Source organism: Chlorocebus sabaeus, chromosome 18 (assembly GCF_047675955.1).
Source record: "Chlorocebus sabaeus isolate Y175 chromosome 18, mChlSab1.0.hap1, whole genome shotgun sequence".
NCBI classification, from domain to species: Eukaryota; Metazoa; Chordata; class Mammalia; order Primates; family Cercopithecidae; genus Chlorocebus; species Chlorocebus sabaeus.
In genome coordinates, this window is record NC_132921.1 from 64,223,821 (window position 1) to 64,339,707 (window position 115,887).

At 38.4% G+C, this 115,887-nt stretch overlaps 2 protein-coding genes, 1 non-coding gene and 2 pseudogenes across 8 annotated transcripts; 3 read left to right on the top strand and 2 right to left on the bottom strand.

The window, feature by feature from the left end:
* Positions 1 to 8,784: 8,784 nt before the first annotated feature.
* On the bottom strand, positions 8,785 to 45,936 carry METTL4 (methyltransferase 4, N6-adenosine). 5 transcript variants are annotated; one of them, XM_073006435.1, is made up of 10 exons: positions 45,560 to 45,923; positions 40,999 to 41,823; positions 38,235 to 38,297; positions 26,499 to 26,868; positions 24,470 to 24,539; positions 19,554 to 19,728; positions 16,846 to 16,952; positions 16,386 to 16,477; positions 15,002 to 15,220; positions 9,369 to 10,390 (listed from the first exon to the last, which is right to left on the bottom strand). In XM_073006435.1, the coding sequence occupies exons 2-10, from the start codon at positions 41,392 to 41,394 to the stop codon at positions 10,245 to 10,247; spliced, it is 1,638 nt and encodes a 545-aa protein (XP_072862536.1). In that variant the 5' UTR covers positions 41,395 to 41,823; positions 45,560 to 45,923; the 3' UTR covers positions 9,369 to 10,244. The 5 variants fall into 5 exon arrangements, with proteins under 5 accessions (XP_007972696.3, XP_072862538.1, XP_072862536.1 ...); XM_007974505.3 differs by lacking the exon at positions 15,002 to 15,220 and having other exon boundaries at positions 8,785 to 10,390; positions 45,560 to 45,936; XM_073006436.1 differs by lacking the exons at positions 9,369 to 10,390; positions 15,002 to 15,220 and adding an exon at positions 12,248 to 12,488.
* LOC119618713 (small nucleolar RNA U109) lies at positions 27,196 to 27,330 on the top strand. Its single transcript, XR_005235080.1, has one exon. It is a non-coding gene; the product is annotated as a small nucleolar RNA U109 (small nucleolar RNA).
* On the top strand, positions 42,655 to 43,599 carry LOC119618608 (ubiquitin-conjugating enzyme E2 variant 1 pseudogene; annotated as a pseudogene).
* A 38-nt stretch (positions 45,937 to 45,974) lies between the features above and the next one.
* Positions 45,975 to 92,560, top strand: NDC80 (NDC80 kinetochore complex component). Of its 2 annotated transcripts, none has more exons than XM_007974508.3 (17): positions 45,975 to 46,114; positions 47,392 to 47,501; positions 50,069 to 50,146; positions 52,813 to 52,936; positions 53,036 to 53,208; positions 53,971 to 54,073; positions 61,290 to 61,379; positions 64,004 to 64,097; positions 65,709 to 65,815; positions 66,497 to 66,641; positions 72,211 to 72,416; positions 75,199 to 75,351; positions 77,578 to 77,667; positions 82,577 to 82,669; positions 84,827 to 84,957; positions 86,884 to 86,986; positions 92,362 to 92,560. In XM_007974508.3, exons 2-17 carry the CDS (start codon positions 47,401 to 47,403, stop codon positions 92,497 to 92,499), a joined length of 1,929 nt encoding a protein of 642 aa, XP_007972699.1. In that variant the 5' UTR covers positions 45,975 to 46,114; positions 47,392 to 47,400; the 3' UTR covers positions 92,500 to 92,560. The 2 variants fall into 2 exon arrangements, with proteins under 2 accessions (XP_007972699.1, XP_072862535.1); XM_073006434.1 differs by lacking the exon at positions 45,975 to 46,114 and adding an exon at positions 48,032 to 48,091 and having other exon boundaries at positions 47,395 to 47,501.
* LOC140708972 (KATNB1-like protein 1 pseudogene) lies at positions 70,491 to 71,790 on the bottom strand (annotated as a pseudogene).
* Positions 92,561 to 115,887: the final 23,327 nt, after the last annotated feature.

The window sequence follows — 115,887 nt, forward strand, 5'->3', positions numbered from 1 at the left end:
ACCTGAGGTCGGGAGTTCGAGACCAGCCTTACCAACATGGAGAAACCTCATCTCTACTAAAAACACAAAATTAGCCAGGCATGGTGGTGCATGCCTGTAATCCCAGCTACTCGGGAAGTTGAGGCAGGAGAATCGCTTGAACCTGGGAGGTGGAGGTTGTGGTGAGCTGAGATTGTGCCATTGCACTCCAGCCTGGGCTACAAGAGCGAAACTCCATCTCAAAACAAACAAACAAAAACAAGAAAACCTAGACTTAAACCTCACACCTCATAGAAAAAAAATCAAAATTATTATGGACTTAAATAAAAAACATGAAATGTTTTTATAAAATAGGAGAAAATATTCATGACCTAGGGATGGGCAAAGAGTTCTTAGACTTAACACCAAAAATATAATCAATAAAAGGAAAAATTTATGAATTGGACTTCAATGAAATTAAAATATTTATTCTGTGAATGGGTCGGGCATGGTGGTTCACGCCTGTGATCCCAGCACTGTGGGAGGCCGAGGCGGGTGGGTCACGACATCAGGAGATGGAGACCATGCTGGCTAACACGGTGAAATCCCGTCTCTACTAAAAATAATAATACAAAAAATTAGCTGGGCGCGGTGGCGGGCGCCTGTAGTCCCAGCTACTCAGGAGTCTGAGGCAGGAGAATGGCCTGAACCCGGGAGGCAGAGCTTGCAGTGAGCCGAGATCGCGCCCCTGCACTCCAGCCTGGGCGACAGAGCCAGCCTCCGTCCCCCATGTGACTGTACAACCCTTCGCTGACACCTTGGAAAACCAAAGGGTCAGAGTGTTCAGCCACACAGAATATCCTTCCAAGAGATTAAAAGTGTTCCTAATAAATCTGCTCAATCAATACAGAGCAGCTATAGGAAATTTAAGAGCACTGGCCCTCAGCCATCTCAGCAGAAGCCCAAAGAACAGAGGGATTATCTTGAAAAGATCTGTGGATTCGGCTCTAGTCTGATTGTGTGAATCCCAATGAATTCCAAGCAAGATCCACAAGGTCCTTGAGAATTGCAGAACAGCAGAAAACTTGGCCTAAAAGGGAGAGAAAGTATGAGATGAAAAGAAGGCTGTCAGATCCCCAAAACTCTACATACAGGAAGCAGGTTGAAAAAAGAACTCAGATGCAAGCACGTGCTGTCTTTCATAGAAAAGGAAGGATATCTCAGAGGATGGAACCAAACATCCAGAGGGTTGAACCAAGAGTTCAAAAGATGAAGTCAAGAGACCAAAGGGCAGAACTAAGAGTCATGGATTATTGCCAGGCCTTGAAATCTAATCAAGGAATTCTGCCTGGAGTTACCTGGCTGGATTTAAAAATTGCTTCAAACCAGTGAGGCTTTTTTCATCCATTTTCTCTTTTTTAATTGGTATGGCTGTAATTTTTATCCTATGCCTATCCTACTATTGTTATTTTAGGAATGTTGGGGGCAGGTACCACTTGCAAATGGAAAGGAATTTTTCCCAGGAGCTATACTTAATGGATTACACCAGAACCCTCTGTTCTCACCTAACTTAGGTGATTTAGATGATGAGATTTGGGACTTTTGAGCTGATGAGATTCTGAATTTTGAACTGATGCTGTAATGGCAGGAATGATACCCTTGAGAACCTTGGGAAAACTGAATGTATTGCATGTGTGAGATGAACATGGATTACTGGCAGCCAAACTTGAGGCAGTGGTAGGTAAAATTCTAAGAATGGCTCCCAGTGTCCTTCATGTTTGTATAATCCTCTCCCTGATAAATGTGTTTGGAACCTGTAAATATGATTAAATATCACTCCTGTGATTATGTTACATTATATTAGAAAAGAGCGATTATTCAGGTGGGCCCAATCTAATCACAAAACTCTAAAAGTAGAGAGTTTTCTCTAGATTGTTACATAAGGGGAAGTCAGAGAAATTCAAAGGATAAGGACTCGAGTAGTGCTATTGAGGCTGTGATGATGGAGAGCACCACAGGCAAGGACTGGAGAGCAGCCTTTAGGAGCTGAGAGTGACTCCCAGTCAACAGCCAGAAGGAACTGGGCACTTCAGTCCTGCGACCACACAGAACTGAATTCTGCTATCAATGTGAATGAGCATGAAAACAGATTCTTCCCCAGAGCCTCCACTTAAGAGCCCAGCCCACCCAATGCCTTACCTTTGGCCTTGTGAGATCCTAAGAAGTAAAACTCAGCCCAGACTGCCCAGGACTTCTGACCTAAAAACTGTGAGCTACTAATGGGTGCTGTTTTAAGCCATTATGATGTGGTAACTTGTTATATCAGCAGTAGAAGAGTACTACATTAATAGATTAAATGTGGTGCATCCATACAATTCAATAGTACTCAGCAATAAAGAGGGATGAATTATTGATACATGAAACAGAAGATCTCAAAATAATTATGCTAATTGTAAGTTAGGCCCCAAAAAACAGTGCATGCCATATAATTTCATCTATGTAAAATCCTAGAATATGCACAAAACAGAAAGCAGATCAGTAATTTCCTAGAGATGGGATGGGGAAGGGCAATTAGAGAGAGATGGATTATAAAAGATCATCAGAAAACTTTGAGTGGTGATGTTTATTTTGTTTGTGATGGTGGTTTCACAAGGTATACACATAAGTAAAAACTCATTGAACTGTACATTTTAAATATGTGCAACTTATTATATATCAATTATACCTCTGTAAAAATAATAAAAAATAAGCCTCCTAGATGACTGTAGAAAAGAAACCCAAATACCAGTTTCATTCAAAAAGTGGAGAATGCAGACAAGCAGGTTAAAAAAAAAATCCTCACTTAATTTCATCCCCAGTTCTGTTATACTGACAAAATAAACTGTATGCATTAATACCTTCTAAATTTCCAGCAAACAATTTTTTTTTTTTTTGAGTTGGAGTCTCGCTCTGTTACCCAGACTGGAGTGCAGTAGCACAGTCTCTGCTCACTGCAACCTCCGCCTCCCAGATTCAAGCAATCCTCCTGCCTCAGTCCCCCTAGTAGCTGGGATTACAGGCACGCACCACCATGCTCAGCTAATTTTTGTATTTTTTTTAGTAGAGACAGGGTTTCGCCATGTTGGCCAGGCTGGTCTCAAACTCCTGACCTCAGGTGATCCACCCACCTTGGCCTCCCAAAGTGCTGGGATTACAGGCGTGAGCCACCATGCCCAGCCAGGAAACAAATTTTTTAGAGAACAAAATTCTTCCTTTGTAACTTTTCTGAACCAGCATATTTTAGCTGCCTACTGTCTAGTAACAACAATATGGCTACTACCTACAGTTAGGAAATAAACGAAAATTTAATCAGGACACAGTTCCCACTCTCCTTTTCTCATACTGCTTAACAATCTCTAAGTGATCTGCTTCTCTAAACTTCTGCATCGCTTTCCATCTGTTTCACAACTCTTAGTGTTTGACTGTATTCCATGGCTTGTTACTTGTTTCTTACAGGAACCTTGTATATTCAATTAAATTCTAAGATACTTGAAGGCCAAGAATCAGTTCAATCATTGATTAAATATTGGCAGTCCCAGGTATGTTGGTGTAGAGCAGGAAAATGTAATTTTCCCTCAAACCTTCTAAGTTCTTGGCTGGGACCCCGTAACGAAAGACAGATTAACACAAGAAAAACAAACAGAAGCTTATTAACATGTAATATCATATACACGGGAGACACCCAGGGAATTAGTAATCCTCAAAGAGGTGGCTTAGAACCCTGGCTTATACAGCATCTGTATTAGCCCATTCTCACACTGCTAGGAAGAAATACCTGAGACTGGGAAATTTATAAAGAAAAGAGGTTTAATTGACTCATAGTTCCACATGGCTGGGGAGGCCTCAGTACAATCATGGTGGACAGCACCTCTTCACAGGGCAGCAGGAGAGAGAATGAGTACAAGCAGGGGAAATGCCAGGCTTATAAAACCATCAGATCGCATGAGACTCGCTCATTATCATGAGAACAGCACGGGAGATACCACCCTCATGATTCAATTACCTCCACCTGGTCCCACCCTTGACCTATGGGGATTATGGGGTTTACAATTCAAGGTGAGATTTGGATGAGGACACAGAGCCAAACCACATCAGCATCTTCAACAAAGAATAATACATTTTTAGACAAGTGAAAAGACAAAGGAAAAGGACCTTGAGACTCACAAGGCAGGAAACTTGAAAAGCAAATAAATGGGAAACTACTGGTAAAGGCAGAATGGTTAAATCTAGCTAATTTTTTTAAATGCAGTACCTCATATAGTTATCATTTTTATGGCAAAAGGATAAAAATGTACAATGTTATTTGTCAATTTAAAAAAAGAAAATTGCAAAAATAACCAGCTAGTTAGTAAAGTTTATCACATAGATTCCTCTGTGCTGTCTCTGGGCTAAGGGTCTACAGTCCAGTGATTAACATTTGTCCTTCCTTGTAGAGAGGGAAGGGACACCTTTGTCAATTTTTGTCTTGCTTTTAGGCAAATGAGGGGTGGGGGGACAGAGAGATTTTCTTGTATCTACTTCTTCTCAATTGCCTTTAGTTCCAAATAATCCTCACACCAAAGTGGCACATTTTGGGGTGCATAGTCTGCTACTCTTTGTTGGAATAAAGAAAAAATAATAATTAGTCCTACCTCCAATAATTTATTAAGGGAGGAAAAAGGGAAGAAAGAAAGAAGGGAGGAATGGAGCGAGGGAGGGAGGGAGGGAAGAAGCGGGGAGAGGAGGGAGGAGAGGGAAATGAAGAGAGAGGTATAGATACAGATATTGATGATATAGATACAAATTTGTTCTACGTGTTCTAAAAGCAGCATGCAAAATGCTCACTTCGATACTAATTACCTCTGACTATAAAATAGGAGGTTTCACAGAGGTTACAGAGGTGAAAAATAATTTAGAAACTCTTGGGTACTTTTGCATATTTTCCATAAGCCTAAAACTAGTCCAAAATAAGGGTTTTTTTTTTTAAGTGGGTCATGAAATTAGAGGTGTTGCCAGGAAGACTGTAATTTTTTTTAAAATGAGCAAATACGGAATACCTGCTAGGTTATTAGGTCGTATGCTAATCACATTCAGTTATTTCATTTCATCCTCAAAATAATTCTATAAGGCCCAAAGATTAGCCTTCTTATTCCTTAGAAAAAGGAAGTTCAAGATAATATAGTTTAATTGCTGAAAGTCACTCAGAAGCTAAATATATCAAGACTTAACATGTAGATCTAGCTGATCTTAAAGTCTAGCTAGTGTTTTCCTGGCGGAGAAAGTGCCATGAGCAAAAGCAGAGGCCTCAATCAGGTAACAGCATATAGTCCAGTCTGATTAACATTCGGGGTACATGTGGACAGTGTTGGGAGAAGCAATTTCAAAGCAGGTGGGGAACCATGTTTTCCTTTCATGATATTGACTACAAACAGTTTTAATACTGCAACCACTCTGTTTGCCTTACCCATCGTCCAAAGGTTTCCCATTGTCAGCTACCCGACAACCAGGCCAACATTTCATCTGAGAAAATAAATTAGTTTTCCTGATGCTCTCCACTACTAGGTATCAATGTGTTTGTATATGGCTCCAGGGACTTGGATGGATACTGAAAAATCTAAGAGGTCCCAGTCAAGTTCACAGAAGTCCCAGCAGGTCTAGGTTAACCCCCTAGGAATATTTAGGGGAAAAAGGCTGGTTGTGAAGTTATCATGGTAGTTCTGACTTACTTTCAACCTGGTGCAGACTGGTCAATAGAGCTGTGAATTTAATCAAGACCCCGTCTGGAGTTATGAGTTGGCCCATATATCCAAACACTGGTATCAGATCACCACAAATTATCTGCACTTGTACTTGCGTTACTTATTCCCTTTTCTGACTACCCATACAGCCTCAAATCCAGCTGAATATTTTGCAGAAGAGCTTCCTTAAAATGGCTCATCTGATTGAGCTGTTAAAATACAATGGCATGGTAAAAATGCTTATGGCTTATGTCAAAGGGTTATGTCAGATTCTGAGTGATTCTGAGTTGACTGAGGCTATCAGTTCAACCAATGTCACTGAAATCTCTAACAAAAAATATTATGTTAATAACACAAGAATGATGATGTGGTATATTGAGAAAGGTATGTTTGGGTGATTACATATGAACTATTCTACATTTGCCCCAGGCCATACAATGAACCTCTCATTAGTAGTTGATGGACCTACTATTAAGATCTGAAGTTCATTAGCAAACATGATACAACAAAAAGTCCCTTAATTTAGGAACCAGAATAGAATTCAAGTCTTGGTTATTAACCTTATGAGTAGCCTCTATGAACCTATTCCTTCATTATACCTATACCTTCGTAAGATTGTTTTGAAGATAAAGTGAAACAATTGAAGCAAAAGAACTCTAGTAACCACAGAACAGTGCCAACAGTGCTGTGGTGCTTACCAAGGTATGGTAGGCCAATGGTGCAAGACATGAATCAAATCAGGTAAATCGGACAGCATCTTCAGGGAAGGGAAGGTCCTCTGAAGTGATAATAATCCTCTCAATCACATCAGGAGAAAAGCCAGCATCTGCCTGAAGCTGAATACATAAAAATGCTCAAAAGATATGTGTCTCTTGGGTAGTTAAGTCTGAGACGGTAAGATTTGGGAGCCCATGATTCTCTTGTGAGAATGAGTTTGCATCATAGTATTTAGAGGACTAGAACAGGAGAAGGTAAAGAGAGCCTCCTGCAAGGACAGAGCAAAGGGAGCTATACCCAGATCTGATCCAGACTTATATCCCCAGTGTCATGGACTAGGTTTAAGGCCACCGGCCCATGGTGATGTTGGCCTCCCTCAAAGGTTGGCATTCAAGAGAAGAAACCTATCCCATTGGTGCCTTTCAGACCATCTGCAGAAATAGGCCTTCTTTACTTGGTCTGTGCCTTATCAACTGGAAAATTCCCTGGGTGGCACATAAAGATCAACTTCCTAACACCTGCAGCAAAGCGTAACACATCTATTTTGAACCAAATTTATGTGGCATGGGGCCGAAGTCTCTGAACATGGAAGAAACATCATCACTAAAAGGTGACCTATTTAGCACCTGTGGAATTCAACAAAGAGCAATGTAGAGTAGCCACACAGCTTAGTCAACATGGCAGGAGACAATCAAAACACGAAGTCCAAAGCCACATGTGGCCCTTGTTTTGTTTCTCAGGCAGGACCACAATGGGAGAGGAGATTTCACAGCTACCTCATGTATGAAATCAGGTGCAGGTTACGAACAAGAAACAGAGTAAGAAAAAAAGGATGTTTAGACAGAAAAACTGTATGGGCAGTTTAATATGCTCGGGCAAAGGGATGGAACTAACATTTAATTTCCAGTGTGTTCCCTGAATGAGAGTCCAGACTGTGATAAGAACTTTTTGACCTGAAATTAAAAAAAAAAAAAAAGTGTCACACTTTTGGAGTGCTTAAAATATTCCAAGCACTATTACAAGTGCCTTGCATGTATTAACTCATTTAATCCTCATAACTCTATGAGGTAGTATTATTATCGCCTATATGCATGAATGGACACCAAGGCCTAAAGATTTAATTAACTTGCTCAAAGTCAAAAGTCAGTTGGGTTCAAACCTACACAAGTTGGCTTTAGATTACACTGACTGTGCCACACTGAACTTACTGATTTAGGTACAAAAAAGACCCTGTGTCTACAGCGGCCAAGAAAAAAGAAAATCTGGGTCAAACTTTGACTAGAGAACACAAATAAAGGCTGAGGAAGAAAGGAGGACAAATGATAAAAAGGATCAAGTTTTTAAAAGAGAATCTGTTTCCAAGAGTAGTTGTGCTTTTGTGTGTTTTGTGTTGTGATTTTACTCTACTGGATCTCATGTAGAAGGGTGAAAGAGTGTCAGAGAAAGGCCAAGAATTCCAAGGATATGACATTATGAGGCACAATTCCCCCAGTTTCTTGAGTGGTATTAGCAGTTAAGCATGTAAAGGCAAAAGAGCTCGATGGGGAAAGCTAGAGTGTAATCCTATCACTTGAGAGATCTTTAGTCATTTGCTCAGTTTTCCATGTTTTTACATAAAATACAGCATGGGCTATGGAGTCAGGAAACTACATCCTAGTTTCGAAACTTGTTGTGTGTTTACAGACAAAATAGTCCCCTGGGCTTCAGCTTTCTCAACTATTAAATGAAGGTTGTTATCTATCTCTCAGGGTTATGCAAGGATTAAATGCAGTAAGTAAAAAGCATAGCACAGAGTAACATATACTACTCAACAAATGTTACCTGCACCCCTTTGCCTAAGCATTATTACCGAGAGTCCTAAAAGACTTTAAGCCTATGAAAAGAATGTGATAGAAAAAAAACCCCACAAAATTCTTACAAGTTATAAAAATAATATAGGAAGCTCTGAATGAAAATGCTCTAAAATATGTAAGTCCAACAGGTCAGCTGGCTAAACCAACTGTAGTAATGAGGTCAAAGTTTGATGTTCATACTCCTTCATTTTTGTTCTCACAAGGTGTGTTATTGTTAAAATTTGCAGACTCATCCTTTGTTTAAAAAGGAGTCCAATAATTAAACTGGTGTTAAAACAAGGTCCAAAGGTTTTACAGCTTTGGAGCAGAGCTAAAACTATAGCTCTTGCAACGTGAATAACAGACTATTGAATTAAGACTCTCTCTTTTTCCTTTCAGTACCAGTATTTATGATGCAAAAATGAAAGTCCAAAAACTTTGTGAGGATAAAATGTTCCCACAAAGTATATAAAATCTATAAATACTAAAAGAAGCTGGAAAGAATTCAAATGAGATCGTGAGAAGTTTGCTTCACATTTAATACCTTTTTCCTTCTAAATAACAAGTTAGAATAGCTCCATAAACACAAAATTAAGCCTCTGATACTACACTCACACGCTCAAAGGATGAACAAACTTCAAAAATAACATATTTTTCTTTGACAAAATCAGTAAAATTGGCAAGCTTGTCAAAGAATCATTTCAGTCTAACATTTTACTTAGTGGATAAATATTTGTCAACAATCTGTAAATAGTATAAATGCTTTTCTCAAAATGCTAAGTGAAAGAAGTCAGGCACAATAGATGACACATTGCAGGATGATTCCATTTATATGAAATTCTCAAACAGCAGAGCTAATGATAGAAAGCAAACCACTGTTTGCCAGGGGTCAAGGATAGGAGCAGGGGATTGACTGCAAAAGAAAAAATGAGACGTTTTCGGGGTGAAGAAAGTGTTCTGTATCACGATCACTGTGGCAGACACACAACTGTATATATTGTTTTCAAAATTCACTAAATTCGACGCTGAAAATTGGAGAATTTTGTGAAAATTGTACCTCAATTTTTTAAAATACGCATGAATCAATATGCATTTCAAAGAATAATTTCAGTCAAAATATTTTACTTGGGAGACAAATATTAATTTGTAGAAAATCTATAAATAATATTTTTTTCACAATCACAATGTTTACTTGCCGCCATGTTTATTATAAGGAATAGCTTTTCATTTTCTTCTAGAAAAGCAAAACCAAGAAGTGCTTGGAAAGTGACCTTGAATACAATTGAAAACCCTACAAAAATGCTGTATAAACTCAGAATACTAATGCAGTACTTGGCAGGTCTTTGAATATTTTTTCCAGAACGTAATAGTATACCGAGGTTGCAAATTCAGGTCATACAAGGGCCAAGTGGATGACATAAGTGAGCAGTACGGCGGCAGTGGTACTGTGGCACAGTGGAGAGCACGAGGCTCCTTCCAAGTGAGCCACCACCACTAGGTCCTGCAGACTGATGCCAGGAAAGAACAGAGGCCTCGGTGTAGCCAGAGTCTCTGATGTTTAAAAAAGAAGCAGAAATCTGAACTTTAATGTGAAATATCCCCATTTTTTAGAATAATGGCTCTAAATGTTTTTTACAACACTACATGGGCCACACAAAACACATTCATAGATAGGATTATGACCTCTGGTCCACGGTGTATGTTTTCTGAACTTTTTCAATAGCATGGTCTTGCCATCTTTGTAGCTGCTTACCACTTAATTTGTATAGTCTAGAATAACATAGAATGTTAGTGCATCTCAAGTAAAATTCATCTCAAAATTGCATGAAGGCTAGTCACTTCTGCTCCCTTACTGAAAAAAACAAGTCCTGTTTATATTCTAAGAATATGGGTTAGTAACAAAATTTTAAAAGTGAGTTAGAATGAAGGGAAAAGTGGTGAGGAAACAATGAAGAAACCACTACTTTAATCAAGATCATAGTCAGCTTCCAGACTCCAGAGCAATAAAATAATCCACATGCTGAAATTTGAGAACTTCATTGCCCCAACTAGTCCAACCTGGCTGTAAATTTCGAGCAAACAATTCCAAATATTCCCCATCTGGCTTGATGTAGTCTTTTAAAACCTCTGTTTAAAAAAGAGAAAAAACACAAAAATTATTATTGAGGAAGGAGTCCATTTCCTTTTAGCAGTAAGAGTAGAAAGGGAAAAATGTTTCATTTCATTCTTAAAAGACAGCAAATTAATTTCAAGGATTTCATCACAGGCTTTACAATTTATAGTTAGCCATTTAAAATAAGTACCCTTGAGAATGGGAAAAATATCATCCGAACTTCCATAGTCCTAGTTTATTGGTTTTCATTTGTCGATGAGAAATGAGGACCTTAACACCTACATAGGTGACTTTTCAGTTTTCCAATACTGCTGATATATCTCCTGAGTACTAACTTTATTTATTTTTTTAATTTTTATTTTTTTGAGACACAGTCTCACACTGTCACCCAGGCTGGAGTGCAATGGTGCAATCTCAGCTCACTGCAACCTCCACCTCCCCATTTCAAGCAATTCTCCTATCTCAGCCTCCCAAATAGCTGAGATTACAGGCACACGTCGCCACTCCTGGCTAATTTTTTGTATTTTAGTAGAGATGGGGTTTCACCGTGTTTCCCAGGCTGGTCTCGAACTCCTGAGCTCAGGCAATCCACTCGCCTCGGCCTCCTAAAGTGCTAGGATTACAGGCGGGAGCCACCGCACCCAGCCAATTTATTTTTAATAAATATAATCCATACATGAAAAAGAGCTCTACAAAAATTCAAAAACAACCCATTTTTAAAAAATAAGATAAAATAAAACTCTCTCTGCAGTATAAATTTCAATAAAATAATAATAAATGAAGAGCTGGATATAAACAGAAATACTGAGAACAAATAACTAACATTTAAATAACTAGCCCCCTCAGCAATAAGTTGGTAGCACTAAGAACATTTCTTCATTTTCAAATTATAGATCCTTCTTTACCTAAAATTTCATCATGGTATTTCCACAGTTAAGTATTCCTTGTATTATTCAATGAATTAATAACTACTGAACACTGTATTTTCTTGGGGAAAGAGCTGTAGGCTAAAGAGCTGTTGTCTACACTAAAAGAGAGAAAAGGAGGACACAGAAACTTTTGAAAAGCACATGTTCACTCAATTGGATGACAAATACTTAAATCAATTTAATCTTGATCATGCTGCTGGTTAGCTATGCTAACCACCTAATAGGAATTTGGTATAAAATTCAGATAAGAAAACTCACTAGAAAAGGTAAAATATGGTTCATAATTGCTATGTAAGATTGAGCTTGGAAGAAATCTATCAAATTTCCTTTAGGAATGATAAGGGTTCTTTAGGAATACTAAAGATAGGTAAGGTTTAAAAGAGAATATATCATTTTAGGTTTCATCATGTTCTTTAGTTGCTCCCCACAGCAAAACACTTGTTCATCTGTCAGAAAGTACTGGTCCTGTTTAGCAAAAATCAAAGAAGAATTAAAAGGTTCACTGTCTATAATTCAAGTGAACTCAAATTTGGGCTTTGATGGGTTCTAGGAGATGCTGGCATGAAGGCTTCTAACCCTTTCATAAGTACATAAATTAAATGCTACTAACCTTGAAAGAGAAAGATTTCCCTAGAGTCTTAGAGGACAATAACCAATAACCCTACATCACTTTTCCATTTTCTTCCCATGAATTTAATGCCTTACCAGCCTCAATTCCCTTTTAATGTGCTCTAAGGTTACAATGAAGAAAAGTTTTGTTTGTTTTTGTTTCATTTGTTCAGATTTTTGGTACGAAGAGGTTAGCAACACTATTTTAAAAATGTAAACTGGAGTCAGCCAGTCAAAAATGTTTCCTTTTTTGAGCACCCACTATAATCAGTCTTATAAAACTTAACAAAAGAAGGCCGGGCGTGGTGGCTCAAGCCTGTAATCCCAGCACTTTGGGAGGCCGAGACGGGCGGATCACGAGGTCAGGAGATCGAGACCATCCTGGCTAACACGGTGAAACCCCGTCTCTACTAAAAAATACAAAAAACTAGCGGAACGAGGTGGCGGGCGCCTGTAGTCCCAGCTACTTGGGAGGCTGAGGCAGGAGAATGGCGTGAACCCGGGAAGCGGAGCTTTGCGGTGAGCTGAGATCCAGCCACTGTACTCCAGCCTGGGCGACAAAGCGAGACTCCATCTGGAAAAAAAAAAAAAAAAAAACTTAACAAAAGAAGCAGAATATCCATGTTTTATGAGCGTTTACAATCTAATAGAAAATGATGGTCAGGTACTTGGATGGAGTAGAAAAATATATACAACCTAAACCCATTTACTACCATCCTATTTTCTCAATGTAATAAATTTTTGCATGGTTCTTCTCCTTTCTAGTTAAACCAGAATATTGTGTTTTTACAATGTTAACTACAATTATTTTATTTCAAAATAAGGTAGAAGAAATAAAGGCAAATTAATGAAAATGTATTATTCCGGTTTTTAAATATTAATTTAAAAATAAATGTGAATGTATAAATTTAAACATGAGTATGACACATAAACTTCGACAATTACATAACATCTGGAGTTAGTAAAACACACTTTAACCAACGGAGGGGATGCAATCCGTGCACAGCTGGTCATTTCCTTTTTGTTCTGAAAGCATGGGGCAGGAGTAAGAGAGAAGTGGCCCAAACATCAATGCATATAATCCCGTCAACTAAACTTCACTCTTCAGATGGAAACTGTTAGTATGTAAAGCAGTAAAAAGAAGTGGAAATTCCTCTAAGGCAAAACATGAAAGCTAAAATTTTGATTTAAATACTTCATTTCATGATTTTCCTACCTTAAATCTTCAAACAATATCACTTTATAATGTTAGGTTGTAAACCATAGCTATTGATAGCTTATCTTTCAATCTATCGGACAAAATTTCAAAACTTATGCAAATGTATCATTTTGAAATGCCATATGCTACCAATGTGGTCGCCTACATTTTGCAGCAGAAATAACCAATTAAACTTTAGAAAAAAAAATCGGGGTGTTTCTAGATACCAAAGAGAAAACATTTCATTTTATGAATTTGCATAAAACAGTTTAAGAACATTTAAATGTAAAAGTTGTAAGCATTATATACAGAATATATAACATCCCAAGCTCCTAGAGTTATGATTTCAGGGTAAAATATACTGCAGAAATCTGAGAGATGCTTTCTGAAATATATAGAAAGGTGAACTATACTAAATATACATACAGTAACATGAACTCAAAAATAAAATATTACAATATTTCCTATCACTACTTAACCAAAACATAAGATTTTATATATATGGAGTTATTCAGATGTTTCCTCCAGAATCTAACTTCTGTTTTTAAATGTTTTCAATCCTAAAAATGTGTTTGTGCTGCTCTCTACAGGGAATGAGGAAAAACTGCATCTCAAAGATACAAGCTGTAATGCTTTAGGGCAAGACTCATTTTTATTCACTATTTTAAAACCTGTCTCCTGAGGTTCATCTTTAAATATAACTTTATTTTATTTTAAAGGAATTGATACATAGTTTACTATCATTTCAGAATGAAAAGTTTACGGTCTTAGCTTTTGAATTTTTAAAAGAAAAAAATAAGGCTTGAGATAAACACTAACTTAAGCTTTGTTACCAAATGATAAATAAAATTCAAATGAGAGGAATACATATACATATATAATCAGGTATTACTAGTGCCAAGTGTAATTTTTTTTCACAAGGAACAATGCAATCTCACTTTCCATTTGAGTTATATATTAAAGCATTAAAGGTCTATGACAGTCCAAAGTGTTAGGCAATCGATTATTCACTGAGGATCCTTCTTAGTCAAAGAACAGATTATCAGGTAGACATCTGTATATGTCTCAAATGAAGTAATACTATAAACACCCTTCTAGAGGCTGGGCGCAGTGGCTCATGCCTGTAATCCCAGCACTTTGGGAGGCTGAGGCAGGTGGATCACTTGAGGTCAGGAGTTCGAGACCAGCCTGGCAAACATAGCGAAACCTCGTCTCTATTAAACATACAAAAATCAGCCAGGCATAGTGGCACATGTCTGCAGGCCAAGGCACTCAGGAGGCTGAGGCAGGAGAATCACTTGAACCCAGGAGGCAGAGGCTGCAGTGACCCAAGATCAGGCCACTGTTTGTGACAGAGTGAGACTCTGTCTCAAAAAAAAAACATTAAAAGATCCTACTGCATAAGCCATTTAAGATAACAGAAATCCTAAGTGCTAGCAACAAAAATTCTCTGGGAATTTGTGTTCACTTTCTACACATCCCAGTTCATGAACTGCCTCATATTCTGCAAGGTAACATAAGCTCCCTGTAGCTTTCCTGAGTGGCAACTTATAGGAGTTTTGTAGTTGTTGTTGTTGGTAGAAATTACCAAACTAACAAAATATGTATTCCTGAAGAAATTCTTTGTGGGTTTTTTTGTTTTTTTCTCTTTTTTAATTTTTATTATTTTTTTTAATTATACTTTAAGTTCTAGGGTACATGTGCACAATGTGCAGTTTTGTTACATATGTATACACGTGCCATGTTGGTGTGCTGCACCCGTTAACTCATCATTTACATTAGGTATATCTCCTAATGCTATCCCTCCTCCCTCCCCCGACCCCACAACAGGCCCTGGTGTGTGATGTTCCCCTTCCTGTGTCCGAGTGTTCTCACTGTTCAGTTCCCACCTATGAGCGAGAAGATGTGGTGTTTGGTTTCCTGTCCGTGTGATAGTTTGCTGAGAATAATGGTTTCCAGCTTCATCCATATCCCTACAAAGGACACGAACTCATCCTTTTTTATGGCTGCATAGTATTCCATGGTATATATGTGACACATTTTCTTAATCCAGTCTGTCATTGATGGAAATTTGGGTTGGTTCCAAGTCTTTGTTGTTGTGAATAGTGCTGCAATAAACAAATGTGTGCATGTGTCTTTATAACAGCACAATTTATAATCCTTTGGGTATATACCCAGTAATGGGATGCCTGGGTCAAATGGTATTTCTAGTTCTAGATCCTTGAGGAATCACCACACTGTCTTCCACAATGGTTGAACTAGTTTATAGTCCCACCAACAGTTTGAAAGTGTTCCTGTGTCTCCACATCCTCTCCAGCACCTGTTGTTTCCTGACTTTTTAACAATCGCCATTCTAACTGATGTGAGATGGTATCTCATTGTGGTTTTGATTTGCATTTCTTAGTGATGATGAGCATTTTTTCATGTGTCTCTTGGCTGCATAAATATCTTCTTTTGAGAAGTATCTGTTCACATAAACTTTGAATATTAAATTCAGTATCTCTCAAGGACTTTACATTTTGATGTTTTTAAACTCTGACTTGAAAAATTTAGCATTCATTGAGCTTCTACCACATGCTACAGAACTTTCAATATAACTAATTCTCACAACTCTAGAAGACTAAATATCACTGTTCCCTCTTTAAATGAGGACTTTGATATAGAAAAATATTTAAGTGACTTGCCCAACTCCCAGAGCCAGGATTCAAACTCATGTTAGTCCATTTCTAAAGCCAAATTCCCCATTATTCCCTGCTGCTTAGTTTCATTGAATGATAAACATTATACTAAAGTATTAAGACTAGTGAGAATTTGCAGGCTGCAGCAATTAGCTGTCAATGTTCCAGAAAAGCAACACTACCTTCTAAAAAAAACGTAAAAGTGAGAGCCACTAACCAAATATCAAGGGACTTCTATCTCTCTGACTACTATTCTGAGTTCCTGGTTTTAGGACAAGCAAGAGATAGAGCCCCAGTAGTAAAATAAAGGGTCTATCTGAACTACATTCTCAGATGCCCATCAGCATTCATTGTGTCAGCCCAGTGATGGGAAGCAACTGATAGCAAGGGGAATCTGAAAAGTGGTATAACTGGAAAAGCTGAGTAACACAAAACTAATCTATTCTCTATTTTATAGAGATAGAGAAATAGTTTTAGAATATTCATTAACCCACATCTGACTTAATTTCCGAATCTGTAGGCCATTTAAATACTAAATATATTCTTTTTTTCAAATTTGACAAAATGGTAACAATTCTATTTTATAAAAACATACCAGCAAGCGGTGGCTTATGTGAGTGAAGAGTACAGGGCACGCTGACAATTAATTTGTGGTCTGGAATGGGGAGCACGTTTACATCTGCATTCCTAATTAAACAGAACAAGAAAGTAAACTATATTTTCAAAAACAATTTTTTATATATAAGCCACAGCTGCATTGATTTTTGTTCTCTTTCTGTATCTGATTTTAAAACTAATTTTACAATCAATGAAAGAAATTAACAATTTAAGTATTGAGACATTCCTATCATTTCATTTTCCATAATAATGACAAGTACACACTAGATAAAATATAAAGTTTCCTGTGCCATACCACTCATTCTTTTCTACACTGGGCCATTTTCAGATTTTCAAACACATAAAAAATTCAAAAAGTCAATGACTACTAAGATAATCATTTTTAAAAGTGTAAAAATTAATACATGTACACAATTTTGAAAAATCGCCTTTCCTACCTCAATGGTAGAGCAGTTTTTTCTTGAACTCTCCCCAGTATAAGACCTTCATAAGGCTTTTTGTGTGGAGAATCTAATGGGAACACGAACTCTCCTGAATTGGTGATCTGATAGGAAGGAGCCAACAAAAGAGGGTTATTTTTTCCCATCACTATAGAGCTTCCACACACACACAAAAGAAATTAAACCTCCAGGCTAGTGCTGTTCAGTACAAATATTATGTGAGCCACATTTATCATTTTAAATTTTCTAACAGGAACACCTAAAGAAGTTAAAAAAATGCAATGAAATCAATTTTAATTATATATTTAATTCAATCTAACATACCTGAAATACTATCATTTCAATATGTAATCAATTCAGAAAACTTATTGAGATATGTTACATTCTTTCTTTTGTACTATGCCTGAAATCCAAAGTATAGTTTATACTTAACAGTACATTTCAGTTTGGATTAGCCACATTTCAAGTGCTGAAGTGTCACATGTGTTAGTGGCTATCATATTAGACATTGCTTCTATAAGAGATTTTTTAAAAATATCATATAAATATTTCAAATATAACTTCATTATCATCTTGCACGTAAAACAATCTCTACTCTTAACTAAAATTGATTCCTGGAAACCATGACATCAGTAATTTATTAGTTCATGCAAATAAACTAATAAATGAATTACTAATGAATGAACTAATAAATGAATTAGCAATATGACTAAGTAGATCATAATACACAGTTCCCTTTAGTTATAGAAAATAGTATCATTAAACATTGTCAAAGCCAAAATTAATAAGGATAGAAACTGGGTGGCTGATAGACAATACCTAGTCCAGAGACTGGCCCTGGGCATTATAAATTCAGAAATTCAATTTCATCATTTCACCCTGGGATGATCATACTCTCAAAGATTCATTTAAGCTAATCAAACTCAAAAATAATTTAAAATATCAATTCATTAATTTACCATGGGAATATATATTTTCACTGTCAGAACACTGCTATCTGTGAAACCCTTTATCCTCTATCAATGTACCTAAACAACCAAATCAGTAATCAGAAAGTCTTTTATCTCCTCTAGGGCCAATCAGACACAGCATCTCCTACAAAAAGTGCTGTATAAATACTGGCATGTTGGGTAGCCTTTATATTCAATGCATATTACTCCTCCTATCATAACAATATGTATAATTACCTAATAAATGCTTCATATAACATAATAGATGATATTTATGTTTTGAATTCTGATCTTATACCATTTCTTAGAACTGATTACTACTACAGATTAATAATCTTATTTTTATGTATTAACATTTTACTGGGTTTGATTTCAAAAGATGACCTCCTCCTGACTGTGGTCCCAGTTTCTGACTATAAAAGAACTATCATAATAGGCAAGATGGAATGGGGTAGTATACTCCTATCATGGTCCTATACCAAATTAACCAACACTAAGACCAAAATACAGCATGAAAACAAAGATACAACTGTAAGTCTTTGTCAAGTCCCATAACATAGGTATAAATAAACAATATATACTTGTCCCCGCTTATCCACAGTTTCACTTTCCAGGGTTTCAGGTACTCATGGTCAACTGCAGTCCAGAGATAGGTAAATACAGTACAGTAAGATATTTTGAGAGAGGGAGAGACCACATTTATATAACATCTACAGTATATTGCTATAATATTCTATTTTATTATTAGTTATTATTGTTTATCTCTCTCTTTATAAATAAACCTTCTCATAGGTATGTATTATAGAAAAAATATCATATATGGGGTTCAGTACCATCTATGGTTTCAAGCATCCATTAGGGGTCCTGGAATGTATCCCCCAAGGATAAGGAGAAACTATTGTACACAGCTTTTAGAAAATATTCCAGTAGATGAAAAAGTATACACAAAGCCATAAAAAGTACAACTCCACTGTGTTAAAAATGAATATGCTCGCAATATAAACATCAAACACTAAAATAATAGCTTGGTTTATCTTTTCAAAATTTAGGAAGGCTTTTATAGATCATCTAAATAGTCAATGTATCTTTAAAAGGAAGCCTGATGAACTCTAAATTGATGCCTTATTTTTCTGTATTTTTTTGGTAATCTTGTAGCATGCAGAGATATTAAAGATCATTCAACCAATTCTAGAGTTTGAATCATTTCTTTCAAAAATATGCACAGCAGCACAAAAGGCACTGAGGACATAAGTTAACAAGATTTAGAGCATAAAAGGTTCTTGGTTCTGGCATCTTCCCATCCCCTCTACAATGGGTTACTTTGCTATTCCTTGCCCTCATCCCCCACGAAATAAGAAAAAGAAATCACAAAGGGTGGTTGAAATTGTGAGTATATAAAGGGGAAGAAGATGAAGGGTAAGACTATTTCTATGTTTGGTGATACATAACCTCCCTAAGTTTTTGCTGTTTTTTAAACAAGACATAATCAGAGCTTTTAAAATTTTCATCCTGATATCTTCCTGACTGATTTCCCAAAGCCAGCAGTTTGAGGCCCCATTACAAAAAGACATTAAAAAAAAAAAAAAAAAAGCCTTGAGAATAAAAATATAAAAGTGCTAAGCAGCAAAGCAAAAGTCTGATTTAGCCCATGTTGAAGGAGTAGAGCAGTGACATGTTGAGCATTACAAAGTAGATGCTACCTTTACGTGACTTCTGTCAAGCTGTATTAACAAACAAGCTAACTTCTGAACTTACTTTTACCCAGTGCCACTCAGCAACTACCTCCACAGACCAAGAGGGATAAAGTTCTTCCTTTATAAAACGTAGGTGCTTCTGTCTATTGGTCACCCAAGTAACAAGAAGACAGTTTGGAGCAGCCAATTTAGGGATAGGTATTTGCTTTATTTGCAGGGGTGACAAATAACTGTACCTAAAAATAAACAGAAAAAAGGATGAGCAAAATTCACTGCAAAAAAAGAAAAATAAGCAGGGAGAAGACATGCATAACACTGACTCCACAAATGCAAAGCTCTTACTGCTAGTTATTTGTGTAGCAAAATATAAAGCCACAGTGCCACCCAGTGGACACATTATTACACACAAGTCAAAAATCACTTTTTTTTTTTTTTACTAGTTTAAAAACGTCAGGCTGTATTTTTTTTTTTAGTCACTTCTAAATGCATTACATTTCAGTAATTTTACTATTTACAATACTTTTTCTCCAATTCAAAATTAAGCAAATATTGTTGTTTAGATCTCATAGTCTGTGTTACACAGGAGCCCTGTCACAGTGAGTCTTGAAACTAGTCTCTCAATAACCTAAGTCAAACCCTACAAGCCTTACCTGGCACCAAATCAGTGTTGCAAAATTGGTAATGCTAAAGCCAATCTATTCCAATGAAGCTTCTCCTAGCCCTAGAATCCTCAAACCCTGCACAAAATGCTGACTCCCTGTGTCATCTATCATCTCACCCATCCTCATCTCCATCCCACTGCATTTACAACCCCCAATCTATCATCTCGCTTTCTGCCTTCCCAGTCAATTCCACTGGGTTCTCTGAAGCCCTCATGTTTTCATTATGTAAAACAAAATCTATAATCTTGTACCTTCTGGCCATAGAGTATAATGTCTAGTTTGTCCTGCAAAAATACTACTTGCTCTACAATATTCAATCAAATGAATATGGCCCTTTCTCCAACATTCAGAGGGAGGGGAGAAGTCATTATTCTCCTGGCTCCCCCATTGCTGTTTCTAGGGTATAACTCATCCACCTTTGCAAAAAACCCTTTCTCTTTGAGAGGTATGCTATCCAGCTATGTTAGCCTCTACTGTTGCTTATTGAATCCATTTCATCCTCAACATATTCAATAAGGACTTAAGCTCTGAGATCCCTCTACCTCACCAACACAAAACTGGCCATTATTCTGAACAATTTCAAAGCACAATTCATATAATGTACATACTTCAACTATTTTTCACCTAAACAAATACAACTGCCTTCATCCCACTTCCATAATCCACTCCAATGCCATAATCTGGACCCTGTCATCACTCATACTTGATCCCTCTCTGAAACCATAAACATCAATCTCTGGTAATAACTTCCTATGCCTCACCTACTCTTTGACCTTATCTAGCAGTTTATTCCTGACCACACTTACTCTTCGTGCCTGTGGACCACCAATCGCTTCATTGCCTTCTCACTAGCACTCTCTGTTCCCATCCTCCCTTTACCCTTCAACCTCACAGTTTCCACAAACCTCCAATCTTAAATCAATATCACAGTTTTATTCAATTTGTTTGTATAGGGAAAATCAGGTGAAGAAAATGCAGACGAACTGGGTATTAAAAGTTCATTAAATCCACTCTCAGGATCTCAAACTACTCAGCAATTCCTTTACTTATCCTTGGTCAAGTACCACAAATCCTCACCCCATTCAGATCCCTTACCCAAACTCTCTCATACATCAGCACAAGGCCACAACCTCCTCCAACTACCCAACCCTAACCCCTCTCCTTTATATACCTTTACTTATCTATTTCCATACATTTCCTCTTAAAGGAAATGGCATGATTTCACCTATTAAAGCTTATCCCTCCAGTTGTATTCTCTTATTCCCATATACTAGTATCTTGTAATACCAATTATCCTCTCCTTCTGTATTTTCAACTTCTCTAGTAGTTCTTTACCATCAACCTATGATTATCCTATCTCATTTGAAAAGAAGATGAGAAAAGGAGAACGGAGAAAAGGAGAAGAGAGAGTAAGGAGAGGAAAAGGTGCAGAGGGGAGGAGAGGAGAAAGAAGGGGACAGAGTATACAGAAGAGAAATTCCCTCAATTCTGTCTCCTTCCATCTACAACTAAGCTAATGACTTGTATGTAAATCCTTCTACTTTCTCTCCTTTATTTTATTCCTTAGTTGACTCCAATGAGACTTTTACCATTATGCCTGCTCTGAAAAACGTAAATGACTTCCCAATGGCCAAATGCAACAAACATTGGAATCCAGCTCTAGCATGTGACAACTGTATGTCAGGAACAATCAATAAATACTTCTTAAAACAAATAGGGTAGGGCGTGGTAGCTCACGCCTGTAATCCTAACACTTTGGGAGGCCAAGGCAGGCGGATCACCTGAGATCAGAAGTTTCAGATTAGCCTGGCCAACATGGTGAAACCCCATCTCTACTAAAAAAAAGAAAAAAATTAGCCGGGTGTGGTGGTGGACACCTGTAATCCCAGCTACTCAGGAGGCTAAGGCAGGAGAATCGCCTGAACCCAGGAGGTGGAGGTTGCAATGAGCTGAGATCAAACCATTGCACTCCAGCCTGGGTGACAAGAGCGAAACTCTGTCTCAAAAAAAAAAAAAAGAGCAAAGGAATTCAGATCTCAAGCACCCACGTTTCCTGCCATCTAAACAAGTACTCTTCATAATCAAAGTGATGAAAGAACTAATTTTGCTACAGTATGAAGAATGTCAGGTCAAACATCTGAAGTTACATGGTTTCAATAACTGCAGATTCCTTGATTGGCTTAATTTAATTGGGTTGATTTGTGTGGAGAAAGAGGCAATATTCATATCGCCTCTTCTAGCTCTAATTTCATGGAAATCACTGAGCAAATTCTAAAACATGCATACTAATGTGATGCAATGGAAAGTATGCAAAAAACAAAAAGAAAATGGTGAGAATGTAGAAAAACTAGATCCCTCATTGCTGGTGGGAATATAAAATGCTGCAGGCACTGTAGAAAATAGTTTGATAGCTCCTCAAAAACTTAAAGATAGAATTACATGGTGCAGTAATTCTACTCCTAGGTACACATCCAAGAAAACTATTAATAAAAATGTATTGCCCAGAGTTAGCCAAACTGCAAAGTTTGAAGGCCCAGTCCTCAAGACACTTCACTTATAAAACCAACTACAAGTTAAGGTAGTTTCCAAAGCAACTCACAGAATCAAAAATTTGCTAAACGAACAAAACTTACTGAAAGCTTTTATATTCAGTTACAATTTCTCAAGGGTAAGGATACAAATTAAAATCAGCCAAAGAAAGAGAGTTAAAAGATACTACAGAAAAATGACAACTGAACATGTATAATCCAGAATTTTATTTGCTACAAAGAACATTCCTGGGACAATCAGTGTAACCTGAAAAATACCTGTACATAATATTTATTAATGTTGATTACCTATTTTGATAATTACGTTATGTAAGACAATTATCTTTGTTTTTAGGAAATACATACTGAAATATTCAAGGGTAACTTACCCTTTCTCTTAATCCATTCTCAAGTAACTCACAAAAAAATAATATAAAGATATAGGTATCTACGCACACAGAAAAGAGACACATGAATTCTTTGTATGATTCTTGCAACTTTAAAAGAAACAAACCTGGCCAGGCATAATGGCTCACATACGTAGTCTCAGCACTATGGGAGGCTGAGGCAGGAGGATCATTTGAGACTAGGAGTTCAAGACCAACCTGGGTAACATAGCAAGACACTGTCTCTACAAAAAAAATGTTTTAAATAGCCGAGTGTAGTGGCACGCACCTGCAGTCCCAGCTACTCAGGAGGCTGAGGCAGCAGGCACATTTGAACCAGAAGTTTGAGGCTGCAGTGAGCTGTGATTGCACCACTGCATTCCAGCATGGGCAAGAGTGAGGCCCTATCTCAAAAAAAAAAAAAAAAGAAGAAAAAGAAAAAAAATGAAACAAATCCTACTGGCACAGCTCATAAGAAGCATAAGGTGAGGATCACTGTGGAGAAGAAGAAATTTCATATGACGTTTAACTCAAGGAAATTGGAATTTTTCAGTCTAGAAAACTGAAAAGTGAGAGAAAATGTAACTGAAGACATTCATTAAAATTGAAAGGAAAAGGCCAGGCGCGGTGGCTCACGCCTGTAATCCCAGTCACTTTGGGAGGCTGAGGCAGACGGATCATGAGGTCGGGAGTTCGAGACCAGCCTGGCCAATATGGTGAAACCCCGTATCTACTAAAAAAACAAAAATTAGCGAGGCATGGTGGTATGCGCCTGTAGTCCCAGCTACTCGGGAGGCTGACGCAGAAGAATGGCTTGAACCTAGGAGGTGGTGGTTCCAGTAAGCTGAGATTGCACCACTGCACTCCAGCCTGGCGATAGAGTGAGACTGTCTCAAAAAAAAAAAAGAATTGAAAGGAAAAAAACATTTAACGCTATTGAAAGGAAATATCATCTTAGTAACTCATTGAAGTTATCACCCTAAGATGTAACATAAACTAAAAAATTAGAAATAAAAACAAATTTAAGAATGAATTAGATAAATTCATTCATAACACATTATTAAGGAAAACTAGAAATATTTTGGCACATACTTCTAAACTTTAGAATTTGATATCAAAGAAGACAGATACGTTGTCCTTTGGTGTTAACAGAAACAGCCCTGAACTGCTTCTGGTGATTAATAAACGGACTACTTTTGACATTGTTACACTTATATATAGTTATAGTTCAAGAAAATTAACTAGTTAAGGAAATTAAACTGTTAAAACTATTGAAAGCATTTTAGGAGTTTCAGATAACCTATATCATGAAGTAATACCAATAGTATATTAAACTATTATGTACAAAGGACTACAGGCTTTTTAGAAAGCATTTCTAACAGTTAATTCATTTCCACTTACCTATTACTTCTTTTAACTGATTTGTTCTGCCATGGCGGATCTATCACAATTACATCAAATGTTTTCCTATCTGAAAACAAAGATACAATTTCAGAAAATACCTTCTCTACGTGATCACTTTAAAAACTAAACATGTTCTTCAAAACTCAAGTGATTTAACTAGGGACACGAATATAATGGAATGCACCGAAAGGATCTGTATACATAGCATTTATTCAAACAGAGTAATTTATCATTAAATATTAGATGTTTCCCCTACCTCTAGCATTGTATCATAATTTTCACCTACTGCAATTTTTACAGAGACTACCTGCAGATGACCATAGCTCAGTAAGCTGAACCTAATGATCTGTGAATTACCTATGCATCTTGGCAGCCATATTAATATAGTCCTAAGAAATCTAGGTCATTTTTTTTACTTTTTATTTTAAAACAATTTCACCCTTTATAACTGACATATTGACCATAATAAAACTTCCCCAATTATTTACTAATGTACTTTTTCAGACTCAGGATCAAAGCCAGGATCAAACATTGCATTTAGCTGCCATCCCTCCTAACTCTACTCCAACCTGAAAAAGTTCCTCAGTCTTTCTTCATCTTTCATGATTTTGAAACTTTTAAAAGCTACCAATTATTTTATAGGATGTCCCTCAATCTGGGTCTAGTATTTTCTCAGGATTAAATTTAGGTTATTTGTTTTTGGCAAGAGAACCACCACAGTAATGCCTGCCATGCCCTATCAGTGCAACATATCAGGAGGTAAAGGATGTTAAAAAGTCTTTGGTTAAAGTGTTATCTGCTGAGTTTCACCAGTTTTTCCCTTGTAATTAACAAGTATCTTGGGAGGAGATACTTTAAGACCATGAAAATAGCCTGTCTCATCTTTTCACCCACTATTTTGACATCCAATTCTAATGGTGTTTATCAAATGGAAATTCTCTAGATCCATCATTCCATTAATTTATTCACTGGAATCAATAATTCCAATTATGTAAGGAATAATTCCAATACTGTAAGGAAGAGCTGTCCTTTCTCCCCCTTTTATAAACATAGGTATGTTTTTATAAATGTGTGCAATCTCATAAGTAATCAAAAGAATGCAAATTAAAATAAAGAAGTGACACTTTTTAAGCTATTAGAGTAACAAAGATCAAAAAGAAGAGAAAAAATGTTCAGGCATAGCATGGTTTTCTCATTAATTTGTTATCCTGTCATTTACTCTGAAGAATTTATGGCACTGCTACACGGATAACCAGTCATGTGTAAGAAGGCTTGATAGCAATTAAAAGAAGCTTTTCATTAGTAAGTTGTGTTGTAGTTGCCGAATAACTTAAAATTTTGCTAAAAAATGTTCCAATAACAATAAACAGGAAATTAAATTCAATTTGACCAATCTACCTCAATTTGATCAATACACCTCAAAATGACCCTAAGAAGCAGGTATTATCAGGTCCATTTTATAGATTAGGAGACTGGGGCTCAGTTTTGTGAAATGAATACCCCTAAGACTCACAGTTAAATAAGTTTCAGGATCTAAAGCCAAATACAGGTCAGTGTGACTGTGGACTTCAATATGTAAATTTTTTAACTTTGTACAGGAAAATGTTTCAAGAAATTTTAGACAATGAACTTGAACACTACCTTAAAATGTATCCTTTATACAAGGCTAGGAATGATTCGGGAATTGACATTCATAACTGAAGCGTTTCTACTTTGCTATGAAGAAGTTAAAAAAAAGTGATTTGGTTAAACACAACTGCATACTGAATTCCTAAGTACAGAGAAATAACCATATTTGTTCTCTTCGAAATAAGCTTTTGACTCTTTATTCGTAATAAAAATTTATTTTTTTTTAAAAAAAGCAAAAGTCAGCACCTTAAAATTAAACCTAAGAGATAAATAACACGAGGAAAAGTGTTTACCCTATCCTCATAAATGCTGACCCATATTCAAATTTCAGACTAGCTTTTAACTTTCAGCCCACAGAAAAATTATATTTTTCTAACAACAAACAATAATTACTTACAGTTCAGAAGTGGTTGCATACAAGAAATGTCAGATAAAAGAAAACTGCTTTTCGGTGGTAGCAGGTATTTTTGTCCCATTAAAGTAATAACTTTTGTAAAGCTAGAGTTGTTTTCAACAACTCGCAAAAATAAATCCTGTTCTGTAACAGATGTATCCTCTTCCACCAATTGGAATGTCTGATGTTCCATTTCATTCAGAGGAGGCAAATGCTTTGCCATTTCACATAATTCTGGCAAATTGCAGGTGTCAAGTGGTAAAGTAATGGGCTTACTACACTTGTCCTGTTTTTCAAAAAGTGGATAAAGAAAACCACTTTTGAGACCTTCCTGGATTAATTGTAAAGATCCATCCAAAATCAGCTCCCTGATCTGAAAGAGAATTTTAAGTACATTAAAAGAACATTGACATTAAAAAAGAACATTGACTGTGCTTTGAATATCTGAGTTTATAAATTGAAATCAATATCCTTAACGCTTACAGTAAAATAATTCTGTATTACAATGAAAAGATAAGAATGTGTGAGCATGCCTTTGAACTGCTGTTTTCCAACTGTAGAGTGAAACAACCCTCACAAATTCACTGACAACTAAATAGCCAAACAATATATATAAGAAAATATATCCTCAAACATGTATAAGGTAAATTTGATAATTTGAATGTTTCTAGAAGAAAATGGGATTTCTAATCTATAGGGATTGCATGAGGAAGTATCTGCTCTGCATTCCTTTGGGGGCAGAAATACATCCATCACATGCTAAATTACAAAAGGAGGTCTCAGGGCCGCCAACGTTTCAACAGAGGTTGAGTGGTAGTATATTACTCCTATATAAGAAAAATAATAATAATAATAATCTATAGAGAGAATTAAGTTTAAATCACACATTTAATCTTAGATTTTTCTGGTTATCTAATTTTAAAATAAACATATCTTTTCTTTCATAAAACATAGCTTGAATTATAAAGAAAAACATAACTTTGCAAAACAAACATATAACAAAGGTTTGTAAAAATACAACTAAAATAATTATAAAAAATAAAACCCAAGTTACCCTTCTGGACAAGAAGGAGTATCATGGATCAGATTTACCCTTTCAACTGAAATTACTTTTTTTAAAGGCACAAAATACGTTTGTTTGGTTGGTTGGTTGGTTGGTTTAAAAAAAAAAAAAAAAAAGGCTTTCAGACTTCAGATGCCATGCAGTGTAGAACAGTGGTCCCTAAACAGCAAAAACAAAGGACTGCTCCAGCTTACTGCCTTCAGAAAGTTCCCAGGCACAGGGAAGACACATGCAGAGTCCAACAGTCTCTCGAGTTGAGGAGATGGAGCTTGGAGTCTAGAAAGGCCAAGGAAGGTGTCAGAGAGGAGAGAGCACAGAGCTCCTAAGAGCTGCAGGCAATCTGCCCAAAATTCCAGCCCACTCACGATCAACACATGCATGGGATGAAACCACCAAGCACCAAGGAAGGAAGAACCAGAAGAAACGACTAGAGGAAACAATGCCCAGGGCTCACCCAGGGCTGAGAATAGTTATGCTCCCTAATGTCAAAATGGAAAACCTCATCACAAACAGAACATCAGGCAGACAATTCACAACGGTATTGCCTTGGCAACTGGGAGAAAAAAAAAATAGCTCTAGACCAAAATCTGCTCTGATCATAACTAAATAAGCTCACAGAGAGTCTCAGAAAGATCAACCAGTTGCAAAAAAACGTTTTCTGAGAACAAAGCTCAGGAATATTTACAGGAACGAAAATATGAACTACCCAAAAAGCTAAAGTAGAAATATCTTACAAAAAAATTAAAATTACCAGGAATGTAAAGAAGCAGAAAAATTTATTATAAACGGAAAAAAATCAGCAAATGGAAACACATAGGAATGACACAGATGATAAAATTAGTAGAAAAGTTCAGGTAGGTTTACTTGCAATCCAAATAAATATATTGGGAATAAAAGTAGAAAAGGATATTAAAGTATTTATACTATATTCATATGTACAAAGATGTAAAGGAAAAAATGAGCATAGAAAGAAGTGACATAGAGACATAAAAAAAAGGACCAAATGTGTCCAAAATTAAGACAGAAAAACTATTTGAGGAAATAATGGCTGAAAATTTCCAAATTTGCTGAAGAAGAAGAGGAGGAGGTGGGGGTAAAGGGAGGAGGAAGAAGAGGAGGAGGAGGAATCTGCACTATGTAACATCCTAATCAAATTGCTAAAAGAAACAGTGATAAAGAGAAATGTTGCCAGAGACTTCCACTGGCTGGAATAACAAAGAGAAATAGTAACAAGAGCTTTTAAAACATTAGGCAAGGAAGGACAGTAGCCCTAAGCGATGGGAAAGAAATCGATAGCCCCAGCAAATTGCCTGGAGAGAGCATCCAGGCCACAGAAAGGAAGAATCTGAGCAGAGCCTGGAAGAATCTCTGAGCTGAGGAGATGGAAATGAGAGTACAGTTACTAGTTCACAGGACAGACTATCAGAAAGGAAAGAGCTCCACAGAGAGAGAACTCAAGAGATCTGCAGGTAGGCACACTAGAGAAATTTTCCTATGTACTGATCAGTACAAGTGTGTGAAGGAACTATCAGAAGCTGGGAAAAGGAGTATCCCAAACATTTTAAAAATAAAAAAAATTTTTTTACAAGTGTCTGACGCTCCCTAGGGCCAAGAATAGTGCCCGTTTCCACCACTCAGATGGGAACACCTCATGATTCACAGGGCAATTGGGAGACAATTCATCCTGAGTCTCTGAGCAGAGGCACTGACAGCTTTTGTTCCAGAAAAAATTTCCAAGGATATGTATACAACATGGAAGATGGAGTAGTGTCTCCCCAAGGCAGAGGACAGACTTGTATGCTGTCCAGGTTAATAAAGTCTCCCTCTGGGGCAAAAAGTTGGACAGGTTTGTTCACAACCCACTTAAAAGACGAGAGTTCCTTAAGCTTGGGATCCCTTAGCTGTGAATCAAAGAATCGCTGCACGCATAGCAAACCCACTGCATGCACAGCATCCAGCTAGGTTGACTGCCATCGTCCTCACGGGATATGGGGCGCAAAGGGAGCCTGTGAGCATAAAGCACATGCTGTGCCAGAAGCAATAAAGTCCTTTGTCCCTGACCTAGGAGTCTCCTATCTTCTGCTAGCATCCATGAAACTAAGGCAAGCTAACTTGTTAGCTTCCAAATAGGGTAAAATTTCAGACACTTCACAGTTCTTGACAGAGGTATTAGGTAATTACATGGATCTTGCATCTGTATAGGGGCATAATTAGCCTTAAATACTATTCTAAACCAACCTTAAAAAGCTACCCAGCAAGTGAGAGATTAATTAATGCAAAAATCTCTAAAGACACAGAAGTCCTGAAAAACACTATCAACTAACTTTATCTGACATTCATAGAACAACGCATCTAACACTGCATCTGACATTCATAGAACACTGCATCTAACAATTTTTGGAAAGAATATGTATAGACAATACATATTCTTCCCAAAAGCATATAATACAGGCACAAAGATAACTCTCATGCTGGGCCATAAAACAAGGTTCAATAAATGTAAAAGGACTGAAATCCTAAGAGTATGCTCTCTGCCCCATTGGATTTAAATTAGAAATCAAGGACAAGAAGACACTGAGATAAACTCATTATCTGGAAATGAAATGGAACAATTCTAAATAATTCATATAGGTCAAAGATGAAATAATAAGGACAATCAGAAAATACTTTTTATTGAATCAAAGTGAAAATACAAAATATCAAAATAGGTAGAAGGCAACCAAAGCAGTGATTTAGAGGAAAACTTACAGCTTCAAGTGCTTAAGTTAGAAAACAAAAAAAGATGTAAGTTAACTGACATATTCCACTTTAAGAAAATACCCAAGAAAATTAAAAATTAAAAAAGTTAGAAAAAGAAGAGCAAAGTAAACCAAAAGAAATAATAAAAAAACAGAAATCAATAAAATGGAAAACACAGAGATAGTAAGGAAAATTAACTAAATTAAAAGCTGGTTCTTTCAATATTTGTAAATCATATATCTGACAGAGGGTTAACATCCAGAATATATAAAGAACTTCTAAAATTCAACAAGAAAAAAAACAAACAGCCCAACTGTAAAATGAACAAAGGATATGAACAGACATTTCTCTCAAGAAAATATACAAATGGCCAACAAGCACATAAAAAGATGATCAACATTACTAACCATTAGGTAAACACCAATCAAAACCACAATGAAATACTACTCCACACCTACTAGGATAGCTATTCAGTGTTGGCAAGGATGTGGAGAAACTGGAGCCCTTGAGTATTGCTGGTAGGAATGTGAAATGATAGATCCACTGTGGAATGCAGTGTGGTGGTTCCTCTAAAATTTAATCACAGAATTACGATAAAATCCAGCAGTTCCACTTCTGGGTATATATCCAAAAGAATTAAAAGCAAGAACTGGAATAGATATCTGTACACCTATTTTCAGAGAAGCATTATTCACAATAGCCAAAGGTAGAAACTACCCAAAAGTCCATAAACAAATGGATAAACAAAATATAATATTTACATAAAACGGAATATTTTTCAGCCTTAAAAAGGAAGGAAATTCTGATATATGCTACACGGACAAACCTTGAAGACACAGTGAAATCAGTCAGATGCCAAAGGACAAGTATTATGTGATTTCACTTATATGAGGTACAGGCAAATTCACAGAGACAGAAAGTAGAATACTAGCTACTAGGCAGCAAAGGAAGGGGGAGTGGGGAGTTACTATTTAATGTTTCAGTTTGGAATGATGAACACGTTCTGAAGATGGATGTGGTAATAATGGCATGACACTCTGAATGTACTTAGTACCACTAAATTGTACATCTAAAAATGGTTAAAACAGTAAATTTTATATGTATATTTTACCTATTTAAAAAAAACACAGATTACCAATAAAAGCAATGAAAAAGTTACCATCACCACAGATCCTACAAACACTAAAAGAAAGCATAAGATAACACGACTTCATGCTAACAAATTTGACAACTAGGATGAAATGAACACGTTTCTGTTTTTTGTTTTTTATTTTTTTGAGACGAAGTCTCTCTGTCAGCCAGGCTAGAATGGAGTGGCACTATCTCGGCTCACTGCAATCTCCGTCTCCCAGGTTCCAACAATTCTCCTCCCTCAGCCTCCCAAGTAGCTGGGATTATAGGAGCCCACCACTGCACCTGGCTAATTTTTTTGTATTTTTAGTACAGATGGGATTTCACCATGTTGGCCAGACTGGTCTCCAATTTCTAACATCAAGTGATCCACCTGCCTTGGCCTCCCAAAGTGCTGCGATTACAGGCATGAACCACCATGTCTGGCCTGAAATGGACGCACTTCTTAGAAAATAAAACTTGTGAAAACTGACATCAACAGAAACAAAAAACCTGAAAATCCTGTTCTCTATTTAAAAACCTGATTTTGTTACTAAAAACCTTCCCGCATGACAATTAAAACATAACACATCAGAACTTACAGGATGTTGCTAAAGCAGTGCCCAGAGAAAAAGCCTCACCATTAAATTCTTCTATCAATAAATAAAGAAAAAAGAAAAGAGAAAAAAAGTAAAGCTGCCAAAAAAGTATCCACCACAAAAAGCAACACACTGAGATAATTACAAAGCGGGGTTCTATCAAACTTTATCAAACTTTTAAAGAATAAATTATCCCAATTCTTTTTCTATTGCTCCAGAAAATTGGAAAGTAAAAAGAAGGAAAACTTCTAGCTTTCAACACGAGAGGGCTAATAAGTTCTCCAGTGTGCAAACATCCTACATATTTACATATATAATTATACATAAGGCCAAAGAAGTAAATATATCAGACCAATCTCTCTTATGACTGTCCCAAATAAAATATTAGCAAATAAAATCCAGTAGAGGCCAGGCACGGTGGCTCACGCCTGTAATCCCAGCACTTTGGGAGGCTGAGGCGGGCGGATCACAAGGTCAGGAGATCAAGACCATCCAACTAACATGGTGAAACCCCGTCTCTACTAAAAAAATACAAAAAATTAGCCGGGCGTGGTGGCAGGCGCCTGTAGTCCCAGCTACTCAGGAGGCTGAGGCAGGAGAATGGCGTGAACCTGGGAGACGGAGCTTGCAGTGAGCCGAGATCGTGCCACTGCACTCCAGCCTGGGTGAGAGTGAGACTCTGTCTCAAAAACAAAAAAAAATCCAGTAGAACATTTTAAAAATAGTAACATCATGATGATTTGGAATATATTCTGCAAATGCAAGGATGGTTAATATGAGGAAGAATCATAGGAAAAATCTATTCAGTCTCCTTCAATAGGATCAATAGGTTCATGGAAAAAAAATTTTTTAAAAGGAAAAAAAAAAAATCTATTCAATCTCCATATATGCCTAACATGTTATTTCCAACTCAGTTGAAACCCAGTATTATGCTTAATGATGAAATTATCCCCCTTGTCAAGGACAAGACAAAGTAACTATGCTCACATATATTATTTATGTTTATTATGCACACAAATATTCTTTAATATTGTATTATAACTTCCACCCTATAGAATTAGAGAAGAAATCAGAAATAACGATAATTGGAAAGGTATAAGTAAAATTACTACTATTTGAAAGAGTTATATATCTGGAAAATCCAAGAGATACAACAACAAAAAATGACTTAACTTAACCTTCAAGGTCTCTATAAAGAAAATTTTACACAACGACACAACAAAACGTGAACAAATGGAAAAATACATTCATGTTTTGGGGCAGAATCACCAACATCTTAAAGATGTCAACATGACCTAATTTAATTTAGAAATTTAACTTGATGCCATAAAAATAGCAATAGGTTTTCTAACTAGATATTATCATTGATCCTAAAATTTATATGGGGAAAGAAAACAAATTTATTAAAAAGAGGAGTAATGAGAAAAGGATGGGGACAGACAGGACTGGCATTACCGGACAGTCAAACCTCCAAACCTCAAGACACCAGCAAATAGAGACAAATAAGTCTTAAAGTCCAGAGATCAACTCAAATACATCTGTGAATTTTACATAGTTAGCATCTCATATCAGCAAGGAAAAACTCAAATGATAGTGGAACAAATGAACAGTAGTCATCCTGAAAAGATAAAGTTGGATTCATATCTCATACTTTATCCAGAACTCTAAATAGATCAATTATATACATGTAAAATAAAATCACAAATGTTCCAGAAGAAAAAAATTTTTTAAAACCTTGCAGAAGGAATATCTTTCTAATTATGATTCCAAAATCCAGAAATCATAAGGGAAAAAAATTGATAAATTCAACCAAATAAAAATATAATATTGTCTGTGTGGTAAAAGCAAAGAACCAATCATAATTAAAATTTATGTGACAAACTGAATAAAATATATTTGCAATTTGTATCACAGACAAAGGACAAATTCCCTAGCATATAAAGGGCCCTGGCCAGGCACAAAGGCTCACGTCTGTACTCCTAGCACTTTCGGAGACCAAGACAGGAGGATCGATGGAGCCCAGCACTTCAAGACCAGCCTGGGAAACACAGGGAGATCCTATCTCTATCAGAGTTTTAAAAATCAGCCAGGCATGGTGGCGCGCTTTTAGTCCCAGCTCTTCAGGAAGCTGAGGTGGGAAGATCACTTGAGCCCAGAAGGTCAAGACTGCAGTTAGCCTTGCACTATTGCACTCCAGCCTGGGTGACAAAGCAAGACCTGGTCTCTAAACAAACAAACAAACAAACAAATAGGTCCTCTAAATTAGTAAGGAAAAGAACAACCCAGTTTTTTCAATGTCTGAAAGAAACAAACAATTCACCTAAAAAGAAATATAAATGGTTTTTAAAACATATGTAAAAATGCCTACTACATTCACAAAAAGAGAAATGCAAATTAAAACCATACTGAAATATTATTTTTTTAAGCTATCAGTTGGCAAAGACATAAGCATTGATGACACACCATGATGGTAAAGATGTGGGGAAACAGGTAAAACTATACATTTCTGGTTGCCAATAAGCTGATAAAAAAAAACTTTACAGTAGCAATTTGGCAGTATCCTCTGACCCATCAATTCAACTTCTTGAAATTTATCCTGCAGATACACATATACATGTGGTAAGTGGCAGGTGCATATACACCTAATGTCAGCAGTTAAAGATTAAGTAAATAAAATTATGAAACACAATGAGATATAAAAATAAGAAAGTATGTTTAAGTTAAGGGAAAAGAACAAGGTGCAAAAGTGTTTGAAATACGCTACCATCTAAACAAAAAAAGGGGGAGAATACATATACACTGTCTTTTACATATGTACAACAACATTGGACAGATATACTAGGAAGAGAAAACTGGTGACTGAGGGATAGAGATTAGAGGAAGACTTCACTGTATAGTTTTTGCACATTTTAAACTTTACTATATAAATGTATTATCTATCCAAAAACAAATAAATATTAAATTAAATAAAAAGTAAATCTGATCATGCCACGTGCTTTCAAAAGCTTCCCACTAGCCAGGCATGGTGGTGCGTGCCTGGAGTATCAGCTAATTGGGAGGCAGAGGCAGGAAGATCACTAAAGTCCAGGAGTTTAAGGTTGCAGCCAGCTATGACTGTGTCACTGCACTCCAGCCTGAGTGAAAGAGTAAGACCTTGTCTCAAAAAAAAAAAAAAAAAAAAAAAAAAAACTTCCCACTACCCTTTAAATTACATCTAAATGTCGTATGATGGGCTTATAAAAATCTTACATGATCTGCTTCTTCTTACCTCCCCACTTTCATCTCTAGCCACTCTCTTATTTGCATTCCATAGTCCGATCATCCTGAACCTTTTCCAGTTCTTTCAATAAGCCTTTTTCCATCTTGCTTCTGAACTTAGGAAATGCTATTATTTCTAAGCCTCAAACACTCTTCATCACCCTCTTCATACGCTTAATGCTTACTGTAAGGACTAGCTTAAATAAAATTACTGCCTGCATAGAACTGTCCTTGATACTCCATCCTCAAGTCTGAGTTGAAGATCTGTCCTGTATGCCACCATAGTCTCCTAGAATTCTTCTATGATAGTGCTTTTTACACTACCTAGTAGTTTAGTTCAATTGTGTTTCTCAAGAAAATCACAAAATCATAAAGATTTTATCTATCTCAACTTCTAATGAAGTCCTGGAGCTGACATGGTGTCTGGGATACAGTTGGTATTCAATGAATATGTGTCAGTAAATTCAATTAATTTAATTAATGAAGAAATGTATAGATGAATAGATAGGAAGGAAGTGGGGGCACACAGATAAGACAGATTCAGGGAAGAAAATAAGGCAAGTTGTACTCCAGTTTTCTTCTTCATATATGTTCCTTAAAGTCACCTATAAATTTTAGTTATTAATAGTCTTTATACCAACCCTTTTAATAAATTCCTGAATACTAAATCATAGCAAGTAAGATTTTAATTTTTGATATTGTTAATTGATAATAAAATGGCCATATATCACCTTCATTCAAATTTGCTACAGAAGCTAAAAGGGCTCTAAATCTGATTCAGCAAATATTCTGTCCCACTACTTTTTAAGAGTTTGATTCCATTCTGAAGCACGTTTCATAATTTGCATTTATGATTAATACAAGTATTTAGCAATTAGAATATACATGAATTCAAAAAATTCTATTCTCTAATTTTATGTAAACTTTAAAGTGAAAGTAAATCTTATTAATTTTTTATACATATAAATACCCTGGATTTTCCTGATATTTCTGCAGTTAACCTTGCAAGTAGCATTTCCAGAAAATAGGTGTATTTCCAAAATTAACAGAGTAAACCACTCACATTGAGGGATTTAACATTTGTGTATTCAGCTATCTTCAGAACATTTGAAAACCAATGTCTTTACGAAAACCACAATAAGATACCACTTTATACCCATCATAACGGCTATGATTTTAAAAAAAGGGGGGGCGGGGGGCTGCATACAGTGGCTCTTGCCTGTATTCCCAGTACTTTGGGAGGCTAAGGCAGGAGGACTGCCTGAGCCCAGGAGTTCAAGACCAGCCTGGGTAACATAGTAAGACCTTATCTCCACAAAAAAATAAAAAATTAGCTGAGTGTGGTGGCACACGCCTGTAGTCCCATCTACTCAGGAGGCTGAGGCAAGACAATCACTTGAGCCCAAGAGTTTAAAGCTGCAGTGAGCCGTGATTGCACCACTGCACTTCAGCCTGGGCAACACAGTGAGACTCTGTCTCAAAAGAAAAAACGAAAGTTAAACATAAAAGCTAATCCAACAATTCCACTTTGGGGTATATACCTAAAAAAAGCAGGGACTCAGACATTTGTACACCAACGTTCACAAAACCATTATTCATAATAGCCAAAATGTGGAAACAACCCAAATGACCATGAACAAATAAATGATAAACAAAATGTAGTATAAACAAACAATGAAATATTACTCACTCTTAAAAGGAAATTCTGATAAATGCTACAACATGGATGAACCTTGAAGACATTATGCTAAGTGAAATTAGCCAGATACAAAAAGATAAACATTGTATGATTCCACTTATATGAAATACCTACTATAGGCAAATTCAGAGAGACAGTGAGTCGAATAAAGGATACCAGCAGCTGGGGGACAGGGGGAATGGGGAGTTATTAAATAATGGTAGAGTTCCAGTTTGGGATGATGAAAAAGTACTAGAGATGAACAGCAGTGGTGTGGTACAACATTGTGAATACATTTAATGCCACAGAATTTTAGACCTAAAAATGGTTAAAAATGGAAAATTTTACGTACATTCTACTACAAGAAAGAAAGGGGAAAAAAAACCCCAGTGTTCTACCATCACATTAATTCAACAAGACCGAATTCCAGATCGAATTTTGCCATTTCAAAGGTGCCCCACGGAAAAAAAAAAAAAAAAAATTAAGCTTAAAATATTTGTGTTCATTCCGTCTCTTCTCATTTCTTTAACTATCTGATCTCATTTATCACTAAGTTCTAGAAACATATCCTTCACATTACTCATGCTCTCTTCTGCCACTATCTTAATATATTGTTTTATTATATTGTTTATATTGTTTATATTATATTGTTTTATTATATTGTCTATATGTTGTTTATATTATAGACAATAGGATTTTATAATATCTAAAATCTCTAAACTTAACCAATATAGCATAAGTTTACTTTGTTAAATATTTAAACTAATAGAAGTACATGAAGTTTCAATAAAAACTGGTTTAGGCTGGACGCAGTTGCTCACTCCTGTAAAATCCTAGCACTTTGGGAGGCTGAGGCTGGCAGACTGCCTGAGCTCAGGAGTTTGAGACCAGCCTGGCCAACACAGTGAAACACCATCTCTACTAAAAATACAAAAAATTAGCAGGGCATGGTGACACATGCCTATAATCCCAGCTGCTCAGGAGGCCAAGGCACGAGATTGCTTGATCCCGGGAGGCGGAGGCTACAGTGAGCTGAGATTGCACCATGACCACTCCACCCCAGCCTGGGCAACAGAATGAGACTGTGTCAAAAAAAAAGAAAAAAAAAAAAAAACAGACAAAACTGGTTTAAACTGTTCATCACTATAAAATTAACAATAAATATATTAAGTGCTAAGCCTGATCAAAATGATTGCTTGATTTTGAAAAAAAATCCTTATTTATGTTGTTCATTTATTTTCTACTACTTCATATTAATCTTCCAATGTGATCAATGAACATTTTACACTTACCTTTGTATGGTATTCCATCGCATCCAATTCACCTTGATTGAAAACAACACATCTTTTACGCTTCTAAAGGGTAGATCAATTACAGGGGAAAAGTTATGTTGCCATTAATATTTTGCTTTTTCATTATAACATTATTTATGTCTTATATCTCAGTCTAATAATAATTAATAATAGTAATAATTGCCTACTGAGGTCAAAATCAATGCAAAGGTATAGACTGAGGGGGTAAGCTTTCCCAAAGTAAATTAAAAACAACATAAACAAAATGGATTGTAAAATGTCACCTCAGCTTTATCTGCTATTAATAAGAAGTAGTTCCAGCCAGGCGCGGGGTCTTACACCTGTAATCCCAGCATTTTGGGAGGCCGAGGCAGGTGGATCACAAGGTCAGGAGACCAAGACCATCCCAGCTAACATGGTGAAACCCCGTCTCTACTAAAAATACAAAAAAAAAAAAATTAGCCAGGCATAGTGTTAGGCACCTGTAGTCCCAGCTACTTGGGAGGCTGAGGTAGGAGAATGGTGTGTGAGACTCCGTCTCAAAAAAAAAAAAAAAAAAAAGAACCAGTTCCACATGATAAAGTGTAGCATCAGCGCCCATGAAATACAAGGAAACTATGACACTGTATGAAGTTACTAGTACCATCTATCACTTTATATATGGTATAATTATTCTCAATTTCCTTCATTTCTGAGAAGAGGAACTAGCCAGATGCTATCATCAAAAGAAATTCCAATGCACTTATGACTGATCTGAGGGTTAGGTATGAATCAGATTTATATTAACACTGTTCTATATCTAACAATTCCATAGAAAAGAACACATAAGGCCATGCAATATAGAGTAAGGACTTTGTACTTTTTACTGCTGAAACCCCAGTGTTTACCTTGTGTCAAACTCTTAGCAAGCTAATAAACGTTTGTTGGCTAAATAAATAAATTGACTTAATATTGTAAAATTTGCTTTAGCATATCAGACAGTGTTATCAAGATTACATTTATTACATAGGCTCATCTATTTTTTTCCATGTTATGAGAAATTTACCCAGCCTAAGAGATTAAACATTAAAAATTAATGCCCATACCCTGCAAACTATAAAGTCCTTTACAAAGGCTTGTTATTATCTGAATTACTTATATTACAACATACTATTTTACTAAGACCTCAGACAACACTAAATATTTTCTGTGCATGACACACAGTAGATGACCAACAAATATCTGATGGACGAGAAAAGGGGGCTGGGCCTGGTGGCTCATGCCTATAATCTCAGCACTTTGGGAGGCCGAGGCAGGTGGATCACCAGAGATCAGGAGTTCAAGACCAGCCTGGCCAACAAGGTGTCTACTAAAAATACAAAAAATTGGCCAGGTATGGTGGTGGACGCATGTAATCCCAGCTACTCGGGAGGCTGAGAGAGGAGAATTGCTTGAACCTGGTAGGCAGAGGTTTCAGTGAACCAAGATCACACCACTGCACTCCAGCCTGGGAGCAAGACTCCGTCTCAAAAAAAAAAAAGGGGATCAAAACATGAACACATAGAGGGGAGCAACAGACACTGGGGCCTACTGGAGGGTGAAGGTCAGAGGATGGGAGGAGGGGAAGGATCAGGACAAATAACTAATGGGTACTAGGCTTAATACCTGGGTGATGAAATAATTTGTACAACAAACACCCATGACACAAGTTTATCTATATAACAACCCTATACATGTACCTGTGAACTTAAAAGTTAAAAATTAAAATTAAAATTAAAAAAAGAAAAATATGCACAAAAGTCACAACATTAAAAAGTTCTACTTCAGAAAACGTATTTTCCTTATTACTTCCCTTATTCTAATTCTCAACAAACTTTCATATTTAATATCTTTCTTCTCCACCTAATTATAAGATCCATGAAGGAGAGATTATGTTTATCTTGTTTCATCACTCTGCATACAATAGCACATAGAAAGAGCTCAAATGTTTGGTCCGTGAGTAATGAATGTTAATCCTATCACTAAAAAAGAAAATGCACATGTACCCTAGAACATAAAGTATAATAAAAAAAATTTAAAAAAAGAAAATCCTGATTATCATCTATCTAAAATGGACTTTGTAAAATCACCTCTAAACTCCTGAAAGATATAAAAAGTATTAAAGCATAATTAATTTGATCCTGTATGGCATTCTCAAAACTCTACTAAAAGACTGCACCAGTGTGAATATACAAATACATATACTTTACAAACGGGTATATTTACCACAGGAGCTTTCTACTTGTATCACTAGAAACTTTTAAAACAATCACCCTTCTTACAAACTTTTATTACATTATCTCCAAGGGATAGCTCTCTAAAAACCTCCAAAAAACCATTTATGGCTTAGAAATTTTGCAGAAAAACTTTTTTTTTTAAAAGCAAACACAGTTGTGAACATATTCATTAATACAAATGCCTAATCAAGAAAAGGATTTTTTGGGAGTTTTTTGTTTGGTTGGTTGGTTGTTTGTTTTTTCTGTCTGGGTTTATTTTCTTTGCTTAATTTACAGAGAATTCACTTCCCAGCCAACTTTGCTTATTTTTGAAATGCTATGCAATTTGGTCTTCTAAGAATAGTTGAAGCTAGAAAAAAGCTACAAATTATTTTGGATATGCTAAAGCCTTCTTGGGTTTTATTGATTCTTCTTTATACTTAATGAATCACCAGGTATTTAAGACATTTAGATGATAAATCTCAATTATGTTTTCTGCAGAAAAATAAATATTTCTTTAAACTTTCTACCTTCCCAATAATAGAAATGGAGATTTCTTTTTTAACAACATTCATCAGATCTTCCTTTTCATTACTTTGCTGGCATTCTTTGTGAACTGCTGGAGTTATATAAGGTTTGGTGACATCAAACAGTTCAGGTCGAAAAACAAATTTTTGTGTGAACATTTCATAATTTCCTCCATCATCATTCTCTGGCTTAGTGGTAGGGTCAGAAGCAATAAATGCAGCACAGGCTCCAGAAGACGACACAGAATCCATTTGAAGAGACTCAAAGTGAACAGAAGTAGTGAACTCATTTTTACTGCAACAAGGTTCATGATGCTGGTGAAGCTGATAGTTTATCTTGTTGATAAAAGAAAGATGATCCAGTAACCACCCAGCTGACAACTGGTGAACCACAGACATTCCCTTCCTTTAAAAAAAGCCTCTGGGAATTAGCAATTAGAAGTAAAATCCAACTTCCCAGATCAGCTTCTTAAATGTCTTGTATTTCAATAAACATACACTTCATACACACAGATGTGATGTACAAGTACATAAACCTGACATGCACATTGAAGAGAATTTAGCATTCATGATATGTTAATATATACAGAAATTCTAAGGAAAATTGCAATGTTTTAATATAAACTTTCTTTGTAATTTCAGAGTTGTTAATTCAACATTTTCAGCCAAAATTTGGCCAAAGGGGATTAAAACCTGATCTTATGTCTGGAATCTCAATGTGATCCTCCTGTCTTTCTGGGGCCCCCACGACTTCTTGCTTTGGTCCTTGGGTCTAGCCACTATCCTCCAAGTCAGGAAGTCACTGAATCCTTAAAAGGACAAAGTATCCTGTAAAAGCAAAGAACACTATATTAGCTGCATGAATTCACCCGTTTTAATGAGATAAACCTATCTAGAGAGGGGCACAGAATTTCAGAAGGTGCTGTTAGCAGGTAATCCCTCGTTTTTTCAAACTACACTTCTCATAGTAAGTCAGCCCATTCTCCAGTATCAGCTGCCCTGCTTAATCACTACTACCAATGGAGTAATAAGGTAAAAAGAAAAAATTGTTCTAGTCAGAGAAAATGCAATTTTAACAGCACATCAGAAGCACTAAACCCTACCAAAACTGCAAGGTTAAGAGTCTAGATCTGGGCCGGGCGCGGTGGCTCACGCCTGTAATCCCAGCACTTTGGGAGGCCGAGATGGGCGGATCACGAGGTCAGGAGATCGAGACCATCCTGGCTAACCCGGTGAAACCCCATCTCTACTAAAAAAAAAATACAAAAAAATTAGCCGGGCGTAGTGGCGGGCGCCTGTAGTCCCAGCTACTCGGGAGGCTAAGGCAGGAGAATGGCGCGAACCCGGGAGGCGGAGCTTGCAGAGTCTAGATCTGTCATTGGTTCTGAGCAATACCACTTGGATAACTAGGTTTCTCAGAACCAACCTTTGTTCAAAAGATGGATTAGAGTCCTAGATATTGCTTTCTAAATCCAGTGCGGTGGAGAACTTAAGAGGGGACAGAATAATAAACAAATGAGTGATTAATGGCACAATTAATAATCATAGCATTTAGATTCAAATTTCTAACTCCATAAGTGATATTATGATGTACATAGGTTTTCAACCACAGTTCCTGGCTCACAGCCCCTGTAGCGTTACTGAGTGCAGGGATGAAGGCTCAGTTGATCACCACTGACCAATGATGTCATCATTCATGTCTAATCAATGAATCTGGGAGATGTGACACTATCTCAAGATAAAAATAGTATCAGAAACGAATTAGAGGGAAAAAAGGGCCAGCCTGAGAGTGACAGTGACACATGATGGCAGCCCCCACAGGCTCAGAAGTAGGAGTACCTCTCAATTTCCAATTGTTGGAAGAACCTGAAGAAGGTTAGAAAGGGGTGGCCGGGCATGGCGGCTCATGCCTGTAATCCCAGCACTTTGGGAGGCCAGGGCAGGCAAATGGCCTGATGTTGGGAGTTCGAGACCAGCCTGGCCAACATGGTGAAACCCTGTCTCTACTAAAAGTAAAAAAATTAGCTGGGCATGGTGGCATGTGCCTATAATCCCAGCTACTCGGGAGGCTGAGGCACGAGAATCACTTGAACCCGGGATGGAGAGGTTGCAGTGAGCCGAGATTGCACCACTGCACTTCAGCCAGGGCAACAAGAGCAAAACTACGCCTCAAAAAAGAAAGAAAGAAAGAAAGAAAGGAGTATGAGATGGCACAGTTAGCTAGAGTCTTGAAGATGATAAAGACATGACCCTTACCAAATGGACAGGGATGATAATTGGGCCTCCAAGAACAATTTACGAAAACTGAATATACAGCCTTAAAATAGAATGTGGACCCAAATACCCAGCAGCACTCCCCTCTGTAAGATGTGTAACAAAAATTAATATGGAATTAGCTGTTCTAAAGGAGTGGTGGACTCAAGAGCCATTTCAGTGCCAGCAAAATAGCAGAATTCACATAGCATCAAAGTTGTCTCAGAAGAGGTTGGACACCTAATGACATCTAAAGAAAACATGAAACTCCCTCAGCAGCCTGAACAGTGTTACAGCAATCAATCAAAAAGAAAAACCACAGTCCCTTTTCCCCACCCCCATTTAATTTAAGCAGTCTTCATTTTCAACAGTAGTAAATTTTCTAGATACATCTTGTAGACCTCAAAGTACTAGAAAGGATGCTCCCATTCAAAAGAAATGTATCTTAAGATACTGTGAATGATACGAACTTTTGTCCATTTAAAATATGTAAGTTGTGCTATAACACATCATCCTGTCAAGCGACAAGATCAAGGAAGTACATTTAAATTGATCCCCATCATAACTGGTGAGGTACATCTAATTCAACTGTGGAAAGACATCACACAATCACCTTGCTGCTCCTTACATGGCCTGGGGTCTCTGCCTTCTCCCCTTACCGCTCTCCCTGCCTCCCACCCCCACCCCCTGCAACAGCCCTCTAGCCTGGGAGGCTCGTTAGAGTAGATGCCAAGATCATAGCCTGTGGGACCACTGCTGAGTGTGTGGGCACTCAGTTTAAGTATTCAATGATGCTCCTTCCAAACCACTGTCCTGTCCCCACCTCTTCCACTCCCACCTTGGCCAAAGCACAGATCATAAGCCCTCCACTCTGCTCCCCTCTGAGATTGGCCTTCCATGAGGAATTCAGGGCTTTCCCCATATCTTCTCTTCCCCACCTTTATCAAGAGATGCTGCTCCCTCCCCGTCTCTTTTTGCACTGTCACCACCCAACACTTCCTTGCTTTGACCAGAAGCCATAAGGTAAGGTTGGAAGCACGTTTATTCACTCTCCACCAGCCTAGGAAATGAATATTGGGTCCTCAGCCCTGCCACCTTCTGCTGTTATCATCAGGCTTTTAACTCAGGTTTTGATATCGTGAAAAGAAGAGTCACCAGGGTTATTTAGACACCCCGGCTCTCAGGGTCCTTGGTAGTTAAACCTGGGAAAAGGCCACATGAAGGCAACTGTAAGCACACATGATCCCTCTGAATTGTTTTCTTTTCCTGCAATTGTGCTTGCTCTTAAAAATTGAAGTTTTAAACAGGGCTCTCATTTGATCATCCTTGCAATCTATTGGAGTCTAGCTTGAAATGTGACAACTGGAACCAAAAGAACCTTGAATTTGGTGCCTACTTTGGTTCTGGTGCTGCTGCTTCTCAAGATCCTCAGCAGGGATTAAGAACTTGGGGTGCACAGCAGGAATATCAGGAAATTTTCAGGCTTGATTTCCTGGCAAATTGCTGCCAGGACCACTAAATGCTGAACTGTGGATGTATACCGAAATACAAGCAATTCTTTCTGTACTAAAGTTTTTTTAAATTTCGTATTTCTGTAAAACCACCTTTTGAAGCAACAACTATCTAGTCTGAAAAGCAAACGATGTTTCCATTAATATTTTCTGGGGAAAACATTAGTGCTAAGGATTTAACAATCTGTAGGTAAAGTTTAAGCTAACAGTATTCCACAAGGAGACTTTCTATTATCGGACTGTTGCCTAATTTTAATATAATTTTTATATTAATATAATCCTTGGTTCCTCCCCATCCCCTTCATAGGCCACAGCTGAGGTCAAATGGTCCTGGAATGGCTAGTGAGAGCTAGAAATTCAGAAGGGAAAATTGAAACTCAGAGCAGAAAGGCAACCTGCCCAAAAATAACAACGCTAGTTAATGGCACACTGCTACCAGACCCAAGTATCCAGACTTCCTGGAGCTGTGAGATCTTTCATTACCACCACTCTCCAGGTACCAGGCAGTGCCTGTTTCTGGGTTCAAACTCACAGCAGCGAGGAAATCCTATTTTAGCAAAGTGATTTACTGTTACCGTTGTTAGTGTACCCCTCTCCTGCGTCTCTGCTTCACATCCACTCTCTCGCCGCCCGCCCCCAACCACTCGGATTCTTCCTAGCCTCTCACAGGTCAGCCACCACTAGAGGACTGTGAGACTCCGGCAAGTGATCAAATACCGACCCCGAATTTCAGTGGCAGCCGTACCAACGCAATCCTTGGAGCCCACCGCCCCCACTCCGCAGCCCCTCTCCCACCTCACCTCTTCCCTTGTCAGAAACGCGGACGCCGCCTTCCCAGACTCTCCTCATGAAAACAGGACCCATCTAAATACTGATCATGAAAAACGCCCCTTTCAGTCCACAGAAAAAAAAGCTTTCTCCTTTACTAAAAGTCCATGGGCGCCGCCATGTTGCTGTACGGAAAAACGTTTCCAGGGCTAGTTGGAGCGCTCAGGCTCGGCGCTCAGGCTGCCCACGGGTCTTCAGACCTAACTTCAGACCTAACTTTAGGGGTCGTGCCCTAAAGACGGGGTCCGACTTCGAAGGGACGGTTACACTGGCCCACAGACACCAGTTCCTGGGTAAGGCGGCTGGGCGCGACCAGCACACAGACTTCCAGCTACCAGGCGGTCGCATGAAAGTTACGCACGCGTCGTGCGTAATGACGTCAGCGCCGGCGGAGAATTTCAAATTCGAACGGCCTTGGCGGGCAGAGGAAGGAGCTAGTGTTTTGATGACTGCTGTCCTATCTAGCGGATACTTGCGCGGTTTACAGAAATTTGGTCCCTGGATCGTGTCAGGAAACTGGATAAAAGGTGACTGATGACATTGGATTAACTTTGTTTCTGCAGAACTGTTCTGGATGAAGAAGGCGCAAATGACTTCAATTTAGAGGTCCTAAGGCAATGTTTTGGTGTTTGTTTGCTGTTGAGAGAAGCCTCGAGCCCAAAACCGTGCGAGGCGCTGGTTTCACGGGGTCCATTAAATTTCTAGTGGCAACGATTTCCCAAGGGAGGAAAGGGGAGGACCTGGGGGACACTGATGAGGAGTGGAGGCTCGGGAGAGGAAACGGGGAAGGATTGAAGGGGGCGGAAAGAGATGGACAGGAGAGGATCCGTTGGGTGGGTTGCGTCCGAATACTAGTGTAGCTTCTTAGTGGCCGTGTAGGACTGCGTAGAAGTCTTCATCTTAAATCATGAGAGCACATTGTAAGTGGAGATTAAACGTGGACACACAGGTGTGGGTGGAAAAGTTGAATAGATGAACAAGCGCACATCGAAGAAGAAATAGGCGGCCAAAACCAAGAAGAGCGTAATCAGTGTAAAAGACTAAGGAGTACCTAGAGAAGTAAAAGGATTGTCACCTTCCTGAAAGCCAGGGCAGGACCTGAGAAGTCTGGGTGCAGAGATGAGACTGGATCAAAAGTTTTGTCAATCATGGGTATCCTAGGAGACAACCTTTTTAGCAGATGTGAGGGTAGTGACCTGTTATTGTGGCTTCTAAATGGAGGCAGCCTATAGACCATTTTATGGACCAGCTGATTTATCCTTGTTGAAGGGGAGATTGATGCCAAAAGGGCAGTAATTGAGAAACAATGGGTTAAGGATAGAGCAGGAGAGATTGACATGAGGAAAACAGAATAGTTCCATTCTCTGAAACAAAAGAAAAGGAAACATTTTGAGATGAATAAGAGAATTTGAGGTAATTTGTCTTCCTATTGAAGTAGGCACAGTCAACAGCAATGATGTGGTCTGGGTAATAGACAGGGCTTTAGCTACCACGGATACCTTTGTGAAGGCAAAAACCGTAACTTATTCATCTTTGCATCTCCTGCATTGCCTAGCACACTCCCTTATACATAGTGGGCAGTTAATAAATGTTTATGTTGAATATTTTTAAATGGCATTAAATAGATGTTCCCTGCAAATGAGAACTTCAGTGCACATTAACAAATACAGATACCCCAAGGGAAAGATGATGATCCTGAAGAAACGACGAAACCTGACTGCCTTTCTGTTTAAGGATCAATAGTTGCTTAATGTACCATCTCTGTCTGGAAAGTTTGTTTTTAATACTGAATTCGTGAATGTAGGTCATCAGCATGAAGCGCAGTTCAGTTTCCACCGGTGGTGCTGGCCGCCTCTCCATGCAGGAGCTAAGATCCCAGGATGTAAATAAACAAGGCCTCTATACCCCTCAAACGTGAGTATTTCCCTTGGGGTTCCAGCTTGCATGCCTTATCATCTTAAGTGAAGTAATCATCAAAATAGTTAATACAAATATGTAATATGAGTGATGTCTTGGTGAATCTTGTCTGTTCCCGGGGTACCTAATTTTAGATCAACGAAATCTAAAAGTAGACATGATACTCTGCTAGCTGTTGTGTGTCTCATTTATTTCTTAAATTCGCAAAGCCAAATGCTTTACCAGGCACCCCCTAAAAAGACTGTTAATTCTTCTTTAGTACTCTCTTATTTTTCTCTTTTATGCTAGAGCTACTTGTTTAAGCAGACTCTGTGCTGTAACTTAGAATTCACTGAGGTATCTCCAATTAGCAAAGGTTCAGTCAAATCAGAGCAAAGTTATTTGCTCTCATAATAAAGTATAACGTAGTAGCAGCCTACAAAACACCACTCCCCCAAACTCATTCCTCAAGATCTGCTGGAAAAAATATCTGAAAGAACTTGCTATCATAAAACTATAGTTTTTCATTATGAGTGATTATCTTCCAGATAAGAGAAGGCGATCTGTAAGCCATTGTAGAGCTGTGTAAATTCTTCTCTAGGACCGAGGTACGAATTACTTGCTGTTTTTAAATTAGTTGGATTTACATAGCATGAGCCTATGCTACTTTTAGAAATCTGAAATATTTATATATTTTTCCTTTTGAATACTGTAAACCAGGAAAATTTTTGTGCTGTTATACATTACTTATGCCAAAAAGGCGTTATGCCTTTAATTGTATTAGAAGCTAAAAGGTCACCATTGTCAATGTTTTTTGCCTGCAGTTTAGATAATGTAATAAGTGCAGCTACATTCTGATACAGAGTAGGTTCTAAAAGAAAAAAAAAAAATGTAAATGTGGTTAAGATAATGGAAATCATCATGTAGATAGGATTTTTTTTGTTTGTTTGTTTGTTTGTTTTGTTTGTTTGTTTGTTTTTTTTTTGAGACGGAGTCTGGCTCTGTCACCCAGGCTGGAGTGCAGTGGCCTGATCTCAGCTCACTGCAAGCTCCGCCTCCCGCGTTTACACCATTCTCCTGCCTCAGCCTCCCGAGTAGCTGGGACTGCACGCGCCCGCCACTACTCCCGGCTAGTTTTTTGTATTTTTTAGTAGAGACGGGGTTTCACCATGTTAGCCAGGATGGTCTCGATCTCCTGACCTAGTGATCCGCCCGTCTCGGCCTCCCAAAGTGCTGGGATTACAGGCTTGAGCCACCGCGCCCGGCCACTTTTTTTTTTTTTTTTTTTTTTATTGAGACGGAGTCTCGCTCTGTCGCCCAGGCTGGAGTGCAGTGGCCGATCTCAGCTCACTGCAAGCTCCGCCTCCCGGGTTCACGCCATTCTCCTGCCTCAGCCTCCCGAGTAGCTGGGACTACAGGCGCCCGCCACCGCGCCCGGCTAGTTTTTTGTATTTTTTAGTAGAGACGGGGTTTCACCATGTTAGCCAGGATGGTCTCGATCTCCTGACCTCGTGATCCGCCCGTCTCGGCCTCCCAAAGTGCTAGGATTACAGGCTTGAGCCACCGCGCCCGGCCGTAGATATAGGATTTTTGTTCAGGAGAGAAGCCAAAGACTTGAATCTGCATAACAAGCCTTACCTTCGACCATTTTGTCTTAACTGGACTTCCTACCTACACTTTTCTTTGTCTTGGCAAATAAGTGAAATAAGCCGGGAATAGACAATTAAGCAGCACATGTTCTCATAGGTAAAAGCTGAAAAAAGTTTATCTCATAGAAGTAAAAAATAAAATGGATGCTACAGGCTGGGAAGGGTAAAGAGAAGAGGGAAATAGGGAGAGATCTGTGAAAGGACACAAAATTATAGCTAAATAGGAGGAATAAGTTCTGTTGTTCTATAGCACTGTATAACGACTATAGTTAACAATAACATATTGTATAGTTTTAAATAGCTAGGAGAATATTGACTGTTCCCAACACAAAGAAATGATAAATATTTGAGGTGATGGATATGGTAATTATCCTGATCTGATCTCTGTGCATTATCTGTATCACAGCATCACTATCTACCCCATACATTGGTATAAGTATGTGTCAATGTTTAGTTTTTTCTGTTAATTTAAAATTAGAAAGTAATAATAATAATGATATTTAGGCCTGAAAGTATGTTCTGTGTCTTTGAGCTACAAATTTTCTATCTTGTTCTTTACCTTCAGGGGTGTTTTTTCACCTTGTTTTTACCCTTTGGAAATGCAAATTTAGGGTAGAAAATGTTTAGATAGTTATTAAAAATGAGATGAGTAAAACAGACCATGCTGAGGTTAAAACAAAGACTAAATCTACCAAAGGATACATATGCCAGAGGGACCTCTGCTGGTCCCCCAACATTACAAGCATTATAACTTATAGTACCGTGTGTAGCCCATCCTGTTTGTGACAACTTTCCTGACTGCTAAACATTTTTATGATTTTTGAATTATTTTTATAGGTAGTGGGGAAGAGTTGTTGGTTCTAACATATTTCTAAAAGTTTCTCAAGCTAATTTTTATTTTTATTTTAAAGAGTTGTTTTCTATTTTTCTTTAAAGCAAAGAGAGACCAACCTTTGGAAAGCTGAGTATAAACAAACCAACATCTGAAAGAAAAGTCTCACTATTTGGCAAAAGGTAATTATATTTTTTATTAGCTCTAATAAAGGGATTCTTATAGCCATACATTGTTGCCCTCAGAGAACAAATACATTAGATGACATGGTTCCTTTCAAGAGAAAAGTTATAATCAAGTTTTCCTCTGATTTTAAATGGTTAAAATTTTAGGTTATATCTGCTTTAGACACTATAGCTAACACATTCAGACCACTTTCATTGTTACAAGTAAATAGTTGATCGAAAATTCTATACCTAGCTTTCAGACACAGTGGAGTCATCACATTTTAAAATAAGGAGTGGCCAAGCATGGTGGCATACCTGTAATCCCAGCACTGTGGGAGGCCGAGATGGGAGGATTGCTTGAGTCCAGGAGTCCAAGACCAGGCTGGGCAATACGACAAGACTCTGACTCTACCTTTTTTTAATTAGCCAGGCAGGCATGTAGACCAGGTGCAGTGGCTCACACCTGTAATCCCAGCACTTTAGGAGGCTGAGATGGGAGGCTGAGATGATCTTGAGTCCAAGAGTTCAAGACCACCCTGGGCAACATTGCAAGACCCTGTCTTTACAAAAAAAAAATTGTTTTTAATTAGCCAGGTGTGGTGGCTCACACCTGTAATCCCAACACTTTGGGAGGCCAAGGTGGGCAGATCACTTGAGTTCAGGAATTCAAGACCCAGCTGGGCAACATGGTGAAACCCTGTCTCTACAAAAAATACAATTATTAGCCAGGGGCAGTGGCACATGCCTGTAATCCCATTTACTTGGGAGGCTGAGGCAAGAGGATCACATAAACCCAGGAGGCGGAGGGTGCAGTGAGCTGAGATCGTACCAGTGAACTCCACCCTGGGTGACAGTGAAACTCTGTCTCAAAAAAAAACTTTTTTTAATTTAAAAATTAGCCAAGCATCATGGTGCACACCTATAATCCTAGCTACTCAAGAGGCTTAGGCAGGTTTGCTTGAGCCCAGAAGGTCGAGGCTCCAGTGAGCCTTGTTAGTGCCACTGCACTCCAGCCTAGGCAACAGAGAAACACCCTGTCTCAAAAAAATAAATGTAAAATGAAAAAACATCATCTAGTCCAACATTTTAGCCTTTTTTTACAGTCTAAAAGGTTAATGAGAACTCCACAGAGCTTTTGTTTTATGGGCTATATCTGTCGAAATTAACTGTAGTAGAAAGTAAAACTGAGAAAAATTTAAAATATATATTCAATTTAAAATAACAATCCATTACATGGTAACATAAATAACATGTTTTCAACTTTTAAAAAACATGTTTTCAAAAATATAACAATTTCAGTAAGAAGAGTGACATTGTTATATGTTTTTGCAAATCTCTTATGGCTTAATAGCAGACAGCTAGATTCTAATACTTGCTTCTGCATTTAATCGGTTACAGTATCATACATCATGTTACCAGCCTTTGGAAAACTCCACTGTACACTCATGAGAGATTGAAAATGAAAAGAGCAAATAACATCTTAGTTTTATCATAAAACTAGTTTTGACTTCTCAGTGATCCCTAGACAACACTTTGAGAACAACCCTCTATCTGGAGTAGGTCAGTGGTTGTCTAGGCTGCAGGTTGCAGAAGGATTGACTGTTAATGGGCAGAAGGAGACTTTGGGGGATGATAGAAATGGTCATATTTTGATTGGCAGAGGTGACACAAATGCGTATATTGTCAAACTTCATCAAACTGTATGCTTTAAACAGGTGCATTTTATTACCAACAAATTATGTCAATAAAATTGATATTTTTTTAAAGTGTTCAACCCCAAAATTAAGATGATAAATTATGTTGTTGTCTCGCCAAAACAAAACTTTAAGACAAACCTGTTTCTTCCATTGTTTTGAAAATATTTAGAGATGAAGTACTTGTCACCTTTTAAAAAATCTCTGCTGTGAAACCAATTTGGTTTTATTGGTTTAAACTTCCATTTTGGTATTTATTTCAGTTGATAAAAAATCTTAAGGTATTTTTGTAATGTAACTCATCTCAGAGCTAAACTTTAGAGGTGATAGTAATGAAATCTAATATTTGTGGAGCATTCCTATAGGCCAGACATTAAGTGTTTTATCTATATTAAATCTTTCAATCAATCCTCACAACTGCCCTATGAGAAGATAGTGATATTGTCTGCATTTTTTTTTTTTTTTTTTTTTTTGAAATGGAGTCCCGCTCTGTCGCCCAGGCTGGAATGCAGTGGCGCGATCTCGGCTCACTGCAACCTCCGCCTCCCCGGTTCAAGCAATTCTCCTGCCTCAGCCTCCCAAGTAGCTAGGATTACAGGCACCTGCCAACACATCCAGCTAATTTTTTTGTATTTTTAGTAGAGACAAGCTTTCACCATCTTGGCCAGACTGGTCTTAAACTCCTGACCTCATGATCCACCCACCTCGGCCTCCCAAAGTGCTGGGATTACAGGCATGAGTCACTGTGCCCGGCCAAGTGTGTGTTTCTTCTTGCCTTGTTTTACATCCTTATGTTTAACTGCTGTAACCTCATATTTTACTCTTCATTATTTGCTCTTTTTCTCTGCTTTAAATGAGATAAATCTGTTTAGTTATAAGAATGTAATGTTTGATGTTGATATTAAATTGCAAAACTGCCTTGAAATAATTTAGTCTTGATCACAGAAGGAAATAGTTTTAACTGGCTTTTTAAAAATATATTTCCAGAACTAGTGGACATGGATCCCGGAATAGTCAACTTGGTATATTTTCCAGTTCTGAGAAAATCAAGGACCCGAGACCACTTAATGACAAAGCATTCATTCAGCAATGTATTCGACAACTCTGTGAGGTACCTTAGGATTTTAATCTCAACTGTGATTGTTGTCATAGGTATTTTCCAATAATTTTCCATTACAAAATGTTTGATGTTTCATAAAAATTATTGTAGTTTCTTACAGAAAATGGTTATGCACATAATGTGTCCATGAAATCTCTACAAGCTCCCTCTGTTAAAGACTTCCTAAAGATCTTCACATTTCTTTATGGCTTCCTGTGTCCCTCATACGAACTTCCTGACACAAAGTTTGAAGAAGAGGTTCCAAGAATCTTTAAAGACCTTGGGTATGTATATTTCTCATTAGTTAGAGATGTGACTGGCACACAGAGACAAAACAAATTAAATCAATTTGTAAAAAGTTTGAGTCACAGAAATAATATGTTTTAGGATGACCACTGTGAAGAATATATGTAGGATAAATTGAAGAGAAAAAAAGCAACTGCTTACAAAAAAACAAATAAAAATTGCTGGTTAGAAGCAGGAAGGATTAACAAATTGTTAGTAACTGATGAAGTTTGATGATGGATACAGACGGATTAAATACACTTTTCTTTGTTAAAAACTACCCGTAGGTATTACAGAGCAACAGAAGATAGAATATAAAGCCCTGAACTGCTGAAGTGACAGAGAGTAGAAAAGACAGGCTGGATACCACAGATTTTACAGAAGCCCAAAAAAAAAACAAACCAGGATTCACGCCTGGTGAAAACAGAGCATGATGAAATTGAAAGGGGGAAGAATGTACATACTTGTTGTTTGTTGGGGGTATATATTTTGAGGGAACAAAAGATCCTTTGGGAGAGTAGTCCAGCGTTTTGGTTGTATAGATCAAGTTCTGCAGCTTGGGGGATAGAGGTACAAAGTAATCTACAGAGCAATACAGAGATTAAGATGACTAAGGATAGAATCCCAACATATCTTACCTCTACACAAGGCAAGACTGGGTGTATATGTGGAATTGTTTAAATGTAGCTTCTTGATTAACCATTATGTTCAGTAGATTATAGTAACATCAAATTAGCTTATGTTTTTCTCATTTCTCATAGGTATCCTTTTGCACTGTCTAAAAGCTCCATGTATACAGTGGGGGCTCCTCATACGTGGCCTCACATTGTGGCAGCCTTAGTCTGGCTAATAGACTGCATCAAGGTATTTGATTTGTTCTTTTGAAACGTATACATGGGAAAGGGTTTTTTCCTCAAAAAGATATTTTTCTCTCCCAGTCTTTTGACAGTATTCTCAAAGTCTGCTTCAGAGTTTTCATTTTTCAAAGCACATTTAATTTTAAGTTTTTCAAACTATTATCACGAGGTAAAAGGAAGAAAGTACCAAATTGACAAGGAGATTATTTATTATCATGAGGCTTTACAACTCAAAAAATGAATCAATAGGAAATTCATTTTTTATTTTCTCTTATGAAATTCATTTTCACCCCTTTTTTTTTGAGACAGAGTCTTGCTCTGCCGCCCAGGCTGGAGTGCAGTGGCGCGATCTTGGCTCACTGCAACCTCCGCCTCCCGGGTTCACACCATTCTCCTGCCTCAGCCTCCCGAGTAGCTGGGACTACAGGTGCCCGCCACCACGCCCGGCTAATTTTTTTTTTTTTTTTTGTATTTTTTAGTAGAGACGGGGTTTCACCGTGTTAGCCAGGATGGGCTCAATCTCCTGACCTTGTGATCCGCCCGTCTCGGCCTCCCAAAGTGCTGGGATTACAAGCGTGAACCACCATGCCCAGCCCATTTTCACCCTTTTTAATTAAAATCCATATTCAGTGCAAGAAGTTTGGAGAATGCAGTGATATAACCATAATCTCCAAATTCAGAGACAATAACATAAAACATTTCCTTGTGATAGTTTGTTTTTGTTTTGTTTTGTTTTGTTTTGTTTTGTTTTTGAGATGGAGTCTCGCTGTGTTGCCCAGGCTGGAGGGCAGTGGCATGATTTCAGCTCACTGCAACCTCCGCCTCCCAAGTTCAAGAAATTCTCCTGCCTCAGCCTCCTGAGTAGCTGGGATTACAGGCATGCACCACCACGCCCGGCTAATTTTGTATTTTTAGTGAAGACAGGGTTCCACCTCGTTAGCCAGGCTGGTCTCAAACTCCTGACCTCAGGTGATCTGCCCGCCTCAGCTTCCCAAAGTGCTGGGATTACAGGCGTGAGCCACCACGACCAGCCCCTTGTGATACAGTTTTAAAAGTGTGTGTTGCTGTGCAAAGTACTATATGTATATTTTTTAAACTTTTGATACATACTGAGAAATTTTTTTCTAGAAAACTTGTACCAATTAAAAGCTCAACAATGTTTGAGCACACCCATTTTTCCAAACTATAAGCATTGTTGTTTTCAAATCTTTATCAATTTAGGAGGTGACAGATTGCTGTTTATATAGAAATGTATATGTATATGTGTATATATGTGTGTGTGTATATATATATTTAAACAATTTATGTTTTTACCGTTATTTTTCTTTTAACTTGCTTGTACATGGTTTTTTAGGCAAGTTTATATTTCACCATTTGCTTTTTGCTATGAATTTGAATCTTTATTAAACTTACTGATAGTTTTAATAGTTGGCAACACAACAAGCAAAAATAATTGACAGCTAATTTTTTCTTATTTACATTTTTTGTTTTTAAAGGTTTATTTATTATAATATCTACTCTCTTGATATTTTTCTTTTTTTGTATTGATTTGCAAGAATGCCATTTTGTAAGCCAAAAATGGCTGAGTCAGAGAAATTAGCTCCCGTCTCTATGGTGCAAGTAATTTTTTTCTCCCTTTCTTTGTTTTTTAATTTCATGTGCTGTTTTGTCTGTTCAGAAATGTGAGTTTTTATCTAATTTAATGCAATCTCTCCTGTTGTAGCTTCTGAGTTTCCTGTTCTACTTAGTGCTAGAATTCCTTTTTTTTTTTTTTTTTTTTTTTGAGACGGAGTCTTGCTCTGTGGCCCAGGCTGGAGTGCAGTGGCCGGATCTCAGCTCACTGCAAGCTCTGCCTCCCGGGTTCACGCCATTCTCCTGCCTCAACCTCCCGAGTAGCTGGGACTACAGGCGCCCGCCACCTCGCCTGGCTAGTTTTTTGTATTTTTTAGTAGAGACGGGGTTTCACCATGTTAGCCAGGATGGTCTCGATCTCCTGACCTCGTGATCCGCCCGTCTCGGCCTCCCAAAGTGCTGGGATTACAGGCTTGAGCCACCGCGCCCGGCCAAGTGCTAGAATTCCTAAAGCTAATACTGTTCCCCTGACATTGTCTTGGCCATCAGCAAGCCTTTAACTAAATGAAGTCAGGCACTGGGTATATGGATTTTGACCCAGGAGCCATGCTGATACGTATAGTACCACCCATTGTCAAGACAGCAGAATTCCAATGCCATAGCCCATTAATAAAAATCCAAGTTTCATTGGACTTTATATAGAACATTTATGCATTCAACTTGTTTCTCTCCAGTGATGCCCATGGACATTTGATATCTACTTTTTTGCTCTCACCATCAGATATCCCCATTGTCACTAGAACACTTAACCCTTGTTTGCCTAAGCAGCTTATGATATTGTGTGGTTGGGAAATAGCATGTGGAGCTTGTGGATTACCTACAGTAGCTTCACTTGGGGAGGGGCCTCTTGTGATACCTCCAAGCCCCTCTTTTTTTTTCTTTTTCTTCTTCTTTTTTTTTTTTTTTTTGAGACAAATCTCACTCTTTCACCTGGGCTGGAGTGCAGTGGTGCAATCTCAGCTCACTGCAACCTTCGCCTCCCAGGTTCAAGCGATTCTCTGCCTCAGCCTCATGAGTAGCAGGGATTATAGGCACCAGCCATCACATCCAGCTAATTTTTTGTGTTTTTAGTAGAAATGGGGTTTCACCACATTAGCCAGGCTGGTCTCGATCTCCTGACCTCGTGATCTGCCCACCTCAGCCTCCCAAAGTGCTGGGATTACAGGCGTGAGTCACCGTGCCCGGCCCTCCAAGCACATTATTTAAGTTGGAATCCCCTCCTTTTTATATTGCTTTGCATGATGTGATGTATTAATCCATGAGAGACTGCAGATTTCTTTTTCTAATTTTCTCTCTCACTTAACATAAGCCTAGAAATTTGGCCACATTTAGGAAGGCCTCTTTTCCTCCCCAATGTTTTTTAAAAAACAATTTTTCAAATTTTCTCCTAGTATTTTTATGTGTATTTAAATCTTTGCGCTGTGTTTAAATCTTAATTCATCTCCAGTTTATGTTAGTAAAAGAAAGAGAAGGCCTTCTTTTTTAAATGATTCACTCATGTATCTCAGTCCCATTTATGGAATAACTGATGTTGGCCGGGTGCTGTGGCTCATGCCTGTAATCCCAGCACTTTGGGAGACTGAGGCAGGTAGATCACCTGAGGTCAGGAGTTAGAGACCAGCCTGGTCAACATGAACAAAACCCCGTCTCCACTAAAAATACAAAATTATTAGCCGGGTGTGATGGTGCATGCCTGAAGTCCCGGCTACTTGGGAAGCTGAGGTACGAGAATCATTTGAACCCAGGAGGTGGAGGTTGCAGTGAGCCAATATCACACCACTGCACCCTAGCCTAGGCAACAGAGCAAAACTCCATCTCAAAAATAAATAACTGATATTTTCCCCACAGTTTGAACTGTCACCAGTATGTTCTTAATTAAACCTATTTCTCTACTCCTTTTTTTCTATCCCTGCTTCATGACCATACTAATTCCTGTCACTTTCTAATATATTTTATGTAGAGGAGGAACATTCTTACTTCTTTTCACAATGTTAGCTATTGTCATATCCTCACTCTCTAAATTATTTTTTCAGATTTTAACAAAATCTTGTGATTTTGTTATTATTGATATAACATTGAATTCATGATATATAAGGGGAAATTTCCATCCTGTCAATGTTTAATCTTGTCATTTGGGAAAGTGTTAAATCTCATTTATTCATCTCTTTTGTTCCTTCAGTAATATTTTGTTTTTGTTTTTTCATTTTATAGGGTTTTTTTTTTGTTTTTTGTTTTTGTTTATTTGTTTGTTTTGAGACAGAGTCTTGCTTTGTCGCCCAGGCAGGAATGCAGTAGCGTGATCTCAGCTCACTGCAACCTCCACCTCCCAGGTTCAAGCAATTCTCATGGCTCAGCCTCCCAAGTAGCTAGGATTACAGGTGCCCACCACAACGCCTGGCAAATTTTTGTATTCTCAGTAGAGACAGAGTGTCACCATGTTGGCCAGGCTGGTCTTGAACTCCTGACCTAAGGTGATCCACCTGCCACAGCCTCCCAAAGTGCTGGGATTACAGACATGAGCCACCATACCTGGCCATGTAGTTTTCTTAGAATCAAACAACATATTTTTTAATCAATGCCATGTGTTTTGTTACTATGATGAACGGGTTTTCTCTTTTTTTAATTCTATTTCTATGGTGATTATTACTAAAAGAGTTTTTTGTGTTTACTACCCTTACTGAATTGCTTTATTACAACTACTGTTCTCAATAGTTGTTTTCTATTACTAACCACTGTTTTCAAATTAAATATTTTTCATTTTATCGTTTAGTATGATGTATTCAGTAGAAGATAATGGTTTTTGTGTTGAAATTTATTCACTTTTATCAAGAATGATCTTTGAAGGTTATCCTATGCTTTTGCAGGATGTATTGAAATTATTGTTGTTGTCTTGACCTATTGATCTAATATGTTGATTTCCTAATGACCTCTATTTGTTCATTGTTTATTATTCATTATGCTCCTGAATTGTTTGTTCATGCTTTGTAAATAAACTTTGATTTCCTATCTCACTTTGCCTCCTTGCACAGAACTTGGCAGATAATCAGTCCTTATTACAGTGTCTAAGTGATAATAATTTAGCCAAAGTTAACATGTCTTCTCCACTAAGGACCATAAATAGGAGGGTTACATACACTTCAGGAGCATCTTGTTAGCCTTTTGGTTAGTGATCAAAGTGGACTTGGGCCTGACTTATCCCAGATCCCTCTGTGTCCTTTTCCTCCTCTGATGTCTCACAATATTAAGAAGTGGTGTTATAGTAGAAAATGCCACCTTTAGATGAAAACATGATCCAAATCTATACTTTTTATATCTACAATTACAGGTTGAAACTATTTCAACCAGTCTTCCTAGTTCATAATTCTTCAGTCCTTTCAGTAGTCTTTTCTATAGCTCTTGGGGATCTGTATGTCCCTGTGTAAGGCTCTCCTTGAATCTTGCAAAGTAGCAAGAGTTTTCATAAGGACCTTGACAAGGTGACAGAAACTGTCTTTACCCTGATGACAAGATATAAGATTCTGTTCCTTATCTTGGGTTCTGCCCTACATGTCTTTCAGACTTTATTAAATCTATGTGTGGGCCAGGCACAGTGGCTCATGCCTGTAATCCCAGCACTTTGGGAGGCCGAGGTGGGTGGATCACCTGAGGTCAGGAGTTTGAGACCAGCCTGGCCAATATAGTGAAATGCTGTCTCTACTAACAATGCAAAAATTAGGCATAGTGACAGGCACCTGTAATCCCAGCTACTCGGGAGGCTGAGGCAGGAGAATTGCTTGAACCCAGAAGGTGGAGGTTGCAGTGAGCCAAGATCTCAGCCACTGCACTCCAGCGTGGGCGACAAAGGGAGACTTCGTCTCAAAAAAAAAAATCTATCTGCCACCTGAGGCCTTGTCAAAAAAAAGACAAGATAAAAAGTTGTTAGAGCTCTTCTGCATCCACCTTAAATAAACAAAGAATCTTCTGAGTGCCTTTAGAATAGGAAAGGGGTAGCAGGGCAAACAACTCTAGGCTAAGGACATTGTCTCCCTAAGAAATCCTGTATGTGAATTCCAAGATGACAAAACTTAATTGTTTTTTGAAACCCCATTCTTCTTTTATGTACTCCTAATGCATAATCCTTTTCTTAGAAGTTAGTATTCTTATACTTAGTGTTCATTATACTATTAGATACATATTTACATCTTGGCCAGATGCAGTGTTATTCCCTGTTATTGTTATTATTGTTATTCCCTGCACTTTGGGAGGCCAAGGCGGTTGGATCACCTGAGGTCAGGAGTTCGAGACCAGCCTGGCCAACATGCTGAAACCCCATCTCTACTGAAAATATAAAAATTAATCAGGCATGGTGGCTCATGCCTGTAATCCCAGCTACTCCGGAGGCTGAGACAGGAATCACCTGAACTTGGGAGGCAGAGGTTGCAGTGAGCCGAGATTGCACCACCACACTCCATCCTGGGTGACAAAGTGAGACTCTGTCTCAAAAAAAAAAAAAAATACATATTTATATCTAGATATCTATATATCAAGATAATAACAGATATTAATAGATATATTTATATCTAGCATATCTGTTTATATCTACATTTATGTATATTTATAGCAATTTCATTTAAATTTTCTTTTTTTTCATGTTTTAAATGTTATATTTTTAAAAGAAGATATAAAAACAGGCATTCCAAAATGGAATTTCTATGCCTTAAAAACCTTTAACTATTTTCCTTTTAGCTTGTCAATTTTAAACATCTGAATGTTTTGCTATAATTTATGTTATCACTTTCAATTGAAACTATTGTAAAATTTCATCTGAAGTTCATATTGTACATACTGAATGAGTTACTTGATTAACATTTGAGCACCAAACTTGAGCTCAAAGAGAAAAATTATTATTGGCTCACCTTTTATGTGGCAATTCTGTTTTGGATTCTTAAAGTTGCATTAAAATGTGTATATTTGCTCTCAGTGGGTTAATAACAGCATAAAGGTCAACATTTTTCCCTGTAGAATGGAAGTAAATATAGAGTCAGTCCTTTCTAGATCCTGAAGAGTTTAGTTACTAAACGAAAGGGTTTTGAAAGTATCAAAAGGGGCCAGGCGCAGTGGCTCAAGCCTGTAATCCCAGCACTTTGGGAGGCCGAGACGGGCGGATCACGAGGTCAGGAGATCGAGACCATCCTGGCTAACACAGTGAAACCCCGTCTCTACTAAAAAATACAAAAAAACTAGCTGGGCGAGGTGGTGGGCTCCTGTAGTCCCAGCTACTCGGGAGGTTGAGGCAGGAGAATGGCGTAAACCCAGCAGGCGGAGCTTGCAGTGAGTTGAGATCCGGCCACTGTACTCCACTCCAGCCTGGGTGACAGAGCAAGACTCCATCTCAAAAAAAAAAAAGAAAGTATCAAAAGGATACCTTCAAATTGTTTTATTCAAAAGAAAGTCAAAAGTGTTAATGTTCGATATAATGACCTATCAAAAGAGACTTTTAGTTACACAATAATGTAAATGCTTCTAAAATTGACACTAAAAACAGAAGTTGCCAAAATATGAAAGTTGCATTTTTCAAATCAACTTGCTTTTCTTGCTTGTGTACTAATTAGATACATACTGCCATGAAAGAAAGTTCACCTTTATTTGATGATGGGCAGCCTTGGGGAGAAGAAACTGAAGATGGAATTATGCATAATAAGGTACCATGTATTATCATAAACTGTAATGGTGAATCGCCTTGATATTATTGTGTCACTATTAAATTTAATACAGATGCCCCTCGACTTATGATAGAGTAATAAACCGACTATAAGGTGAAAATATCATGTCAAAAATGCATTTAATACACCTAACCTGCCAAACGTCGTAGCTTAGCCTAGCCTACCTTAAACATTCTCAGAACAAGTAAACTAGCTTACAGTTGGGCAAAATTATCTAACAGAAAGTGTATTTTTAAAATAAAGTATTGAATAGCTCTTGTAATTTATTGAATACTATACTAACAGTGAAAAACAAAAAGGTTGTTTGGATACTTGAAGGATGGTTTCCACTCCATTGCTTTCGAACTATCAGAAAGCTGAAAAATCTGAGGTCAAACCATCGTTAAGTCAGGGATTGTCTGTATATTCTTTTGTAGAGTTGCCTTTTTGCTTCCTGAAAACATTCTAAATTTGATTTTTTTTAGTATTAATGGATCTGTTTGAATCACATTATAATTTCTTAGAATTAACTAGTCACAAAAATTGGAAAATGTTAACTAAGTAAAAAATGGAAGGAGGTTGAATTAAATCATACATGTTACGTGTTACAGACGTAATGTTTCTTTTCCTCCTTTCTGTTGTAGACGGAAGATACCAATATTGGCAACATTATTTTAATATCATTCTTTGTCAATACAAAACATAATAGGTTGAGTCTTAAGATATTGAATGTGGGTAGGTTGTTTATTTTGTTTTGACCTTTTTCATTAGTCATACTGCCACTTAGCTCAGAGTCAACGATTCCAAAAGTGGTTGAGATAAAAGAAACATTAAGATTATACATTAATATTTCCTAGCATACATAAGAAACCAGTCATCACACAGGCCACTTAGAAGAAAAACTATTCTCTGTTCTAATTCTAACCTTCATTCTTTGAAACTTTTGTCACAAAAGAAAAGTGGGAATAATTTCAGTCCCGTCTTTTATGACTGCCTGGGATGTAGTTCAAAGATACATCAACCGACTAGTGTTGGCATCATTGCCTTTTTCTTTTTAACAAAAAGTAAACACACACCTTTACTACTTCAACAATGATCCCAGCTGGAAAGACTCCTAGAAAACCTTTGCTCCTACCCTTGAGAAAATCATCCTCCCACATTGCAATATGTATATTGGGCTGCCTCTAATTGCACCTCAGTTTTCACCCAAGTACGTTACAACATCTATTAAATATTAAATGTCTTACCAGACACAGTGGCTCACACCTGTAATTCTAGCAGTTTGGGAGGCTGAGGTGGGCACATTGCTTGAGCTCCGGAGTTCAAGACCAGCCTAGGCAACATGGCGAAACCCCATCTCGACAAAAAGTACAAAAGTTAACTGGGTGCGGTGGTGCATGCCTGTGGTGCCAGCTACTCGGGAGGCTGACGCTGCAGGATCACTTGAGCCCAGGAGGTCAAGGCTACAGTGAGCCAAGATCATGTCACTGTACTCCAGCCTGAGGGATAAAGTGAGACCCTATCTCAAAAAAAAAAAAAAGTGTTAAATGTCTTGACATCCATCCTAAAGGTTAAAAATTATTCTTGCTATCTGAGCTATTATAGCTATTATTTCAAATGACAATATATAAAGAAGCACGTGGGAAACTATAAAGTACTGTTTGTAATTAAAGTTTTCAGAGTGTCTGTCTTCACAAGATTCTGATACTCAGTTTTTTGAGTCCACGAACTCGATATTTTTAAACCTATAAGATCAAAATTGACCAAGCTTAAGAAAACTGATTCAGTCTTACCAAATTCACAGCAACTGATTTGAAGGAGAATGAAAATGTATTAATTTACCATCAGTGATACACTTTTCCAGTTACAGGAATACTCAGACTACCTATTCAGGATACTCACTTCAAAGTCACCTTAATAAGCAACAAATTAGCACAAAGGGAATTGGTTTATCTTGAGGGATATTTACTTCATCTAGACTATGGAAAATTCTGATCATCCATTCTTGCCTTCTCATAAAATCTACATTCTCAGTGACCAAAACATCTCATGAATGCAAAATATAGTGTTATTTTCTCTTGGATAAATGTTAAGAATTCTAGTATTGTGCTGTTTGGATTGCTACTCATCATGCAACTCATTTTGTAGACTGAAGTTACAATGTAATTGTAGCCTTCATTAATAACATTTGGGTTTTTACAATTAGACCTTCTCAATTCAATTGGACTTAGATGATCAGCAGTTTATTTAAATTTTTCATCAGGTGCTTTATTCCTAAAGATGATTAAGTTTGTATATTTCATGTTGAATTACATGTATTAATAAGCTTCCTTGTTTGACCTTCTCAAAATTCTGAAGGTATGGCTTACTGTTTTTAAATATTGCCTTTATCCAAATTTAAGTGTTATTTTATCCTCATTATTCATATTTAGAAGTATCAGACTAAATACATCTGTATAGCATAATTATATAGCCTAGGTTTTTGTCTCTTATTTATAGGTTCATCTGACTACTTAGTATTTCTGACTATTTTTTAAATTCAAATTTAAATTTCCACCTAGAAAAGTGAAACAAACCAAATAGAGAATCATGACTTTGTTTTTATCATCTGCTTAACCCCATAGTTGTTTTTGGACTACACCATAAAATGCTATGAGAGTTTTATGAGTGGTGCCGACAGCTTTGATGACATGAATGCAGAGTTGCAGTCAAAACTGAGTAAGTAATCTCATTCTTAGGGTGCTTGCTTTTGGTCATTTTACTCAGCTCATGGAGTGGTAATTTATGTACCATATCCAATGTTCATATGAGTTGCTTACTTTAAATGTATCTAGATGCCTACTGATTTTTATCTTTGTGGTTTCTTTGGTGGAGAGTATTTAAGCTAAAAGAATACTAGTGTTGGCCGGGCTCGGTGGCTCAAGCCTGTAATCCCAGCACTTTGGGAGGCCGAGACGGGCGGATCACGAGGTCAAGAGATCGAGACCATCCTGGATAATACGGTGAAACCCCGTCTCTACTAAAAAATACAAAAAAAACCTAGCCGGGCAAGGTGGCAGGCGCCTGTAGTCCCAGCTACTTGCGAGGCTGAGGCTGGAGAATGGCGTAAGCCCGGGAGGCGGAGCTTGCAGTGAGCTGAGATCCGGCCACCGCACTCCAGCCTGGGCTACAGAGCGAGACTCCGTCTCAAAAAAAAAAAAAAAAAAAAAAAAAAAAGAATACTAGTGTTGGAGCCAGACCTGAGGCAGAACCTCTTACAGTCTGTGAGGCCTTAATAAAATGTTTGACCTATCTGACAAAGTTTAACAGCAGTAGATGTCAGTGTAATAAAGTACCAAACATGCTACCAGAAGCACAGACGATAATTAGCAAATGTTATTCCTCTTGGGGAATAATATCCCTATGTTGTCCTTGCTTACTATTTGAGAAATTAAAGCACCAATTAGTCAAAAGACCTAAGGTCTCTTTCAAAATTAGTGGCAAAAGTTAACAAGACATTATACTTCCAAATATGTAAGGAAAATCTGTTTTTTTTTTGTTTTTTTTTTTTTTACTCATTTATAACCTAGTGATATACAGTATTTACTAGCTGACTCTAAAACATTCCAGAGGTATTATTTTACATTTTCGTTCTTTCTATTGAAATAGTCTTGTATATAAAATGCCAAAATGGAAGGTAAAGTAGATAAATGGAGGTGAAGCTATTCCTCCAAAGACAATGGAATCAATCACCTTGCACAGTATTAGCACAAAAGGTGAAAGCATTCCCTTCTAGTCCTCTGGATCTGGATCTTCCTCAAGAGTAAACAGGACAATTTCAGCTTGTTCACATGGGAAAGGGAGCAAAATAAATGGCTTTAAGAGAGGAAAATTTAGAGTGATCCAAGCATCTAGTGAGTAATTTGATAGCTCTGTATATAATTAACCAAGCATAAAAACTGCATTCATTCATTCAAATAAATATTTATTGTATACCTACTATGCGCCAGCCACCATTTAGGCACTGAGGATACAGTAATGAATAGGATAAAAACCTCTGCCCTTATGAGCTTACATTTTAGTAGACAGAAAGAGGAAAACAATGAAGTGAGCAACTTTAAGTCAAATGGTGATAAGTGCTTTGGAGAAAAATCAAGCAGGACAAGGAGAGTTGAAGTACAGTGGAGTAATGGAAAGCGTTTGCTATTTTACAAGGATGGGATGTACTTCACTAATAGTGTTTTGGGCAGAGACCAGAAGGAAGTGAGGGAGGGACTAATGGTGAAAACTTGGGACAGAATGTTCTAGGCAAATTTGAGGTCTTAAAAAGCTTTTGGATTTTGTCTCCAGAGGATTTATTTAATGTGGATGCTTTTAAACTGGAATCATTAGAAGCAAAAAACAGAGCATTGAATGAACAGATTGCAAGATTGGAACAAGAAAGAGAAAAAGAACCGGTTAGTAAACATGTTTACACACTTACTTGAGAGCTCCTTTAGACTTTTGGGTGTCCTTGGATATTAGCTGTCTTTATCAAAATTTTTTAAAAATAGATTAACAAATTAAGCCTCTTAAAAGTTAAATTTTCACATAGTGAACTCCCAATGAAAACATGTTTGGTATCTGTGGAGCCTTATTTTCCCTTGTGGTCTATCAGTCTTAGACTAATGGTGCTCTGAATATGATGAAAGATTCTTACCTGCTTACATAAGACCAAAAGTACTTTTGAATAAAGGCCCTGTATTATATACCTCTAGGGAGCAGTAGTCACAAGAAGCCTTGAGTTTTGGAGATAGTGCAAAAGGAATGGTTAATAAATGGGTTTATATAGTATATTGTATCCTGAGTTTTTCAGATATCTAACTTTATTTTCTGCATTATTAGTGAAGCACTCAAACTGTTGTTGTAAAATACCAGATTTTAAATGTTTGTGCTTTTTCAACTCTAGCCATTGTTTTTTTTCCTATTTCAAACTGACAGTATAGTCCCCTTTTAGTTATTTTGACTCCCTCTAAAAGTGAAAGGAAAACTCAGATCTACCTTTCTCTAAAATAAATTTAAATAATATTGCTTTACTTTAAAATAAAATATGGAATGATTATTGAAAATAACTGAAGTGATATTCTTTTCTCTTAAAGAATCGTCTAGAGTCGTTGAGAAAACTGAAGGCTTCCTTACAAGGAGATGTTCAAAAGTATCAGGCATACATGAGCAATTTGGAGTCTCATTCAGCCATTCTTGACCAGAAATTAAATGGTCTCAATGAGGAAATTGCTAGAGTAGGTAAGCAGAGCTAATGCTGAGAGACTGGGGTGCGAACCCATGTGGGATTTATCACGTGTCAAAACAGCTTTGTTATCCATATCTTTTGTTCTTCTGTGATACATGCCTAGAGCAGGCTACCAAGTTTTCAGTGTGTTTCGTATTTGTTTCCTAAGGCTGCTGTAACAAATGACCACAAGTTTGGAAGGCTTAAAACCACAGAAATGGGCCGGGCGCGGTGGCTCACGCCTGTAATCCCAGCACTTTGGGAGGCCGAGACGGGCGGATCACGAGGTCAGGAGATCGAGACCATCCTGGCTAACACGGTGAAACCCCATCTCTACTAAAAATGCAAAAAATTAGCTGGACGTGATGGCGGGTGCCTATAATCCCTGCTACTCACGAGGCTGAGGCAGAGAATGGCGTGAACTCGGGAGGCGGAGCTTGCAGTGAGCTGAGATCACGCCACCGCACTCCAGCCTGGGCGACTGAGCAAGACTCCGTCTCAAAAAAAAAAAAAAAAACAAACAAAAAAATTCCACAGAAATGTATTCTCGCAGAGTTCTAGAGGCTATTCCAGCAGATCTGCATCCCTCCAATGACTCAGGATCTATTCCTTGCCTCTTGCACCTTTTAGTGGCTGACAGCATTACTGGGCTATGTTCACATCACTCCGATCTCTGCCTCCACCTTCACATTGCCTTCTCTGTGTGTTTGTATTCTACCTGTGTGAAATATCTACCTCTGCCTCTGTCTTATAAGGACGTTTAGGATGAGATTCAGGGCCCACCTGGGTAATAATACAGGGCTATCTCTTTATCTCAAGATACTTAATCACATCTGCAAAGACCCTTTTCCCAAATAAGGTAATTTCACAGTTGCCGGAGACAGAACTTTATATATTTAGGTGGCCATTGTTCAGCCTACTACTCCTGACATGTTTTCAAGCATTTGGCTTTTTGAAGCCAAGAAGGGCCTAACCTAAGAAAACATGCTGCCTGAATATAGAAATATATAAAATATTCTAAACAAATATATACTCTATTCCACTTTGTAATTAATAAACCAGATAAACCAGATTCTTTTGTTTTTTTGAGATGAAGTCTTGTTATTTTGCCCAGGCTGATCTTGAACTCCTGAGTTCAAATAATCCCCCTACTTCAGCCTCCCACGTAGCTGGGACTATAGGTGGGCTCCACCGTGCTTGGCTCTAATAAGCCAGATTCTTGATCTCTGCCTGTCTCAGTCGGCTGCAACTGGCTATCCTCCATCGCTACCGCCTAAGCAGCTGGGCAGCTGAAACTGATTTAAAGCTGCAGGTACTGCAGTTCTTGGGGAAAAGAGCAACTATAGAAAGCTCTTTTATGTCTTGTAAGCTTACTTTCATAAACACAGCAATCTTAATCATAAAATTCTGTAAAACACTGTGGCACATGCAGTTGTTTGAGTCTTCTGCAGTGCCTGAAGGAGAGTAAGGAAAGGTATCTATAAGTCACAGAGCCACTGGGCTATAGTTTTAAAAATAAATTTATTGACAACTGTACTATTCTCCCAGGACTTTGCCTACTTCTGTTTGTTTCTTTGGGGATTTTGCAGGCTGTGTCTGTCCCATGTGGAAGTTGTATACATGGCCCTTAGGATATTTGATTTAACTCTTAGTCTATGGAGTATTGATTGTCAACTCAAGACTAGTAATTACCAGGGTTATTTGCTGAATCTGTTTTTTTTTTTTCCCAAATAACTCTGATTTATATGTATATACACATATATATATATAGGATTTGCTCTAAACCAACTCTTTAAATATATTAACTACTTTACACTTCACCCCAATCATGTACTTTGTTTATTCTCCATGATGACAAAGAAACTTGGACTAAATTATTATTATAACAATTTTTATAATGCAATTAATCAATACTTTTTCTTTTTTTTTTTTTGAGATGTAGTCTTGCTCTGCCACCCAGGCTGCAGTGCAGTGGCACCATCTCGGCTCACTGTAACCTCTGCCTCCTGGGTTCAAATAATTCTCCTGCCTCAGTCTCCCAAGTAGCTGGGATTACAGGCACGTGCCACTATGCCCGGCTAATTTTTTGTATTTTTAGTAGAGACGGTGTTTCACCATGCTGGCCAGGCTGGTCTCAAACTCCTGACCTCGTGATCCGCCCGCCTCAGCCTCCCAAAGTGCTGGGATTGCAGGCGTGAGCCACAGCACCTGGCCTTTAATCAATACTTTCTAATACTAATACTTTGTTTTTCTTGTCAGCGTATAATCAAGAGAACTGTCATACATCCTTCTTGTTCTTGTGAGAACTTTTTCTGACAGCTGCAAACTCAGTAGGTGAGAGAGAAACACTTAATCATTTGCCATTCCAGAGTGATTTAGTTTGAGACATTAATTTTATAACTGTTAATCTAAGATGTTTTTATCCTATGAGTGTTTTAACTTTTTTGATTATGTAAAGCCATTCATGGCTTGAGTGAATGCGACGTATTTAAATTTTATTTTGTTTTTGTTTGGTTTTGTTTGAGAGACAGAGTGTCACTTTGTCACCCAGGCTGGAGTAGAATGACTCAATCTTGGCCCACTGCAACCCCTGCCTCCTGGGTCCAAGCGAGTCTCCTCCCTCAATTTCCCAGGTAACTGGGACTACAGGCATGCGCCACCAGGCCCAGCTAATTTTCATCTTTTTTAGTAGAGACAGGGTTTCACTATATGTTGACCAAGCTGGTCTCAAACTCCTGACTTCAGGTGATCCGCCCGCCTCAGCCTCCCAAAGTGCTGGGGTTACAGGCATAAGCCACCATGCCCAACCATAAATTTTATAGATATTATATGTTGTGGATTTTTTTGTGCGGATGCCGGTGATAAATGCATAAAGTTTGACTTTAACCATGAATTTGCTTTAAGCTCACTGTGCTGCAAATAGGTTGTAACAAACCAATATACCAAAATACCAATCCTCTCCACCTTCAGGATGACTCTCTTGACCCCTTGGTCATCTTCATCCTTTCATCCCAGCCTGCTATAAAAATGCTATCATATTCTATATAGGTCATGAGTCACAGAAGGTTGGAAAACACTATTGGTAAACAGAGAAAGCAAAAACCTAACCAGTTTGGTATAGTTATCACTGAAAATGTCAGTAAAATATGAATAAACTCTGGGGTGTGTGTGTGTGTGTGTGTGTGTGTGTTTTGTTTTGTTTTTTGTTTTTTGTTTTTTTTTTTTTTGGAGCTGGAGTCTCACTCTGTCACCCAGCCTGGAGTGCAATGGCACGATCTCAGCTCACTGCAACCTCTGTCTCCTGGGTTCAAGCAATTCTGCTTCAGCCTCCCAAGTAGCTGGGACCACAGATATGTGCCACCATACCTGGCTAATTTTGTATTTTTAGTAGAGACAGGGTTTCATCATGTTGGCCAGACTGGTCTCGAACTCCTGACCTCAGGTGATCCACCTGCCTCGGCCATAATAAGTCTTATCTCATTTTTTCACATAGTATAAATCATATTCTTATGCAGGACGACATTAAGACCCAGTAGTTCTTAAACAATGTTACCAAATAACCACATATCCCAAAGGCAGACAGTCTTCACAGTCCACTTTTATCTCATTGAAGTTGAAGCTGTTCCTTTACTATATTTTTCCACTTCAATGTGAAGTAGACTGTTAAGGTTTCATTAGTTGTTTAATTATGTGTCCTTTTAAAGAAAAAATGGTTTCGACAATTCTTCTACAATTCACAGTTCTCAGACAGTAACCTTTTTTGTAAATCATATAGTCCAACTATGTTTTGAATAACCAGATGCTCTTTAGTAGATGAAATCTCTCAATGTGACTGTAATAAATAAGCATCTGTATCCTGATTCTTATTTATGGCGTCTCATCATATACATATATCCTGGAACCAAAGTAAGATGATTTTCCTATGGATTTCCTACAATCTACTTAATTGTTTTAAAATCAGAATATTTCTGTCATTTATAATTTCTGTTCGGATGATAATTCTGACCACCACCTTTTTATGACTGCTTGAAGCTAGTTTATTTTATTTTATTTTACTTTATTTTCCCAAGACAGAGTCTCACTCTGTCCCCCAGGCTGGCATGCAGTGGCACGATCTCAGCTCACAGAAGCCTCCGCCTCCTAGATTCAAGTGATTCACGTGCCTCAGCCACCCGAGTAGCTGGGATTACAGGCATGCGCCACCATGCCCAGCTGATTTAGTAGAGACAGGGTTTCGCCATGTTGGCCAGGCTGGTCTCGAACTCCTGACCTCAGGTGATCCAACTGCCTCGGGGCTTCCCAAAGCGCTGGGATTACAGGTGTGAGCCACCGCACCTGGCCACTGAAGCCAGTTTAATCTACTATTACATACTTTTCAAATTTGCTTTAAAGCAGTGACTTAACTAGAAATAACAAATGTACTGGCTTTCTTCTGTAAACTGTTGGTAAGCCCAGGAAGGCAATCCACTACAACTCCAAGCTCTTCACTTATACTTTTCTTTCTCCAGAAAGTTAAAACTACATTCAATGAGCCTTTTCGAAAAAAATCAAAAGTTTTCCTGCTGAACAAAATTTTGGCCATTGTTTCATGGTCCTGAGAAACCTTAGAAAAAAAAAAAAAACACTATATTTTGATGATGGGTTTTCTGTTTGAGAAGAACCAGAATCACTGGGATTAACCAAATATGTGTGACTCAACTGTCATGGCTTAGTTTTTCAGGCAGGTAGCCTGCGCAAGTCACTTCATTTATTATTTGCCATGGCACAATCCCCACTTCTAGGGGACTGTTTTTTCTGTAACAAGAATTTAGAAAGCGATGTTTAACTTTCTGAAATAGACTGCCTTATGTGGTTTAATCTGGGCTTTTCACCTTGTCCAACTGTTCTGTTTATGTAAGCAGCCAGCTGTTTTGGATATTTCCTAACCTTCTTCATGTTTTGTTAGTGAAATTAGAGATCCTTTTTCTAGGAAGGTCAATGGAGTGATCCTCGATATTACAAAAGTTTCATTTTGTTCACATTGTGAGTTTCAAGTGTCATATTCTCTTAAATATTGACACCTTGTGGTATCATGGAGCCTCAGCCTAGAATGTCCTTTGGTCCCATGCAGGGCCATTCAAATGTAGATGCATGCATGAACCCAGAATTCTTAATGACAGTCATTATTTATGAAGCCACATTTTTTTTCATGTAGTACTTTTTGAAAACCATTGCAAGCTAATAGGGAAATAAGTTTCTTAACATAAAACTTTAATTTTACTATCTTCCAGAATGTTATAAACAAATAACATTTGTTTATAACAAATCTTTTATGAAATATTTTATGAAAGATCAAAAAGTATTATCCCAAAAAAAGAGAATATACATATATATGGATATATATGACTTGGAAATTTATATATATATGTAAATGAGACTTGGAAATTTATATATATATGAAGTATATATAAAAACATATGTATATTATATATACACACATCTATATGATTGGGAAATTTAGCTATCTTAGCTCTATTACATGATGGCATCTGTTTCTTTGTAGTAATTGAAGATGCATTAAAAATTTGTTTTTTTCCAACACAGAACTAGAATGTGAAACAATAAAACAGGAGAACACTCGACTACAGAATATTATTGACAACCAGAAGTACTCAGTTGCAGACATTGAGCGAATAAATCATGAAAGAAATGAATTGCAGCAGACTATTAATAAATTAACTAAGGACCTGGAAGCTGAACAACAGAAGTTGTGGAATGAGGAGTTAAAATATGCCAGAGGCAAAGAAGCGGTATGTCATTACCATTTCCAAAGTGGCAAGTCATCATAGCTGACCTTTCTAAAGGTCTGTCCCAATTAAGAAGTCAGTGGGTAAATTGGCTTAAGAGGTAAAACATTAGCATTGGCATTTTAATGAAACACTCATCCCTTTATGTCAATTCAGTAACATCCCAATTTCTCTCAAATTTAAGATAACTTATATTTCATAACTCAACCAAAAAGTAAGCAAAAAAGTCTGAAACTATGAAAATAATGTTCTTAGGTCCTGCTCCTTTTCCTCTGTAGAAGAGGAAATGAGTCCTTCATTCACTACTTAAACATTAAGATTGCACATCTGCTGTGTGTCACGTACGCTGGGCATAGAGGAAATAAAGATAAAACATTGGCTTTCCCCTCAAAAAATTCCAGCTGAGTTTGCATTTACTCCCATGAAATGAGACCTTTAATAGATGTTTGGTGCACAGGGTACCAAATTTAGTGTACATAGTGTGGGGAGATGGCTGAGAGGTTTTTAGAAGAGAATTTCTTAAAGAGGGAAAAACAACTGAATTGGGAAGTATAGGGAAGGGTTAGCATGGCACAGGTAGGGGATTTGCCAAAGAACTGTGTATGGGAAAGTTCAGAGATAAAACAGTCTGATGTGTAAGTTTTTCATACAGCTGGAGCTTCATAGCAAGTGGGACAGAGCAAGAGATGAGAATCAAGAGATAAGAATAGACCAGAGGATGAGGAGTCTTTTCTTGTTTAGAAGATTGGACTTTATCCAGAAAGCTCTAAGAAGGCCTTAACATTTTTAAACAGACATGGTTACGTCTTAGAAAGATCTTATTTCTGATAATGTGAAAATCTGTGGCAGCAACCTAATAAGAAATTACTATCATTCTCTAAAAGATAGTAAGGATCCGGGCTGGGTGCAGTGGCACACGCCTGTAATCCTAGCACTTTAGGAGGCCGAGGCAGGTGGATCATCAGAAGTTATGAGTTCGAGACCAGCCTGGCCAACATGGCAAAACCCCGTCTTTACTAAAAATACAAAAAGAAACCAGGTGTGGTGGCACGTGCCTGTAATCCCAGCTACTTGGGAGGCTGAAGCAGAGAATCACTTGAACCCAGGAGGTGGAAGTTGCAGTGAGCCAAGATCGTACTATTGCACTCCAGCCTGGGCAAAAATAGCAAAACTCTGTCTCAAAAAAAAAAAAAGAGTTAAAGATAGTAAAAATTCAAAGAAGTAAGTAGATTCTGACAACTTAGGAGGTGGAGTGAATGAGATTTGATGAAAGAGGGAGTAAGTGGTTGCCCTGTCTGGCTTGGGTAATTGGGCAGGTGTCACTCACTCGGGGAGAGAAGAGAAGGAAGAAGTTGTTAGACAGGAACGGGGATGGATGTATTATATCCATGTCTAAGTGAAAATAGGTAATAGGCTGTTATATATTTGGATCTGGGCCTTGGCATGAGAGAAGCCAATTATTCAACTTAATTTCAATGTTATGGGTAATACATTACCAATTTGGCCAACATTTAATGTATAAGTAATAAGCCCAAATTTTAATGTATAAGTAATATTGCTTTTGAGATCTAATGCATTTTTGGAAACTGCAAATTAGTTAAGCAAGTTCCATTGTGTCCTCTTACCGTTGCATTCCTTCACTCAAATTGATTTTTATGGATGAGTAATAACAATGAGAAACGAAGTATGCGTTTAATGGAGGAAGCAGATTAAAAACAAATTGCCTAGACTCTGCAAATTCATTTATTCAATCAAATATTAAGTATCTACTATATGCCAAGCACTGTTCTAGGTGCTGAGGATAGAGCTGCTTTCATGGAACTTATATTCAGGAAATGGAGATGAACCAATATATGTCAGGTAGTGATCATTGCTATGAAGAAAAATAGAACAAAATAAGCATTTAGAAGAATTAGGGGGCTATATTAGGAGACAGCCTTTCTGCTGACCTTATTTGAACAGAGCCCTGAAGGAAGAAGGAAGGAGAGCAGGAAATGTGAAATATGTTACTAAAATATTTTTATCAATAGAGTTAAAATAACATTTTCAGACATAAATGATTACCTTCTACTTATTTTGGATACATGAAATGTTTTAATTTGTGCATTGACAAAACTAAGGTTGTTTGTTTTACATGTTTCATAATTTCTTTATCTGGCACTTCAAAAAGTAAATTTTAGTTAATACCTAAATATAGACTCTTATTCCAAGCTGTCAGGTAAATGAAAGATACTAGTACATTACACACCAATTGATAGTCTTAATTATTCTGTAAATTTAAGTGTTACTAAAACCTTATCTTCTTTGTATATTTTAAAACTGCTAGTCTTACTACTAAAGATTACTGAATTACTAAACTACTAAAAATAGGTGTAATATGTTTTGTATAAAATTGCAGAAATGCCAATTGAGGCCAGGCGCGGTGGCTCAAGCCTGTAATCCCAGCACTTTGGGAGGCTGAGGCAGGCAGATCACGAGGTCAGGAGATGGAGACCATCCTGGCTAACCTGGTGAAACCCTGTCTCTACTAAAAAATACAAAAAAAAACTAGCCGAGCAAGGTGGCGGGCGCCTGTAGTCCCAGCTACTCGAGAGGCTGAGGCAGAGAATGGCCTAAACCCGGGAGGCGGAGCTTGCAGTGAGCTGAGATCCGGCCACTACACTCCAGCCTAGGCGACAGAGCAAGACTCCGTCTCAAAAAAAAAAAAAAAAGCAGAAATGCCAATTGAAAAAAACATATGGAATGGGGCTGCTTTAACATTTCTTTTTGTGTTCTCTTCTTACAGATTGAAACACAATTAGCAGAGTATCACAAATTGGCTAGAAAATTAAAACTTATTCCTAAAGGTGCTGAGAATTCCAAAGGTTATGATTTTGAAATTAAGTTTAATCCCGAGGCTGGTGCCAACTGCCTTGTCAAATACAGGGCTCAAGTTTATGTAAGTAATGATGACTACTTTTAAGATTTTTTAATTCTATGATTGATATCTCTAGAGTTTGAACTTTGGCATGTTCATAACCCAGTACTAAACAAAGGAATAAAACACTGAAGCTGTATCTTCTTTCTTCTTGATCATAGAAATCTTCAACTATCCAGTAAAAAAAATTGATTACATGTAAAATAGATACCAGTACTATAAAGACAGAGGGCCTAACCCTTATTGTCAAGTTGCTAATGATCCCCCCAGAGGAGAAAGACATCAAATGCTATATATGTGCTTCATTAGAAATCTTTACAAGTGGTAACGAAAAGATCAGTTCTTCCCATGTAGCAAAAAAGACTCTGGAGATGGTAACCGTGGAATGAAATCTTGAAAGATGAGACATTTATGGGAATGGTCTGTAGAAAGAATTCCAGGCACAAGGGCACACATGAAGGCATAAAATGTGTTAGAGTACTAAGAACACTGGTAATCGACAAGGAGAAATTCGTGCCTAATTTTAAAATATGGCCAAGGCAGTAATTTGGGGAAGAAAATTTTTAAATAGCTCTATTGTAACTTGTCAGTTATTTATAGATTTTAGTATTTGAGTTGCCCCTAAAAATGCCAATTTTCAAAATACTTCAGTTTTTAATAGAAGAATATTAAAGTCAAAAGCTATACATTTTTCCCTTGAGAATTATTCATTTAATAAGTATTTATTAAGTGCATAATATGTTCCAGACCAGGTACGTGTTAGAGATAAACTATCAAGAAACATACATCCCTCCTTTCCCAGAGATAACAATTTGTGAATGGACAGACACTGACTAAATCAAGCTATATTCATTTTCAATAGAAAAAATACATCCAGTAAACATTTAGTCTATTAGTAATCTATCTATAGATAGGCAGGCAGAGTTTGCTCAACACTGTTTTGAGTAGTTTGACATGGCTGATGCAAGAAAATAATTACATGAATCACATTCTTGTAGAAAAGATTACACAATGCAAAAAGAAGAATGAATATGCTCAAGGAGAAATTTTGCTTTCATCTCTAGAAATAGTTTTACATAATAATAGAAAAATAAAATAGAATCAATAAGGTACAAAGCCAAGTGTTATAAGTAGTACTTGGTGAAAAGTTCTTTAACAGATTAAAGAGGCCAGGCACGGTGGCTCAGGCCTATAATCCCAGCACTTTAGGAGGCCAAGGTGGGCAGATCATGAGGTCAGGAGTTCGAGAGCAGCCTGGCCAATATGGTGAAACCCCATCTCTACTAAAAATACAAAAATTAGCCATGCGTGGTGGCACGCACCTGTAGTCCCAGCTACTTGGGAGACTGAGGCAGAGGAATCGCTTGAACCAGAAGGCAGAGGTTACAGTGAGCCAAGATCACGCCACTACACTCCAGCCTGGGCAGCAGAGTGAGATTCCATCTCAAAAAAAAAAGAAAACAGAGAGAAAGAGAGATTAAAGAGGCCATTGCATCTTTTGAAAGGAGCAGGCCAAAATTAAAACTCAGCAGTAACTTCAAAAGACCTACTTAAAACATAATGGTATATGAGTTTTTCTTTCAGCATAATGAAATGTTTTGGAACTAGAGGTGATGTGATGGTTACTGTATTAAATGCCACTGAATTACACACTATAATTTTATGTTAAACTTTATGTTTATTTTATGTTGTATGTTTAATTTTATGTTAACATCATTTTAACCTAAATATTTCAGTTTAACCATTTTAAAGTGTGAATTTCACCTCAATTTTAAAAAATGACAAGCAATGAAGTGCTGTGTTAAAGTCAGTGGAACAGAATAAACATAAGAAATACAAGTAGAGAATCCTAAAACTAAACAGTTGAGAAGGATTAAGAGAAATTGATACTTCTGGATAACATAGCATAAAAATACAACCTACATATAAATTCTTTTCAAAAAAAATACTGCAGTAAACTAAGTGTACTTGTAAAATGTTTAAATAATAGCAATGAATTTCCAGGATAGATGAGCAAATCTTGAATTTTGCAAGTATTCAAAACAAAAGCAGGTTATAGTCTACACTTAACAGAAATTTGATTAAAAACTAGCTTTGTTTTCTATTTGACAGTATATTAGATTTTAAATGTTATAGGTTCACTTTTTCTCCAAAAGTGACTCCTCCTATCACAGTGTGTGGATGCCTCAGGACAGATATTTTGTAATTAAATGTTATATGTCACCCACATTCCTATGTATTTTATAGGTACCTCTTAAGGAACTCCTGAACGAAACTGAAGAAGAAATTAATAAAGCTCGAAATAAAAAAATGGGTTTGGAGGATACTTTAGAACAAGTAAGTAATAAAACATAAAAAGTCATAAAAAGCAAAACTTAGATTTTAAAACCTAAAATTAAATGTTATTTGTAGTTTCTGATTGCTAAGGAAGTAATTTTTTAATAAAACTATGAAAAAATGAGAATTGAGTATACCCTCGACAGAAATATTTGAAGTAATTTATTAAGACATTTAAACATCCTAGACTTCACATATCACATATGATGGAGTGAGATGGAACTAAGTAAATTTTCCTTTTTTTAATAGAGAAGTGCCTCTAACTTGAGATAATTTAGTATTTTTATACTAAAAGAGGTTTCAGGTGGCTACCTTGAAAGTAGGCAAGTATAATTACGGGGTTAGAGGCTAATTAGCTGTGATAGATTAAGAGGTTTCTTTTTACCAAGTTTTTGCATTCTGGATCATGGAATTTCAGGAGAACTCAAATTCCTTTCGAAGTCTGTTTCCAAAAGTGAATTTCAGGTAGTCTCTGCTTCTGAGATCCTGAATATCACCTATGTCCCTGAAAAGGAAAATTCTATTATTGTATTTAGTAACCTTTAAAGTAAACATTGTTAGTTAAGAAAATTTAAGCTACTTCTCAAATGCACACACAAAGGGTTTCATTTATAAGACACCAAGCAGTTAAAGGAAACCCCTTGTTAATTCAGCTCTTCAGGAACTACTATGATCTGGCTAATAGACTTCAAGATATAAAATGAAATTTTACGTTTTCTCAGAAGAGAAGTTTATTTATTTTTTCTCATCTGGAAACAAAACCTATAGCATTTCACAAATAATTATGCTGGCAACTCACAGAAAGACATTTTTCCAATGTTAATAAATTCTATCAAGACTTTGTTTGTATTAGAATTTTTACATTCTCAGAAAAATAGAAAAATTTGTAGCATTAGGTAAGTGAAGAGTTTCATCACCTCATACTATGACTGTAATTTGAAGTTTCTAAAATATCTGTGGAGAAAAGATGAGGAATTTGGACTGCTCCCTGGGAATGGTGATGATTTGCAGTGAAGTCTTCCTTTAGCCTGCTTCATTTTGATTTCTGGTTTTTGTTGGAATGGGTGCTAAAACCTGGAGATTCTCAAAAGGTATGAATTCCAAACAACAGGAACTTCATGTCCAAAACATCTTTCAGACTGACTTGAAGTTTTTAAAGGCTATAGATGGGGGAAAGTTATAAAATGCCTACTATAGACTAGGCCCCATGTTAGTGTCCTAAAGATAAATACATCCTTCAGGCACTCCCATTTAGAGAAAAAGGCTGACATAGGTACAGTTATGCTCATCCGATTTTTAGGTTTACAAAACCCTTTGGGCTACAGGAAAACATAGCTTAGAGGGGATGCACATACCCATCTGCCAAAGATAAGACACCTGGGCGTTCTTGATTTCTTTCCTGAAAATGTTGGGAGACTTAAACCAATGTATAGTAGAACTAGAGGGAAGGAAACAGGTTTAGGAAATGTTAAGGAGGTAGAACCCAAGGATTTCGTGGCTGAATGTGCAAGCTTGAGGAGAAAGAAATATCAACATGACCTCCATATTTTTGATGTGGGCAACTGAGTGGATCATAGTGCTATTAACCTAGAGGAGGAAAACTGAGAGCAGGGTGTGGTGGGGACTGTGTTGGAGATGTTGAGCTTGCTGTCTGTGGGATATCCAGGAGGAAGCAGAAGCTATAGATTCAGAGTGTAAGAAGGAGATCAGGGCTGAAAATACAGATTTGAGGGTCATTAGAGCGTATGTAATAGTTGAAGCCATATATGTGGATGAATGTGGAGGGGAAAGTGACAGAGGATTGAATCCTAAACAGTAACAATATTTAAGAGACTGGCAAAGGAAGGAAATTCTGGGAAAAACTCTTAGAAAAAGTAGACAAAGTTAGTTGGAAAACAACAGAAGAGAATATGCTTATATGTATATGTAATATATATAAGCCAAAGTAGGGAAAACTTTTCAAGAAGGGAGAGATCAGTAATGTCATACAGAGACTAACAACTAAAATTGTTTTTCCTATTGGACAAATAGTTTAACTAAGTTAAGGTGGGATGGGGTAAAACGCAACTGGAAATAATAAAGGTTATAGAGAAATTAATAAATTAGAGTAACGAAACATTTAACCTGAAAAGTATTGTAAAATAATTGCCAAGACCATTTAAGAAAAAGCAGGAAAATATAAAATGAGAAATGGCTTATAGCAATGGTAGAAATCTATTTGAATTATGAAGTAATATAGTATAAACAGAAATTTATATTTAAAATTTTTTGATGAAATGGATTATAACCTGAACAATAGAAATCCCAAGAAAGTCAAAATATGTAAGTAACCAGAAACTAAAGTAAAAAAAATAAAAATTTGCTCTTCAAAAGACTCCAATAATGGATCATTTCACAGGTCAGTGTTTTCAAATACTGAGGACTGGCTGATTTCTGTGACGTGTAAATTATCATAGAGCATAAAGAGACCGAATTCATGTAGGCCTCATGCCACAACATGACAAAGAGATCACAAAAAGAAGAAATTAATCTAATCACACTTGTGCATATGAATGTAAATAAAGGCTAAAGTTAAATATTTGAAACTGAAATTTATGCAGCAAATATTTTTTGAGTGCTTATATGCCTAGTACCGTAATAGATGGTGATACTAGTACAGTGTGGCATCTGCCTTTGTGAACTTCATTTTAAGTGGGAAGATGGGCATGAAAACAATTTCTTCTCTCATAACTTTTTGTAATGTGAATACAGTGCACTATGGATTCTCATAATACACTTAAGTACAGGCTCCTGAGAGAAGTGATAGCTGAGCTGAGTTGTGAATAAAAGTAGGAGTTGGCCAATGGATACACCAAAGGATGCTCGTGCTCATCCACATGCATGCACATACACATTCTACAGCATGGACCGGGCGTGGTGGCTCACGCCTGTAATCCTAGCACTTTGGGAGGCCAAGGTGGGTGGATTGCTTGAGCTCAGGAGGTCAAGACCAGCCAGGCAACATGGCAAAACCCGGCTGCTACAAAAAATATAAAAATTAGCTGGGTGTAGTGGTGTGCACCTGTAGTCCCAACTACTCGAGGCTGAGGTGGGAGGATTGCTTGAGTCCTGGAGGTGGAGGCTGCAGTGAGCTGAGATTGTGCCACTGCACTCCAGCCTAGGTGACAAAGTGAGACCCCTTCTCCAAACAGAAAAAACAAAGAGCACAGCATATTAATAAATTACCATGAGTGTAAGTGAGATAAGGGAGAAGCCTGGAGAGACAAGAACCTAATTATGAAGGGGCTTGCTTACTGGTTGAATTTTTTTTATTCTATAGGCAATAGAGATCATTGAAGATTTTTAAGTAAGGAAATAACAATAATTATTGTTATTTTAGTAATTTCACACTGTTGGCCTTTTGAAGAATAGATTAGAGGTGCATGAGACTAGACCATGCAATTAAGAGACCTATCAATATCCTGTACAGTGAATAATAAATTGTAGGGACCCAAAGCAAGGCTATTACAGTAAAGATGGAGAAAGGAGATTTAAAGATGGAGACAACAGTTTGGTTGTCCATTTGTATGTGAAGGTCAAGAAAGAAATCGAGAATGCCCAGGTGTCTTATTTTTGGCAAATGGGTATGTGGTGATTGATAGAGAATGTAAAAGAGAAGAGTATAGAAGAGAGAATTGTAGGTTGGGATATGCTGAGTTTCAGGTCTCTGGGGCATCAAAGTGGAGAACGTCCAGTAGGTAACTGGAGCCGGGCTGTGTGTGTGTGTGTGTGTGTGTGTGTGTGTGTGTGTGTGTATGTGTGTGTGTGTGTATATATATATATATATATATATATATATATGAAATGTGTACTTTGGGAATCAGAAAAATAGGTTTAAGTAATTGATGCAGCTTTAGTACTGCTGACATGGAAAGTGGAAGCTGCTCGGAGATGAGTAAACATGGTTTTGACCAACCATGAGGATCAGTGGAAGTTCTGGTTGAGTATCTGTTGGTGTTATTACAGGTGAATTTAAAACAACTTGTTTAACTTGTTAGTTACTGCAGATAAAACATACCTTTAGAGAAAGTTCTTGGTGTTAGATCTGGTTTTGAGTTCTGGGCCTATGCTAGTTGTATGTGTCACTAACCTGTGTTTTAGCAAATAACAATAGCTTCACTAAATTTTAACCCCTAGATTTTTTTTAATTTCATATGTGTGTAGAATTATCCTTTTTAAAAAAAGTCAGCTATTTATACATTTTACTATTTTATGTTTCCTGCAGGAAACAGTTTCCTCTTGGTATAGCTGAAGAACATTCTCTATTAATTGCTGACATCAACTGGTATCAGCACTTGCCAACAGGAAATGAACTTGAAAAACACTTTTTTCTTTCAGTTTTGGTTTCAACTGATCTTAAAGTTCGAGCTTTAACAAGATTAAATGTGGTTACCTTATTACTTTTTGAAGGAAAGCATGACTATAATAGCAAACATCTAATAAAATTAATACAAACAATTCTTTTTTAACATTTTAGAAAATGAACATAAAAATGAAAAGCTAAATAACTATGGTAGATATAGTCTAAATAAAGCTAGATTTCAAATCCAGAGGCAAAAATTATTTATATATGAATAAAGTAATATAGCAATATTAATAATATATGTAATATATATGAGAGCTTAAAAAGCACTCGCACAACAACTAGTGGAAAATCAGATATTAACATCCTTAACTTTGAGGTTTCTTTGAAATTAATTTCTCTTTGGAGAATAATAAAATTTTTGGACAAATGATAAGTGAGAGTCCAAAAGGACTAGAAGAAATAACATTGTTCGGTTAGTTGATTGATAATATAAAAACTCTGTAACTTGTTAAAATAACTTTGATGTATAGTTATGATTTCTCAACCAAAGTTTTATTTCCCCAGTTGAATGCAATGATAACAGAAAGTAAGAGAAGTGTGAGAACTCTGAAAGAAGAAGTTCAAAAGCTGGATGATCTTTACCAACAAAAAATTAAGGTAAGAACTTTGCTACCGTTTGTGTAGGTTATCCAAAGCTATGTCATGATTGCTTGATGAGTCGTATATTCTGACATCAAAACCAAAATCTTTAAGCTATATACATCCTATAACTTGTATCTTGGGTTAGTTTTCTCTGCCAAAGTTTATGGTAAGGAGTCATTTTACTTTGTTCTTTAAAGGACATTTTTCTGGATTAGAGCTATTTTACCATAGAACACTTTTACTGTTCCTTTATCTGATATTTTATACTTGCATATGTGACTCAATATCCTTGCAAAACTAAGCAGAATCTCTCCTACCTTTTTATAGAGATTTAGTGTTATGTACTGCTAAAGCCTGAACCCCAATAAGGTCTTTTGAATATGTAGTTGCCTGCCAAGATTCATTGTAAATTGACTATCCTGGTCACATTCCAAAGACCGTTTACATGCAATCTAGAAGGTGGGTAAAATAAAAAGACTGACTCTCCACCATTCTACTGTCTGACCAGCATTTTAAAATATTCAGATGACTCTATTTATTACCACTTACATAATTCATGTGAAAATTTTAACTATGCCAATATTTTTTACTTATGTCAACGAAGTATTAGGAACTGAAAACTTTTCTCTTGGCTTGTATTATATTTAGGACCTATTTGTTTTCTTAAGCAGTGTGAAATGTTTAGAAAATACACCACATAATATAATCTAAATGTGAAATGTAAGACATTGGTAATCATTTTTATTTTTTCACACACCCTCTATGACAATGCTTGAGTTTACTCTGTGATGCACTTAAATGAAAGGCTTTATGATACTTCATCTTCACAAACCTTAGAAATGATGAATTTGGGCTACTTTGCCTGTGCATAGTTAATACATCTGTGAAATAAGGACCTACATAAGGCCTCCTTGAAGCTCTTGAGAAAAAAATCTTAATTAAAATATTATAAAATTTCCTGTTGTTCAAACTGGAAAATACTGCTGAATGAATCCTATGCAAGCTTTTTGAAAAGGTCACATTTGGTAAATACTTCCAACTCACCAAAAAACTAAAAAACTTCACTTCCTAAATTCTAGCCAGTTGACCTTGGCACCCTAAAAACTGAACCAATTTTATTTAGTTTCTGCATCTTTGAGAATAAAATGACTTTTAATTTTTTAAAGGAAAGAGTATTTTTTGTTCATAATATAAATGCTCATTACAAACAATAGAGACTCAAGAGAGAAAAGTATAAAATGGGAACTGAAATGTACCTTGTAGTCTACCATAATGCCATCACTAGAAACAATGGTTAAAGTTTAGGGAATGTCTTCCAGATATACAAACATATACTTTTTTAATGGTACCAAATTATGCAGTTTTTCATAATCTGTCTTTCTCAGGAAAAGATATCATGGATATCTTTTCATATAAACGTAGAGAGAGCAATCCTTCTATTGTGTTTTTATTTTACATATATACATAAGTATGTATATAACTTATTTAGCTAGCCCCTTATTAATTTTTTCCCTAAATTTTCAACTGACAAATAATGTTGCTGTGAATATCTTTGTATATCTTTACCTATTTTTCCATTCCTTCCCTTTGATAAATTTCTGAAGCAGAACCATTGAGTTAAAGGTTATATATATTTTAAATTTTAATAAATATTTTCAAATTTAAAAAAAATAAAATCACTTTTTTTTTTTTTTTTGAGACAGTGTCTCTCTCTGTCACCTAGGCTGGAATGCAGTGGCACAGTCTGAGCTCACTGCAACCTCCATCTCCTGGGTTCAAGCGATTCTCAAGCCTCAGCTTCCTGAGTAACTAGGATTACAGGCGCATGCCACCATGCCCAACTAATTTTTGTATTTTTAGTAGAGATGGGGTCTCACCCTGCTGGCCAGGCTGGTCTCAAACTCTTGACCTCAAGTGGTCTTCCCACCTCGACCTCCCAAAGTGCTGGGATGCCAGGCATGAGCCACCACGCCCAGCCGCATTTGTTTTTATAATACAGAATTCCCAAAGGAGCGCTTTCAAGTCTCTTGCATGTAAAATAGTAAGCATCTTGAGAATACAAATGATGCAAACTGATTTTACTTAAGTGCTTTTTATAATTGTTTTAAATCCACCTAGAGTATACAGAATGTGAATATCAAGAAACCCATAACTATGACTTTATCCTGATAGGAAGCAGAGGAAGAGGATGAAAAATGTGCCAGTGAGCTTGAGTCCTTGGAGAAACACAAGCACCTGCTAGAAAGTACTGTTAACCAGGGGCTCAGTGAAGCTATGAATGAATTAGATGCTGTTCAGCGGGAGTAAGTTTATATCACCAAGATTTATACATTTCTTTTCAGATTCTTAATTTAACAGTTCTATAAAAGTCGATCTATTTTTATTTGCTTTAATTTATAGTATACAGGTATTTAGGATGGAAAGAATGGTATATAGAACTTAAGTACAACTGCTTATAACCTGAGAACTTTCCCTATCAACAGATACGTTCTGTTAGTATTACAGTTACTGTCTACCAAGAAATCATTAATCTTTAGATCTAGTTAATACATGGCTTTTAATCCCTGAAAACAACATAAAAAATTTTAAATCAATTCAAATAAATTTGGCTATTTGTTAGTGAATTTTAATAAAATTCCACTAAGCTTTAATAAACTCCACTGAGCTCATGTTTTTATTTCCTAGAAATTATGTATATTATATAATAAAATGTAATTACACTATAAATTATAGTCAGTCTACTGTAACACAACATATGCCTTCTAAATAGTTACCATACTATGCAAAATCATGCCATAAAAATCACAGGATCTATGGGAAAACTGATATTGAGGCACAGCATTAAAAAATTTCATCAGTAGTCAGGCTCGGTGGCACACACCTGTAGTCCCAGCTACTCGCAAGACCGAGACAGGAGAATCACTTGAGCATAGAAGTTCAAGGCCATCCTGGGCAACATAGCAAGACTCCATCTCTAAAAAACATTAAAAACCCCATCAGTGACACATGTAAACAAAAGATAAGAATCAAACAAAAATGTTAGCACAATGATACACATATTTAATGGTTAAGAAATACATAATGCTACGATCAATATGAGACCCTTCGTATTAAAAAGACCTCTAGTTTGATTTGAGAAACGGGCATTCAGAAGGCGACAGACTGAGTTACTGTAAAGGGTAGAAAGTGGGTTATCTGAAGTGGGATGGAAACTGCACCATCAGTAGTGGATGCATGTGGCTCATTACATATGCAGTGCCCTGAGTGGCTAGTGTACATTTGATGTATGTGCTTACGTTTGTGTATTCCTTTGCATGCGGATTCAGCTGGGTGCAGTTTTCTGCATTCACCAAGTATTTCTCAGGGAAGAAATTGGCATAAGCAAACATGAAATTTGCCAAATTATGCTCTTATTTCCAAAAAACATAACAGAACTGCCTACCTATATATTTTGTTGTAATTCTTAGAAGTATTTTATAATCAAATTGTACATTGTCAGGATCTCCTCCTTCTCAGTTTCCCTTACAATTTTAAAAACTTACATAGGAAAAATTTTAGCCACACTATATAACTACAACTACAAACAGTGGCATCCTTTCTTTAAATAATATTCTGTCTCTGTGTATATAATGCTCTTGTGCAACTTATATAAAATCAATATACTGAACAGTTAATCCATAGGCTTTGTGTACATTTATGTAAAATATACATTTTTTAAGTCTTAAGTTGCCCTCAAATAACTGAAAAATTTCCTACTTTCAGACTGCAAGTACAAGCCATGTGAAAGTCATTTCTCTTCACTTCTTTATTTGTAGGCCAAGAGTGGAAAATTCAGTTGAGGTTTATTTGGCCTGCAATTTTATTGGTTTGAATTTGAATTTGAATTCCTACAAGTGAGACTTCCAGTCCCCCATTTGCAAATTGCTCAGAAAGCATTTGAGTTTACAATCCCTTTGGAGACTCACAACCCTTCGCTCCAAAACTTTAGACGTTAAAACATGAAGTTTTGGCACTCTTTTGTTTTGTTGCTTGCAAAGAATCTTTGCAAATGTTTATATTTCTCTTTTAATGATTGATAGTAGGACCTCTACAGATTATACATATAGCATGCAGCACACAAATCCATCACAGTTTGGTTTTATTGAATGTGGAAATGGGAAGTGAGCTAACTAGAACTGATGTATTCATTTTTTTCCTGGACAACTTAAACAAGTGTTTTTGTTCTGCAGATACCAACTAGTTGTGCAAACCACGACTGAAGAAAGACGAAAAGTGGGAAATAACTTACAACGTCTGTTAGAGATGGTTGCTACACATGTCGGGTCTGTAGAGGTAAGTGTGTGATGGTCTTTCCTACATTCCAAGAAAGGTTTTTAAAAGTTTGATATATTTCTGCTTTCTTCCATAGAAACTGAATGATGAATTTTATTTCTATTTAAAGTATGATCTAGCAAAAATTTCTCAGAGTGATCTTGTCTAGTGGTATGGCAACATGATGCAGGGGACATTTGTGCATTTTATTTTATTTATTCATTTATTTATTTTTATTTATTTTTTGAGACAGAGTTTCACTCTCGTCTCCCAGGCTAGAGTCCAATGGCATGGTCTTGACTCACTCCAACCTCCACCTTTCAGGTTCAAGTGATTCTCCTGTCTCAGCCTCCCAAGTAGCTGGAATTACAGGATCCTGTCACCACGCCCAGCTAAGTTTTGTATTTTTAGTAGAGACAGGGTTTCACCATGTTGGCCAGGCTGGTCTCAAATTCCTGACCTCAGGCGATTCACCCTTCTCCGCCTCCCAAAGTGCTAGGATTACAGACTTGAGCCACTGCGCCCAGCCCACTTGTGCATTTTATAAAGTAATCTATTGTATTTGCATAAACAACATATCATGTTATGTATTATATCGACAATGTATGATGATGCTATGCCAGGCCATGTTCTACATACTGGAAACATATTAGTACATTTACATTCATACATTTAGGATTTCATTAAGTTTAAGATGAAAGAGCATATCTTATGATGATTGTTATTCCTTTCTGTGATTTTTTATAAGCACAAAGCAAAGTGTTTCAGAAGGATGAGGTTTATTTACCTTATCCCCACTCTTCACACAGCTAAAGTTCACCGATAAAACTATCCCTCCAACCTGCTGCACGGAGCCCCAGAAGCGAAGATAAATTTCTGAGCTATAAAATTCCTGGTTAATGTATTAGGTGATAATATATTTCCAGTTTAAGAAAAGAATTCACTTTGTCATATGAATAGACTTCCATTTATTGAAAACATGAGCATGGGGTACCCTGCTACCCATCCTGTCTCCTAAAAGACGTTGAACTGCTGCTTTCTTCGTGTCAATGGTCTTCACTTTTTAGTGTGAAGAACTAAGAAAAGCATCCTAGATACTATGTCAGAAAATGTGGGTTCTACCCACTTTCTCATTCAAGCACTAGTGGTTCTATAACTTTGCCTGATCCTTTTCAACCAGTGTTATTCATCTGAACCATATGACAAAAAATTATCTGAGTGAGTGTTTTCATTTTCCCAAGGATAGTATATAATAATTCTATTCTAGATGCATAAGAGAAAAGTTTATTCATAGCATACAATTGATGGCTTAGGTCAACAGAGCCTGTTTGTATATATCATTTTACATCTTTGGGTCTTTAGTTTCTTCATCTGTAAAAATGAAGCATTTGTGCTAAACAGTTGTGAACATCCTTAGCACCTCTGACTTTCTTTTCTTTCTTTCTTTCTTTTTTTTTTTTTTTTTTTTGAGACAGAGCCTCATTCTGTCGCCTAGGTAGGAGTGCAATGGCGCGATCTCGGCTCACTGCAACTTCGCCTCCCAGGTTCAAGGGATTCTCCTGCCTCAGCCTCCCAAGTAGCTGGGATTACAGGCATGCGCCACCATGCCCAGCTAATATTTGTATTTTTAGTGGAGACAGGGTTTCACCATGTTGGCCAGGCTGGTCTCAAACTCCTGACCTCAAGTGATCTGCCTTCCTTGACCTCCCAAAGTGCTGGGATTGCAGACGTGAGCCACTGCGCTGGGCCGTGATTTTCTGTTATCTGCAGCTCTACTGTCTGTCCTCTGTGTTAATTCAGTAGTAACTTATCACTAGGGATTTGTGTAAAGTAATCACAGTTATCAATGTTTTAATCAGTTAAAGTTAGAATTGAAAACGGTAAGTTACTATTATTTTTTAGTTTCTGTGCAGTTTGGTGTTATTGGAAAAATTAGACCAAATTCAGCAAACACTAAGCACTTACTTTGCACTATGCAAAATTTATGATTAATCAGTATAAATTCTTAATAGCTTTTGTAAAATATGGAAGAACCATAGAAAGTCAAACCACGCTAGTTTGGTTGTCCAGTGAACAAAACTGGTTGAACAAGATCAGGCACAATGAGGAAATTCTACAGTGAGTAATGAAGTTGGACTAAAGAAAACAGAGGGTTTTAGTTCTAAAGGTACCTTTAGATGGAATATTTTTCTTGTGGGACAAAGTGTTTATTTGAGCAGTTCCTGGTTGGAGCCCCATAAAGGTGTCACGTGTGGCTTGATGTTCTAGAACAGGGGTCAGCAAACTGCAACCTGCAGGCCCAATTGGGCCTACAGCCTGCTTTTGTAAATAAAGTTTTATTACAACACAGCCACCTCTTTTGTTTTAGTATATCTTTGGCTGGTTTTGCGCTACAATGGCAGGATTGAGCAATTATTAAGAAAACCATCTGGACTGCCAAGGCTAAAGTAGTTATTATTTGATTATTTACAGAAAAACTTTGCTTTTCCTGCGGGACACAAAATCACCTTTTTTTTTGTCGGGGGGAAGGGGTCTGTTTAGGCATACCAAGAATTATTATAAAGCTGTAATAACTAGCACATTGTAGTATTGATGCAGAAAGACCAGTCTCTGTGATTAAGAGTGCAGACATAGATGCATGAGCATAGACAGGAAATATATGTCTATGAGAGAGGCAGTACTTCAGAATAGTCGCATAAAATGAATTGTTCAATTAATGAAGTTGGATCCCTACCTTAAACTCTACAAAGAAATCAGTTCCAGATGAATTCAGAAATTAACGTGAGGCTAACTTTTTTAACTTTTACAAGAATTATAAGAGACTATCTTTATGCTTTAGGGGTTGTAAATGAGTTCTTAAATTAGACACAAAAAGTATAAACCACAAAAGAAAATTATTTACAAATTTACCTTTATTAAAATTAAAATCTTCTCTACATCAAAGTACATGGAAAGAGAGTGGAAAGACAAGCCACAAACTGATATAAGATGTTTTTTAAAACACAACTGGTAAAGGATTACCATCCAGATATACAATGGCCTCTGAAAAATAAATAAATGGACCAAAGATTTGAAGAGACCCCGAAAATATGTATATCTAATATGTATCAATAAAAGTAATTTTTCTACTTGAATGAGAATTTATCACAGAAGAACCAAGGTGGCCAATAAACATATGAAAGTATACGTCATATTCCACACTTAAGAAATTGGCAAAAATGTAGTTTGATCATTACCAAATGCCAGCAAGGATGTGGAGAAATGGGAGTTCTAATTTACTGTTAGCAATTATGTAAATTGATAAAATAATTTTAGAAAATAATTTGGCGGCCAGGCACGGTGGGTCATGTCTGTAATCCGAGCACTTTGGAAGGCCAAGGCTGGCAGATCACAAGGTCAGGAGATCGAGACCATCCTGGCCAACATAGTGAAACCCCATCTCTACTAAAAATACAAAAATTAGCTGGGTGTGGTGGCACGTGCCTGTAATCCCAGCTACTCAGGAGGCTGAGGCACGAGAATCGCTTGAACCCAGGGGGCGGAGCTTGCAGTGAGCTGAGATCGCGCCACTGCACTCCAGCCTGGTGACAGAGCAAGACTCTGTCTCAAAAAAAATAAAAGAAAAGAAAGAAAGAAAGAAAGTAATTTGTCAATCCCCAAAGCCAATTTTCACTCTAGGTATATTTGCCCTAAAAAAATATTTACACTGTATGCTAGGGGGCTGTACTAGGTTGAGTAGTGCCCCCCGCAAAAGTCACATCTATCCTAAATCACAGAAACTGACCTTATTTGGAAGTAGGATCTTTGCAAATGTAATTGGTTAAGATGAGGTCATACTGGATTAGGGTAGGCCCTAAATCCAGTGACTGGTATCCCTATATGAAGGTCATGTGAAGACAGGCAGATATTGGAGTGAAGCAGCCATGCTAAGGAACACCAAGGACTGCCAGGAGCCACCAGAAGCTGGGAAGAGGCAAAGAAGGATTCTTCCCTAGAGCCTTCAGAGAGACCATGGCCCTGCTGACATCTTGATTTCAAACTTCTGACCTCTAGAACTAAAAGATTACATTTCTGTTGTTTTAAGCAACCTAGTTTGTGGTAATTTGTAACAGTATCAGTATTTGAAATAGCAAAAAAAAACAAACAAACAAATAATGTGGCATGTTAGTTTCCCATTGCTAATGTAACAAATTACCACCAACCTAATGGCTTAAAAGCAACACAAATTTATCATCTTAGAGTTATTAAGGTTAGTCTAAAATGGGTCCAAAGGGCTATAATATTTCTGGGGCCTTTGCCAGCTTCTAAAGGCCACCTACAGTCCTTGGCTTGTAGCTCCTTCCTTTATCATTAAAGCCAGTGCACGGCATCTTCTCTCCTCTCTGCCCTCTGCCGCTGTCCTTAAAGTCCTTCTCTGACTCTGACACTGGTGATTTCCTCTTCTAAGGACCCCACCTGGATACTGCAGAATAATCTCCTTTTCTCAAGATCCTTAACTTAGTTACATCTATAGTTTATTTTGCTATGTAAGCTAACAGTCACAGGTTCCTTTCTGGAATTAGGTCATGGACATTTTTGGAAAGGCTGTTACTCAGCCTACTACACCTGGGAACAAACAAAACTTCATTACCAGCAAAATATGTAAATGTTGATATATTCATTCTAGAATACTATGCAGCAGTACATTGAATAAACTGCAGCCATATGTAGTAACATGAATGAATTTTAAAATACTGGATGAAAAAGTCATAGAACATTATATTTAATATCATTTGATAAATATGAAGGTTAAAACCAGGTACTATTAAATCAATATATTATTTAGAGATACATTCATCTGTGTGTGTGTGTGTGTGTAATAAAGGTATAATGTAAAGAAAAGCAAAACACCATTCAGGCAAGAGGTTATATCTTGGGGAGAAAAAAGAAGACAATTAGGAAAGGGCACAAAAAGAGCCTACATGGTGAATACAAATATATTCTTTTTACTTTTTTTTTTTTTTGCTAGCATCTTGGTCTGTGACCCAGGTTGGAGTGCAGTGGTCCAATCTTGACCCACTGCAACCTCCACCTCCCAGTCTCAGGTGATCCTCCTGTCTCAGCTTCTTGCAGAGTTGGAATTACAGGCACACACCACCACACCTGGCTAATTTTTGTATTTTTAGTAGAGAGTGTGTTTCACCATGTTGGTCAGGCTGGTCTCAGACTCCTGACCTCAAGTGATCCTCCCACCTCAGCCTCATAAAGTGTTGGGGTTACAGGAGTGAACCACCATGCCCAGCCCTTTTTATTCTTAACTTTAAAATGTTATCCTCTTGTTTGTAAATTTTACAATTAAACATTTTTAAAGAAATTAATATTTTTTTACTTTAACAATTGTTAATTATCTTCACTAGAAACATCTTGAGGAGCAGATTGCTAAAGCTGATAGAGAATATGAAGAATGCATGTCAGAAGATCTCTTGGAAAATATTAAAGAGGTTAGAGATAAGTATGAGAAGAAAGCTGCTCTAATTAAGTCTTCTGAAGAATGAAGATAAAATGTTGATCATGTATATATATCCATAGTGAATAAAATTGTCTCAGTAAAGTGTATTTTTCTCTCTCATTTCTTAATAACTTCAAATGGTGAGAAGACAAGGTAGTATGATTTAAACTAGAAGTTGGCAAAATACAGGCAAAATGCTTGGGCCCCGAATTGTTTTGGAATTGGATTTTTGGGGGTTGGGTGTTTTGTTTTGTTTTCAGATTTTGGAATTTTTGTGATATCTTGAGGACAGGACTCTTGTCTAAACATGAGATTTATTTATACACCTTATACACATAGGCTGAAGGTTATTTTATACAATATTTTTAATAAATTTGTGCATGAAACAATTTTGACTACAATCCTTCATGGGGTCAAGTGTGGCATTTTCCAATTGGCATTATGTCAGAGCTCAAAAAGTTCAGATTTTAGACTGTTTGCAGTGGCTCATGCATGTAATCCAAGCACTTTGGGAGGCCAAGGTGTGAGACCCCACGAAAAGTTTAAAAATAAGCCAGGCGTGGTGGCACACACCTGCAGTCCCAGCTCCTCAGGAGACTGAGGTAGGAGTCTACCTTGAGCCCAGGAGGTTGGGGCTGCGGTGAACTGTGATCATGCCACAGTTCTGCACACCAGCCTGGGTGGCAGAGCAAGACCGTATCTCCAAAAAAGAAAAAAGTTTCAGATTTTGAAACATTTTGGATTAGAGATGTTCTCAACCTACATCATGTGGGCCAAATCCAGTCGCACCCATTTATCTTCGTATTGTCTGTGACTGCTTTCTTACTACAATGGCAGAGTTGAGCATATTCCGAAGAGACTGTGTGGCCTGCAAAGCCAGAAATGTTTAGAAATGTTTACTGTCTGACCTTTTACAGAAAGTTTGCTGATCCCTTGTACAAATTATACAAAGGTTGGTACTAACTAAACTTTTCAATGACTCTAGGCGTATGGTACAACCCGCTTCTAATCCAGAGCCCTACGGTTTTCCAAGAAGATACAGTTCTTTCTGGCTTCGTGCCGTCTTTACCCTGAAACAGAAGAATATAGAATGTGAGAAACATAAGAAATAATAAAAGAGTTCAACCCCCTCATTTTAGAGATGGGAGTTTATGTCTAGAGCAGCTCTGATTTCCCTCAGATTACACCTCTTGGTAGTGCTGGAAGCCACAGTGGAACTTACTTGAGCTGGTGCACAATCCTGGGTTCAGCCGCAGGAGCCATGACAAGTGAATATTCAGGATGTTAGAACGTGAGGTTTAAATTTCTGTTCTTTCAAATGTGAGTCAGAATGAAGAACATAAAAAGAAATGTAAGTAATATACGATAAAAACTTGGAATGGAATTACAGCAAGGCTTTATGAAGAGAAGAGCATTTCGAGTGGAATGAAAAGAGGTTACAGATTAGGGATAACTAGTAATGATAAGAATAGGCCGGGCACGGGGGCTCACGCCTGTAATCCCAACACTTTGGGAGGCCAAGGCGAGTGGATCACGAGATCAGGAGATCGAGACCATCCTGGCTAACACGCTGAAACCCCATCTTCACTAAAAAATACAAAAAAAAAAAAATTAGCCGGGCATGGTGGCAGGCTCCTGTAGTCCCAGCTACTTGGGAGGCTGAGGCAGGAGGATGGCATGAATCTTGGGAGGCGAGATTGCGACACTGCACTCCAGCCTGGGTGACAGAGCAAGACTCAGTCTCAAAATTTAAAAAAAAAATGACAAGATTAGTAGTTACCAATGTATTGAAAAATCTTGACTTCTGACATCTAATAAAACTTTCTTCTATAGAAATGTTCTATCTGCACTATCCAGTGTGGTACCAGCCACATGTAGTTACTGTGCACTCAAGTGACACATGAAGAAAGAGACTCAAAGGTCTGAATGGACATTTCTCAAAATCAAACATACAAATGACCAATGGGTATGTGAAAAAATGCTGAACATCACTATTCAGAGAAATGCAAATCAAAACCACAATGACATACCTCACACCAGTTAAATGGCTTTTATCAAAAAGGGAATAGGGTTCCTGGCAAGGATGTGGACAAAAGGGAACCCTCCTCCACTGTTGATGGGAAAGTAAATTAGTGCAGCCACTGTGGAAAACTGGAGGTTCCTGAAAAAATTAAAGATAGAACTATCATATGATCCAGCAATCCCACTGCTGGGTGTATATCCAAAAGAAAAGAAATCAATATATTGAAGAGATATCTGCACTCCCATGTTTATTGCTGCACTACTCACAATAGCCAAAATATGGAATCGACCCAAGTGCCCATCCGTGGATAAGTGGATAAAGAAAATGTGATATATATTCACAATGGACTATTCCATCATTTAAAAAAATGAAATCCTATCATTTGCAGCAACATGGATGGAACTGAAGGTCACTATTAAGTGAAATAAGCCAAGCACAGAAACACAGATATCACATGTCCTCGCTCATAAGTAGGAGTTATGAATGTGGATCTCATACAGATTTGTGGTTACCAGAGGCAGGGATGGGTAGGGGCAGGGAGGGATGAAGAGAGGTCAGTAAATGGGTACAAAAAGTACAGGTAGATAGAAAAATAGGCCTAGTGTTCGATAAGTCAGTAGAGTGACTATAGTAAACAAACATCTATTGTATATTTCAAAATAGTAGAGAATAATTCAAATGTCTCCAGCATAAAGAAAAGATAAATGTTTAAGGTGATGGATGTTCCATTTACCCTGATTTGGTTATTATACATTATATTAATATATTAACATCAAAATATCACATGTACTCCAGAAATAATGCACATCTATTATGTATCAATAAAAAATAAAACTGCCACAGTCATAAATGAAATCATATCCTTCGCAACAATATTGATAGAGCTAGAGGCCATTATCCTAAGTTAACTGACTCAGAAGTAAGAAGCCACATACCATATTTTCTCATTTATAATTGGGAGTTAAACATGCAAGTGAATTGACTCAGAAATGAGAAACCACACACCATATTTCTCATTTATAACTGGGAGTTAAATGTACACATGGACATAAAGATGGAAACAATAGACACTGGGGACTCTAAAAGTGGGGGAGGGTGGAAAGGAGCCTAGGGTTGAAAAAGTACCTATTTTACCTAGAAGCCCCACCAATATGCAATATACCTATGTAACATACAAGTAACCCTTGAATCTGAAATAAAATTGTTTAAAAAGATAAAAAATAAAAAGACTCAAGATCTTTGCCACTCAAAACCTGGTACGGAAACAGCAGCATCGCCATCACCTGTGAGCTTGTTAGAAATGCAGACTCTGTTTTAAGAGACAGAGTCTCGCTCTGTCGCCCAGTCTGGAGTACAGTGGTGTGATCATAGCTCACTACACTTTCAAACTCCTGGTCTCAAGCAATTCCACCATCTCAGCCTCCCAAGTAGCTAGGACGACAGGCTCATGCCACCACATCTAATTTGGTTGTGTTTTTTGTTTGTTTTTGGTTTTGGTTTTTTTGACAGAGTCTCACTCTATCATCCAGGCTAGAGTGCAGTGGTGCCATATTGGCTCACCTTAACCTCTGCCTCCCAGGTTCAAGCAATTCTCATACCTCAGCCTCCCAAGTAGCTGGAATCACAGACATGCGCCACCATGCCCGGCTAATTTGTGTATTTTAGTAGAGATGGGGTTTCACCATGTTGGCCAGGTTGGTTTTGAACTCCTGACCTGAAGTGATCTGCCCACCTCAGCCACCCAAAGTGCTGGGATTACAGGCATGAGCCACCACACCTGGCCTAATTGTTTTTTGTTGTTGTTGTTGTTGTTGTTTTTAAGAGACAGGGTCTCACTATGTTGTCCAGGTTGGTCTCAAACTCCTGGAGTCAAGCAATCCTCCCAGCTTCGCCTCCCAAACTCTAGGACTGCAGGTGTGAGCCACTGTGCCTGATCCAGAAATGCATACTCTTGATCCCACCGCAAACCTACTGAATCAGAATCCATACTTTTTATAGTGTATTCACATAAACTACATATTTAAAATTTTCGTAAGTGTTGACATCTATATCTGTAAAACCATCATCACAATCAAGCTAATGAATATATCCATCACCACCAAGAGTTTCCTTATAGCCCTTTGCCATCCATTCTCTCACCCCCTACATCACTGCAGTCTCCAGGAAAGCACTGATCAGTCACCTTTCTGTTACTGCAGACCAATTAGTAAATTGGCAACAGAAACAGTAAGTTGATAACAAAGAAATTTACAATTTTCTAGAATTGTACATAAATATATGATGTAGTATTATACTTCTGCATGGCTTCTTTCACCCAGAATAATTCTTTTGAGACTCACACGTGTTCTGTGTATCAATAGTTTATTCCTTTTTATTGTCAAGTAATATTCCATTATATGAACACGCTGAGCATGTTCATCCATTCACCTGTTGATGGTCATTGGGTTGTTTATAGTTTTTGAGTATTCCAAATAAAAAGCAATTATGAACATTCATGTATAAATGTTCATATGGACACATGCTTTTTCATTACTCTTAGTTAGAAACCTTGGAGTGGAATAACTAGTCCATATAGCATAGATGCAAATTTAACTTTTAAGAAACTCACTGGCAGCCGGGCATGGTGGCTCACGCCTGTATGTAATTCCAGCACTTTGGGAGGCCGAGGTGGGTAGATCATCTGAGGTAAGGAGTTCAAGACCAGCCTGGCCAACATGATGAAACCCCGTCTTTACAGAAATAACAAAAAGTAGCCAGGCATGATGGTGGGTGCCTGTAATCCCAGCCGCTTGGGAGGGTGAGGCAGGAGAGTCGCTTGAACCCAGGAGATGGAGGTTGCAGTGAGCCAAGATCACACCATTACACTCCAGCCTGTGTGACAGAGTGAGACTCCATCTCAAAAAAAAAAAAAAAAAAAAAAAAAAAAAATTCACCGGCTTGTCCAAAAGTAGTACGTTATCTCAATTGATTGTTCATATTCAGTTACAGATCAAACTCCTTGTTCTACTCTTTCCCTCTTCTCACTACTACACTTGACTAGTCTAGAAAAAAAGAAAAAGAAGAAAGAAAAGAAAGAAAGAAAGAAAGAAAGAAAGAAAGAAAGAAAGAAAGAAAGAAAGAAAGAAAGAAAGAAAGAAAGAAAGAAAGAAAGAAATAGAGAAAGAAAGAAAAGAGAGAGGGGGAGGGAGGGAAGGAGGGAGGGAGGGAGGAAGAAAAAAGAAAAGAAAGAGAAAGAAAGAAAGAAAAGAAAGAGAAAGAAAGAAAGAAAAGAAAAAGAAAGAAAAAAGAAAGAAAAGAAAGAAAGAAAAAGAAAGAGAAAGAAAAGAAAGATAAAAGGAGAAGACAATTTACAAAATATGTGTTTTCTAAATGGTTGTGCTATATTATATTCCTGCCTGCAGTGAGTGTTCCAGCTGGTCCAAATCCTGACTGACGCTTGGTATTACAGGACTTCTTCCAAACTGCTCATCACTTTATAACATTTGATGTTTGAGCATGCTGCTTGTCATCAAGTTCGGTCTTCTACTGGACCAAAATCTGCCTCTTTCTAACTTCTCTAGTTCCATGTTTTTATCACTGAGTAGTTGGGTTATCACAGTTTCTAATTCCATTGAGGAACATCAATTACCTTTATTTTTTATTATCCATCTTATGTTTGATTAAATCAATTTTTTCCCAATTGTTTCGATCTCTTTGTCATTTTTCCTCACTTTCAGGGTTGTTATTTAAGACTTTCTTCTATGGGAAGTGTTTTTTAAAATTTTATTTAATTTTAAATTTTGGAAGAATTTGACTTTTTAAAAAGATTGCAAGAGTAATTCAAAAAGTCCCACTCATACAAATTTCTTAGCTAATATTTCACTACAAACATTTATTTATCATTCTCGCTCCTCTCCTTTCTATTTATTTATTAATATCTGTTTTAGAGATAGGGTCTTGCTCTATCGCCCTGGCTGGAATGCAATGGTGTGATCATGGCTCACTGCAGCCTCAAACTCCTGGGCTCATGTAATCCTCCTGCCTCAGCCTTTTGGGTAGCTGGAACTACACCACCACATGCAGCTAATTTTTGTATCATTTTTTGCAGAGGCAGAGTCTAGCTATGCTGCCTGGGCTGGTCTCAAACTCCTAGACTCAAGTGATCCTTCAGCCTTGACCTCTCAAAGAGATAGGATTAAAGGCATCATCACTGCGCGTAGCCTTTTTTCTTATCTTGACTCACCTGTAAGTTGCAGACATGTTGCCTTTTTAACTTTAAATAATTCAGTATATATTTCCTTAAAACAATGTCAGTCTCATATAATCATAATACAATTATCGAAATCAGGAAATTAATTTTGGTACATTACTACTTAATCTACAGAAAGCACTCACATGTTGCCAGTTGACCCCAAAATGTTCTTTATTAGGATTTTTTTTTTTCCTGGTGCAGGATCCAACCCAGTACACACATTGCATTTAGTTGTCAAATCTTTTATTTATTTATTTATTTATTTATTTATTTATTTATTGGAGATGATCTCACTTTCACCCAGGCTGGAGTGCAATGGCGCAATCTCGGCTCACTGCAACCTCCGCCTCCTGCATTCAAGCAATTCTCCTGCCTCAGCCTCCCAAGTAGCGGGGATTACAGATGCATGCCATGACGCCTGACTGATTTTTGTGTTTTTAATAGAGATGGGGCTTCACCATGTTGGCCAGGCTGGTCTTGAATTTCTGCCCTCAAGTGACCCGCCCACCTCGGCCTCCCAAAGTGCTGGGATTACAGTCATGAGCCACCGCACCTGGCCCAAATCTATTTAATCTCCTTTACATTGGATGAGTTTCTCATTCTGACTTTGACTTTTATGACCTTGGTATTTTTGAATAGTAATTTATAGAGTATTTCTCCATTTTTGCCTAATGGATCTCATGATTTGATAGGATATCCACAGAAGTCATGTCACATTCTTTTCAGTGCATCCTACCAGAAGGTACATGGTGTTGTTAATTTTAATCAGCTGATTGTGGTGGTGTCTGTAAGGATAATATCTTCACCTTTGTAATTAATAAGTATCTCACAGGGAGGATACTTTGAGACCATGTAAATATAATATTTCTCATCAAGCTTTTACTTAACATATGTGTCTCTTGAATGAATTATTACTGCGTTGGTTGCCAAAAAACGATTTCTTAAATTTCTATATTCTTTCTATAATTCTTTCTGTTAGTTGGCATTCTACTTAAGGGAGAACTTTCCCTTCCCCACCATTTATTCATTTATGTCAGTATGGACCCATGGATTCTTATTTCAATCAATGGGTTGTAATCTGTAACTATTACTATTTATTTATTTATTTATTTTTATTTATTTATTTATTTTTTTTTGAGACGGAGTCTTGCTCTGTCACCCGGGCTGGAGTGCGGTGGCCGGATCTCAGCTCACTGCAAGCTCCGCCTCCCGGGTTTACGCCATTCTCCTGCCTCAGCCTCCCGTGTAGCTGGGACTACAGGCGCCCGCCACCTCGCCCGGCTAGTTTTTTGTATTGTTTTTAGTAGAGACGGGGTTTCACCTTGTTAGCCAGGATGGTCTCGATCTCCTGACCTCGTGATCCGCCCGTCTCGGCCTCCCAAAGTGCTGGGATTACAGGCTTGAGCCACCGCGCCCGGCCCTACTATTTATTTTTATGTTTAAGTCGTACCAGATTTGGCCAGCAGGAGCCCATCAGGCTGGCTCTTGTGTCCTTTTTGACATTTTGCCATCATTCTTTGAGCATTTCCTTACTTTCTGACACAATATGATGTTCCAGTCCCATCCTGTACTGTCCATGACCCACCCCTGGAATCAGCCAATCCTCCAACAATTCCTGGTTCCTTTCAGCGGACAATAATGTTTAGAAACCAAAATTTGGATCAAGCAGAGTGGCTCATGCCTGTAATCCCAGCATTTTGGGAGGCTGAGGCAGGAGGATTGCCTGAGCCCAGGAGTTCGAGACCAGCCCGGGCAACAGAGACCTCATCTGTACTTAAAAAAAGAAGAAAGAAAAGAGAGAGAGAGAGAGAGAGAGAGAGAAAGAAAGAAAAAGAAAGAGAGAGAAAAGGAAGGAAGGAAGGAAGGAAGGAAAGAAGGAAGGAAGGAAAGAAGGAAGGAAGGAAGGAAGGAAAGAAGGAAGGAAGGAAGGAAGGAAGGAAGAAAGAAAGGAAGGAAGGAAGGAAGGAAGGAAGGAAGGAAGGAAGGAAGGAAGAAAGAAAGAAAGAAAGAAAGAAAGAAAGAAAGAAAGAAAGAAAGAAAGAAAGAAAGAAAGAAAGAATCCAGGATGGAGGCATGCTCCTGCAGTTCCAGCTACTCAGGAGGCTGCAGTGGGAATATAGCTTGATAAATAAATAAATAAATAAATAAATAAATAAATAAATAAATATTTTTTAAAAGTAGAAAGAGAAATGTCCTGAGATAAGAAGACATAGATTCCTGAGCAGCTGCCATGACTTGGCCATCAGGCTGTAACCTAGAAGGCAAAGGACTGACTGAAAGACAGGAGATGAAATTATCTGGGGTAAGGCCGGGTGCAGTGGCTCACGCCTGTAATCCCAATACTTTGGGAGGCCGAGGCAGGTGGATCACCTGAGGTCAGGAGTTCAAGACCAGCCTAACCAACATGGTGAAACCCTGTCTCCACTAAAAAATACAAATTAGCCAGGCATGGTGGTGCATGCCTGTAATCCCAGCTACTCAGGAGGCCAAGACAGGAGAATCACTTGAACCCGGGAGGCAGCGGTTGCAGTGAGCCGAAATCATGCCATTGCACTCCAGCCTGGGCAACAAGAGCAAAACTCAAGAAAGAGAGAAAGAGAGAAAGAGAGAAAGAGAGGAAGGAAGGAAGGAAGGAAGGAAGGAAGGAAGGAAGGAAGGAAGGAAGGAAGGAAGGAAGGAAGGAAGGAGAGAGATAGAAGAGGAGAGGAGAGGAGAGGGAAGGGAAGGGAAGGGAAGGAAGAAGGAATATCTGGGGTAGAGCCATGTGGATGAACACATGGGAGTGGGCACAAAGTGTGAAGAATTTTGTATCACATGTTAGCACCCACCAGAAAACATCTACAATGGAAGAGGCACTGACAAAAACACTCAGCAGTTGACATGGATAGAACCGACAGGCACCTGGGTGGAATGGCTATGCTACCAGAGATGGAAGCCATGTGTAGGCCCTGTAGCAAGAACTTCACACACCAAAACTGATCTAGTTACTGCTACTTGTAAATGTCCATATTCCTCAGCAGTAGGGACCAACACTGAACCCCAGATACAGCACTGTCCTTTGAGGAAACCAACTGGCTGTTGGTGGCAGGTTGACTCATGAGGCCTCTGCCACTCTCGAAGGACCAGCACTTCATCCTCACAAGGATAGATTCCTATTCTGAGTAAGGGTTTGCCTTTTCTGTCTGTAGAGCCCCAGCCCTCACCATTACCTGGGGTTCATGGTATGCCTGGTCCACAAACATGGAATTCCATATACATAGCATCTGATTAGTGAAAGAAATACAGGAGTGAACCTATGACCATGGGATCTACTGGTCACATCATGTACTTGCCTTCTAGAATGTTGGAACAGACATCCGAAGGTGCCACTGAAGTGCCAGCTTCCAGGAAACTCTCTGAAGGAATCATTCTGTAGGCTGCGACACATTTATTAAATCAGAGACTCTTTATGGAGCTGTGTCCCCAGTAGGAAGGATATTTGGGAATGGGAATTGAGGAGGAGAACCAAAGTGGCTCCATTAGCATCACTCTGAATGACCCCCTGGGGATTTTGTGCTTCCCATCCCCAAACATTGCCTTTTTTTTGGCTGGGCATGGTGGCTCACAGCTGTAATCCCAGTGCTTTGGGAGGCCGAGGTGGGAGGATCGTTTGAGCCCAGGAGTTCAGGACCAACTGGGCAACATAGTGATATCTTGTCTCTACAAAAAATCTTTTAAAAATTATCACACCTGTAATCCCAGCACTTTGGGAGGCTGAGGCGGGAGGATCACAAGGTGGGGAGATCAAGACCATCCTGGCCAACGTGGTGAAACCCTGTCTCTACTAAAATTACAAAAATTACTTGGGCATGGTGGTGCACACCTATAGTCCCAGCTATTCGGGAGGCTGAGGCAGGAGAATCGCTTGAATCTGGGAGGCAGAGGTTGCAGTGAGCCGAGATCGCACCACTGCACTCCAGCCTGGTGACAGAGCACGACTCTGTCTCAAAATAAATACATAAATAAATAAAAATTAGCCAGGCATGATGGCACATGCCTAAGGTCTCACCTACTCCAGAGGATGAGGTGGGAGGATTGCTTGAGCCCAGGAGATTGAGGCTTTGAGGCTGCAGTGAGCCATGATCACACCACTGCACTCCAGCCTGGGTGACAGAGTGAGACCCTGTCTCAAAAAAAAAAAAAAAAATGTTTTAACTTAACGCTTCTGTCTTTCTGTTCTCTAACTTACTAAATTTTTGCTTTTTTCTTTACTAACCTATTCCTTCTGCTTTGCTTCCATTTATTTTGTTACTTTTTCCCCTAAATTTTGATTAGATTCTTAATTCTTTTTTTAAAAATCAGTATTTAAACCTATAAATTTTCCTCTGGTTTCTACCTCAGTAGTATATCACTTTTTTATGTGTTGTGTATTCATTTTCTACAGTTTCAGTTCGTGGTTTCTCTTTGCTGTAAGAACTGTTTAAAATAGTTTTGAATTTCCACATAGAAGGAATTCCCACCCCCCACAACCTCCAAACTTTATGAATTCCTAGTTGTAGTGCATTGTAATCACAGAATGCTGTCTTCACTATTCTTCTGTTTGGACCTGGCTAAAGTTTTTCTTTATGGCCTAATAGTTTTAGTGAGTGTTTGTGGGCAATGGAAAGGAAAGTATATTCACTTTTAACAAGGTATACATTGGCGTGTTATCAACCAGCTCTATCTTATCAATTACTAAGTTCTTCTGCGATTTATTTATTTTTTATCTACTTGATAAAACTGATAGTCTGAGAAACAGAAAGGTTAACTATATCTACCCAGTTCTCCTAGCAAATGGCAAACTTCTCTAGTAAATGGCAAAATCCGAATTCAGGCAATCTGACTTCAGTTCTTAACTATTATACCATGCTGGCTTTCGTGGGTATTTTTTAGATTTTTCTTCATATGTTGTCACTTGGGGTCAAACCATTCAAGAGAAAGAGAGATCTCCCAGGGAAATAACTTGAAATCAATAAAAGCGATTGTGAGGGCATAGGAGTTAGCAGGATAGTCAGGAAGTCAGTGATATGGTTTGGCTGTGTCCCCACTCAAATCTCAACTTGAATTGTATCTCCCAGAATTCCCATGTGTTGTGGGAGGGACCCAGGGGGAGGTTAATTGAATCATGGGGGCGGGTCTTTCCCATGCTATTCTCCTGATAGTTAATAAGTCTCACGAGATCTGATAGGTTTATCAGGGGTTTCTGCTTTTGCTTGTTCCTCATTTTCTCTTGCCACTACCATGTAAGAAGTGCCTTTCACCTCCTGCCGTGATCCTAAAGCCTCCCCAGTCATGTGGAAATGTAAGTCCAATTAAACCTCTTTTTCTTCCCAGTCTCGGGTATGTCTTTATCAGCAGCATGAAAATGGACTAATATAGTAAATTGGTACCAATAGTGTAGGCCAGTGCTGAAAAGATACCCCAAAATGTGGAAGCAACTTTGGAACTGGGTAACAGGCAGAAGTTGGAATCATTTGGAGGGCTCAGAAGAAGACAGAAAAATGTGGGAAAGTTTGGAACCTCCTAGAGACTTGTTGAATGCTTTGGCCAAATTGCTGACAATATGGACAGTAAGGTCCAGGCTGAGGCAGTCTCAGGTGGAGATGAAGAACTTGTTCGGAAGTGGAGTAAATGTGACTTTTGTTATGTTTTAGCAAAGAGACTGGCAGCATTTTGCCCCTGCCCCAGAGATTTGTGGAACTTTGAACTTAAGAAAGATGATTTATGGTATCTGGCCGAAGAAATTTCTAAGCAGCAAAGCATTCAAGAGGTGACTTGGGTTCTATTAAAGGCATTAAGTTTTATAAGGGAAGCAGAGCATAAAAGTTTGGAAAATTTGCAGCCTGACTATGCAATAGAAAAGAAAAACCCATTTTCTGGGGAAAAATGCAAGCCGGCTGCAGAAATATGCACAGTAGTAAGGAGCCTAATGTTAATCCCCAAGACCATGGGGAAAATATCTCCAGGCCATGTCAGAGACCTTCATGGCAGCCTCTCCCATCACGGTCCCAGAGGCCCAAGAGGAAAAAGTGGTTTCATGGGCTGGACCCAGGGCCCACCTGCAGTGTGCAGTCCAGGGACTTGGTGCCCTGTCCCCAGCCACTCCGGCCATGGCTGAAAGGGGCCAATGTACAGCTTGGGCTGTGGCTTCAGAGGGCAGAAGTCCCACACCTTGGCAGCTTCTGCATGGTGTTAAGCCTGTGGGTACACGGAAGTCAGGAATTGAGATTTGGGAACCTCCGCCTAGATTATAGAAGATTTATGGAAATGCCTGGATGCCCCGGCAGAAGTTTGCTACAGGGGTGGGGCCTTCATGGAGAACCTCTGCTAGGGCAGTGCAGAAGGGAAATGTGGGGTTGCAGCCCCCACACAGAGTCCCTACTGGGGAACTGCCTAGTAGAGCCGTGAGAAGAGGGCCACCGTCCTCCAGACCCAGAATGGTAGATCCACTGACAGCTTACACCATGCACCTGGAAAAGCCATAGACACTCAACACCAGCCCACGAAAGCAGGTGGAAGGGAGGCTGTACCCTGCAAAGCCACAGGGGCAGAGCTGCCTAAGAGCATGGGAACCCACCTCTTGCATCTGGATGTGAGACCTGAAGTCAAAGGAGATCATTTTGGAGCTTTAAAATTTGACTGCCCCCTGGATTTTGGACTTGCATGGGCCCTGTAACCCCTTTGTTTTGGCCAATTTCTTTCATTTGGAATGCCTGTATTTACCCAATGCCTGTATCCCCATTGTATTTAGAAAGTAACTACCTCGCTTTTCATTTTACAGGCTCATAGGCAGAAGGGACTTGCCTTGTCTTAGATGAGACTCTCGACTGTGGACTTCTGGGTTAATGCTGAAATTAGTTGAGACTTTGGGGGACTGTTGGAAAGGAATGATTGGTTTTGAAATGGGAGAACATGAGATTTGGAAGGGCCAGGGGCAAATGATATGGTTTGTCTGTGTCCCCACCCAAATCTCAACTTGAATTTTATCTCTCAGAATCCCCATGTGTTGTGGGAGGGACCCAGGGGGAGGTGATTGAATCATGGGGAGGGGGTCTTTCCTGTGCTATTCTTCTGATAGTTAATAAGTCCCACGAGATCTGATGGGTTTATCAGGGGTTTCTGCTTTTACTTCTTCCTCATTTTCTCTTGCCACTGCCATGTAAGAAGTGCCTTTCTCCTCCTGCCATGATTCTGAGGCCTCGCCAGCCATGTGGGACTGTAAGTTCAACTAAACCTCTTTTTTTTTCCCAGTCTCAGATATGTCTTTATCAGCAGTGTGAAAATGGACTAATGCAGTCAGGCAATTCTCTGAGAAGCTGAGGAATGGTGCAAAAAGGTAACGTGACTAGAGCAAAACGAGTTGCAAACTACATGGAATTTTGGTCAGTGAAGTTGCCAAAGGTTGGTACAGTAAGTAAGGGTGTGGTGTGGTGGGCCGGGGATATGTGGGTAAAGGTGGGATGGTAAAATGCCTCATATCAAGCAACTGAGTGAGTGGGGGACAAGTCCCATCAACATTCTCTAAGAGGATTATGATAGTGGAATCATTTCTCCTCTGCAGACCTTGAGACCTCTGACTTGGGAGAAAGATATCATCTGTTCTGAAGCAGGAGACTCCACCTACCAGAAACTTACAGGTTTAAGAAACAAATGGGGATGGCCCCTGAGTTGTTTGCCTATTAAGGGGAGGTGACACCTCCTTTGTGGAGGAGGGGAGGGTAATAAGTAGCCCTCCATTGACAAATCTTTCCACTCCTAAGAAAAGGGGAAAACATCAGCGCTGAACAAGCCAGTCTGTTTGCTGGAAGACATGGGTCCATCCTAGGGAACTCGAAGAAGAAACAAACTAGGCCAGTGTCCCAGCACACGGATGGAATGGTGGGGAAAATTACTCCCTGTTTATCTTTCAGCCTTAGAAGTGGGAAGAGGGCCGGGCGCGGTGGCTCAAGCCTGTAATCCCAGCACTTTGGGAGGCCGAGACGGGCGGATCACGAGTTCAGGAGATCGAGACCATCCTGGCTAACACGGTGAAACCCCGTCTCTACTAAAAAATGCAAAAAACTAGCCGGGTGAGGTGGCGGGCGCCTGTAGTCCCAGCTACTTGGGAGGCTGAGGCAGGAGAATGGCGTGAACCCGGGAGGCGGAGCTTGCAGTGAGCTGAGATCCGGCCACTGCACCCCAGCCTGGGCGACAGAGCGAGACTCCGTCTCAAAAAAAAAAAAAAAAAAAAAAAAAGAAATGGGAAGAGGAGAGGATCTTCGCTCTACAAATTAAAGGCTAAGTTAGTTGCCCAGGCACTTAAAAGACGTATATTGTTCACAAAGATAAAGAATGCAAAATTCCACCAATATGCTGAGAGACAAATGGAATGGTTGTAAAATGGATTCCCTAGGTATCTGACAGATTTGGAGTAGGGAAGATGAGAGTAGGTCTATTGGAGAGAGTTGGTTTTCTAGGCACCAGGAGGATCAAGGGCCAAGTTATTTGGATCCTTGAAAAGGAATTTTAGATCTTCTCTCACACCCGCATATTCATGCCTCACGTACTGGAAGAGGGATACGTAGAAGTGAAACAGTTGGTTACTCAAAATTGTCCATTTTCAGGAGAGGGAGGAGAGATGTGGAATTAAGTCAGGCTAGAAACAACTGGCTGTATAGGCCTGGGAAAGGCTGGGAAAGGCTGACACTTCCAGCAAAAACCCCTGAAGGAGGGTGATGAGCAGGACAAAAAAGCTGCCCGACGGTGGATGCTCTCAATCTGTGCTCGAAAAGAGAGGAGTAACTGGGTAACCAGGAGACAAGAACACCATTATCTTGATGTCTTTCCTTAAGGCAACCTCTCTCCTGGGGTAAAGAAAAGGAACTTGGGGAGTTCCATCAAGTAGGTATAGTAAGCAAAGGTATGGTGTGGTGGGGCAGCGGATGCTATACTACAGTATAGCATTAATTATGTTTAGTTACAAACGTTGTTCTGTTGGCCTTTCTGTGTTATTGAAAACGTTGTTTATCACAGCCTGACTGCTGACAGAGTTTCTCAAGCCCTGATTAGAATGTGGCTTTTAGGGGAAGGGAGGGTTAGGAGACTTCAATTCTGTGGGACAATCACTCTGAGAATTGAAAATGCCACCCAGAGCTAATAAAAGTCAGTTAAAGCTCACCAACAAAGAAAAGACCTCAGGCCTCACCTACAGAAAATAGTTGTGTGATTGTACTTGCTGGGGTGAGGAGGAATTGGTCATGGGATATCTCAGAAACATGGAGCAAGGAGGGGCTTTTTATTTTTTTATTTTTTATTTTTTATTTATTTATTTTTTCCCCCAGACGGAGTCACTCTGTCACCCAGGCTAGAGTGCAGTGGCACAATCTCAGTTCACTGCAACCTCCACCTCCCAGGTTCAAGCAATTCTCCTGCCTCAGCCTCTCGAGTAGCTGGGATTACAGGTGCCTGCCACCACGCCCAGCTAATTTTTGTATTTTTAGTAGTGACTGGATTTCACCATGGTAGTCAGGCTGGTCTCAAACTCCTGACCTCAAGGGATCTGCCCGCCTTGGCCTCCCAAAGTGCTGAGATTACAGGCGTGAGCCACTGTGCCCAGCCAGGGAGGGGCTTTTTATAGGGGTTGGCCTTTGTTCAGTGATTCTAAGAAGGAATGGTTAGTCTTTTTTTTTTTTTTTCCAACTACAGTATAGCATTAATTATGTTTGGTTAGAAACATTGTTCTATTGGCCTTTCTGTGTCCTGTTGAGACACAGCCTGACTGCTGGCAGAGTTTCTCAAGCTCTGATTAGAATTAACAGTCCTGTTTGGGGAAAGTAACTTGGCTATGTAGAAGGCCACAGAAAAGGCTCAGTAGGACTGTAGTTCCAGAGGAGCACTCCGAGAAAATTTCAACCACAGCAGAGGAAAATGGGGACTCTGATTTGTATGGAGACAGGAGGCTGCTCGGCCACTGTGAAAAATCTAAGGGGAGCCCTACCTCGGATATCCAGAAGCTGTTTCCTGCATTTCCAAGGATGCTCTACCCTGTAAGAAGATTTAAAGATGTGTGAGAGACGTAGGGACATGAGGAGAGAACAGCAAAATTATATGAAGTATTAGATAATGTGTACTTCCCCTTCCTGTTGCGGTTGGCTTTGAGCTAGAACACCTTGAGGATTTGGCTTTGAGTTACAAGCAGTTTTTCTCTTAGGCTAGCAAAGTTGGAGACAATACACAAGTGTGTACTTCCTTTTCTTCTGAAAAAGCAACAAGGTTGGACAGGTTTAGTTTTGCACATGTAAGGCAAAAACATTCTCTAAAACGAAAAGTGTTGACATAACGGGGAATCTAAAATGTTCAGTGTGTGTGTGTGTGTGTGTGTGTGTGTGTGTGTGTTTACTTCTTTATTCTTTTTAAAGAAGCCTTTTTTTTTTTTTTTTTTTTTTTTGGTTTACATCACCGGAACAGGAGGAGGGACACACCCAACAGCTGTAGAAGCAGGAAACATCTAATACAAAACTAAAGTACAAAAACATGAAAACAGAGTCTTTGCGCATATTTTGTTCCTGCTAACTGCCTTGAAAAAGCCTACACTTCTTATATATATGATTGGGAATAGGGAGGGCTTGTTTCTCTTTGTGCAGTGTATTCAGCATGATTCAGGCAGTTTTATCTCTGCAAATTTATTGTTTCCTTTGGAGAAGTATTCGTTTTCTAAATCACATCTCAGAAGTATCAGGAGTTATGTCCCACAGGACAGCACGGGGCAATTATAGGAGTCAGATTCACATCAAGCCAGAGTACAGTCTGTGAGGAGGAACTGACCCAGGCTTGGCAAATGTCAGCTTGAATTAACGGTTTTGTTTTGTTTTGTTTTGTTTTTGAGACAAGAGTCTCACTCTGTCACCCAGGCTGGAGTGTAATGGCACAATCTCGGCTCACTGCAGCCTCCACTTCCCGGGTTCAAGCGATTCTCCTGCCTCAGCCTCCCAAGTAGCTGGCATTACAGGTGCGTACCACCACGCCCAGCTAATTTTTGTATTTTTATTTGAAACGGGGTTTCACCATGTTGGCCATACTGGTCTCAAACTCCTGACCTCAAGTGATCTGCCCGCCTCAGCCTCCTAAAGTGCTGAGATTACAGGCGTGAGCCATCGTGCCCGGACTTAAATTAACTATTAATAGCAATATTTAGAACTGAAAAATATACATTTTGAGGAATGTGACAAATAAAAAGTGTCCTTATTTTTCATAATTTATATGGTTGTGGATGGCTAATGACCTGTGTGCTATATGATCTGTGCATCTTGTGTGGGGATGCTACATTCTAACTCCAGAACTGGCCAATTTCCTTGTAAGGGGAGGATGAGTAATACACAGTTTTAGAGAAGAGATTTTTTTCTCTCTGAAGAAAGTGAAACTTAGTAGGCCCGGCGCGGTGGCTCACGCCTGTAATCCCAGCACTTTGGGAGGCCGAGACGGGCGGATCACGAGGTCAGGAGATCGAGACCATCCTGGCTAACACGGTGAAACCCCGTCTCTACTAAAAAAAATACAAAAAAAAAACTAGCCGGGTGAGGTGGCGGGCGCCTGTAGTCCCAGCTACTTGGGAGGCTGAGGCAGGAGAACGGCGTGAACCCGGGAGGCGGAGCTTGCAGTGAGCCGGGATCGCGCCACTGCACTCCAGCCTGGGTGACAGAGCGAGACTCCGTCTCAAAAAAAAAAAAAAAAAAAAGAAAGTGAAACTTAGATAAGAAATGTAAATTTAGGCCGGGCGCGGTGGCTCATGCCTGTAATACCGGTACTCTGGGAGGCCGAGGCGGGCGGATCACGAGATCAGGAGACGGAGACCATCCTGGCTAACACGGTGAAACCCCGCCGGGCGTGGCGGCGGCGCCTATAGTCCCAGCTACTCGGGAGGCTGAGGCAGGAGAATGGCGTAAACCCGGGAGGCGGAGCTTGCAGTGAGCTGAGATCCGGCCACAGCACTCCAGCCTGGGCGACAGAACGAGGCTCGTCTCAAAAAAAAAAAAAAAAGAGAGAGAGAGAGAGATGGAAATTTAGCCCATAGGAAGAACTTCTCTTTCTCTCTGGGCTCTGTCTTGGGACCATATTTGAAATAAAGTGGAGACATTTGAGGGTACTAGTCACTGTTAGGGAAGGTGATCTCTGCCCACCCAACAAGGACTACGACATACAAACAAGTTCGATCTGTGTTGTAAATCAGACCATCTATATATTTTCTTTACAAAAGGAGACTGTGGGCCAGACACAGTGGCTCATGCCTAACACTTTGGGAGGCCGAGGTGGGCGGATCACTTGAGGTCAGGAGTTCAAAACTAGCCTGGCCAACAGAGTGAAACCCCGTCTCTACCAATAACACAAAAAATTTGCTGGGCACAGTAGCGTTTGCCTGTAATCCCAGCTACTCTGGAGGCTGAGGCAGGAGACTCACAGGAGATTCGGGAGGCAGAGGTTGCAGTGAGCCAAGATCGCACCACTGCACTCCAGCCTGGACGACAGAAGGAGACTCTGTCTCAAAAACAAACAAAGGCCTGGCGCGGTGGCTCACGCCTGTAATCCCAGCACTTTGGGAGGCCGAGGCTGGCGGATCATGAGATCAGGAGATTGAGACCATCCTGGCTAACACGGTGAAACCCCGTCTCTACTAAAAATACAAAAAAAAAAAAAAAAAAAAAAATTAGCCGTGAGTGGTGGCGGGCGCCTGTAGTCCCAGCTACTCAGGAGACTGAGGCAGGAGAATGGCGTGAACCTGGGAGGGCGGCGGAGCTTGCAGTGAGCTGAGATTGCGCCACACCACAGTACTCCAGCCTGGGCCACAGAGGGAGACTCCCTCTCAAAAAAAAAAAAAAAAAAAAAGAGAGAGAGAGAAAGAGAGAGAGAGAGAGAGAGACTATGTTTTTAGAACAGTTTTAGGTTCACAGTAAAATGGAAAGAACCTGCTGCCCCCACACGTACCAGCTCCCTGGTTTTCAACATAGCCCACCAGAGCAGTGCATGTGTTACAATGAGGGAATCTGTGCAGATACATCACAACCACCGGATGTCCGTAGTTTACATAAGGGTTCACTCTTCATGTTGCACATTCTGTGGGTTTGGACAAACGTATAAGTGACATGTATTCACCACTATGGTATCAGACAGAATAATTTCACTGCCCTAAAAATCCTCTGTGCTTTGCCTGCTCATCCCTCCCTCTTCACAGCCGTTGGCAACCACTGATCATTTTCCTGTCTCCATAGTCTTGCTTTTTCCAGAAATGTCATATACTTGACATCATTCAGTATGTAGCCTTTTCAGATTGACTTCAATGTATTCTTTTCTATATCCATCATCTTTTTTGTCCCATTTGGTTCAGTGTTTCTCAAAATGTGATGTTTGAACTATCTCTGTTAGAACCACATGGAAGCTGTTAAAAATATACATTCTCAGTCTCATATTTGACTGATTCAAAATATTACTATCTAGGTGTGGAAGCTAGGAATTTGTATTTGAAACACACAGTATGGGTTATTCTTACGCATACCATAGTCTGAACACCCAGCAAAGTCTCAATTATGCTGCCAGGAATTAAGGTGGGAACTTGTGTTCATAAAAGGTGATAATGGCTGGGCTCAGTGGCTCACGCCTGTAATCCCAGCACTTTGGGAGGCTGAGGCGAGTGCATCGCCTGAGGTCAGGAATTCAAGACTAGCCTGGGCAACATGGCAAAACCCCGTCTCTACAAAAAATACAAAAATTAGCCAGGCATAGTGGCTGACACCTGTAGTTCCGTCTACTAGGGAGGCTGAGGTGAGAGGCTCTCCTAAACCCAGGGAGGTCGAGGCTGCAGTGAGCTGTGATTACACCATTGAACTCCAGCCTGGGTGACAGAGTGAGATCCTCTCCCCACCACAAAAAAAAAAAAAAAAGTAGTAGAATTTACAAAAAAGGAAGTGGCAGTGATAGCAATACAAAGGGACCCCAAAGGGAAGATCGGGGCTTCAAAGTCTAGCTATTCTACAGAGTCCATGTGTAAATTCCCTATCTATTGCCAATTGTGGGGTTTTAATTTGATTGATATTGCAGGAGCTAGTGATTTCCTGCAGACTTTGACTCTTTCTCTCTGGAGAAGCCCAGAAATACCTTATGTATTATTTGCCAACACATGAAGCCTGAGGTTTTCAACTTGGACTACTGTTAAATCCTTTCGAAAGTGATCTTCTTTGAACTAGACAACACCTTCTGTAACCATTTTAGTAGGATCTCCCTTAAGTTTCAGTTCTACCTTCTCCAAGTACTACAAAGACTCCTCATCACTATTTGATCTGGAGCCCAAATGAAAGGTTGGAAATTATTGATCAGTCGGCTGTGTGGCCTAATGAGGCCTGGACACCTGAGTGATGACACAGACTCACAGGAGCCCCAATAATAGTTTATATTGCTCTTTGTCACACATGCGTGCCATGCACACCAACTCTATGTCTCTGTGTGGTCAGCCCCTCCTTCCCGCTCTTTCTCCCCCTCCACATGCCCTATGCCATGCTAATCTCCTATAGAAGCAAAACTCACGCTTTGTTCTGCTTCCAGTGTGGTTAAGCACAGCACATTCTATAGATAGGAACAAAATCAAACCACTTCACACTCTTAAGAAAAACTTAAAAAATAGGGTCATCCTGACTGGTTCTGGTCTTCAAAATAATAAACTCTAAAAATTTTGCAGTGAGCCTGGATTCTCTAAATAATGCTGTCCCTGACTTTTGCTATGCTGATGTCTAAAGACATGAATGATCTTTTTCTTTTGTTTTTGTTTTAATTTTTTGGAGACAGGATCTCACTCTGTCGCTCAGGCTGGAGTGCGGTGGCACAATCATGGCTCACTGTAGCCTCGACCTCCTAGGCTCAAGCGATCCTCCCACCTCAGTAACTGAGACTACAGGTGTGTGCCACCATACCTCGCTAATGTTTGTACTTTGTTATAGAGATGGGGTTTTGCCATGTTGCCCAGGCTGGTCTTGAACTCCTAGGCTCAAGTGATCCACACACTTTAGACTTCCAAAGTGCCAGGATTATAGTTGTGAGCCACTGTGTCTGGCCAACATGAATGATTTTTGCATATATGATACCTGTATGAGTAAGTGGCTTTTTTCCCCACCTTCAACAGGCTGATATAAACTTAGTGTCCTGATAATTTTGTCTTTCTTTCCCTTTAAATACTTGTGTTTTGAATTTGCTGAGCCACTCTTTCTGGCTTTCTCAGAAAGAAGTCTGACACCCTTATACTGACAGCAAGTAAAGTTTCTCTTTCCTTGTCTCTTTTTCTTCTGTTTTTAATTTTCAGAGTGGAATTAGGCCTTTTAAAATAATACATATTTTTAAACTGAGAAATAAAAACAGTACATAGTTATTGTGTGCAATAGAATGTTTCAAAATATATATACGTACTATACTGGAGTGGGTAAATCAAGCTAATTACTATATGCATTACCTTATATACTTATTATTTTCATTATGAGAATCTCTTTCCTCTTCTAAATGCAGAAGTCTCCTGAGGATCCCTGTGACACTCTCTTCCATCCCTTTGTACTGTGCTCTTGGGAATCCCTTCTATTGCAGTCATAGCACTTCTCTCCCCTAGCTCAATGAAAGCATCATCATCTACCCAGTGGCCTAAATCCTAAACTTGGGAGTCATCTGTGATTCCTACCTCTCCTCACCTTTTTTATTTTTAGACAGTCTTGTTTTGTCGCCCAGGCTGGAGTCCAGTGGCACGATCTCGGCTCACTGCAACCTCCATCTCCCGGGTTCAAACAATCCTCTGCCTTAGCCACCCAAGTAGCTGAGATTACAGGCACCCGCCACCATGCCCGGCTAATTTTTGTATTTTTAGTAGAGACGGGGTTTCACTGTCTTGGCCAGGCTGATCTTGGACTCCTGACCTTGTGATCCACCTGCCTCGGTCTCCCAAAGTGCTGGGATTACAGGCATAAGCCACCATGCCCAGCCCTCTCCTCACTTTTTTATCCAGGACCTGTCAATTTCATTTCCTAAAAGTCTTTCACATCTGTCCATAATACAGTCATAACCCCTCCTATTTTTATGCTATTATTTTTATTTTCTGTTATTTTTACTTAAAATATATTTTGTATTTATAATATTTTCTTGTTATTTTAAGTGACAAATAAAAATTGTACATATTTATTGTATACAACTTAAATATATATGATTGTAAACATTCAGTGTACAACATGTTGTTTTGAAGTATACATACATCGTGGAATGGCTAAGTCAAGCTAATCAATTATCATATGTATTACCTCACATACTCTCATTTTTTGTGGTGAGAACACTTAAAATCTATTCTCTTAGCAATTTTCAAGAATACAATACATTGATATTAACTATAGTCACCGTGTTGTACAATAAATCTCTCTTTTTTTAGAAACAGGGTCTCACTCTGTCTCCCAGGCTGCAGTGATCATAGCTCACTACAGCCTCAATCTCCTGGACTCAAGCAATCCTTCTGCCTCATCCTCTTGAGTTCCAACAAAGTACAAAATCTTTAAGATGACGCCAGGGCCTTCAGAGATCTGTCTCCTTAGTTCAGAGATAAATGGAATTTTAGAATCAGGTCTCTTGATCTGGGGATCATGGGACTTCAGGGACTTCAGAAAATCGATGCAAACTATGAATGTGGATGCAAAAGTTGATAGGTACACAGACATGTCCACCATAAAGATGATAAATTACATTAGATTATTCGGGGTTTAGAATATCTGGATAGCAGGTTATATATAGTTTTACTGATTTTATACTTTTTTTTTTTTTGATACAGAGTCTTGCTCCATTGCCCAGGCTAGAGTGTAGAGGCACGATCTTGGCTCACTGCAACTTCCACCTCCCAGGCTCAAGTGATTTTCCTGCCTCAGCCTCCCGAGTAGCTGAGATTACAGGCACATGCCACCATGCCTGGCTAAGTTTTGAATTTTTAGTAGAGATGGAGTTTAATTATGTTGACCGGGCTGGTCTTGGACTCCTGACCTCAAGTGATTCGCCTGCCTCAGCCTCCCAAAGTGCTGGGATTACACAGGCGTGAGCCACCACACCCAGCCTATTTTACACTTTTGTATTGTTTTTATGTTTACTTTATTTACAGAATGGGAAACACTGTACCATTTTTAGGG

Bases quoted from the DNA above. Each gene is read 5' to 3' on its own strand.
- METTL4 (XM_073006435.1), bottom strand. From the start codon at position 41,394: ATGTCTGTGGTTCACCAGTTGTCAGCTGGGTGGTTACTGGATCATCTT. The intron at 26,869-38,234 runs GTAAGTGTAAAA...ATTCTCTTTCAG, and splicing joins CGATGGAATACCATACAAAG to ATCAGGGAGCTGATTTTGGA. The intron at 10,391-15,001 runs GTGGGAACTGAA...TTTTTTAAACAG, and splicing joins CCACATCTTCTCGCTCATAG to AGGTTTTAAAAGACTACATC.
- NDC80 (XM_007974508.3), top strand. From the start codon at position 47,401: ATGAAGCGCAGTTCAGTTTCCACCGGTGGTGCTGGCCGCCTCTCCATG. The intron at 66,642-72,210 runs GTAAGCAGAGCT...TTTCCAACACAG, and splicing joins TGAGGAAATTGCTAGAGTAG to AACTAGAATGTGAAACAATA. The intron at 75,352-77,577 runs GTAAGTAATGAT...TGTATTTTATAG, and splicing joins AATACAGGGCTCAAGTTTAT to GTACCTCTTAAGGAACTCCT.